Source organism: Mercenaria mercenaria, chromosome 10 (genome assembly GCF_021730395.1).
Source record: "Mercenaria mercenaria strain notata chromosome 10, MADL_Memer_1, whole genome shotgun sequence".
Lineage (NCBI taxonomy): Eukaryota > Metazoa > Mollusca > Bivalvia > Venerida > Veneridae > Mercenaria > Mercenaria mercenaria.
The window spans coordinates 54,925,387-55,069,565 of record NC_069370.1 but is presented as its reverse complement, the minus strand read 5'-3'; the positions used below and the strand labels follow the sequence as shown (position 1 = coordinate 55,069,565).

General features: G+C 35.6%; 2 protein-coding genes across 7 annotated transcripts; one reads left to right on the top strand and one right to left on the bottom strand.

Annotated features, from left to right (window-relative positions):
• Positions 1 to 80,403: 80,403 nt before the first annotated feature.
• LOC123561504 (protein lifeguard 2-like) lies at positions 80,404 to 112,282 on the bottom strand. Of its 4 annotated transcripts, none has more exons than XM_045353930.2 (12): positions 112,178 to 112,282; positions 110,119 to 110,259; positions 103,400 to 103,584; positions 102,259 to 102,323; positions 101,813 to 101,875; positions 98,207 to 98,257; positions 97,811 to 97,850; positions 95,233 to 95,270; positions 94,154 to 94,241; positions 93,414 to 93,518; positions 87,139 to 87,186; positions 80,404 to 84,663 (listed from the first exon to the last, which is right to left on the bottom strand). In XM_045353930.2, the coding sequence occupies exons 2-12, from the start codon at positions 110,213 to 110,215 to the stop codon at positions 84,517 to 84,519; spliced, it is 927 nt and encodes a 308-aa protein (XP_045209865.2). In that variant the 5' UTR covers positions 110,216 to 110,259; positions 112,178 to 112,282; the 3' UTR covers positions 80,404 to 84,516. The 4 variants fall into 4 exon arrangements, with proteins under 4 accessions (XP_045209865.2, XP_045209864.2, XP_045209866.2 ...); XM_045353929.2 differs by having other exon boundaries at positions 112,095 to 112,250; XM_045353931.2 differs by having other exon boundaries at positions 112,108 to 112,223.
• Positions 112,283 to 115,974: 3,692 nt separating this feature from the next.
• On the top strand, positions 115,975 to 143,448 carry LOC123561506 (alkylglycerol monooxygenase-like). Of its 3 annotated transcripts, none has more exons than XM_045353936.2 (11): positions 115,975 to 116,160; positions 122,753 to 122,880; positions 123,441 to 123,592; positions 127,714 to 127,817; positions 128,318 to 128,413; positions 129,700 to 129,832; positions 130,188 to 130,273; positions 132,033 to 132,167; positions 132,899 to 133,018; positions 136,162 to 136,244; positions 139,797 to 143,448. In XM_045353936.2, the coding sequence occupies exons 1-11, from the start codon at positions 116,044 to 116,046 to the stop codon at positions 139,969 to 139,971; spliced, it is 1,329 nt and encodes a 442-aa protein (XP_045209871.2). In that variant the 5' UTR covers positions 115,975 to 116,043; the 3' UTR covers positions 139,972 to 143,448. The 3 variants fall into 3 exon arrangements, with proteins under 3 accessions (XP_045209871.2, XP_045209869.2, XP_045209872.2); XM_045353934.2 differs by lacking the exon at positions 127,714 to 127,817 and adding an exon at positions 126,401 to 126,504; XM_045353937.2 differs by lacking the exons at positions 115,975 to 116,160; positions 127,714 to 127,817 and adding exons at positions 116,175 to 116,316; positions 126,401 to 126,504.
• Positions 143,449 to 144,179: the final 731 nt, after the last annotated feature.

The window sequence follows — 144,179 nt, the reverse complement described above, 5'->3', positions numbered from 1 at the left end:
GCAACTGTTTGTCCATATCTTATGATTCCCTTTGTATTTCTTAGGTATCTGTTTACCAAAATAATTTTATTATACAGGATTTCAAAAAAAAACTGGTTATTAGATTAGCGAATGTCGTTGGTCGGGCGGGCGAGCGGTGTCAACTTTTGATTTCCGCTCAGTAACTTGAGTTATGAGTAACCGATTCAGCGGACAAGACAAACCTTGCGCCAACGCGTCAGAAAAAAATTGTCGTGATGTCGCCTTACTTTGTCATGTCCTTGTGCTGGCGGACGCGTCAAGACGATATACATGATTAATCGTGATGTTGTTCTGACGTGGACGACAGTTCGACATACCACTGTTTTCACAGGATGCACATTTAAGATAACGACTTGCATACCAAATGCGTAAAAAATGGTACTAGTAGCTTCCTCGCTTGGCGCTGAACATTAAGAGGATAGTGCTAGAACTGGTCAGCTCGGTGTCGGTATAATGTGACTGGGTGGGGTATCATGCCACGTGTCTACGGCGTGATATTCCAGTGAGGCAGCACTATAAAGTTGGGCATTGTGCTCACTGCTACAAGTAGACACCGTCGTTTATACGACTGAAAAATTGTTGAAAAAGACGTTAAACCCGAACGAACACACACACACACACACACACACACACACACACATTATAACGTCCAAAAGGAAAGAACGCTATTAATATTTGTCTGGTATTACATGTACTTTCAAAACAATTATTTCGTCAAGATGAAAAATTTATGTGAGAAAAAATAACAAGAATTGACGAAATGTGTAGTTCTCGATTTCGGGGACGAACACGAAAGTAAATATAACGCCTGTCCGTAGACACTAATTTGTAATATATTTCAAATGTCAGCTCTGTAATAATAAATTACAAAACATGACGCTTCAAAATTACTTTTTGTTCGTATTATTTTCCTTTCAGAACAACGACATTATGTAAACAGTTAAATTTGGAACATATTTCATGCATTTATCAAAATGACAAATTTCATTTATTAATTTCCAAACATTTCTCAAAAAAGTCGAGAAAACAAACCTTTACACGGTTGCTAAACAATAGCCCCAAAACCAAAAAGTGGAGAAAAGGAAATGAACTGCCGGCATTCACGTAGTGCAGCCAGTCTGACTAAAGTACATCTCCAATTAACGCTACTCACATTGGATCTGAAGACGTGCTATTGATAGCCTCGTTCTGACGACCCTTCCGCTAGACAATCAGAGCCTTACTTTTATATGTGAAAGTAGAAGTTTAAAAAATCTATAATTAGCCTAGGTTTTTCATATTTACAATTCTTATGACGACCAGATCGCGACTACGCCCTCGTGTTTTGAGAGAAATCATACGGACTTTGTCACGTAGGGTGTCAGGCAGCCGGTTAGCTCAGTCGGTAGGGCACTCTGGACTTACTGCACCTAAAGTACATCTCCAATTAACGCTACTCACATTGGATCTGAAGACGTGCTATTGATAGCCTCGTTCTGACGGCCCTTCCGCTAGCCAATCAGAGCCTTACTTACAACATTTTGTATGTGAAAGTAGAAGTTTAAAAAATCTATAATTAGCCTAGGTTTTTCATATTTACAATTCTTATGACGACCAGATCGCGACTACGCCCTCTTGTTTTGATAGAAATCATACGGACTTTGTCACGTAGGGTGTCAGGCAGCCGGTTAGCTCAGTCGGTAGGGCACTCGCCCTGTAAGCGAGGGGTCCCGGGTTCGAGCTCTGGACTTACTGCATATTTTTCTCACCCTTTTACATTCGACTCTATTTTGATGGTTCAGCTAAAAAGTCTACCAAGGGAACAGATCTGTTCGCAGGGAGGAAGCTGTTCTTTCTCGTTGTCGGATAGGTCATACCTGTTTGACTTATTCTTATCTTTTGAATAAAGAAGATCAACCCGAATGTGTACCATGTCAAACACCGCTAACTATTAAACATGTTTTAATCGACTGGGTGGACTTTGCTCCACGACGGATACATACTATGACGTTCAATCTTTGAAAGAGTTATTTAAAAAAGTTTCAGTCGGAAATATTTATCGTTTTTAAAGCAGATAGGTATATATCAAAAAATCTGACATTTCATATTTTAATTCACATCTTTTGCAATATTATTATGTTTGCAGCCGATATTTTAACACAAACGTATATACATTTTTACATAAATGACTTTAGATATGCTTTACATTTTTACAAAAATAATTTTAGATATGCTATACATTTTTACATAATGTGCTTTACATTTTTACATAAATGATTTTAGATATGCTTTACATTTTTACACAAATGATTTAAGGTATGCTTTACAATTGGCGTTTTCTTCTCGGCGATATATGACCATTTTGTGTCGATTCGCCGTAAAACCCAACGCACTCACTCACATAATTCATGTGGGGAAGTTGGCAGTTACTTGCGGAGACCAGGTTTGTACTGGTACAGAATCCAGCCACACTGGTTAGGTTAACTGCCCGCCGTTACATGACTGAAATACTGTTGAAAAACGGCGTTAAACCCAAAACAAACAAACAAACACTCACTTGTTGAAACAAGTCGTCTGATTGGTTAAAATAAAAATAGGTTTGCGAAAATAAAAATAGCAATATCGGAAATCCAAAATATACAGAAGACGAATGTGAATGGGTCATTCTCAGATCTTCGTTTACAGGGTGCATGTACCACGTGACTTTTTCGCTAATCTGGGGTGCCAAAAACATGGCGGATACCTCGGTAAAAGTAACATTTTCTTAGATATCTTTTCACCAACCTGTTTAAATAAAAGGAAACATAGATGAGTGCCGTCTCATATGAAAATCCGACACTCGGCTACAAGTTTTTCGTTTTCTCTAAAAGTGCAACCGCGCAACTGAAGTGAACAAATTTGATGATGTTAAGACGGGGGACATTTTCGCAAATTTAATTGATGAATCCTTTAAAAGGCCGTAAAAGACTACTTTGCGACACGGATATTTGTACGAGTATTGTCTTGACATATAGACATTAAGAAATTACAAATTAAGAGCCTTCAATAGCTTCCGAGACCGGATTTATCAAATTGCTAAGCAGGGGTCCGTTTTTCTTGATGCTAAGACGGGGGCGTGATTCAATGATTTGGTAATGGAAGTCTTTTGTATTTCATTAACCCGCTTCATTTAAGTTTATCCATGTTTATACTGCTTACTATAAGAAAAATCCCGTTGTATGTATGTTAAAATTCAAATGGTCATGACAAAGGAAAGCTTTTTACCGACTGTGAACTGTGAAATTTAACCTAAGGTGAAATACTTAATTTGACTAATTTAATGAAAAATTCACCAACTTTCACTCTATGGTGTCGGCCCGGTACAATTACTCCTTTGCTGTATAATAAAACAACCACTTTTGGACATGGATTCAGCGGCGAATTTCACAACAAATTTACAGCATTGAGAGCTCTGTTTTTCTGAAGATTAATAATGTCCTAGTCAATAAATCATAAAGAAACACTATCATATGATCAACAATGAACTTCTTTGCTACATATCAAAGTATTCAGTCACTCTATGATTTATAACCCACATCTGTCATGGCCGCCAGTCTGGAATAGTTTTTAATCCTTCCGCACAGAAATGTAGTCCTGAAAAAATAAACACATACAAAACAGCTGTTAAAGACATAGGAAATGACAAAAAAATGTTTAACAAGTCAAAGTAGAGATGGCTTCAAGTCGGGAACTTCAAATTTCAAAGAACTGCTTCCTAGGATACACGACCCGGAAGTACTTCAATACCTGGGTGACACCCTATCTTAATAGTTTTATTACATTTCCAGGTAGGCTTTGGAAAAATAGTAAGTCTGTTTTTATCGCATTGGTTTTGTCTCCATTGTTTAAGTTAGTTTGCTTCTTTGGTTTAAAGGTCCATTACTAAGGGAAAGTGAGTTGGCAATTTTTTTCATAGCCAGTGCATAGACTTCTGCAAGACACTAAATAATGAAGATTGGCAGGTCAAAATTTACAGAAGGTCTTTGGAACTCAAAGAAATGTATGTGTATTATGTTGAAATTTCAATGAATCGACAGAATGACCCCCCAGGTCTTTTTAACTTTCTTCATACTTCATAGAAAAATAATTGTACCTATACTGCGATTTATTTCGAATTTCTACATACCAACTTTCATTTTCCAATAAAATGAAATAATTTCTGTGCTTTTTAAAAGAAATTAAAATGTTCACTTTCGTTAGTATTGGACCTTTAACTTTCGATAACTCTAGCTGAAACAGGTCTCTAATTATTAAAATGTTAACCATTCTTACTTTTGCTTTGTTTCTTAAGGCAACCACTGAAAATGGTTGAGAATCTGCACAGCAATGTTAATCTCAATTTTTTTTTCTTTTTAGATCATAATTGTGTGCTGTTTTTATCGTTTTTGTTGGAATATATATATCTGAACTGCAGTTTGAAATAAATTATCATACTTTCAAAGCCTTAAGAATGTTATTTAGATACATGTATTGAATTATCAGTCTTATGTGCCGGTAATTTCTTCACATGTGTAGTGAAATCATAGCAAATGTTCAAAGATTAAAGTTTAAAGAACTTTCTCTAAACCATTGAATTACCACAGAAGAAAACATAATTCGGAGCCAATGTTTATCATAAAACACATTGCAGGTTTGATAGACGCAGTGATCATTTTGATACTTAATCATAATATAAAGAGGTCGACCGCCTCAATTGTCGAGTTGTAAGATCTCTCTCACAGACGACCATGATTCGAAGCCCGAAACCGACTATGTCTCTTATGAAAGAAAGTGGACATTTCTTTTAAGAAGATTTGAATATGGTGCCGGTTCTTCCCAGGAACAATGTTAATAATAAAATGTTCGATAAACTGATCACAATACAACTGGCGTTAAATTTCATAAAATGAAAAATAAACAAGAGCTCGTCGAACACGAAATGCCCCCCTTGATGCATTTAGTAATTGCACAAGGAACAGAAATTATATGCACACTGTAAATAAGTATATGTAAACCATGTGACCCACAGGACGGAGCCATATTTGACCCTTGGGGAATAATTTGAACAATCTTAGTAGAGGATCACTAGATGATGTCATAAACAAAATATCAAAGCCCTAGGCCCTGTGGTTTTGGACAAGAGGTTTTTCAAAGTTTTTTCCTATATAAGTCTATATAAACCATGTGACCCTAGGGTAGGGGCCATATTTGACCCCAGGGAAATAATCTGAACAATCTTGGTAGAGGACCACTAGATTTTCCTACATACCAAATATCAAAGCCCTAGGCCCTATGGTTTTGGACAAGAAGATCAGAAACCATTTAACTGTTCCTGGCCAATGTGACCTTGACCTTTGACCTAATGACCTCAAAATCAATAGGGGTCACCTGCTGGTCATGACCAACCTCCCTATCAACTTTCGTGATCCTAGGCCTAAGCGTTCTTGAGTTATCATCCGGAAACTGTTTTACTGTTCAGGGTCACTGTGACCTTGACCTTGAACATACTGACCTCAAAATCAATAGGGGTCATCTGCTGGTCATGGCCAACCTAACTATCAATTTTCCTGACACTAGGCCCAAGCGTTCTTGAGTTATTGCCTTGAAAGCATTTTACTGTTCCTGGTCACTGTGACCTTGACCTTTGACATACTGACCTCAAAATCAATAGGGGTCACCTGCTGGTCATGACCAACCTCCCTATCAACTTTCGTGATCCTAGGCCTAAGCGTTCTTGAGTTATCATCCAGAAACTGTTTTACTGTTCAGGGTCACTGTGACCTTGACCTTTAACATACTGACCTCAAAATCAATAGGGGTCATCTGCTGGTCATGACCAACCTCCCTATCAACTTTCATGATCCTAGGCCCAAGTGTTCTTGAGTTATCATCCGGAAACCGTTTTACTATTCAGGGTCACTGTGACCTTGACCTTTGACATACAGACCTCAAAATCAATAGGGGTCATCTACTGGTGATGACCAACCTCCCTATCAACTTTCATGATCCTAGGCCCAAGTGTTCTTGAGTTATCATCCGGAAACCGTTTTACTATTCAGGGTCACTGTGACCTTGACCTTTGACCTACAGACCTCAAAATCAATAGGGGTCATCTACTGGTGATGACCAACCTCCCTATCAACTTTCATGATCCTAGGCCCAAGTGTTCTTGAGTTATCATCCGGAAACGGATAGGTCTACATTCCGACCGACCGACCGACAGACCGACCGACATCTGCAAAACAATATACCCCTCCTTTTTCAAAGGGGGGCATAATAAAGACATATAAGTTGTGAGTAAGGTAAAATTATTTATGACTGCATGCAAAAACGTTGACACTATCAAGTTTCTCAGTACGTTGTTGCAAAAAAAAAACAAATGACACAGAAAAAGAATTAAAGCCTACATGTATATCAGTCGGTCTACAAAAAAGATAGAATCGGTTTCGAGCGTATACATCGCAGGCCAGTACTTCATTCAAACGACTTGGGACATTTTACAGGCTCAGTAAAGTGATATTCTGTGGGTTTTTTAGGCTATTCGATACAACAAAATGAGAAGTTGGACACCAAAGCATACTGTATGGGAATGATTTAAGGGTCATTGAAACACAGGACCAAAATATCCACCCTTTACGGTCTCCTGCAAACCACGGCATATCAGCTGTGAAAGATGTAAAGTAATCCACATTATAGTAAAAACAATTTCTAGAAGTAAAAAGGAGATGGACAAAATGTGCAATGCTAAATATGTGCCAATGTAAGATCGTAATATACTAGTGATAATATTATTAGTCTCACCGGGAAAGACGGCCCGCCGCAGTAATAAGGTCCAAGATTTCTGTCACCTCTTTCCGGAAATAAAGCCAAGCAGAAGGCTTTTTCTGGAATTATATGCCTTTCCACATTCATGGTACACAAATGTCTGAAATGTAAATGCGCTTTAGTACTACATTGGTAATAATATTCCATATTTTTTTAAACCAAAAAGGACATTCCGAACAAAATGTCTTAAAATAAGATATCTGTAAATAATTAACATACACATTTTATGACCAACGAAACCAGTACAAATTCCGATTTCTTTTGACAAATGTTACTGACGCTCATGTCAGATGCGCAAATGTATTCCATTCAGCCGAAACAAGAATTCAAAGTTAACGCGACTGAAATAGAATTAAATATAAACTGTTGCTTTTTTCAAAAACTTACAAAGGTTACAAAGAATGATATAGACATACTATTTTAGTCGACCTAGAAATGTAGTACATAAAGTGAAAGTTGGTGCATTTTCAATAAAATCAGTCAAATTAAGTACTAAGTAGTTCTCCTTAGGTAAAATTTCACAGTTTACACTCGGCGAAAATCTTTCATTTGTCATAACCATTTGAATTTTACTACACATATAACGAATTTTTCTTACAGTAAGCAGTATAAACATGGGGAAAACTTAAATGAAGTAGGTTAATGAAACACAAAAGACTTTCAATAACTAATCTTTAAATCAAGCCCCCTACTTAGCATCAAGAAAAACGGACACCTACTTAGCAATTTGATAAATCCGGTTTGGGAAGCTATTGAAGGCTCTTTATTTGTAATTTCTTAATGTCTATATGTCAAGACAATACTCGTACAAATATCCGTGTCGCTAAATAGTCTTTTACGGCCTTTTAAAGTGTTTATCTATTGAATTTGCGAAAATGTCCCCCGTCTTAACATCATCAAATTTGTTCACTTCAGTTGCGCGGTTGCACTTTTAGAGAAAACAAACGGACTTTGAGACAGACAACTTGTAGCCGAGTGTCGGATTTTCATATGAGACGGCACTCATCTATGTTTCCTTTTATTCGAACAGGTTGCTGAAAAGATATTTAAGAAAATGTTACCTTTATCGAGGAGTCCGCCATGTTTTTGGCACCCCAGATTAGCGAAAAAGTCACGTGGTACATGCACCCTGGTTTAGAAGATCAAGTACTTTAGTCAGGTTAGTACAATTTACATTTTATTTTATATTTTCTTTCATAGACCTTATGTCAAAATCGGGAGAATGTAGTGCCTTGTAAAAACATTTTTACTACAGGTTGACTGTAATTTAGTTAAAATATGTAAACTTTGGTGTCAAGAGTTCTCCTGATCATATAAGTGTAATTATTCCAACTACATTTAGATGCAAAGTCACACTATCACACTATATGAACATTATCGCCCTTGCAAATGGTCTAAATATGTTAATTACAAAAGCAAACACTAGTGTTAATGAAATACCTCTGAAAAGAAATATACCAGTTTTTTAGTGGTGGCGCTTGGTTCTGTATGGAGGGGCATCTGGAGTCTTCCTCCACCATCAAACGTAAAAAGTCGCCACCGGAACCTCTAAAAATTATGATCAATGGGACATTTCACATATACGCCGGAACGAAACCGAATATTTAACTGATGCCGAACCGAAAATATTCACAACTGATGTCCTATACGGACAGAAAACTTTGAATAAGTCATGCTTTTTTACGGTTCGGTGTACTTATGAAATGACCTAGCAGTATCCTTTTGTAACCATAAAATGCAACCAAGCACAATAATAGCAAATCTGCTTTGATTATGTCTTGTTTATGTAAATGTAATGAAATTCGCAATATCCATCATAGCACTGACTGAAGTTGCAAAGTAACATTGAATTACTCCATGATCCCAAAGACTCATAAAATAAAACAACACAAAGTCCAAGTACGGAGTGACATTTAACGGCCGCCAAAAGATAATGAAAGACAAATAAAATATATTCAAGAAGAAAATTTATATCTCCAATTACAAGGTTTCATTGTTTTCATTCTATTCTTCCGTTAAACTGACTGATCCGTCGGTCTATTTTTGAATCTCAACATTAGTATAGCTGGTCAAATTCCTTTCAATCAATATAGATAATCAAAGCACTGAGAGAACTGATGTGGGCCGCGGTTTACAGCTTTTGGTAATGGGCATGAACAGTTAGCTTAAGTTTAGTGATTCTCTGGCAAAAAAGCCCCTTGCCGGCGGGGGGGATAGAAAATGCTGGCTGTATCTCCATGCAGAGGGGTACGACTCCCCTGAAAATGGAGCCACCTGTTTGCCGTGGGTGGCGGCCCGTAACCCGGAGGGGAAAGGGGTCCTGGATGTTGAGGTGCCCCAGGGCATCCCGGGGAGATGATGCGAAATTGTTTGCATGTGGCATCTTCTTCCCGGGATGTGGGTGCCAATCAACATCTTTGGCCTCTAATTCGGAATTTTAGACGTTTGGCGGTTCATATTGGGCCCCCGATACGATCAATCGGCTAGTCATGCCAAGCCCTAGGAAATCTCACCTTTACTTTTACATTTTCTATTGCGTATTTCAAACTGCATCTTATGTGATAAATTTTTATTTTTTTCACAAACACAACTTTGGAAAAAAAATACGTTACACAAAACCTGTCTTTACTCTGCTGTTTGTCACATTTTACTGCGCTCAATAAACTTCATATTACGTTCACACAAATGTATTCCAATATATTTTCATATGTACTTCAATCTATGTTTCCTAGAGGGCGGTGGCTTAGGGCCAATCGGTTTGGTAGAGTAACAATCCTTGAATCCCATGTTTGCTTTTCTGCATTACAGCTGGTGATAGAACAAGATTGAAAAATACCTGGCCGAGTATATCACTACAGTATCCCTAACATGTATGAGCTGGATATCCGCTCTGTTTTCATGTTCCCGGGTTGGACTCCGCGGGGGTGGGGGCTGCGAGTGACGAATTTTAAACTTTTAATATGAAAACCCAAAAAAAAAAACGGGCGCATACCCAAAACAGATTTGACGGCACGGAAGGTGAGAATCCTCACCCACCATACACTTCCAACATGGCATTTCCACGTTTCTTTTAAACCCGTCAACAGACCCAAACATTCAAAAAAAGTCAAGCCTCTCGCCATTTATAAATTTAAAAAAACATCGAAGGTATTGCTGGTACACCGAAATCAGTCAAAAAACTGCGAACTGGTGATGTGCTTGTTGAAGTTGAGAAAGCCTCACATTCACGAAATTTACTTTCCTTAAGGTATTAGATCACTTATAGAGAACCTCCTTTCTGAAGAGTATTCAATTCCTACTATAAACCTACTTTTACTGCAATTCTTAGGGGTGCGTAGGTTCAAACCCTACTGGGACCAAATTTTTTCCTTATTTTCCTTTTTTCAGTAAGTTTTACTTCTTTCAAGACTTATTATTGATTTCTTGTACAAAATGGAAAAAGATGAATCTTATAATCGATTTCTTGGTGTTCAAAATGAATTACTCTTTAACAGAAGGGGTTAGAGGTTACACATCTTTAAAAATATTGAGTTACACGCGGTGAAAGTTCTCTGTTTTGCTCTCAATCTTAGATTATATATTGTGGAAGAAATTTAGGTAGGTTTTACGTCTGCCCTAGGGTTATTTTTAAATGGAGTAAGCAAAATTTAAAACAGAAACACAGCATTCAACCTTATTTTTTCAATGTTGAAGTATGAATTCTGTCTCATTAAATCCGCTCTGAGGCACCATAGAAAAAATGATATTGACATTTTTATTTTGTGTTTTATAATTGTTTACCAATAGTTTGATGTTTCTTTTATTAAAATTAATGGTAAAATGAGTTCTCTGCAATCGTTTTTGGTGTGGCTATCACTTTGAAATTTGTCTCTACTAGAGCTTGAGGAAAATACCTTAAATTATACAAAATTTATAAAAAACGGCACGGTAAAAGTTGTTTAAAAATTGCAAAATAGTGCAAAACACGGTTACCTCTCAGAATATACCAAGCAAAGGCCATTTTGTAAACATTACTATTAGTGGTCTAATACCTTAACTTCATTTTACAACCGGCCATGTAAGTGCATTGCACACCGTACTTTGAACACCTCAAGGGGGGTCATTCGTTGTTCTGACCTTGCAGGGGTTTCGGAGACGGAGATTGTGCAAGGCCTTTTAGATCAACATGTCACTGCTGCTAGACGTATAAAAATTAAGCGATTAGGAAAAGAAATTCACACAAATACTATTATTCTACATTTGGCACTCCGTTTTTTCCTTCAGTCGTAAAAGTTGGATACTCTTTTCAAAAATAAACATATTTCTAATCCTCTTCAATGCTATTATTGCTTTTAAATTGGGCACAATGAGAAAGACTGCAAGGCGATTACACTTGCCCAGAATGCGAACAGGATGGACATTCTCAACCACGACATTGTGTCGTCCATTGTGTTGTGTGAACTGCAACGAGCCACATTCAGCCAAGTCTCGTGATTGCAAGACATGGAAAATCGAAAAGGAGGTTCTTCATGTCAAATTCACACAAGGCATTGGATTTCCAAAAAGAAGACAAATTGCCAATGCCAAATTTACATCTCCAAAAATCGCACAAACTATTCATAAATAACTAAATCTGTCTCTAGCAAATCAACACAGTGCATTGATGCCTTTACTCAAACAGATTCAGTGACTGCTCAACAAAATCCAACTCAAACTTCTGTACCAAATGAAAAGCCTAAAGTACCAGCAAAACCTTCAGAGGCATCTCAACTTCAAAAGGCAGCTGCTAAACCAACACTGCCACCAGTATACAAAATGTTCCTAAGTAATTCAGGTACGCCGTCGTCACGAAAAAAGTTTCATCAAACACTTATCAACGTGGGGTGAGTCAAACACCCAAACAAAAAATTGACTTGAGAACTGATGGGTTTGGAAAGGGATCAAATGATCCCATACAAACCCATAACAGGTTCCCTCTTGATATGAACCGGTTGACGGGGGAAGATGATGACGATCCGCCATCATCTTCTCCTTCCAGTGTAACTAGCACAAAGGAGGGGAAGATCAAAAGGTTCCCACCTCCTGAGTCAATGCAACACTTATACTTTAAATTTCCAGTCGTTCAATTTTTGTTTATTATTGTAAATGGAAAGTAAAATTATCCAGTGGAATTGTCGCGGACTTAAAGCAAATTATAATGAAATTCTTTTTCTCTTATCAAAATATTATCCTTCGCTTATGTGCCTTAGCGAAACGTTTTTAAAGGAAACGGACAAAATAGCTTTCAAAAATTATTCCGTGTATAACTTCATAAATACTAACACTGATAGAGCTCTGGTGGTACATCTATTATTATTAATAATGCATGTCCGCACAGGCAAATTGTTCTAAATACAAGTATTCAGTCAGTTGCAATTAATGTTACATTGCATCGACCAATTACTGTCTGTTCCATTTACATACCTCCCAAACTTAGACTAAATCTTGAAGAGCTTGATGATCTTATAAAACAATTACCACAACCATTTTTGCTTCTGGGAGATTTTAATGGTCATCATGAATTTTGGGGCTGTTCTGACAGCAACAGAAGAGGACAAATTATTGAAAGAAATGCCCTCTGTTTACTAAATGATCAATCCAAAACTTATCTTCATCCTGCAACAGGTAACTTTTCTTCGCTTGATTTGACAATTTGTCATCCGAACATCTTTCTTGATTTTGAATGGAAAGTACTGGATGACTTGCATGATAGTGACCATTTTCCAATTATTATTTCAAATACTTCTAATCTGCCATCAGACTACCCTTCATATTTCAAATTTAATAAAGCTGACTGGAAGCAATTTGAAACGCTATGTAAAAATGATTTGACTTTGGAGAATTTTACTAACTTTTATGATCCTATTGATTGGTTTTCAGTTCTTCTGTCCGATAATGCTGACAAGTCCATTCCTAAAACTTCAAGAAATGGTAAACATAAAAATAAGCCTTGGTATAATGATGATTGTAAGACCGCTGTTCGAAAACGTAGAGCAGCCATTAAAAAATTCAATATACGGCCGACAAAAGAAAACCTACAATCAGTTAAGATTCTGAGAGCAAAAGCTCGCAGAACTATAAAACAAGCAAAGAAAAGATCATGGCATTCATACGTTTCAAAACTTAATTCAAGGTCATCGGTTAAAAAAGTCTGGGAAATGATTCGCAAAATAAGTGGAAAAGGAAAAACTTCAAATGTTTCCCATCTTACAAAATCAGACCAATCTATTGCATCTAGCAAGGAGGACATTGCCAATACACTTGGTGAAACTTTTTCAAAAAACTCTTCATTAAACAATTATGATAAAAGATTTCAAAACATAAAATCAACTAAAGAAAGTAAACCTTTAAATTTTGTTTCAAATAATGATGAAGATTATAATAAACCTTTTTCACTCACAGAATGCTTGACTCTTTAGACAAATGTCACGATACTGCAGCTGGCCCAGACCAAATTCATTTTCAACTTTAAAACATTTACCACAAGAATCATTAGACCTACTACTTGAAATTTATAATATTACATGGAAAACTGGCATTTTTCCAGATTCCTGAGAGAAGCTATAGTTATTCCAATACCAAAACCTGGGAAAGATAACACTAACCCCAGTAATTATAGACCGATTGCCCTTACGAGTTGTTTATGTAAAACTCTAGAACGTATGATCAATTCTAGACTAGTTTGGTATCTTGAATCTCAAGGCCTAATTACAAACTTTCAAAGCGGTTTTCGCAAGCAGCGCAGCACAACTGATCATCTTGTTCGACTGGAAAATTTTATTCGTGATGCATTTGTTAAAAAAGAGCATTTAGTGTCTGTCTTTTTCGATTTAGAAAAAGCCTATGACACTACACGGAGATATAGTATTATGAATGATCTTAACGACTTAGGTTTAAAAGGTCGTCTTCCAACATTCATACCGCAATTTTTATCAGATCGCAATTTTAAAGTACGTGTTGGTTCTACCATTTCTGACTCTTTTGAGCAAAAACAGGGAGTTCCACATGGTTCTATTTTATCTCTCACACTTTTTAGCATCAAAATTAATAATATTGTGAAATGTTTGTCACCAGGGACAGATTGTTCATTATATGTTGATGATTTTCTAATATGTTATCGTTCAAAAAATATGCGTACGATTGAACGCCAATTACAGCAGTGTTTGAATAAAGTTCAAACTTTGGCCATGGAAAATGGTTTTAAATGTTCCCAATCAAAAACTCAGTGTGTCCACTTTTGTCAATAACGGAAACAACATTGTGACCCTGAGCTTTTTCTAAATGGTACAAAAATACCCGTGGTTGACGAAGCGAAATTTCTTGGTGGTGTTTTTGATAAAAAGCTTTCTTTTATACCACACATAAAATACCTGAAAGCCAAATGTTTGAAATCGTTGAATCTTTTAAAGGTAATTTCAGATACTGATTGGGGAGCAGATCGCAAGGTTTTGTTAAGACTGTATAGAGCTTTGATTAGATCCAAGCTAAATTACGGTTGTGGTGTTTATGGTTCAGCCAGAAAATCGTATTTACAGATGTTGGATACTATTTATAATCAAGGTCTTCGTATTACTCTTGGCGCATTTAGAACATCGCCTGTTGAAAGCTTGTATGTTGAAGCAAACGAACCCTCCCTTTACACGAGACGTGAAAAACTGTCATTGCAATATGCTCTGAGGGTAGCTGCCAACAAATCCAACCCTGCTCATAAAATCATATTTAAACCCAAATACCACGATTCGTATGACAGAAAACCAAAACAAATTAACCCTTTTGGATTTCGCATTGATAATTCTATGAAGGAAACAGATTTTTGATTTGATGATGTAAAAGTTAATTTAGTTCTGAATACACCACCATGGATTCTTAATTCTCCAACAGTTCTTTTTGATATGAAAACCGCATTGAAAAAGGCTGAAACAAACCCTGAAATATTCAAGTCCAAATATAACGAAATCAAGTCGGTTTACAAAGATCGTTTTCTTATTTATACAGATGGTTAAAAAGATGATTCAAAGGTTGGATGTGCCGCCGTTAGCCATCTGCATCAATCAAAATTACGTTTACCAAATAACGCTACAAGTTTTTCAGCAGAAGCAAAAGCTATTGATTTGGCCCTTAATTTTATTTCAGAGTATAATGAAGAAAAGTTAATCATCTTTTCCGACTCACTTTCTGTATTACAATCAATACACAACCGTAATACAGAAAATCCTCTCATTCAAAACATTCTTCTCAGGGTTCATGAACTATCTTTTAAAAAGTCCATCATATTCTGTTGGATTCCTAGTCATGATGGTATTTATGGAAATGAAGATGCTGATACTGCAGCAAAGAAATCACTTTCATTAAATCAATCTAAATTGAAATTACCATATACTGATTTTAGGTCAAATATCAACAAATACATTTTAACTAAATGGCAGTCCTCATGGAACAATGCTTCGTTCAATAAACTTCGTGAAATTAAACCTACTTTAGGTGAATGGCACCAAGGAAATAGATCTGTTCGCAGGGAGGAAGTTGTCTTTCTCGTTGTCGAATAGGTCATACTCGGTTGACTCATTCGTATCTGCTGAACAATGAAAATCAACCTGAATGTATACCATGTCAAACACCACTTACTATTAAACATATTTTAATCGACTGTATAGACTTCGATCCACAGCGCAACTCATACTATAATGTTGAAACTCTAAAAGAGCTGTACGAGCAAATTTCAGCCGACAAATTTTTGCAGTTTTTGAAACAAATAGGTATATATCATAAAATCTGAACCTTATTTGATTTTTATTCACCACTTTTATACTTTTTAATGTTTGCATTTGATTTTTTACACTATTTATGTATATACGCTTTTACTTTAATAGTTTTATTTATGCTTTGCAATTAACGTAATCCATTTAACTTTTTCTCGGCGATATATGACCTTTTTGTGTCGATTCGCCGTAAAACAAAACTCATTCATTCATTCTGGCAAAAAAGTTCTATTGTCTATGTGATATTGACCTTTGACCTACTGAACTCAAAATCAATAGGGGTCATTTGCTAGTCATGACAAATCTCCCGATCTCATGATCCTAGGGCAAGCGTTCTCCAGTTATCATCCGGAAACTGATTTGTCTACAGACCGCCCGACATCCATCATCAAACATAAATATTTACAATATACCCCTCCTGTATTCCTAGGCACCCAATGCATAGACGTAATAAGCAAGAAGTCAATAGAGGATAGGAGCGAAAGACAAACAGACACTAATGATTGGCTGCAATAGAGATCTTCTACTTGGCATGTCCAGTCACCCTATGAAGTTGCAAAATTCTGAATCAAGTGATTCTCAAGTAAACCGTTTCCATGTTCAGGCCTCTGTGACCTTGATCTTTGATCGAGTGAACCCAAAATCAACAGGTGTCATCTACTCTGCATGTCCAATCATCCTATTAAGTTTCAATATTCTGGGTCAAGTGATTCTCAAGTTACTGATCCAGAAAGAGTTTTTTCCATCTTCATGCCTCTCTGACCTTTCCCTTAAGTCAAGTGACCCCAGAAACATTAAGGGTCATTGACTTTGTAATTCCTATCATAGTGTTTGAACGGTCAAATGATTCTAAAGTGGTTGGTTGGAAACTGTTTTCAAAGTTCTGGTTCCTGTGACCATAACTTTTGATCAAGTGATTTAAAAATCAATAGGCGTCATCTACTCTACATGTCTAATCATCCTATGAAGTTTTAACATTCTGGGTCAAGTGGTTCCCAAGTTACTTCATGCCTTCACCTGGACTTCGTTTACATATAGAACAAAACAACACAAGACCTTAATCCAGGAAATTAAAGAGCAATTAAAAAATTCCTTATTCACCACTAGGTATTAATATTGATTATTGCTGAAGTTTGAATAAATTATATATGAAATATAACGAATGAGGAATTCAGGTCACAAGCATTTTTCTATATATCTTATAGAGTTCCAGCTATATTGCAAAAACGGCGTTCCATAAATGCGATAAGCCAATCGCATATCGGTAAAAAAATCACGTGAAATCACCGATTCTCCTTGTGCTACGCTACTTGTTGCATTCCAATATACATGCGGCCTTCAGACCGCAGGTAATAAACATATATATGTCATCGGGTTTGCTCTAACTCAACATATTTTCTAAATGTTTTTAATGTAAAAAGACTCAAATGTGCATTAGACACTTTTCGATAAAATTGTCGAAACACAAAAAAGTTGGTGTGACGGACTGTAAATTTGAGAAAGACTGCCTCTTACACGGTGTATGATCGTTACCAAATTAGCCGGAATTTAACGGACAAACAACGTAATTTCTTTTAGCAAAACATGGATAGAAAGGTGGAGGCTGTACATTTTGCTGGAGAAAACCACAAGGAAACGTAATATCAACAATTTATTGTTCATGAAACCCAGGAGGGATATAATATTACGCCTACAATATTGTGCAGTAGTATAACACTGTCATTTTCGCCTACATGTAGATTTATATGAAAGAGATGCGGAATTGTTTTTATTATTGACGAGAATGTATTACATTTTATACTATTTTATGCTTTAGTATTGTACGTACAGATTGATTGAATACGTTCATTTCTTTTATTACGGAAAATATGAACTCTTTGATTGTTCTGTATATGTCTTATTTTCCTATATTTCTGTGTTACGTTCTGTGTTGACAAGCACCTGAACTAAGTTTGTCATTTACTGAGATAACATGGCAACCCATTCGTTATCCACAGACCATGTAGTTATAGAGACCGTACAGCGAGGTACTGTATAAACTTATAAGTTTCTTGGGTCCTTTTCAAATTGCAATATAGAGTATGCCTCGGATTATGAGTAAAAAATTCTTTATTATATGTGAAAATGCGGTGTGCAAATTATTTCCAAGAAATAATTATATTCTTAGGAAACGCTACATAAGTTTTTAGATATCACATCAGATTTCGTCTTACTGCACTTTGTAATAATAAAGAGGTATGGCTTAACACGAGTAGGGGCACATGTAGAATGTAATTTCTTATCTAACCAAGAATATAAGCTGTCAGAACTGAGAATATTTTAATTTTTACAGTTTAATCAAAACCTTCAAAATATACTTAAAACAAGGTCAAGGCTCACATAGAAACAGCAACGTATAAAACCCGAAACTTCTGGCGTTTAAAGTGTGTATTTTTACATCAGAAGAGTTACATGGGTTTTGGTTCAAGTATTTTTACATCTTACTATCTGATTCCAATTTTTCGATGGCAGATATATCTGGATCAACACCTTTCTAGTACGAGATGCCGATGGTGTCAGCATGGATATAAATTTATTCCCCATTACAGGTGACAATTATGTACAAATGTTTAAATTAATATCTTGTGGAGTGTCTCCACTGATGTATCGTTCGTGTTTTTACGACAAAATCAATCGGCGACATTGCCTTTACGGCAAGGTTTTCGTACAAAAAATATATGGATCCTATGGGAATTTTCTTTCTGCGAAATGTCTAATAATGAGGTCTTAAAATGATTTTTGTCTGACAGAACGAAACATCTGCAACCGATATATTTAAGTTATAAAACCACTTTTGCACAGAATATACCAAGGACTGATAGAAATTGTACACTTCAAGACATATCATACATATCCTTTCAAACCAACAGGAAAATTTATGTTGGCATCCTTTTTAGGCAACAGCAAAGACTATATATAAATACGCTCCATACAAAAACCTCCCCTGTGCAGTTGATTTTTAAACAATATAGGATCGTTCCTGAGACAAAACAATATTGATGTGCAAGCTAATACAAAGTGATTCTAATAAGATTCTTTGGAAGCATAGATCGGAACAAAGCAAACTGTAGCAGGCTCGATTGGAATTAGTATATTTTTCATGAGAGGTAAACCGCTTGCACCTGCTTTAGCGGAATTATAGCATATATCTATAGTCCCGTTACAACACATGACGACTCCAATTCAATGAATTTAATAACTTGCATGAAGCAACAGCGGCTCATACGTTTCATAAAGGGGTCGAGATAAGGACATATCCAAGACAATAACTAACAAACTTTCCGTGTAGGATGTGATCCATTCAATCAAAATCAAGATTTGAAAAAAAAAACGTGGTAAAAAAAATGTAGAAGTCTATAATGGAACATAATCACTCCTACATATTGCCTAGACGAGTACTGGCAAAACATTGAAAAGAAAGAACATAATGAATATATAGAGAGAGATATCTCTAGACTGACATTAAACAACAGAATGTTACTGCATCTATGCTAGCTAAGAATGGGTTTCATTAACATATGATGTAAAACAGTCACAATTTTCAAAATCCATGTGATTACTACTTGCATGCATTCGTAAAGTTTCTGCTTATCAAATATGTCCTTATAAAGATTATTTCAGAAACACATTTCACTAAAAAATTTTATTTCGAATGAACGGTTAATACCTGTCGTAACTCATTTAAATCACGACAACTAGATTAATTTCTCGAAAGAAACTTTTATTTTATTGTCGCACTAAAGTCGAACCGAAGAAGTAGCCAATTGAATCCGATATCTTTTTTATACATAAATATCCGACTACAACGAATGCCTGCAGAACCTATATGTAATTTATGGTTTTAATCCTGTCTACCTTTGTCCTGGTTACGATATCTACTTCACATATGCTATTGTAAGAAGACATGGCATTTCCGTTACTTTCTTCAGTTAACCTACTTCTCCCAGACGATTCTGAATTATATTGAAAAGTACATTTTATATTAGATGACCTTCTAATTCTAGACAGACAAGGCGTTTCATATACAGTTTGGTTCATACTAAATTACTTGTTAAATTTATTGCGCATTTCTGTCATATTTTTGTGACCTTTTCTTCCCACCTTCTTCACTTATAGCACTTTGTCGAAGCAGACAAGCATTTGTTTTGTTTTCTCGAGCAAAAAGTATGCTAACTAGAAAATGCTTTTGTAAAAAAGCGCATGTCTCCCCCAATGCAAAGTCCTATAGGCAAGAAGTCAATAGGGGTCAGGAGCGAAAGTCAAAGAGACACTGATGGTTGGCTGCAATAGGGATCATCTACTTGGCATGTCCAGTCATCCCGCTAAATTTCAACACTCTTGGCCTAGTGGTTCTCAAGTTATTTCCAAAAAATGATTTAACATGAACAGGCCACTGTGACCTTGACCTTTAATTGACTGACCCCAAAATCAATAGGGGTCATCTACTGTGCATGTTCAATCATCCTATGAAGTTTCAACATTCCAAGTCAAGTGGTTCTCAAGTTATTGATCGGAACTGGTTATCAATGTTCAGGCCCCTGTGACCTTGACCTTTAACGGAGTGACCCCAAAAACAATAGGGGTCATTTACTCTGCATGAACAATCATCCTATGAAGTTTCAACATTCTGGGTCGAGAGGTTCTCAAGTTATTGATTGGAAATGGTTTTCCATGTTCAGGCCCCTGTGGCCTTGACCTTTAACAGAGTGACCCCAAAATCGTTAGGGGTCATCTACTCTGCATGACCAATCATCCTATGAAGTTTCATCATTCTGGGTCAAGTGATTCTCAAGTTACTGACTGGAAATGGTTTTCAATGTTCAGGCCCCTGTGACCTTGACCTTTAACGGAGTGACCCCAAAATCAATAGGGGTCATCTACTCTTCATGACCAATCATCGTATGAAGTTTCAACATTCTGGGTCAAGTGGTTCTCTAGTTATTGATCGGAAATGGTTTTCCATGTTCAGGCCCCTGTGACCTTGACCTTTGACGGAGTGACCCCAAAATCAATAGGGGTCATCTACTCTTCAAGACCAATCATCGTATGAAGTTTCAACATTCTGGGTCAAGTGTTTCTCTAGTTATTGATCGGAAATGGTTTTCAATGTTCAGACCCCTGTGACCTTGACCTTTGACAGAGTGACCCCAAATACAATAGGGGTCGTCTACTCCAGCAGCCCTACAACCCTATAAAGTTTGAAGGTTCTATGTCAAATGGTTCTCCAGTTATTGCTCGGAAATGAAGTGTGACGTACGGACGGAAGGACGGACGGACAGGGCAAAAACAATATGTCTCCTGGGGGAGACATAATTATATACCAATGCGGTCGGATAGTCAAACTTTTATAAGTCGTACTTTGACAAATTTGAGAACAGAACTGTTCATGAATTTCTAATCTGCTTCAAAATACATGAAAAAAAAAACACCGGAAAGTTTTAGAACACTGTACGATACATGTATCTAGTTCCTGTCACCCTTTAAAACATTCTAAGCGTTTTATCAAGGTTTTTAAAATGTAGTGTTAAAATGCTTTAATAGTGATAAACATTGATATTGGTCATCTTATTTTGTGACATGACGGACTATAATGCCCCAATGATAGCGTCTCGTTTCTAAATAAAAAAAAAGAAAACCGTTTTCAATTTAAAAAAAAAGATGAAAAATGTGTAATACTAGTATATGCTACAAGTTAGTATAGCCAAAAACTTGTCTCATGAAGAAAATGTAAAACAATGTTTTACATATGAACTTTAGAATTTGTATAATTATTATTATCATTTATGTTATATTCCATATACAGAAGTGAACTTTTCAGAAATTTAAATGAATTTGTCAAGAAATCTAATTCATAGTTTCCATTTTTCTCATCGGTCATTCATTTATCCTTTTTGTACTATAAAAAGGGCATGATGACATACCCTTATGATCGCTTAAATAGGTAGTGTATAATGAAATATAAAAGAAATACCCATAGAAAAATATTCCAGGAAATACTATTGTATCTACAATAGTTTCATATTCAAATTGAGTCCAAACATCCGCAAACTGTTCATCCGTGAAATATAACCCCATAGGTTTAGTGAAAAAAAAACAACAGCATAACAGCACAAATGTATTTCATGTCTGCAAATAATATTGGTATCAACGCCCGAGGATTCAACAATACACGTAGTTCAGAATAGCACTGAGAAGATAGAGAAAATATTTATTGTAATGAAAATATGTATTCTTTTTACGTAAAATAAACGAAAAGAAAATTTATTTTTGAATAGTTCAGTACTTTTTAAATTACATTATAATTACCGTTGTATAATGAATTATTTTAGATGTCTTGTATGGGTTTCAAATGTGCCAGTTTGCTAGGATATTTTATATTGGGCCGTTCGTTTGAGGTATCCAGTTCAGCAATTGTGGTATAACTGTTTTGTCGAGTGTGAAGAAGGAGAAGAATATTTAAATCCACCGTCTGTTTCACAAGGGCAACTATCCCGATAATGAAGTACATTTTCACGATTTACGAGGTATAATTTTCAAAAAGATCACACTTATTTATGTACAGACTAATTTTCAATCACTCAAGTAAATCGACACATACTTTCAAGCAATGGAATATTTAAAAAAAAGCAGCAAATGTTCTCTGTCGCCGGAAGTGTTCGCGGACATGAAGATACATGTAATTTCTTTTGTGTTGTTCTTGAAATATAATTATAAGGAACATTGAAATCAACACAATTGTTTAAAGGTAAATCTGAGCATTGTGTTGTTTTAAACTTTAAAAACACATTAAACATATAGAAGCAACCGATTCAAAGAAGTTTGATTGTTATCAAACAAATTATGCGTTTGTGTTTGTAACAGGTAGTAAAATAACAGTCGTTTTACTGGTGAAAGTTGCTGTGTGATTAGTGAAAGGCAAACTGCAAGAAAGGAAGAATCTTTATTTATCGTCTTTACTTTCATTAGACAGATATTCCTTGATAGCCTGGGAGAGATAATTTTGCTCGAATTTTTTTTTTTTTTTATCTTCTGTCCTTGCATGATACAGTAAATATATGTAAAAAACTAACTCTACTGTGTATAATATAACATGCTTAAGAAATCGACACCATAATGGGTTAAGGAAAGTCTTGAACTTTGGATTGTCTTGAGATCCTTTTCAAATACGCATGCATGCACTTTGAAGTAATAAAGAGGAGAGGGTGTGTATTATATAACAGCTTTGTGACATGAAGAGCTTGAGATAGCAAGGAGTTTTTATTTGTGTAAGCAAATGCGATAAGACATTCCCCTGTCGGTAGTGAAGATGCTGCAATATCACATATTTCAGTATATAATGCAAAAACGGAAAAATGTAACAAAACACACACAAACAAAGTCAGCTAAATATGGGTCAACCCAGACAAACTAAACCAAGTATACCAGACAGAGCAAACTAAAACAAACACACCAGACCAGCTAAAAGGCTATGGCAAACAAACACCAATGCAACGATCAGAGTCAAGACATGAAATAAATAGAAACAACTCAAAGAAACAAACGCCCCTTAAAAAACGTACTAAACAAGAGGGCCATGATGGCACTATATCGCTCACCTGTTATCATTGCACTTGAGGACAAGAAGGTCCTCAGTAAAAATATTTAAGTCCAAAGGACAGGAACAACCAAGGGAAGAAATTTAACCAAACAGAAAAAACAATTCTTACAAGGTACAGATATGTCAAAATGCACATAAAAATTGGAGGTACCATCCATGTTGTACCACAGAAAAGTGGTCTCGGTTTTTCCCTACGGCCAATAATAAAAAAGTTACTAAAAATAAGCTATTTATAGTAACGTAAAAGGGAAGTAATTAAAAAAAATATTGTAAGTGAACAAAAGAAGGCTCTGCCAAATAAATCTGTTAACATTAATGAAATTTCAAATAAGTCCTATAAGTACTTACTGATATAAATCCATTTTGATTACAATCTGGGGAGGTAATCAGATATAAAATAACTCTGGAACCTACGATTGGATCTGATTTGTCATGGAATCTAAGATTTATTGTTGTTGAAGATATTTTGGATCAAATAAACCATAAACGAAGTCTCTATATGGCTGCAAAAGCCAAAATAGCCAATTTTGGACGACCTTTAAGGGGCCATAACTCTGGAACCCATGATGGAATTTGGCCAACAAAGGAACCAAGACCTTGTGGTGATACAAGTTGTATGCAAGTTTGGTTAAAATCAAATCATAAATGAAGCTGCTATTGTGCAGACAAGGTCAAAAAGCTAATTTTGGCCCTTTCAGGGGCCATAACTCTGGAACCTATTATGGGATCTAACCGGTTCAAGAAAGGAATTGAGATCTTATGGTGACACACGTTTTGTGCAAGTTTGATTAAATTCAAATCGTAAATGAAGCTGCTATTTTGCAGACAAGGTCAAAATAGCTATTTTTGGCCCTTTCAGGGGCCATAACTCTAGAACCCATTAAGGAATCTCGCCAGTTCAAGAAAGGAACCAAGATCTTATGGTGATACAAGTTGTGTGCAAGTTTGGTTAAAATAAAATCATAAATGAAGCTGCTATTGTGCAGACAAATTCAAAATATCTAATTCAGGCCCTTTCAGGGGCCATAACTCTAGAACCCATAATGGAATCTGGCCAGTTCAAGAAAGGAACCAAGATCTTATGGTGTTACAAGTTGTGTGCAAGTTTGATTAAAATAAAATCATAAATGAAGCTGCTATTGTGCAGACAAGGTCAAAATAGCTAATTCTGGCCCTTTCAGTGGCCCTAACTCTAGAACCCATAAAGGAATCTGGTCAGTTCACGAAAGGAATCAAGATCTTATGGTGATACAATTTGTGTGGAAGTTTGGTTAAAATAAAATTATAAATGAAACCACTATTGTGCAGACAAGAAATTGTTGATGCACTCACGCACGCAAATTCTGGCCATTTAAGGGGCAATAACTCTTGAACCCATAATGGGATCTGGCCAGTTTTCAAAAAGAACCGAGATATCATGCCAATACAAGTTTTGTACAAGTTTGATCAAAATTGCTTGCAAAATGTGGTCTCTATTGTGTTCACAAGAAATTGTGGACGGAAGACGGACGGACGAAAGGCGATCACAGAAGCTCACCCTGTCACTATAGCCAGGGAGCCAAAAGTGCCTAGAAACAGGATTTACCTGTCCGGTCATGCTATAGTCAGTTTCTATATATATTATGAAAGTGCAAAGTCTCGCGGATCAGAAAAATCGGGCCTGCAAAACAAAAGCTCTTGCTAAATTTGAGAATATTAGGGGGAGATAACTCTGCATATTTGCAGTTTTTTAAGATTCAAAACGCTTTTTTGCTAACAAAACATGGCATCATGTTTCTAAAATCATTCAAATATATATATTTCAACATTGTTTTACGCATAAGGCTTATGGTTGAAAAGTACGCAAAATGTATCATTTTTATGTACATTTTTATAAAGATTTGGCACCTAAAATCCCAGAGAATAAAAAAAAAATATTTAACCTAAAATTTTACAGTAAGAAGAAGGGTAACCTTTAAATAGTCTTATTTCTCAAAGTCATTTATTAATACCGCTGCGAAACAGTCTGTTAGAATAGAAATCATCTAGGATATTCTAGTTCAGGTTTGGCTAAGAAATACGCAAATCCGGGGTATTTATTTACCCCACCCACTTTATATAATTGCAAAAAATGTATAAAAAAAATATTCGGCCAACAACCAAAAAAGATATATTCTTTTTATAAACGTATACAATAAAATCTATTTTTTTGACAATATAAAGCTGGATGAGGGGTATTTAAACGATTTTAAAACAGAAAAAGGGGGAAAGGAAAGCTATGTATTTTACAACCGAAAATTAGAATAAACAAACCCGTTATTAAATAAGAGCAACACTAATGGAAGTCGAAAAAAACCTTTACTTTGCAACTATTCATTTGGAAAGTAATTTATTTAGATATACTATAATGCAATCTAGTTCAGGTTTGGCTAGAAAATACGCAAATCCTGGGTATTTTATGTACCCCACCCACTATATATAATGCAAAAAAATATATAATAGAAATATTTGACAAAAATCAATGAGATATATTTCTTATCACTTATTACCAATAATAATCTTGTTTTTGAACCATATAAAGCTGGATGATGGGTAATTTTAAAGATTTTAAGTAGAAGGGGGTACCCCACCCACTTTATATAATTGTATAATGCAAAAAAAAATCATAATAAAACATATTTCCCCAAAAATAAAGGTGATAGAACTTTTTTATCACGCATACAATGAAATGCATATTCTTGACAATTTAAGATGGATGAGGGGTTTTTTTAAAAGATTTTATAGAAAATAGGGTTTTATGAAATGATGTCTTTTCAACCGATAATTAGTTAACAAGCTGTTATTTTCCCATTTGTAAATACGGCAAGACTAATGAAAGGGATGAAACCTTTACCTGTAAACTATTCATCTGAAAAAAAAATTCATTTTAATACTCTTTCGTGCAATCTAGTTTAGGGTTGGCGACAAAAAGCGCAAATCCGTGGTATTTTATGTACCCCACCCCACTTTATTTTAATACAAAATTAATGTATAATAAAATATTCGACCATCAATCAAGGAGAGACATTCTTTTTGTCCCCGTAAAATATAATCTATATTTTGAAACTTAAAGATAGATTCGGAGTATTTAAGAGATTTTAGATTAAAAACAGTAGCAATAATTAGAATTAACAACCTGTTCATTATGATGTGATAAAATGCAAGCAACGCTACCTAAACATACTGAATACATTGAAACTTTATTTTTTTTAATATCTCATTTGAATTATTAGTAACTTTCATTTGCAAGTTGCCCAAATCCAAAAAAAAAAGAAGTAAATTTTATTCACCAACCCACCTTGAAAAAGGCAAATGATTATACCATAGGGGCAAAAATAGCGAATTGCACGGAAAAAACGATATTGCTAGTCCGTTGTTCTCTTCAATGATTATAGTTAAATGCTGATTTATTTGGAAAGTTCGTGACTGCAAAACTTATCCAATGATAAATGAAAAGTCAAGTGCAGTTACTCTTCACTAATTTAAAACATATCTTAGAATTATATTAAAGGTGATTTTGCACTAAATATGAGCCACGCCATGAGAAAACCAACATAGTGCATTTGCGACCAGCATCAATCCGGCCAGATTTGCGCATCCGCACAGTCTGGTCAGGATCCACGCTATTCGCTAAGGGTTTTTCTTAATTGCAATAGGCTTTGAAAGCGAACAGCATGGGTCCGACCAGACTGCGCGGATGCGCAGGCTGGTCTGGATCGATGTTGGTCGCAAATGCACTATGTTTGTTTTTGGATCTATACTGGTCACAAATAAACTACGTTTGTTTTCTCATGGTGCGGCTCATTAACTTATCTGAAGTTATATAAAAATGATATAAAAAAGGGGTGTTTGAAAAAAAACTATGCCCCCATGATGGTTTGTTGAAGGCAAAGGGGAGTGTAAGTTCTAATTTTATAACATTGACCTTATTAACAATCAGGTGCCCTTTTACAGACTACAAACATTACATTTTAAGGGGATCGACAGACAAAACGTTCCTTATTACTGAGTGGTAATCATATTAGACTTGAACTAGGAAAATTGTGACCTTTTTCCTTGATCAATTGTCGCAAAACAATATTGCTCATTTACTGACCGCAGAAAATATTTCTTTTAAGTTTAATGATAGGTGATTTTAACGTCATTTAGTGGAAACCAGACTTTATTCTGTAAAGGCATGAATGGAAAATGCTTAAGATATTGTATCTGCGCCAATCTAATATAAAATACACTGTATCCTGCTGGTGTAATGCAATGCCTCTAAAATGTCGCAGAATAAAACACGTCTATTTGACAAATTAGATGAATTTGATTAATACTAGTGTTTAAGTTGCGAAAAAGACCATACTAACTGTTGCAGTCTAAAATCACATATTTAAGTTAAAACCCAAACTAACGCATTACCATTTACAACTGCCAGTGCGAGTTTATAGTACGAGATAAAATCATTTTTGTGGTGTAGATACAAATTTTTCTATATACAGATCGGAAAATAAAATTACGCATGATATTATGAAGTATTGTGTTAATGTTACTTAAATTGCACGTACAGATGTAATATTTGTCGTTTGTAACTGCAGGAATGTACATGTGTAACTAAATTGTGCTCCAGATGGACCGCATATAAATAAATTCTAATTACTATTTAGCCTTTAGTGCCAAACCCGTAAATGTTATCTAAAATGATATGACTCTGTATAAATACTTGGTTCATGGCACTTTGTTGTTCAATTTGTGAAAATAATACAACAAAAGTTTAAATTTTAATGTCATGTATAAAACACTAATCGAAGGGCTTGCATTCAATAGTCAAAACTATTTGTTGTTTGTCATCCGACATAGAGCAATAACTAGGGAATTTATAAGTAATGACAAACAAGCCATTCAATAAGTTTATAATTTAGATTTTCTAAGATTTATTCTAGCATTTTCTGAGAAAAAAAGGGTCATGTATATCGTTACCTGTTACATTTGGCCCAGGATCATCAAGATAAATATTTTGACCAAGTTTTATGAAGATAGGTAATTAATACGACCTCAAGAATGTTAACAGACTTTTCGTTTGATTTTAGCGGGTGACCTAGTTTCTAATCACATATGACCCAGTTTCTAACATGGCATAGGAATCATCAAGACAAACATTCTGACCAAATTTCATGAAGATAGCGACATTAATGTGGCCTCTACGATGCTATCAAGCTTTTCCTTTTATTTGACCTGCTAACCTAGTTTTTGACCCCACATAATCCAGTTTCAAACTTGGTCTAAATATTATCAAGTTTGCAAGTTTGTGTCAGATCAAAGCATAAATGAAACCTCTTTATGGCTAAAAGGTCAATTAAATCAGTTTCGAACTGAACCGAGACCGTATCGTGACTTAAGTCGTAAGTGTGGTTAAAGTCAAACGTAAAATGTCATTTCTAGCGTGTTCATAATGTAACAAACAAATTATGGGACTTTCGGGGTTCAAATAGGGGTCTTATTCTGGGGCCTATGATATGATCTGATAAAGTCATCATGGAATGCAGATTTTATTGCTGTTAAGGATATTTCGCAAGTTTGTTTCAAATCAACTATAAGCGAAGTGCCGTGTGGTACAAAAGCCAACATGGCAAATTTTTGGTCCTTTAAGGGGCCCCCACTCTAGAACACATTATGGGATCTCGCCAGTTTTTGACAGGAACCGAGATATTATGCCAATAGAATATATGTGCAAGTTTTATTAAAATCAATTGCCAATGTGGTCTCTACCCCGTTACAAGCCAAACAGAAACGTTTGGCTCTTTAAGGGACCCTAATGTGGAACCCATTATGAGATTTGGCCAGTTTTTAAAGCGAGATTTTATACCAGTACAAGTTGCTATGTTGCTTCTCATCAGTGTTAGGATTCGTCCCTTGCTTTCCTACCCAACCTGTCACAACGGAAGCATGGTGGCCTCTTTAAAATTGAAGGAATTATCCTCGCTAAGGTGAATCTCTTCGATGCAGCAGACCTGAATGTCCTTATCAAAACAATATGTTATCTAATTCATTTTCTTATTGAGGAGTCTTTTCTGCATTCCAATGCATAACCTTGAAAGGTGCATTGACCTTTTTTTTTTTTTTTTTTTTTTTTTTTTTTGTTCTGGTGGCCAGTAGATTTCCCTCCTCTTATACAAGTTGCGCGGGAAGTTTGATTAAAATCTATAGTAAAATGTGGTTTCTACCGTGTTCACAACGTATGGGACGGACGAAGCGATCAAAAAGCTTCCCTTGTGTCACTACGTGACAGGTGAGCTATAACTCTGACAGAATCTATTTGAATTATATTGTTTGGGGGTATAATTAAGAAATTTTTTGTACGATTTGTAAAATTCTTGAACGTGGTATAAAAGAATTATCATTACATTAATTAGTTTTTTTAAAACTTCTGAATAGTAAAAATTATTCAAATGTCTCATTTTATAAAATTAAAGTTACACATTATGTCAAATTTCTACTCTAATTACATTCAACATATCAGAACTAATTCCATCAATCTGTTTTTCATAAGAAAGGGTAAAAACAGATGTGTACAACCCCATAGTTTTAGATGGTGGGGTAATGTTCATACCCTACAATTTCACATTTTGACAAATGCACAAAAGAGTATTTAAATTATTTACTTTCAAATGAATAGTTAGCAAGTAAAAATTTCGTCGCCTTTTATTATTGATGTTTGTATTTATTAAATGGTAAATAACGGGTTGTTTGTTTTTAATTATCGGTTGTAAAATACATAGGTTTTTCCCACCTTTTTTCTATTCAAAATCTTTTAAATACCCCATCACCCTCTTTAAAATGTCTAAATATAAATTATATTGTATAAAGTGATAAAAAGAAAATATCTCATTGATTTTTCGTCGAATATTTTTTTAATACATTTTTTTTTGCATTTTTATAAAGTGGGTGGGGTACATAAAATACCCAGGTTTTTGCGTATTTTCTTTGCCACGCCCGGAGTAGATTGCACGAAAGAGTATTTAATTAAAGTACTTTCCAACTGAACGTTTGTAAGTAAAGGTTTCATCTCCTTTTAAATTTGTGTTGCTCTTATTTAATAACGGGTTATTAATTTTTAATTATTGGTTGTAAATACATAGGTTTTCCTACCCCCTTTTTCTGTTTAAAATCTTTTAAATACCCATCATCCGCTTTATTGGTCAAAAAATATAGATTATATTGTTACGTGAAAAAAAAAATATTCTTCTTAGTTGTTGGTCGAAATTTTTATTTTACATTTTTGCATTATATAAAGTGGGTGGGGTACATAAAATACCCGTATTAGCGTATTTCTTTGCCAAAACCGAACTAGATTGCACCCAAAGAGTATTTAAATAAATTACTTTTTAAATGAATAGTTTGCACGAAAAAGGTTTCATCGCCTTTCATTAATGTTGCTCTTATTTAATAACGGGTTGTTAATTTTAAATTTTCGGTTGTAAAATACATAGCTTTTTTCCCACCCCCCTTTTTCTGTTTAAAATTTTTAAATACCCCCCATCCAGCTTTTTATGGTCAAAAATATAGATTATATTGTATACCTGATAAAAGAATATATCTCTTTGGGTTGTTGGTCGAATATTTTTATTATACATTTTTTTGCATTATATAAAGTGGATGGGGTACATAAAATACCCCGGATTTGTGTATTTCTTAGACAAACCTGAACTAGAGTATCTAGATGATTTTCTGTTCTAACAGACTGTTTCGCAGCGGTATTAATAGATGACTTTGAGAAATAAGACCATTTTAAAGGTTACTTCTTCTTACTGTAAATTTTAAGTTAAATATTTTTATTTTATTCTCTGGTATTTTAGGTGCCAAATCTTATAATAAAATGTATATAAAATGAGTACATTTTGCGTATTTTTCAAGCATAAGCCTTATGCGTAAAAGCAATGTTAAAAGATAAATATTTGAATTGATTTTAGAAACATGGTGCTATGTTTTGTTAGTAAAAACACGATTTGAATCTTAAAAAACTGCAAATAGGTATAGAGTTATCTCCCCTTGATATTCTCAAATTTCGCAAGAGCTTTTGTTTTGCAGGCCCGATTTTTCTGATCCGCAAGACTGTACTTTCATAATATGTATAGAAACTGACTATAGCATGACCGGACAGGTAAATCCATTTTTTCATGCCTTGGCTCCCCGGCTATACGTGAAAGGTGAGCTAACAACGCAAACGTTCAAGCCGTAAGTTCATAATATAGTAAAAAAATGCATTACCAATGCTAAACTAATTAAAGAAAAAAATACTAACAGCGAAACTGTACATATTTTAAAAGACAGAAATGTCTTAATATATTGATCAAATTGCCATGTGCCATTTTTCAACCAAATGTGATATCACTTTTATGTGTATTTATACATATCGCTTTATAAGAAATACAAAGATAGAGGCATGCAGGAATCACTAAACAAGGTCAATGTCTTTAACTACTTGGTGCAAAAAAAAGAACGCACTGATGATACGTGTACGTTAATGTTGTTGATATTGGTTTTGTAGATTATTTTATTATCAACATGTCATATTTTCCTTAGCAGTGAACAATGTATTATACATAATATGTTTTTTGTTTACTTTTGTACATATCTGAAAATTACAAAGGTCGTAGCAACCTTTATTATCAAATTTTAATTTTTTGATACGCACGTATTGTTTTTCTACAAATCTAAATAAAGACAATGAATATTTTTTGTTCTGAATAAAATAATGTTCGCATGTGTGAAATAAAACCGATGGTATGCATAATTATGCTTTATGTTACAGCTTTCCATATGCTACGAAACTTAATGAAAAACGAAAGTAGTTCAAATAAATTTAGAACTGGTAACATCCTAGATAAAATAACTCGTAAAAGTTCATTACTTTTTATTCGTTAGACATATTACAGAAAATGTAATAAAAGGTGAAACCGGCACCATAATGGAAAAAAAGATGTTCGTACTTGATCCTGCATTTAAAGTGGGCAGGAAAAAAACAGTAATACAACCTTTACATACTGACACTGAATATTAAAGCGGCATTACAGCTTTGTGAGATATAGCCAGGCTTAGTAAAAAAGAAAACTATCACAACTGGGTTAATAAAACAGACTAAGTCTAAAAAACAAAATACGCAATTTTACTACGATTGACCCCTGTGGTTTAGATGTTTTAACATTTTATTGCAAATTCTCTGTGAATGGTTTCGTTAAATTTTCATTCTGGAGGTAGTTTTTTGAAACGTTGTTCATCATTTTATGACACTTATCATATACAAAGGAAGTAAGGAATGATACCTCAAGAATCTTGTTCAATTTGTGCTTTCAGAGCATTAAAGTTTCTGTTCCTGTCGAGATGTGCAGTAAAGAACTGTTTATCTAAATAAATTATTATTTGATCATTTCATCATTTTCATCTATCAACGAAGACAAAAAATGCCCATGCATTTGTTTGGAAGACTATGGTACACAAATAGCTTTTGATGGCGAAGCTCTGGCTACTGAAAGGCCATTCAGTACATGATTTTATAGGTCGTTAAGGATGTAGGATCGTTTGTCTTTTTCTACCGTTAAGATGTTTTTCATACTCATACACAGGACACCTAACTCGTTTTAATTTACAAAGAATTTTCTTCATCCACTGTTTAAGCATTTCTGAAATTATGTAAAATTGAAAACATGGGGGTACTTAATAAAACATATAATATCCCACTTATTGTTAGATAGGGATTTCAGGTCTTACAGGTTACTATGAATACAATGTGATATCAGTATTATATAAACATAAATGTCACGAACAAATCTTTTTCATTTTTACATGTTAAAATAATTACTCCATCTACTAAAAACAAAAGGTATTTATATATACCAAAATTCGGGCGTTAAGATTTTAAAAATATTTTGCAGCTTTAATAACAAACAAAAATGCTTCAAAATGGAAATAAAAAAGTTGGTATCACCGTGCATATAAGAGATTTGTTTAGAAAAAAAACGTTTATCCTTAAGATATTTACATGTCCATTTCTGTTATAAATATACAAGGCCTTTTGTTAGCATTAAGTCTGTTACGGTATCACATAGTGAGTATTATTTTTATGATACTAGTGTGTGTGTGTTTAAAACATAAGGAAATTAAGGGTATGATAAGGTTTTTCTCCTAAATCCTGCAAGAAACGGACAGAGGGATTGCAGCTTGCTTAGTCGTGCCCTTAAAAGTTAGGCTCTTGGTGCTCTGACTTCAGACATATTATTGAGTACATTGGTGTTATTATACCTTAGATTTACCCTAATTTTATGTTTTACTTGATATGATCTGGTATTTTGTCACTAATGTTATAGCCTTTCTCAGCGGGGAGTGATTATATTTATATTGTCTTGTCTAACTTGTTAAAATAGGGTATGTGCGAGGTTGGCATGCCCTAAACGCGTTTAAACCCAAAGTTTCCTTTATATAGGTTACTGACCGTTCCAAGGCGGTGCCCCTATTTTCAACATGTTTTCTGTCTGTCCCGCTTTTTGTTTTGCGTATGTTGTCTTCTTTGTTGTTGGTGTTTCTTTCCTCTTTCTCCACACTATCCCCATCGCCCCCTCCCATCCTTTTCCTTTGCATTTGAGCTCCCTTGCATTTGCACCCTTTCTCCTTTTACTTGCCCACAATAATTTTGTCCGCCGGCCGTCCGTAGGCGGTGCCCGAAGGTTGTTTTTCCTGCTTGTTTGTGTGTGCGTGCGTGTATGTGTGTCTTGGGTGGTGCCCCACATTGTTGTTTTTTCTTACTTTTGTGTATGTTAGTTGTGTGTGTGTTTGTCTTTGGACGTGGATTGTGGCTTTCCCTTTTGAATATTCATCCTTGCTCCACTTTCCCCCAACATCCGACCCTTTTATCTACCCCTTACTCCTCCCCCCCCCCCCCCCCTCTTTGTTTTTTATTTTGCAAATAATTAAAATGTACTTGGATTTTTGGAGCAACCCATGTACAATATTTTCCGTTAGAGCATCTTTTTTGTTTTGGGCCTACTTTGCGATGCATGGCTCTGGCTGTGTTTGGGGTGTTCTGTGTCCCCGGGAAATCTACCCTTACCTTTTGATGCACCATTAACCTATCCAGACTGCTTGGTTGTTGTTGTTTTTTATCACTGGTCAATATAGGGTAATGTACCAATGTGTCCCTTGATTGTTCCTATCCTCTTTTATGTATGTTTTGTCTATGTGTATTTATGCATGTATGTATATTAATGTAAACGTCCATACATTCACTGACATGTTTTCATAGTTTGGTGGGAGGATGTAGGGCTGAGTTTCTAAGACGTGTCTGTTTTTGTCCTTGTTTCTTCTTTTCATACTTCCGCCGTGCTCCACAGGCACTGGTCCAGTGTATTTTTGTTTTCAAAATTTCCTTTTTTCACACAAATGTACGTTTCATAACCGAGTCAAATGAAAAAAAAAATCGATGACTAAAATTCCGGTCACAGTATCATATACATTGAAAGGTTGAACTATGCGAGCGTAACGCTATGGCAAGTTACTCGGCATAGTTGCAGAACATGCCAAAATCGGAGGTTATACACGTACAACATCTACATGCATATTTACACTTTCGAAACATTTAAAGGCTTCCCTAAATATTACCCTACCCCGAAAATTCGATTTCAGCTTTCGGAGATATCTTCAAACTCCCCGCAGCGATTACTTCCCCTTACGGTACATAAATCACTGCCATCACGAGTTGTTTAACCAGATTAGTTTTTTTTAATTGCATCATTTGCATCTAGATGGCAATATTCGCGCACATAATTGTTCAAATAACAAACTGAAATGATTTTTGTCAAAAATATCTATTGGAAGTTTGACAAATGAAAAGCCTGAATTGGTTTCTTTGGCGTCTACATTATTTGCAGTGTCATGTGACTTTCTCATCGTCACGTGATATCTTGTGAATGCAGCGGTTATAATGAACGCAAGGGAAGGTAACCGCTGTGAGGAGCTTGAGATATCTTGAAAAACGAAGCGATAAAACCAGCAACACGTCCGCTAACCGGAATAAGGTAGGTATCAAACCACTATATTTGTGTCGTCTGCTGAATTAAAAAGGCATAATTTGTTGTTTCTAGCTGTTTAGAAATACATCAAGAGATATGACAGCCATAAAATGTTATGCATTTCAATTACTGAAATACACTGTGAATACGTCTTTATGGCATATTTATCTTTCATCATCTGTGTTGCTACAAAGGTGGCTGCAAATTTTGTTTAAATGTTGCCAGGTTGCAGGACATTTTATAACACGTGTTATAGAGTCTGTGTATCTATGCTAAATTTCAAATAAAGATGTTGAACCAGTGTTCGTTCCTTTGACATATAGTTTTCATATGTAGATCTAAGCGTTCTAAATTATCCAAGATCCAGAGCTAGTTGATTCTGTAAACATTCCGTCCACACGAAACGAGTTATCTGTAAAGGTGAATGCAGCTGGATGAGGGACTATACAGGAATCATATTTTGGTGTACATGAGTCACCATATTCTATTCTATGGTACCTTAACGATCACTACAAATTCAAAATACTAATGAAGACCGTAAAAATCTACAATATAATGAAGGTAATAAAACCTATAAAACTTTTAATGTATAAATTTATGTTTATATATATATATTTCTACGTTTAAAATATGTATGGGTTTACATGTACAAATTTTTTTTATCTTTCGATGGATGTTTAATTACATGAACTCTATGGAGTGCATGTTATTAAGGTATTGGACCCCTAATAGTAATGTTTAAAAAATGGCATTTGCTTGGTATATTCTTAAAGTTGACCGTGTTTCGCATTGTGTTGCAATTTTTTAACAACTTTTACCGTGCCGTTTTTTTTATAAATTTTGTATAATTTATGGTATTTCTTAAAGCTCAAGTAGAGACAAGTTTCAAAGTGATGGTCACTATCCAAACCGTTTGCAGAGAATTCATTATACCATTGATTTTGATAAAGAAACATCAAACTATTGCTAAACAATTATAAAACAAAAAATAAAACTGTTAATATCATTTTTTTTCTAGGGTGCCTCAAGTAAACGGATTTAATGTGACAGAATTCTAACTCCAACATTGAAAAATTAAGGTCGAATCCTGCGGGTCTGTTTTGAATTTTGCTCACTTTATTCAAAAATATCCTTGGGGCAGAAGTAAAACCTACCTATATTTCTTCCTCAGTATGTAATCTAAAGAGTGAAGGCAAAATAGAGAACATTAACCGCAAGTAACTCAGTATCTTTAAAAAATATGTAACTCTACCCTTCTATTTCAGAGGTAAATTCACTTTGAACAGCCAGAAATCGCTTATCAAATGAAATTTTCCCCTTTTGTTCAATAAATCAATAATAAGTCTTGAAAGAAGTAAAATCTTACTAGAAAAAAAGGAAAACCTACGCCCCCCTGAAAATTGCAGTCAAAGTAGGTTTATGGTAGAAATTGAATACTCTTCAAAAAGGAGATACTCTATTACGGGTCTAATACCTTAATTTATACACATAAACATCGATTCAACACCTTGTACAGTCGCTGTCGTCTATCCTAGCTTTCAATGGTAACATTATTTCATGATACATACAACTTTTATACACATTTACACACAGTCTTTACAATAGAACTTCGCACAGACGTTGGAAAAATTGTGCCACTTCTTTTTTGTTCGTAACACTGCACAGTATCTGTGGATCCGTTGTAAGCATCTAGTACACTGAATCGATTCCACGCATTCTTTTCCTTGGTTTTGGCACAAAGCACATAATCCATCATCCTCATTTCCACCATCATCAAAATGTAACTCACTATTTACAGTTTCAGTGAATTGTTGTTCCTTAGAGCCATGGTCTAGTATTTCATGGAAAGTTCCAGGCATTGGTTAAATTGGTTCCCTTGAAAAAGATACAGGCTTTTTACAGAGACATTGGGAAGAAGATTCCTGAGCTTCATTCATGGAAAACTTCAGGAAACTTCATACTGTCACAATCAACTACTGCTTCCTGTAATAATTTCACCGAGATTTTGTGATGATTCGTTTATAATTAATGTCATTAGCTTTTAAAAGCTTTTGAAACTCTGGTTTTGTCATTTGTAAACACACACTAACCTTATCTCGAAGCAAAGATTGTGACATTTCTTTCCCATCCGATTTATCCTTTTGAATGGTTTCAAAAGACACATTTTTTACACTAGATTACTCATTTCTGTTTCCAGACATGGACTTTGTTTTCTGTGCGCCATGGTTTTGGCAACAGAAAAAGATTGCAATAAGTCCTTCCGAAACTGGTTGAATAACACTTTCAAGAACATCTGTACTATTTCTTCAAACAGTTCTTTAATGATTATGTGGTATGTCATCTTGAGCATCTTGAAAAAGGAAAATCACAATTTGTCTACTTTTAATGACGTTTTTAAACTGACAGATAAGCTCGTGTGATTTTACTTAGTAGTACTTCATCATAGACCTGGAAGTTTTCATAGTTAATAGTGCCAAACATTCATCACATAAGTGTTAAAAAAATCAAACAAATCAGGAATATATATGTCCTCTATTCAAATTTTGTTTCCTGGTGGTTTCGAATAAATTGTCTGGTTTATCTGCCGTTTCTTTTAAGTACTGTTCCTCTGTGTTAAGTATATTAACCTTCGCTAAGACTGATTGACACTACATAAACTGTACATACGTGTGTTTTGAAATTTAATATATCTCTTCCTAACTTTACACAGTAACCTCCAACAAAACGTATTCTTCCCTTTGAGTCCGTTTCGTTATTTCATGGGATGCAGTTGGATATGTAGCTGCAATTTCTTTTATAAGATACTTGCGTATTGCGGTCATTATTTTGAAACATGTATGTGAATAAGCCTTTTTGAATTCTGAACAGTGCTAAAAAAGTGTGTGCCATGCTGCATTACAGCTTTCACTAGTTCCAACCTCCTTAGCCTGTTTGAAGAAACTCTGATGTATTGTCTGCCTCAACAGGACCGGGTTCTCTAAGTCTGATACATTCAATAATTAATTTGCGTGAATAAAACTCCTTTTTACAAATTAGAAAAAATGGAAACTCGAAAGGACGCTCAACACGACAAAAACGAAAATGTTGCGGGCTCGGTTTGCTTGAGACTATTTATGGACGGTAGTGGAAATGCATGCTACCGTCCACGTCCTCCAGCCCCGGGTTGAGCAGAACCCAACATTTACACATGCTACAAGTACAAAAAATCAATTTAGAAACATCCCAGTTAGAATAATGGGTTTGCCCTAAACGAGAAAACAATGGGCAGAACTAAACAAAATTCAGTGATTTTTTAATAATCACCCATGATGATTTCGTTTATAAGTACATTTGATTCACTCTGCAGTGATTGACATGGATACTTAAAAATCAAACTTGTCAACATTTTTTTCAAAGTTCTTCCTGTGTGGCTTGTTTTAATAAATAATATTTCTGAAAGAAAATTATAAAACTTTTCGTCAACACTATCATCTTCAGGAGCTTCTGGAGATGTTATCAAAAAGCAAATAAACAAACACTTCAAATGTTCGACTACAAGTACTTATGACATTTCTACTCTTTATACTAATTTACCACATAATCTTCTTAAAGAAAACCTGGTAGCTTTAACTGAGAAAACATTTGCTAGAGAAAACGTTAATTATCTGGCATACAATGAAACAAGAGCATTCTTTTCTGACAGTAAATTTAAGAGATACTCCCTATGGAGTGGTGATTAGGTTTGTGAAGCTCTAAGGTTTCTATTAGATAACATTTTTATCGAATTTGGCAATAAAACTTACAGACAAGTAATTGGTATCCCGATGGGAACGAACTAACTGCGCCCCACTCATTGCTGATTTTTTCTTATACTGTTATGAACGAGATTTCATGCTTAGTTTGTCCACTGAGACACAATTTGAAATTTTGAAGCTTTTAATGGAACCTCGAGGTATCGTGATGATATTTTAAATATGGACAACCTATATTTGTCAGAAATGGTGAAACACATTTACCCAAAAGAGTTACATCTTAACAAGGCTAATACTTCAGATTTAGAAGCGTCATTTTGGGACTTAAATTTACCCATTGTAAATAATAATCTAGAAACGCAAATATATGATAAAAGAGACGATTTTAATTGTCAACTTGCCCCACCTTGATGGAGATCTCCCTCAAGCAACATCATACGGTGTCTATATTCCACAACTTATTCGTTTTGCAAGACCTTGCTCAAAGTTAGAGGATTTTAATGAGAGAAATCTTCATATCGCCAAATAATTATTACAACAGGGTTACCGTTATCATAAGTTAGGGAAAGCTTTCAGTAAATTTTACTACAGATCATCCGAACTGTTAAAGAAATATAATACTATTTATTTATTTATTTGGGTTTTACGGCGCACCAACACAGTATAGGTTATATGGCGCCAAACAGGAAAACAAATTTTGGTTCCACATCTCATTTACATCGAAATAAAAACATGAGGTATGGAATCAAAATCTGCATACCTGCTCGAATCACAGAGTTACTGCAAAATCAAGTCTTAAGACCCTTTTAGTCGCCTCTTACGATCATACAAGGGTTAGGCAGTGGTTCCAATTCTTTTTATACACAGATCGTCCCAGAACCACATGGGACGAAATATAATACTAACCTTAAAACACTTTTAAAACTTAGTCTTACACATCCGGAATAATGTGGAGATTTAGTTTATAAAATTCGGAAAATTGGTCCTTATTTTAATGAGATATTTGTTAAATGTGTTAAAATGTTTAGTAAAAGAGGATACGATGCGAAAATCGTGAAACACAGTGCATGTTTGGTGATTGACCCCTCTACAGTTAATCGCTACGCTTTCCTATTTGATGGTGCGATGACTGATAAAGTGTAAGACTCCTTGATACTCCTTGATACTTTTCTCCTAAATCCTTTAAACGGACGAAGGGAGTGGAAGTTTGTCTTGCAGCTTTCTTGGTCGTGCCCTTAAAAGTTAGGCTCATAGTGCTCTGACTTCAGACAAGTTGTTGAGTACATTGGTGTAATTATACCTTGCATTTACCGACTTAATATGATCTGGTATCTTTTCACTAATGTTAGAGCCTTTCTCAGCAGGGAATGATTTTATTTACATTGTGTTGTCTAACTTGGTGAAAGTAGGGTAAGTGCGAGGTTAGCATGCCTTAAACGCGTTTAAACGCCCAGTTTCCTTTATACTATATATAGGTTACTGACCGTTCCAATGTGGTGCCCCTATTTTCAACTTGTTTTCTCTCTCTTGTAATTTGTGTTGCGTATGTTGTCTTGTTTGTTGTGGGCGTTTCTTTCCTCTTTCTCCTCACTCCCCCTATCGCCCCCTCCTCCATCTTTTCCCCTTGCATTTGCATTCCCTTGCCCTGCATCCCCTCCCCTTTGTGAGTATGTTATCGTACCCACCTTAATTTTGGCTGTTAGAATCCAAAGGCGATGCCCGACTGTTGTTTTTTTTTTCCCGCTTATGTCTGTGCGTTTGTGTGCTTGTGCGTCTGTGTGTCTTGGGCAGTGCCCTACAGTGTTGTTATATCTTACTTGTCTGTTTATCTATGTAAGTTAGTTATGTTAAGATCATCTTAAGTGCCTACAATGAGTATATTTCTTTGATTATTCTCATTTCTGTAATATTAAAAACAAATATTAACATACTTTCAAACTTCCTACTTTTTCAGGTTACAAGAGAGTGTGTCCACTGATACGGACTCAACAGCAGAAATTGACTTGCTGTACGAGTCATACAGACCCGAGTGTAAAGACAGCGGTCTGGAAACTGAAAAAAACCTAGGAGCTTTTCATTTTATCCAGAAGCTGAAAGGAAAAAGGTTCGGATGTATTGTTTGTCTACAAAGGCATTAAACCTAAACGCCTTGGTGCATTAACTGAACAACATTAAATATCTGGCAGCTTGTTACCGGAGGACTTTACATTGAAGAAACAGACTTCTGAATTGGTAATATGCAGATATGCAAGTAAATTGATCTAATATGATGAGGTTGCTGGAACAGAATTGGTTTTTAACGACAGATTAGAATGTTCTGTTTCAGTTAAAGGTATAAATATTGATATGAACTATTTCTTGAGTCCACCATGAATATAAAGTAACATAGGATGACAGCAATCTTATGTGTAACCGCATTAGAAAAAAATGGAACTGCCAGGGGCTACACGTGTACTAGATTTCACACTATAGAGACATGGAAAACAGATACCGGAGGAAAACCGCACAGAAGAATCCGATCTCCGCTATGCAAACAAATAATGCAACTGACCACTAAGACAGATGCATATTTGACTTGTAGAAAAATGACAATGGAGTCTGAAAGTAAGATTCCTCAATTGTCCACTGCTTCAACTGGGGTGTCTCAGAAAAATAGTTCCTGGGGCGTCGGAAATGCTAGAGTTTTTGCCGAGTCAATCCAGAAGTTCAGGCGTAATCAAAGAAGATGGAGTAAGCCAATAATCTCAAAATGCTTAGAACCGTTCTCCAGAAGTCCGAACTTTTACAAACACTTAAGAGAGTCGAAACTTGTACTTCCATCACATCGGGTACTTATATTATACAAGAACAAAGTAAAACACACCATTGGATTTCATGATGACATTTCTGATAAGGCAACGATGATTTGAAATGATTAAAATGTTATCAATTCAGGTTTTAATTACAGGGAGATGATCAAAATCGAGTCCCGTTAATCTTATAGCCATAAGCGTATAAAATGACATCCTAAATTGGTCATGATTACGTAGCAACTGATTTCTTTCAAATCACTCTTCGTGGTTACTTTGCAAACGTTTTTATGCTTTAAGAGACCCTTTCATTATAAGTCCATATTTTAATCTAACATTGGGTGGTATCTTAATACGAGATATGATGTACGTATATGGTCTTCAACTGAATTTCTTCAATTATAATTGATATGTGCATAAATCTGTTTGCCATGCCTAGCGAAATATTAAATTATTTTCATACTCCTAGGCGACCCTCTATAAAATTTCTCCATTTCATTCTGTTGTGCAGACTAAATTTTACATCCACTACAAATGTCTAGTTCATCATATATATATAAGGCGGATAATTTCGAAAATATGTTTGCATAAATCATGAAACAACTCGCCTACATTTGTTAGTATTGGGATAGATTTTGTCTTGGGTGATCCTCTACCAAACCATTTCAAGGAAATGTTATGGTACACGATTAAGCATTTTTCTAAAGGTGAATGGATGCTGAAGCCACGAGACTAGAATTATTATCAAAGGCTCGAACTAGGGGAATCATTGTGGATGAGATGTCGATTCAAGAGATACCCAGAAATTAATTTTATTATTAATATTATCTATTAATACAATTAACGGGGTTTGAAAGCGTTGGAGGGTAATATTCCAATGAACGGGGAGAAAAGAATTTCTTTAGAAACTCGCGCCCTTGGTTTATGCTTTAGGTAACATCAGGTTTCAGATTCCTTTTCGGACATTTTATAACAACAAATGATCAGGCTTACGAGCTTGATTAAGGAACGTAGCATTTCCTTTTGAATATTCATCCTTGTTCCACTTTCCCCTTCAACACCCCCTTTTCTAACCTCTACCCTTTCCTCCCCCTTTTTCTATATTTTGCATAGAATTAAAATGTACTTGTTGGATTTTTGAAGCAACCCGTCTAAAGTATGATATTTTACCGTTACAGCTTCTTTTTATTGTGGGCATTCTTTGCAAATGCGTGGCTCCGAGGCTGTGTTTGTGGTGCTCTGTGCTTTCGAGAAATCTACCCTTACCTTTTATTTTTCATGACCAAAGACGTATAAAGAGCATTGATGACGATGGACTGAAAGAACTTGAGAGACATAATGACAATTTTATACATACCAAAATTTATGACAAGAGGGATGATTTTAACTTTAGTATTGTAAATTTTCCCCATTTGGGTGGGGATGTACCTCAGGCTACATCATATGGGGTATATATTTCTCAATTAATTCGGTTTGCCAGAGCGTGTAGTCATATCAAGCATTTCAATGAACGTAATCTATATATTACAAGTAAACTTCTTCAGCAAGGCTACCGTTATTACAAATTGCGTAAATATTTTGCTAAATTTTACTATCGTAATTCTGATTTAGTTTTAAGATTCAATAGTAATTTAAAGACACTTCCGCGAGAAGGTATTTCTAAACCCGTTTTTATGGGGATGTGGTTTACAAACTTCCTATGATCTTGGGTCATGGTAATTTTCCAAATGTATTTGGTAAAATTATAAAACGTTTTATTAAAAGAGGTTACAACCTAACTGTTTTGAGACATACCGCATGTTTAGTGTTCAACCCGTTTACAGTTGGGCACTACGCTTCCCTCTGTGATTGTGTCTGACGGAAGAGTGGGAGGCTCTATGATAAGCAGATTTTAAATCCTACCAGGACTGAACTGTTTTGATATCTGTCTTCTGGCCTGTTTCGTCGGGCCCTTTAGGGTGTTTCTCTTGTTGCTCTGTCTTCTGAAAAGGCATTGAGTACATACGTTTTTGGTTCTAAAGGTTTGCTTTTTATATTTTTACACACGAGCATTTTTGTGTTTTACATGCCATGCCTTTTTGTTTCCATTACGTGTGTTAGAGATTCACCTGGAGGGGATTACTTTTATTTACACTGTCCCGTGTCTTTGGAATATGGTGGGGGTAAGAGTGAGGTTGGGTGCGCACCATAAACCGGTTTAAGCTCCCCAGTGGTGTTTTTGCCACTGACCGTTCCAAGGCGATGCCCCACTGTGTTCCTTTGTTCGTTTTGTCCTCATGTGTAGGCTTTGTGTGTGTGTGTATGTGTGTGTGTTCCTTTGTTTGTTCGTTTTGTCCTCGTGTGTTGGCTTTATGTGTGTGCACGTGTATGTGTGTGTGTTTGTGGTGTGCACGTCAGCGTGCTGTAGGTTTCGTTTTAGGGAGGCTGCGATTTTGGTACGTGGCAATCCCTGTTTGATATTTGTCTTTGTTTTTGTTCTTTTAGCAGAACTCAACATTTACACATGCTACAAGTAATTTAGAGACATCCGCGGACGTGTTCATACGGCGGTGCACATGGAACGAACCTTCAATGATACACTTTCATGTAATTCCATAAAAAGCGGCATATGGTCCCCAGTTAAAATAATGGGTTTGCCCTAAACGAGAAAACAATGAGCAGAAACCACACTATCGATCTTCACAATCTTTAGATAGAACAACCACAAAGACACACCCATGTTTACTATCAAATCATTTTCCTGATTTTAATTTAAGATATCTTTGAATCCATCAAAACGTTACCTATTCTATTTTGATCTTAACTGTCAGAACAATTAGTTTGAGCTAATAGTATAATAATAATTGAACATTATTTTTGAAATTTTGGTTGACGACTTTTAATTTTTTTTTCCGAGCGACGTCATTGTATTTGTGTGGTATGGGAAATGACGTCAGATCATACGTGCAATCTCCTGAAAAGAAATCCATTCATAATCATTACACCAATGTTGTTTATACGAAAAGTAACGTTCTTTTTTCTGTCAGTACACCATACATAGTGAATGTAAGCTTTCATATTAAAGCAACATGCAGTGTTCGTATATTCTGTTCCAGATTTTATTTAAGGAACAAAAAGACCAAGTACAGAGAGTTAACTCCCTATCAGAAATATAATGCCGCTTAACTCCCTATCAGAAATATAATGCCGTTAACTCCCTATCAGAAATATAATCCCTATCAGAAATATAACGCCGCTTTTCATGGAATTACACGCCACAACCCGTGTATCATTGAAGGTTCCATTGTCACCGCCGTTTGAATACATCTGATGTCTCTAAATTGTACTTTTAGCGTGTGTAAATGTTGAGTTCTGCTCAACCCGGGGCTAGAGGGCGTGGACGGTAGCATGCATTTCCACTACCGTCCATGAACAGGCTCAATCAAGTCGAGCCTGCAACATTTTCGTTTTTGTCGTGTTGAGCGAGTGAAGTTTCCACTTTTTCTATTTTACTACTTTTTCTGAAATTTTGTACAGTAATTATCCCCTTTAATATAAAAGTATTTTAAAAGCTGACATTTCTTTATTTACTATTCCAACAATCCGAACCGAATGGTAAGTTTTAAAACAGTTTGTATCTTCTGAGTTCATTTATTTCCAATCTATATAGCATAAATGAACAAAATTTAATTCAATTGATACAACTTTCAACAATTTGTTCAAATAGTTTAATTTTCTTCCTGGCTTCAACAAAAAATGGCGATGTTGTACGTTTTATAGTCATTTGTTTTTGATTTGTTTAAAATCAAATTTACTTGTTTAGAAAACTAAAAACATTTATGTGTTTTGAGACTTTCTAAAAAAATTATTTTAAAGCCGTAATTCTTAACTGAGGACCGTACGCCGCTTTTCATGGAACTGCACTGTGTTGTATCATTAAATATTCAATGAGCAACTTCGTATTAACACATCTGGGGATGTCTTTTAATTGTTTTATTACATGTACTTGTAACATGCGTAAATTTTGAGTTCGCTCAACACGGGGCTAGAGGGTCCATGTATGCATTTCATTTACTGTCTATGAACAGGCTCAATCGAGCCGAGTTTGCAACGTTTTCAGTTTTTCGACCTATGGAGTTACCACGTTTTCTATTTTAACTAATTGCATTGCAATTTATTGTTAACATTTCACAGGGTGATTGTTTTAACGTAAGTTATATTGCAGAAATGTGATTCATTCAACGTTTGAGACATAAGCTGCGTCTTTGTTAAGAGTACAAGAAATTAAATTTAACATATCAAGACAGTGCCATACAGCTTCTATACGCAAGGGAAATAACATACCTACAATTAAATTTGTTAGTTTCACACTCCTTTTCCTTATACTACCTATCTATTTCTGCAGATGATAGTATTAGCTTGCAGCTCAAAGTCCTTAAATTATTGTGTTTGATAGACATTTTTTGGCTAACTGGGACATTCATATTTTTATATATCGGCAGTAGAGAATTTTCTCTTCCCGTTTGTCGTTTTATCAACATATTTCACCTTGTGGAATTTCTGTTTGTTCTGATTACTTATAATAATTTGCCGATTTGTTACGACATGCCAGGGCTAATAAAATGTCACTATTTCCCACAGGACATTTCTTGACTTGATCTTCACAACTGTTTTTTTTTTTTTTTTTTTTTTTTTGTTTTTTTTTTCAAAACAGTGGTCATTTATCAATTAAAATCCGCAGTTAGTAATTATGCATGTCTTTTTTCATGCCTATATTTAGGAAATGCACGGATTGCAGAAGATTAAAACTACCTCATAATACTTTGTCCTGTAAGTGTAACACTTTAGCAGTGTCCATTATTCCCAAAATAATTTTCTGGGCTCATTCTTCAACTGAAGAAAAGTTTGAATGAAGATGTGTTGGTTTGTTGCATCTCGACACAATTAATTAAGCTCTACACTCGCTTTATTCTGTGTTGTCTATTAGCAATATATGATACTGGAAATATTTACATTGGAAAAATGTCTTAACCGGTTTGGGACAGTTGACTATTGACACATTCTTTTTAATCATTAAACTTTATTGTTCGGTATCGCTTAATTCTAAATTGAGTGAAGAACTGTATTAACAATATGATATTAGAAATATTTCCTTGAAACATGTCTTAAACGATCTGGGATATATTTCCACTCTGAACAAGTATTTAAAACATCTACGATGCACGCATTTATAGAATCATTTGTTACTGTAACAGTCATATTGTTTTCTTATCACTTCTAGATCTGTTACTCCCAAACATATACTGAAAGACAGCTATAACTGCATATAACTGAAGACAAAGTAACTTGTATTGTAAACATGGAAAATACTTTTTGCGCTTTGTTAACTTGGAATACATACTTGACAATTTGATTCCAAGTCAGGAAAATGTTTTGTACATTACAAATTGGATAGCTTTATTCTAAATTTCATTTCAAACTTTATCTTGCGATGTGGTTTAATGCCATATTTTGTACATCTCCACATATATCCTAAAAAGTTCGGAATTTGTCTAGAGGGCATTTAAACACACTGCTGTAAATTCATTTTCAGAAATTAAGCGGTCAGATTTGTTATTCGTTATATTGTTTTCATTTTCAATTTAGACGAAGACAGAAATTTATCTACAAGGTAATAATGCAACGTTTTGCCATGTTCAAACAAATGTTAATGATTATTTCAAAACCCATCCCCTGATAATTCCTGTATCACAAATACATCAGTGAAATTAGTTTATTCGTATAGTGAAATACATCCACCATTTCCTAAGGGAAAGTCTTTGAAAAATGTGTTGTATTCCAAATTTAATTTTCTTTTCAAAAATTTGATTTGATCGACGATGTTACGTTTAACTATGTTAACATTTTGAACTACTTTGAAATGTGAAAAGTGAAGTATGGGATTTAACTCAGCACTAATAAGTAGCAACTTTCCAGTCTTTGGTGGTGGAGGAAGAACACAGTTGTCCCTGTTGGAAATATTTCAGGCAAGTGCGGGTACCTTGGTAGAACCAGCTGGATGGCTTCGTCACATGAAAGAATTCTACATACCTGGCAGCGTTTCGTATCCATAGCGGTGACGCGCCAGTAACCTTAATCCCGCGGCTATCGGAGCCGTTATTACATACATATATATAGACTTTTAATTTATTTATTTTTTTATTACTGTCTCATATAGTTCAGTATTGAACAGCCATTAACATGTAATATAATATGTGCCATAGTTGTATATTGTGATGTTAACATGTATATTGGATGAGACAATAAACTAAATAAACTACAACTACTTGGCCACATATTTAAATAAACACTGATAGTTCGAACACTGTTATATCTTGGTATCACATTGTACCTTGATTACAGAGGTCGTTTATCCGGCAAGTCTAATAAACGTTTCGGAGACGAACCGGGTAAACTTAAGACAGTAACCGAAATATAGAATAATTATCCTATATTTTGTCTAAACATATTTGGTGCAAGACAAAATATGCTAATTTAGAGAAAAGGTTCAACAGTTCTGTATTTGTAAACTAACTAAGCTTGATATCCTGCAAATGCACTTGACTGCTCAAATCTGAGTTGGGCACGATTCTGCATCTAAAATCTATGTAAACATAGAAAAGCATGAATTTCATTCAATTTTTTATTTTTATACAGAAAAAAGACGCAATTTTAAATGATATTTCAGACTGGCAGAAATAATGAAGAATTAGTAAATGGCATTCAGTGATATATACATTAAAATAAAAATGAATGCATCCCGTCAACATCTGTTGTAAAAAGGCAAGTTGTGTATAAAGTAAACTTTTATAAGACAGTCCGAATTTAGCAAAATAAATGCGTAATTTTAACATAAATTACAGCTATCTACTTGTTATTTTGTTTTGAGCTTTTCTTAAGACGTTACTTTTAACGATTACTGCTCTGAATTCTTTGACAATATATTGTATCTCGATTAAGAAAAAAACCGGATAAAATCATGTCAATTGTCTTAAATAAGGTTTTTCCTTTTTTGCAAATAATGGTATCCAAATCGATTATATGCAATGTGGCTGGGAACTGTTACAGTTTTGTTTTGTGTAATTAGGCATTCCTGTAACGGCGAATGTACAGTACTTTAGACATTTAAAGCATTAAATGTACCCTAAGATAAAATACAAGTGGTGTGGCAGGTAGAACAACGCTTTCTTTTATATGATGTGGTGATGTTCATTTTCATGAAAAACGTCTATCTACACGTTAATTCATGCATAAAAGAGGAAAAAAATTTCAAAAACTGAATATGTAATAAATGGTTTAACCTCAAAGAAAAATGCATCGGCTTACACCATATTTTAGACGTTATGAATTTGTATTTATTCACTTACATACCAGTATTTGAACATACAGCTACGTTCTATTTTTGCCGTCTATGATAACAAAATCGTTATCTGAACCTGTAGAAAACACAATAAAAACGCTGACATTAAGCAACTTCAAGCAAGAACTTTGTTACACCTGCTGGATTTCTCTTTATATATAAACACTAGCCGCGGGTAGTTGTGAATAACATTATTTCGTAAAACCTACACAAATAACTCACTTTATAGACAATTGTCGAGAGATACGCGTTGACATCATAACGGAGCATAAAACATTCAAACACACGAATATGCGAAGCCTTAAACTGGACCCATTGGTATCATAACAAAGTTAGTTATACACAGAGTTGACCGATGGGACATTTTCAGCCAGTTCTTACTGATTATGTTATCAGAATATGAACACCTCATTGTGTTTGGGGTGTTTGTTTTCAAAGTCTTCGAGCGACCAAATTCTTCACTTGGAACTCATTCCCATAATAGCACTTACATAGGTAGTCATTCTTTGATGTTTATAAACCAGTTATTACATAGAATAGCTATTTCACACACGTGAATGAAATCATTCAAAGTAAAGCATTATTGCCTTAGTGGCACTAAACGCTCTTCCTTTGGCAAGGTGTAGAAAATCATTGAATTCCTTCAATCAACTGATATTTCAGTCAAAATCGAATACAGTCAGGAAGTTCTTGAGAAGTGGCTTGAGGCAAAATCATCAACCTTTGTGCATGAATGTTTCAATTTTTTTCTATTATATGATGTTTCTAACTTGATTTCTTTGAACCCTATTTAGTAGTTATGGACAGTGCTGGGGACTTATTAGGGAAAGGATAATTTGTCGGTGATGTAAAAAACCTAAGAAATGATTGTTTTCAAAAATGAACCTTTTTACTGCGTTAACAACTTTTTGATATACATTTGGACATTTGCTTCCTATGATGTGTAATGAAAAGGGTATCATGATCCGATATTCTCCCACCATAACATTGACACGAAAAATGTTCAAATAAAATACCATTGTTTATATGTTTTTCTTTCATGATTTTGTGGGACTAGGAGTTTTTCTTGGAAATATGTGATGAGATGTACAAAATGTTTACTTGGAATGGGCTAGTAATGTGAAAAACCTAAGAAGTGTTGAGTTTTGTTGTTGTTGTTGTTTTTTGCTTTTGCATTTGGTAAATTGAACCTTTTGCTGCATTTACAGTATTTTATTTTACATTTTGACAATATTTGGCGCATTTGATGTGTATTGGAATTAAAGTCTCTTGAAATGTGTTTTTCCCGCCATGCCAATGATGTTAACAGGAGGACATACTATTCGCGCGAAAAATACTCCCACTAAAACAAAAGGCATGCGTGAATTGTATAAGCAATGTTTTCAGGAGTGTTGTAATGTGTTTGTCTATCTGAGTTCATGGACACATGTTATATGAAAAAGCGCAGGAACCCGTTGCATATACAGTTTTCTTGTTTCTGGTATTTACTCGACAAAACAAGCCCTTCCACATGAAATTCAAAACCAAAGACAGTATCAGACAGCCTGAGACGTGTACGTGTACGGATGCTTTAGTAAGTTCTATACAAAATTAACAAGAATATGCCAGACCTTAAAGTTGGTCGCCACGTTGTAGCATTTACAAGTCCACTTTGAACGTCGGTGGGAAGCTGGCAGTTACAGCAGTAAACTGCTACAACTGATAGCAGTTACAGCAGTTTACTGCTACAACTGCCGGCAATTACAGCAGTTTACTGCTACAACTGCCGGCAGTTACAGCAGTTAATTGAAAATACAACTGTGATCATAGATTACAAAATAAGCAAATAATCACAATAGTGATAATGATCAATTAATTTAGTAAGAAGAAAGAAAACTTATGCTATAAATTTACAACAAGACCATGTAATTGCCTCCCCTGATATCATGTCACTAAACCATTATATCAGGGGAGGTAATTACATGATATTTTCGAAAATTTATAACCTCGTACTGAATAAGATAATTAAATGACCACTATCACTGTTGGGATTATTTGTTTATTTCGTCTTCCATGATGATCACTGTTGTATTTTCAAAATTAACTGCTTTCGAAGCAGTTAACTGCTATAACGCCAGTAGTTAACTGCTGCAACTGCTCACTTCCAACGGATGTTGCAAGAGCGTTATTTTCTGAATTTTTACCCCGCCGCCTACTGGTGCATGTATGAACAACATTATTTATTATATGATATATTTCATTAAAATATTTTCATTCAAGAAATATCTATTGTAAGCGGCAATCTCTGTGATTTCGAAATGTTTGTGTAGACAATTTTGTATATTTATTAGAAACTGGTTTAAAATGGTCCATGTACTATCTAAGATAGATATATTTATTAGATTTTAGATTTATTTCTGCATAAAATGTATAAAACATGGCATCACAATACATTATCCATGAAAACAGAAACAAACATGTGATAATGATCCATGTCAACTACATTATATACAAAAGATGACACAAAAAAGAGACATGGAATCTCTTATTTCCATTGTGGTCTTTTAAATACAAAACAGTTTGACATAGGAAGACAATTTTAAAAAATATGGAAAAAGTATGGTGCACTATTAAAAGCTAGACATGGACTTTTTCATGTATCACAGAATTTAGATAGTCACTAAAATATTAAAATGATAAATCTATCTTTAATTAGAAACATGACTAGAAAATGAAACAAAAAAGAAGGAAAGGATAAGTACTTCTTTAAACAGGACTTAAAACTAACAAAGGACTTGCTGTCTCTTATATGTTGTGGACGCTTATTCCATAATGAACATCCACGGTACATGAATGACCTTTTACCAAAGCCCTTAACTCTGGGTACAGAGAAACGACCACTGTCAGCAAAAGTATGAGATAGATCATCATTGGATGATGTGGATTTTACTCTAAACCTAGTATTATAATTGTGAACAGAAGCAGCAGAGGTAAACTGTTCTATCATATAAGATGGTGCAGTATTGGAAGATACCTTAAAGGCATGACACAGAGTTATAATGTCAACTCTACTGACCACAGGTAGCCAGTTCAGGCTAGAAAACTGCTCCTTACCTATATGTGCCCTGGAATCAAGGTTCAGAACAAATCTTATAAGTTTATTCTGCATGACCTGCAATTTGTTCCTGAATTCTTGCGTAACAGAATAAAACCAAAAAGATGATGCGTAGTCAAAATGACACTGTATAAGGGACATAACCAATAACTTCTTGGAATGCTGGGTAAGAAAATCACTTTTCTATAAAGAAACTTCAATATTGCATTGGCCTTCTTAATTACAGACATAACCATAGACTCAAATGACAAACTCTGGTCAAGGTTTGCACCTAGATATTTGACCGTGTCCTTAGACTCAATAGGATGACCTTTACAAGTGACAACGAGATAAGGCAAAGATTTGACCCTGTGTTTGGGACCGGAAAGTGTAGATTCTGTTTTACCCAAATGTAATGATAATTTATTACAGATGAGCCACTCACTTATAGTTTCCAGTTCAGCACTAAGATTAGCCTCAATTTCACTGGTATGTTTACCTGAGACTAAGATCGCAGAATTATCTGCATACAAAAGCATCTTATGCCTAACCACAGCTGGCATATCATTGACATAACATAAATAAGAAAAAGAAGGGACCCTAAAATAGAGCCTTGAGGAACACCACATATGTAATACTGGCTTGGGAAGATAAAGTTCCCGAAACATCAACTAACTGGTGCCTGTCAGACAGGTAGGAGGAAAACCATCTGACAGCAGACTCTGTAAGACCAAGGGCTTCTAGTTTCATCAAAAGGACTGCATGGTCCATAGTGTCAAATGTCTTCTGTAAGTCAAGAAGAACCATACCAACAAGGTTGCGTTTGACCATCTGAACACGAATATATTAGTTAGATGTATAAGACAAGTCTCAACAGAGAACTTGCGTCTGAAATCAGACTGGAAGTTGAAGAGAAGATTATTTGTTGTAAGATATTCTTCAACTTGGTCATGTATAACCTTTTCTTAAACTTTACAAAGTATACTTAATATAGAGACTGGGCGATAATTACGGTTTTATCCCTTTTTTGTACAAAGGGACAACTCGTGCTGACTTCAAATCATCCGGCACTACTCCCTGAATAATTGACAGGTTAATGGAACTAAGACCATTTAAGTATTTAAAAAAAATACTTTCAGTTACAATCAAAAGCCCATAACTATCAGGCTTAACACCTTTAGACGGGTAAAAATTAAAAACAAAGTTTCTACTGACCTTATTCATACACTTTGGTAATTCTTCAACAAGTTTGGCAGCAACAGAGGTATAAAATGAATTGAATCTTTCTACAACTTTCAACTTATCAAAGCATAATTCATTGTCAATACTCAGACCAATACTACTTGAAGACTGACCCTTTTTGAATGGTAAACCTAATTGTTTTAGAGAATTCCACACGGACTTGGAGTCATTTTTATTCGTTTCAAATGTGTTCTTAAAGTAATTCTTTTTTGCATGTGAAATAATAATCTGACCTTTATTTCTTAATTCTCTAACAGCAGACAAATTTTCACCAGTTTTATATTTCTTGTATTTATAAAAATCCTTATCCCTTTCTTTAATACTCTGAAGAACTTCAGAGTCAACCCAAGCTTCTGTCCGTTGCTTAAGACGAACTAATTTCACAGGAGCAATGTTATCTAGAACTGATAAGAAAATTGACTTAAATTTTTTCCAGGCAATGTTAACATCATCACAATTTAAAACTTCACTCCAGTCTAAGCCAATTAAATTTTGTTGAAAAGCTTCCTTACTGTAGTTTTTAACTGATCTTATTTGGACTGTATTGTGTTTACCAATTAAGTTACGTGTCACTTTCCTGGTACAAAATGTCATAAGATGGCCACTTAGGCAACAGTCCATAACACCACTCTGCGAAATATTCTGAGCATCAGATACAAGGATAAGATCAATAGCTGAAGATGTTCCTGGAGAAATTCTAGTACAGTCTTTTATCAGCTGAGTAAGACTGAAAAAATCACAAACATGTTTCAGAGCACTGATCAACTGGCACTTACTTGAGGAAGTTACGTTTGTATTGAAATCACCTAAACAAAATAGACTCATTTATGTTAAAAGAAGCACAAGATAAAATCACAGATTCTAAAATTTCATAAAAATCACACTGTTTTGGCGGTCTGTACAGAAAAGCACACAATATAGGTTTCGTCTTTGGTAGAAGAATATCAACAAAAGTCGCCTCCAGCTGCTCGTGATCAAGGTCATCTCGGCTGTTGAATGCAATATCACTATGGATATAAATAGCTATACCCCCACCATGGCGATTTCTATCTTTGCGGCGAAGTATGTAATTTTCAATTGAAACTTCTGAATCAAAAACACTTTTGCCTAGCCAGGTTTCAGTCAAACATATACAAGAAACATTGCTATTTTTTCAATCAAACGCAGTTCATCAATCTTACGAAGAAGGCTTCTGATATTTAAATGAATAAAATGAAGGCCTCTTTTCTTGTAATGAGAATATTGAGTAGAACAGTCACTGGGTGGAGAGGGTCCTGGATATGGATGAATGTCTCCACACAGAATTAAGGTGGTCATTTGTAATGGGAACAAGTGAGGGACACATTGCTTTTAGTATTTCTTCTCGATGCACTATAATAAAATGTTAAAAAGTGTTCGTAGAATATCAGTTGACCAAAGATAATAGAACATGGAAGGCGTCCATATGAAAGAGTGTCCGAACAAAACGAAACTGTATTGTCTCCGACAATAATATTGATAAGGCAAGAATGAAGTAAAATATGTGTAAACATCTTAACAAACAGATAGGAAAAAATCATTTTATTAACGAGTGATGTGCATTGGAGTGTTCTTGCACGGACTTCATGGACAAAAAGATCAATTAATTGATCCTGATACATACTATGCAGGTCGCACCAATACGGATAAAACTCGTTACTGCAAAGTTGTTTAAGATCTTAGATACCTAATAGTGTACCTCCTCCCATAAACCTACTTTTGACTAAATTTTTCAATGGGGCATAGGTTCAAGCCCCACTGGGACCAAATATTTTTTCTTTATATTCCGGTGTTTTTTTTTTTTTTGTTTTTTTTTTTTTTTTTTGGTAAGTTTTTTTCCTTTTCAGTATTATTATTGATTTTTGTACGAAATTGGAAATTTTTGATTTGATAAGCGATTTCTTGCTGTTCAAAGTGAATTTTCCTCTGAAACAGAAGGGTCAGAGTTAGACATCTTTAAAAATACTGAGGTACATGCGGTAAAAGTCTCTATTTTGCCTTTACTCTTTAGATTACATATTGTGGAAGAAATATAGGTACGTTTTACTTCTGCCCCAGCTTACAAACTTTTAAACAGTCCCACAGAACTCGACCTTAATTTTTCAATGTTGGAGTTAGAATTCTGTCTTATTAAATCCTTTTGCTTGATGCACCATACAAAAATGACATCCACAGCTTTATTTTGTGTTTTATAATTGTTTACCAATAGTTTGACGTTTCTTTCATCAAAATTAATGGTATAATGAATTCTCTGGATTTCGGACAATGGCCATCACTTTGAAATTTGTCTCTACTTAAGCTTGAGGAAATATCATGAATTATACAAAATTTATAAAAAACGGCACGATAAAAGTGTAAAGCAATGTCAACTTTAAGAAAATACAAAGCGAATGCCATTTTTAAACATTTCTTTTAGGTATCTAATACCTTAATCGTTTCACATACTGCATATGCAATTCTGTGCACATTTACGCAGGTCATGAAAAGTCCGATATGAAAATGTTTCCTTTGCTTTATATTTTTGAGGCTAAAAAGGTGATTTCTTTTGTTTTCGTCTTTTTACCCGGCCACTTAGCTCAGTAGGGAGAGCGCAGATCTACGGATCGTGGGGTCGTGAGTTCGATCCCCGGGCGAGGTGAATGTTCGCCGTGACGACTGGTAAAATAAATTGTGTCTGAAATTATTCGTTCTCCATCTCTGATTCATGTGGGGAAGTTGGTAGTTGCTACAGGTACAGAATAGAGAAAAACTGGTAAGGTTAACTGCCCGCCGGTACATAACTGAAATACTGTTGAAAACCGACGCTAAGCCCAAAAGCAAATCTAAAATATCTATACATTTAAGCAAGAAGTTGGTTTATGAGACTGCTTTCATTCCTCTCAATAAAGTACAAAGGTCAAAATTCACACGTTTTGCATTTCAAGCAATGTTCATCAGGCTTTCGTTCCACCTCTTCTGAGCTCCGCCAAGTCTTAAAAAAGTATTAAGGTGTCGGTTGTTATGGAAATGACAAATGTATAAGTAACAAAATAACTAGATGATGTACTTCAAGAAAACTGACAAGCAAATTGAACAAACTCTGCTATAAGACATTGCTTGATCTTACATCGATCTGTTACAAAATGCTTGATTTATTCTGCGCTGTTGAACTATTACTACTTCTCTCATCCCCAAGGCCGAACTTTTCCTATTTGTTTTGTGGTGTACTCAAATGTGCCTATTTCAAATAAATGCCTTCCACAAGAGGTTGCCCCTTGCCGGCGGGGGGATAGAAAATGCTGGCTGTATCTCCATGCAGAGGGGTACGACTCCTCCGGAAATGGAGCCACCTGTTTGCCGTGGGTGGCGGCCCGTAAGCCGGAGAGGAGGGTCCTGGATGTTGAGGTGCCCCATGGCATTTCCGCGATTTCTTTTGATCCAGTCAACAGACGAAACATTTAAAATGTCAAGCCTTTCGCCATTTATAATTGAAAAAACCATCGAAGGTATTGCTGGTGTACCGAAATCAGTCAAACAACTGCGAACTGGTGATCTGCTTGTTGAAGTTGAGAAAGCCTCACATTCACGAAATTTACTTTCCTTAACTTCATTTTACAACCGGCCATGTAAGTGCATTGCACACCGTACTTTGAACACCTCAAGGGGGGTCATTCGTTGTCCTGACCTTGCAGGGGTTTCGGAGACGGAAATTGTGCAAGGCCTTTCAGATCAACATGTCACTGCTGCTAGACGTATAAAAATCAAGCGATTAGGAAAAGAAATTCACACAAATACTATTATTCTTACATTTGGCACTCCGTTTCTTCCTTCAGTCGTAAAAGTTGGATACCTCATCACAAAAGTTACAACATATATTCCTAATCCTCTTCAATGCTATTATTGCTTTAAGTTTGGGCACAATGAGAAAAACTGCAAAGGCGATTACACTTGCCCAAAATGCGGACAGGATGGACATTCTCATGACCACGACACTTGTAGTCGTCCATTGCGTTGTGTGAACTGCAACGAGCCACATACAGCCAAGACTCGTGATTGCAAGACATGGAAAATCGAAAAGGAGGTTCTTCATGTCAAATTCACACAGGGCATTGGATTTCCAGAAGCAAGACAAATTGCCAATGCCAAATTTACATCTCCAACACTCGCACAAACTTATTCATCAATAATTAAATCTGTCTCTAGCAAATCAACACAGTGCATTGATGCCTGTACTCAAACAGATTCAGTGACTGCTCAACAAAATCCAACTCAAACTTCTGTACCAAATGAAAAGCCTAAAGTACCAGCAAAACCTTCAGAGGCATCTCAACTTCAAAGGGCAGCTGCTAAACCAACACTGCCACCAGCTATACAAAATGTTCCTAAGTATTCAGGTACGCCGTCGTCACGACAAAACGTTTCATCAAACACTAATCAACGTAGGGTGAGTCAAACACCCAAACAAAAAATTGACTTGAGAACTGATGGGTTTGGAAAGGGATCAAATGATCCCATACAAACCCATAACCGGTTCCCTCATGATATGAACCGGTTAACAGGGGAAGATGATGACGATCCGCCATTATCTGCCCCGCCCAGTTTAACCAGCACAAAGGAGGGGAAAATCAAAAGGTTCCCTCCTGAGTCAATGCAACACTAATAATTTAATTTTCCAGTCGTTTAATTTTTATTTGCCATTGTAAATGGAAAGTAAAATTATCCAGTGGAATTGCCGTGGACTTAAAGCAAATTATAATGAAATTCTCCTTCTCTTATCAAAATATAATCCTTCACTTATGTGCCTTAGTGAAACATTTTTAAAGGAAACGGACAAAATAGCTTTCAAAAATTATTCAGTGTATAACTTCATAAACACTAACACTGATAGAGCGTCTGGTGGTACATCTATTATCATTAATAATGCATGTCCGCACAGACAAATTGTTCTAAATACAAGTATCCAATCAGTTGCAATAAACGTAACATTACATCGACCGCTTACTATCTGTTCGATTTACATACCTCCCAAATATAAACTAAATCTTGAAGAACTTGATGATCTTATAAAACAATTACCACAACCATTTTTGCTTATGGGAGATTTTAATGGTCATCATGAGTTCTGGGGCTGTTCTGACAGCAACACTAGAGGTCAAATTATTTAAACTTTTATTGAAAGAAATGCCCTCTGTTTATTAGATGATAAATCCAAAACTTATCTTCATCCTGCAACAGGTAACTTTTCTTCGCTTGATTTGACAATTTGTCAACCGAACATCTTTCTTGATTTTGAATGGAAAGTACTGGATGATTTGCATGGTAGTGACCATTTTCCAATTATTTTTTCAAATACTTCTAATCTGCCATCAGACCACCCTTCATATTTCAAATTTAATAAAGCTGATTGGAAGCAATTTGAAACGCTATGTAAAAATGATTTGACTTTGGAGAATTTTACTAATTTTTATGATCCTATTGATCGGTTTTCAGTTCTTCTGTCCGATATTGCTGATAAGTCCATTCCTAAAACTTCAAGAAATGGTAAACATAAAAATAAGCCTTGGTATAATGATGATTGTAAGACTGCTGTTCGAAAACGTAGAGCGGCCATTAAAAAGTTCAATATATGGCCGACGAAAGAAAACTTACAATCAGTTAGGATTCTGAGAGCAAAAGCTCGCAGAACTATAAAACAAGCAAAAAAAATCATGTCATTCATACGTTTCAAGACTTAATTCTAGGTCATCGGTTAAAAAAGTCTGGGAAATGATTCGCAAAATAAGTGGAAAAGGAAAATCTTCAAATGTTTCCCGTCTTACAAAGTCAGACCAGTCTATTGCATCTAGCAAGGAGGACATTGCCAATACACTTGGTAAAACTTTTTCAAAAAACTCTTTATCAAACAATTATGATGAAAGGTTTCAAAACATAAAATCGACTAAAGAAAGCAAACCTTTAAATTTTGATTCAAATAATGATGAAGATTATAATAAATCTTTTTCACTCACAGAATTGCTTGACGCTTTAGATAAATGTCACGATACCGCAGCTGGTCCGGACCAAATTCATTATCAACTTTTAAAACATTTACCACAAGAATCATTAGACCTCCTACTTGAAATTTATAATATTACATGGAAAACTGGCATTTTTCCAGATTCCTGGAGAGAAGCTATAGTTATTCCAATACCAAAAACCGGGAAAGATAGCACTAACCCCAGTAATTATAGACCGATTGCACTTACCAGTTGTTTATGTAAAACGCTAGAACGTATGATCAATTCTAGACTAGTTTGGTATCTTGAATCTCAAGGCCTAATTACAAACTTTCAAAGCGGTTTTCGCAAGCAGCGCAGCACAACTGATCATCTTGTTCGACTGGAAAATTTTATTCGTGATGCATTTGTTAAAAAAGAGGATTTAGTGTCTGTCTTTTTCGATTTAGAAAAAGCCTATGACACTACATGGAAATACGGTATTATGAATGATCTTAACGACTTAGGTTTAAAAGGTCGTCTTTCAACATTTATATCGCAATTTTTATCAGGTCGCAATTTTAAAGTACGTGTTGGTTCTACCCTTTCTGACTCTTTTGAGCAAGAACAGGGAGTTCCACAAGGTTCTATTTTATCTGTCACACTTTTTAGCATCAAAATTAATAATATTGTGAAATGTTTGTCACCAGGGATAGATTGTTCATTATATGTTGATGACTTTCTAATATGTTATCGTTCAAAAAATATGCGTACGATTGAACGCCAATTACAGCAGTGTTTGAACAAAGTTCAAACTTGGGCCATGGAAAATGGTTTTAAATTTTCCCAATCAAAAACTCAGTGTGTCCGCTTTTGTCAATTACGGAAACAACATTGTGACCCTGAGCTGTTTCTAAATGGTACAAAAATACCCGTTGTTGACGAAGCAAAATTTCTTGGTGTTATTTTTGATAAAAAGCTTTCTTTTATACCACACATAAAATACCTGAAAGCCAAATGTTTTGAAATCGTTGAATCTTTTAAAGGTAATTTCAAATACTGATTGGGGAGCAGATCGCAAGGTTTTGTTAAGACTGTATAGAGCTTTGATTCGATCCAAGCTAGATTACGGTTGTGTTGTTTATGGTTCAGCCAGAAAATCGTATTTACAGATGCTGGATACTATTCATAATCAAGGTCTTCGTATTGCTCTTGGCGCATTTAGAACATCGCCTGTTGAAAGCTTGTATGTTGAAGCAAACGAACCCTCCCTTTATACGAGACGTGAAAAACTGTCATTGCAATATGCTCTGAGGGTAGCTGCCAACAAATCCAACCTTGCTCATAAAATCATATTTAAACCCAAATACCACGATTCGTATGACAGAAAACCAAAACAAATTGAACCTTTTGGATTTCGCATTGATAATTCTATGAAGGAAACAGATTTTGAATTTGATGATGTAAAAGATAATTTAGTTCTGAATACACCACCATGGATTCTTAATTCTCCAACAGTTCTTTTTGATATGAAAACCGCATTGAAAAAGGCTGAAACAAACCCTGAAATATTCAAGTCCAAATATAACGAAATCAAGTCGGCTTACAAAGATCATTTTCCTATTTATACAGATGGTTCAAAAGATGATTCAAAGGTTGGATGTGCTGCCGTTTGCCATCTGCATCAATCAAAATTACGTTTACCAAATAACGCTACAATTTTTTCAGCAGAAGCAAAAGCAATTGATTTGGCCCTTAATTTTATTTCAGAATATAATGAAGAAAAGTTTATCATCTTTTCCGACTCACTTTCTGTATTACAATCAATACATAACCGTAATACAGAAAATCCTCTCATTCAAAACATTCTTCTCAGGGTTCATGAACTATCTTTTAAAAAGTCCATCATATTCTGTTGGATTCCTAGTCATGTTGGTATTTATGGAAATGAAGATGCTGATACTGCAGCAAAGAAATCACTTTCATTAAATCAATCTAAATTGAAATTACCATATACTGATTTTAGGTCAAATATCAACAAATACATTTTAACTAAATGGCAGTCCTCATGGAACAATGCTTCGTTCAATAAACTTCGTGAAATTAAACCTACTTTAGGTGAATGGCACCAAGGAAATAGATCTGTTCGCAGGGAGGAAGTTGTTCTTTCTCGTTGTCGAATAGGTCATACTCGGTTGACTCATTCGTATTTGCTGAACAATGAAGATCAACCTGAATGTATACCATGTCAAACACCACTTACTATTAAACATATTTTAATCGACTGTATAGACTTCGATCCACAGCGTAACTCATACTATAATGTTGAATCTCTAAAAAGAGCTGTACGAGCAAATTTCAGCCGACAAAATTTTGCAGTTTTTGAAAGAAATAGGTATATATCATAAAATCTGAACCTTATTTGATTTTTATTCACCGCTTTTATACTTTTTAATGTTTGCATTTGATTTTTTACACTATTTATGTATTTACGCTTTTACTTCAATGGTTTTATTGATGCTTTGCAATTAACGTAATCCATTTAACATTTTCTCGGCGATATATGACCTTTTTGTGTCGATTCGCCGTAAAACCCAACTCATTTATTCATTTATTCCACAAGAGGTTGTCATGACGACACATGAAGTTCTTCTCAATATGATTTTGCTTTCTTCCTTTTCTATATGAGTCTGTTCATCTTCATCTTATTTATATTTATCCTCTCATATTTCACCACGCAGGTGATAATTCATTGGCCATTCTTATGTTTAAAAAACTATTCTTTTGATGCCTGATCATGTGGTTCAGATCCTTAAAAGTATTAGATAGTTCTATTGAAAAAAGCAGGATTATTTTGTTTATGAAATATGATAAATAATTTAAAAACAAAGAAATCGTGGTTAGTTTAACATTTCAAATGTAGAATTTGCCTTTGATAGAACATCGCCCTCAGTACAACCTTCAGTAATTCAGAGGAAACTTCGATTGTGTCTTAAGTTTCACTTTTAATCTCACCAGAACGTTGTTCAGGTAGATAGTCCGTCGTGCATCGTCCTGCGTAAAACTACTGGTAAAAACTTAAACTTTATTTGGTCTATAGCATGCTGATAAACACCTCTCATGTTTGTTTAATTGGTTCCACTTGGCCACGTGTAACGACCACAAGAGCTAAAAATAGAAAAAATACATTGAACAACTACTCATGAACAACTGGATTGATGAACATCCTTGTAAGGCTCTCTATCCGATTTAAACAATACACATAGCCCCTTCAAGGGGCCACCAGAGCTAAAGATAGATAAATCTTTAAACAAATCCTTCTTATGAACCACTTGACGGATGTTCATCAAACTTGGCTTGTAGCATTTCTCGAATTTGTTTGGCTGATTCTGTCTGACACATTTAAGCGGCCGCCAAAGCTAAATGCAGAAAATATTTTAAACAATTTCTTCTCATGAACTGGTTCATGAAGCATTACTTTACTTGACCTGTGCATAGCTCTCTCTCAGAATTCAAGCTTTATGTTCATCTTTCACTCTAGAGCTCAGAGAAAGACTAGCTGTACAATAATGATTTATCACAGAAATTCGTTATGAAATATGTGTTGTTATGTCTACGCTATAAGTGTCGCAAAGCAAGGAGGTTTACGCAATAGATCAATTTTCAAGTGCGAAAGGAGTGTTTGGAATGGAATCCTGTTACATGTACGCGAAAAGGTTTTATAGTCGAATAGAGTTCATCATCCGAAAAAATGATTATCTATATCCTTTTACGAAAAAAAAAACTATTAATCGCAGCCACTGCGTAAATATGTGTATCAGTGAAAGTTATTACTCGGGTTTAATGGTGCTATTATCAAGTACAAAAGTACATGTAAAGTGTAATTATATATAATTGTGTGTCATTGACATACTCAAACATGTACTATGGCATATATGTCTTTTTCAATTATTTTTCAATTAGGTAGCTCAAAAAATTATAGCAGAAACCGAAAGATAATTTAAACAAATGACTAGAGCAGATTGCAACAGCATTGTGCAACTTGGTAAAAAGCAGAAAAGCCAGGAAAAAGATAACAGGAGTTTTTCAACCGACACAACAGATAACCGCACGTTAAAGGCTTTGTCATTCAAGACAATATAAAACCATACGTAAACAAGTTTTGCCATTAAAGACAATATGTTATTAAAAACGTTTATTTTCTTATATTCATAACACATACATACCTTCCAATTTTGAATTCATATTTATGTACATGTACTTTCTTTTTATAGTGGATATGTTTTTGTTTTAGCAGATAGCTCTATTTTCATGAATCATATTTCATTATTAACAGAGCTGCCAACCCACGAGACTTTTGGATACCGTACACACAGACAAAGTGTCCCTATTCAGGTGACATTTTGGCTAAATGTTCATCATTACTTGACGGATTTATATAAGATAAAGAGCGCCGAAGACAGCTTAAAAGGAGCTTTCCTCCGCACGGAACGTTTTCAATCAGTTCTCAGTTCTTTTCTCAAACATTTCGCCCAACTGCGGAAGTGTGTACGTTATCTACATATTTAGTCCACCGAAAGCAGCTGGCAGAATGTGTAAGAAAAGTCCTGAGAACTCATGGCAGACGCTTTGTGTAGAGGAAAGCACTCATGTTGCTATCTTCGACGTACTTTATTTTATGAAATTCTGTCAAGTATTAAGGAAAATATAGGCAAAATGTTACCTGAATCGTGTGTACGGTATCCGAAAGTCACATGGGTTGGCTACCCTGAAGAAGTGAACCAAATTATATATTAATGTTAAAATTGACTCACTTCAAAGTATGACAGACATGAATGAGTGCGTACTAAATAATACTTTAGTTTACGCTAAGTAATGAGACAACAGAACATAAAGCAATAGCTATATATTTCACATTGGGAGTTAAATTATATTATATTTCTCTGATAGAACACAATATTTAATCAGATAGCATAAAAAGTAACTGTATTATGCAACGTTGTTTAAAGTCCCTATTGCCGTGTGTACAGGTAATTTTTAGAACATCAGGCACTAGCTTAGGCAGATCACTACCAAATCAAATGTAAGCCTCTGTAGGTCTAATCACAAGTAGTCCAAATATAAATAGTGCTAATCTTTCTCCCTTTCCCCGTGCCCTTTCTCAACAGCATCGTGTTTTCTTTTACTCTACCGCGTTTCAGTATGTATCATTCAGCATTCTACTGAAGGCCTAATTATGGTAAAGGAACCAGCATAATGGCGAACAGGTTTTTGAACACTAACTTTTCACTTGGCATGGCCACAGAGGTCTAAATTAAAGCTGTTTTCTGTTTAAATTTCATTGTGGGTGTATTTTTGACATTTTGGTAGAAAAAATGGGAGAGGAGGTTGTATTTGGTGAAGTTACCGCCTATACAGTTACCCTCGAGGCCGGAAATTCTCATCTGCACCAATAACCAGTGAAAGAACTTATAGTCGTGTATTCGTGTCGGCGGGTCGAAGTAACGAAAGGTCGAAAAGAGCTCAATTTTCGTGTGTTCGCCTTTCGCCTCCCGAGGCGAATACACGAAGTAACGAAACATTGAAGGCGAAATAACTAAGATTTGATACCCGCCGATACGAAAAGTGATTAATACAAAAGTTCGTGTGTTCTCCTCTGAAATTTCGATATTTCGCCTTCAATGTTTCGTTACTTCGTGTATTCGCCTCGAAAGTTGAAAGGCGAACACACGACAAATAAGCATTATTTCGACCTTTCGTGTTTTCGTTACTTCGACATTTCGCCTCGCCGACACGAACAAATCAGCCACCATAAACAAGTGTTATTATCGACAGTTTAGCTTTTTAAATGGAAGGTCCGATAATTATGCCCTGCATGCTACTATTTCGTGTGTATATTCGAGTTAAAACGCATTGGTGTTTTTTATCAAAATTCATTATAATTGTTCTGCAGGAAAACGTCCGTTTTCGTTATCGTTGCATTTATTTGTGTCAGCGAAGCCACTGTGTACGTGTATACAGTTAAAAGTTAAATATTCCTACATTTCCATGCGGATGCTGTACTGGCAGCTGCGTAAATACTGCTTTTCCTGAGTGACATTTGTTGTTTGTTTTTTTAAATTATAATAACCTTTTTATTGAAAATTGAATATATTGAACTATACATAGACAGCATGTGATTACAAGATCAGCGGTAAATATTGATGTAAGGATAATACACGTTGTTTTGTGTATTAACGTCTGCAGAAGCCCGCGGGATTGTTTGTGACCGAGACCGAAGGTCGAGGTCACAAACTTATCCCAAGGGCTTCTGCAGACGTTTATACACAAAACAAACGTGCATTGTCGCTATTTTTGCATTAAAACAACACACGACGACTTTATGTATTGTTTTCATATGTGATGACCTGACGATTCCGGTACATTTTTTATTTACCATTCTTGTTGTTCTTGGAAACGGTAAACATGTTTTAAATATCCGTATCCAGGGCCCAGAAATAAACAACACTATCAAAAGCGCATCCTGAAGGTTTTTAAACGATTTTTTATCCCTCGTTATTACAAACATAAAATTACCAATAATTGTTCATATCACTTCACAATTTGGTGCACTCGAGCACACTTTCAATAATAATAACTTTACATTCGGGTTATATTGAGTACAGACACAGTTTGGAGTACGGATGAGTACGACTTCCAAGCTGTTCATATAAATTCTTCGAAGAATTAGATAAAAACATACCGACTGATACTTACCAAAATCATAAATATGATTCCTTAAAACAAGGAATCGCACAGGTTACACGCGATTCTTTAATATTCACGGTTGTCTACAAAATCTGAATCGACGCCGAGTTCTAAAAGGGGAGTAAACAATGGAAGAAACGAGTACGAACATTGTTGGGGGTAGCGCATTTGGCATTAATTACTGATACAGCAAAACATTCTATGGTTTAGATTGCATCTTTTATGCTTCAAGAAGAGGTTTTAATGAAAGAAACATGACGCAGATACCAGATGTCAATCTGCGCAGAAATACATATACGTCCCAGGGAAAGCATTTCAAAAATAAAAATCGGGTATTAACAGCACGTGAATTGCCTTGTTTGCACACGATTTTTCTCCCGTTAATACATGGGCGGATCCAGTGAAAAGAGTAGTTTTTATGCAAGAATATACATAAGAAACATCATGCACCACTAACAGTGACCCTTGTGAGAAAGGTCATTTTTGTGTAAACAACGGGTTGGATAATTTGACATTATAATATCCGTAATTAAAATGATTTAATTTATTACATTTACGTGCAGTGAGCACCATAAGCATTGAGATATGTACTTGATGACATCTGCGTGTTTTGAGGGGAAATATAAATCTTGTTCTAGACCTTTATACAGGCTTTAATTTCTAATTGGAAAATTGAGTAAATACTATGAAATGGATCCTTGGTTAGTTCCTCTTTGCATCTCAAACCACTTTTTGTTTTGGCTAGTTAAATTTTTCGTGATTTATATATACGTCTTTGTATTTTCAGCACAGGAAGTATGATGCTAAAGAAACACGTATGTGTGATAAATTATTATCTATATAAAGACAGAGAAGAAAAGACCAGATAAACATTATCATAATGAGGAGCCCATTGCTCAAATCTAAATAAAGTTTTCTGTATTCTCTATTCTATAATGTCAAAAATCGTAATCCGAAAACTGAGCACTCAGGAGATCCATCCCTTGAATATTTCGTTATGTGGGTATAAAATAAAGATATCTTCATTAATCATTTGTAGAGAGAAAATACCTTTTGCATTTCCCACACGCGGCATCTTTGGATAATGTATAATCCGTATAGTGTTATAGATTATCCAAAAATTTAATTTGTCTGTTGTTATGACAGTGTCTCTTGATACTTGAAATCTGATTTTAGTTATGTTTAAATACATACAACCCTTATTTCTGCATACTGGTATTTCTACAAGAGAACTTAGGACAAAACTTAGTCAATCTTGATCTTCTATAATTTTCGTTTCTGATTTAATGTCTTGTGACATTAATTTCTTGTAAATTGAAATAAATAAGAGGACACAAACAAAAGAGGTTAGTAGAAAGCTGTATGATAAAATATATAAATAAATTTATTTTCAGCCCTGAATAAACAAAACTATAGTATTCAATAACGTCATCGACTTGTTGGTGTAAATATAAGCGTCAAAGTTTGTTTACAGGAAATGTTTATAGTACCATAGGGAGTTAACTTTTACGATACATCAGTTATTTATTGTCATTACACCGATCTCTCTGTAATAAAAACAATCAAAGATAATTTCCCCAAGCATAGGGTAAAAAAACATTATTTTCAAGAGAATGAAATTGCATTAAGTCCACAATGTTGTCTCCTTTTCAAAAATCAATTATGGTAGGATTGAATGACTCGTTTTTCGTTAAGTGCGTCATTTACAATTTCCACTAGTTTGACATTTAATTGATTGCTTCAATTCATAGGAAACTCCCAAACTGATGTATTTTGTATCTAATTTGTTGTCAAATGTTAATGTTTATTCGCGTACACCCACGACTTCATACATAACGTTTTGATGAGCACGTATGACAAGGGCTTTTTCCATCTGTCTCACTGGGCCGAATATCCACCCAATTCCCAAAGCCAAATATGCTCCATTTTTTCCCAGTTTGAAGCATAAAATTCCCAATCCAAACTGAAATCAAGTTTTTATCATTCAAAGCCGCTAATGAAATCACGCAAAATGTTGGAAAAACCAACTGGTTACTATTTTAGTTACATGACTGTCTGCACCTTGGCAAACATTAAATGAAAAATGATGTTTTGTAAGTAAAAAACTCTCAAAACACATAAATGCATTAACATTTATGGAATAAAGTACCTGAAAAACGTGTTGACAGATAGTTTTTCGTCAAATGTTGTTATTGAAAGCCGGCTTTGGACTGGATGAAAAAAAAAAGTGTAGGGAAACCCGTAACATTCAATGAGACATCAGCTGATTGGTTAAAAATGTGTTGCCTTGAATCATGAAAATATCTTTAAAATCTTGAAATGTAATGTTTTCTGTGCAATTTGAAGTATTTTATAGCTGCCTGACTATATATCTAATTCTAAAATTAGCAATTTAGTGAAGTAAATGCTAGTTGGAAATTCACCACTAAATTCTATGCACAGTTGAGGGTGGTTGTCTTTGAATGGAAACAGAAAAATAAATGGATTGGGCATGCCCATATAAAGTGGTATTTTTGTGTCTGGAAGGCTATTTGACGGGAGAATGGCACCTCATGTGTCAACGGAAGTTCTAAGGTGGTCATACAGATGTACGCCTATGGAAAAATCAATAGCAGAGTCTGAACTTTTACACCATTTAAATCAAATGTCACATATTTTCGCGACCCGATTTTTTCACTCGAACACAGACACACTCTACTATTTGGGAAATGCAGTACGTTGTTGTGGTGGTGAAAACTTATTGAATGTAAACAAAATCTTGATAATGACAAATGAATTTAAGAGTTATTCTTTTTTGCAAGGTCTATCTAGAACCAGCAACTTAGAAAAAAAATCCTGAAAAATAAAAGCCATGGATTATGTCACTGTACGATGATTGTAGCAGCGTATACGTATTAAGTAGGGCTGAATGAAATCAATTCATTTATAGCATTTAATCAATTTTAGTACGCATATCAATACGTCTTTCTAAAAGTTGTTACATTGTCCGCATATACAAATAGCAAGAGAAAGTGTACAGTACCCTGATTTGTGGGTTTGAGGTAAACGTAAGAAGTGTCGCTTGTAGGCATTTTGACCTGAACGCAAACTTAGCGGTAACCGTTGCTTATGTCTATCGAAAAATCAAGGCCTTAAAGTTTTATTACGGATCAGAATTAGATGTGCCGGAATTGAACCACGAGGGTCTTAGTTCAAATGGTGTAATACCCAAGTATCTGAGCGAGAAACCGTGGTAAATTAGAGGATAAACCACAACACTGCCCGAATTGTTTTCATTCATACATGCTCATCGAAATGTTTTCACAAAAGTTTTTCTGGAGATTAATATATAATACTGAGCCGGACGTCATGCGGTGATTCAACGTCATAATAACGTGCCGGACGTCATGAGGTGATTCAACGTCATAATTGACGTCATAATGTTCTCTTGTGGGTCCGTGCGACATCCATGCTGTGGCAACTGTCCCTCGTCTGGCATTAGTTTTTCACTACTCATGAACCGCTAGATCATCATCAAACTTTGTCTATAGCATCCTTGTAAAGTCTTCTCTCAACTTTCTTCAAATGGTCCGGCTTGACTGATTTTAGTGGCCACCTAGCTAAAAATAGAAAAATCTTTAATGAAACAATTTCTTCTCATGAACCGCTTGATGGATCTTCATCAAATTTGATCCGTAGCATCCTTATAAGATCCTCTTTCAAGTGTGTTCTAATGAATTTGCTTGACAAAATTAAGGGGCTTAGAGTTAAAAATAGAGAGAAAAAAACTTAAAATAAAGTCGTATTCTACCTTTGTTCAAATGGTTCAGCTTGACATATTTAAGTGGCCACCAGAGCTAAAAACAGAAAAAATCTGTAAACAAATTCTTCACATATGACCCGCTTAATGGATCTTCACTAAACTTGGTCATTTTTATATCGTCCATCATTTCAAAATTCAGTTTTGACTGTTTGTTAATGAATTGTTATCAAACATTCAGGATATATTAATTAAACTTATTGATCAAAAGCAACATCTCACTATAATTTGTCATGGGCCAGAAATTTACATAGAAATCAATACTTTTTGGGGCACAAAATTGCATTGTAAAAATAACTTAAATATTCAAAAATGGTCTTGTTCCTTGAGACCATTGAAATAATGTATAAATTTTATGTAGATCTTTAGGAATAATTCAAAATTCGCGAGAAATACTGTTAAAGTGGATCTAAATTCAAGTAATCAACTGTTACTGCTGATGACCGGTACAAGACGACTGACAACGGACGTCACATTGAATAGCTTGTCATAAACTGATCAAATCAAATCGTATATATGAAAACATTGCCGGAATTATCAGAAGTTGAAATAAACAACGCCCCCAGAAACTTGCACCAGCTGTATTGGCGGCTCCTTCAGAAAGGCGATCTGATTCCAGAAGCGTCATTTCATTTGACAGTATCAGAGTATCACCTTTTCAGAGTTATTTGTACGTTAATTATTTTGTATGTGAAATACAAATTTATGGCACAGCTCATGTTCAAAACCAACATGCTCTTCGATTTTACTGGATTGTTGTAAAAATAACACTGCAGAGGTGTTTTAATTTTGGCACACCTGATCATATAGGAAATGTACTATGAAAAAAGTATTCTTCCTGGTTTTACAAATAAAATCCGCATAAGAAACATTAAATTCGTGTCCTTCTTGACAGTTTATATAAATCATTTGTAAGCAAGTAAGAAAGCACATTTTATTAAAAAAATATAAAGTTATTACCGAGAAGAAAATGTGACGATTATGGAAATTAATCAGAGACATCAGTAGGCCTACTATGTAAAGTGGCCACCTTCACTGGTAGGCACGTCGAATCCAGGACAATAAACAAGAAACGCGTCAAAGCCACGAAAGCAGGTTTTCAATGTTTGCGGATACCGTTTCAGTAACAGTGACCTTGACCCGAGTAACCGAAATACAATCCCAACTTTTGTCAAATGAAAGGTATCGACACATCAAGTTTTGTGACAATAAGTTTATATAACTTAACCCTTACCCTGCCGAATTTCTATAATGAACTTGTCCATTTTTCAATTTGGACAGTACGATTAACTGTTAAACGGGATGCTTACCAAAAATATACTGATTGAATGGCGAACAGTGCTGATCATTATCAGACTGCATGGATGTGCAGGCTGATCGTGATCTACACTGGTCGCAAAGAGAGAATAAATCATGTTCAGCATGATAAGGGTTAAAGATGTTGAGTGGAAACTATTTTCTATTTTTAGTAATTATAATAACCTTGGCGTAAGTGACCCTTTAATACAATCATAGCATTTGGTCTTGATAAAAGCACACCAAGTTTGTTAGCAATTGGTGTAACAAAACTACAAATATTAAGCGGAAACCATTGTCATTCCCAAAATATAATCCAAAGAAGCTTACTTCATGAACACCAGGTTTAATGACAGTAAATAAAATCTGTAGAAAAGATCCTTTGGAAGCACAGAATGCAACCAAGCAAAATAATAGCAGACAAGGTTTGATCGAGTCTGTTCATGAGAGGTAATGGAAAGTACAACACCACCCACGCCCCCTTCCGGTGGAACAAACAAACGTTCCCCATAATGAGACGATATGTCAAGACATGATCTAAGCTTGTCGGTAAAAGGTCAAGGTCACCGTTTAAGGTCAAGTGGAAGTTTGATTCTGCCCCATAACTTTTAAATGCAGTGAAGGATTTTTTATTACTATACAGAAATGTTTCCCATGATTAGACTATTTGTTGTGCACATAACCCATGGCTGTTGGTCAGAGGTCAAGATCACTATTGTAGGTCAAGTAAAATTAGTTTCTACTCCATAACATTTATTTACAATGCAGAGTAAAAGCAGATACAAACGACGTTGCAGCTTAGTGGGATGATGTCTCCAGGGCCCTCTTGAAGGCCTCGACGCTGTCGGCCCAGATGACTTCCTGTGGGAGCCGGTTCCATAGTTTGGTGGCGGAGGCGAAGAAGGAGTGAAGGAGGACGTCTTTGCCACAAAACGGAGGATAGAGTCTCATGGAGTGGCCACGGGTGTTGATGGAGGTAGGGTGGAAAAACCTCGCTGGTGGTGTTATGTCGACAAGGGCGTGAACTATTCTGTAAGTCATGACCAGCTTGGCGTTGGAGCGACGTATATGTAGGGGTAGCCAGCCGATATCAGACACCATTTGGCTAGTACTGCTAGTGGTGCGGTAATCGCCCTTCACAAAGCGTGCTGCACGGCGCTGGACGGCCTCAAGTTGGTCAATGTTGGTCTCTGTGTGAGGGTGCCAAGCAGAGCTGGCGTACTCTAGAATAGGCCTGACGAGGGTCTAGTACCACTGTGCCTTGACTTCCTGTGGGCAGCTTGTCAGGTTCCTTCTGAGAAAGGCAAGGCTGTTGTTTGCCTTCTTGGCTGTTTTGGCGACGTGGGTGTTCATGGAGAGTTGCTCGTCAAGGCACACGCCCAGGTATTTGCTTCTTTCACTACTTGGAGCTCACTGTCATGGATGTAGTAGGCTGCCTTGACAGGGGCTGACTTCCTGGTTATGCGTATAACCTCGCACTTGGATGCATTGAACGACATCTGCCAGTCGCGCTCCCATTGCTTAAGTCTATCTAGGTCTTCTTGTAAGGCTTGTGCATCCTGTGTGGTGCTGATCTTCCTGTACAAGAGGCTGTCATCAGCAAAAAGGCGCGTTGTGGACTTGGCTTGGAGTGGGAGGTCATTAATGTAGAGCAGGAAGAGTAGGGGTCCGATGACTGATCCTTGGGGCACGCCTGAAGTGACTGGTGCTGTATCAGATGCTCTTCCCTCTACTAAGACTTGCTGTGTACGGTTGGCAAGGAAACTGCGTATCCACTGCAGAAGGTTGCCCCTGATGCCGTAGTACTCTAGCTTTCTGGCAAGTCGCTCATGGGGAACCTTATCGAATGCATTGCTGAAATCGAGCAAGACTGCATCGATTTGTTCCATCTCTTTCAGGCCTGCGGCTAGGTCGTGTATCGTGATAATAAGCTGGCTCTCAGTAGACCTCCTCTTTCTGAAGCCGTGCTGTTGGTCCGACAGTATCTTATGTTTATCAAGGTGGGCCATAATCTGACTGTGAAGGATGTGCTCGATAATCTTGCTGCATACTGAGGTTAGCGATATCGGCCGATAGTTGGCAGGGTCACTGTGGTCTCCCTTTTTGAAGATAGGTGTGACATTCGCGTGCCTCCAGTCTGTCGGTACTTTGCCTTGGTCGACTGATGCAGAGAAGATGAGTGCTAGTGATGGTGCCAGAACTTCTGCGTAGTCTTTCAGGAACCTTGTCGGAATGTTGTCGGGACCAGTCGCCTTGTGTGGGTCTAGGTCAACAAGAAGCTTCCGCACACCCTCGACGCCGATGCTGAAACTGTGCATGTTGGGGTGGGGACTGTTTCCTAGTGATGGAATGTGGGAGATGTCTTCCCTGGTAAACACTCCACTGAACTGCTGGTTTAGAATGGTAGCTTTGGTGGTTGGCTCGCTGTGGGTGAGACCGTTTGCTTTCAGGGGTGATATGCCGCTCTTGTCGCACCTCTTCCCCTTGACCAGGGAGTACAGTTTCTTTGGATTGCGGTCTGTTGTAATCATGTCCCTGATGTATCTATTGTATGCATGTCTGCACTCGTAGCGGTGTCCTTGGTGATCTGCTTATAGCGGATGTGGTCGGCTTCATTGCCGGTAGCTCTTGCCCGCCGGAATGCCCTCTTCTTTCTTCTGGAGAGGCGTTTGGCTTTCCTGGATATCCAAGGCTGGTTGTAGCGAGAGGTTGTCATTTTGGAAGGAACGTGGGATGTGATGGTGTGGTCCACAAAGTTCCTGAAAGTTGTCCACAGGGTGTTGATGTCTGTGCGTGGGTTATATCTTGTGGTGAAGTCAAGGCTAAATTCTCTGACAGCTGCCTATATGTTGGTCGTTTCAGCATTTTTCCAGAGGAATATCTTTCTTGGAGGTGGTTTGTAACGAGCTGCTGGAGTCTGTGCGTGGATGAAAACTGCATCATGGTCGCTGACGCCTGGAAGTGGTTCGCAACGGCTAACTAGTGATGAACGGTTGGTGATAAATAGGTCCAAGATGTTGTTTCCCCTGGTGGGGAAGTTGACCACCTGTTCAGAACTGGTGTCAAGGACAGTGTCCAGGAAGAGCTGGTTTAGCTGCTTGGGGTTGTTGTTTCCAGCAATGGTTTACGAGCCCCAGTCAAAATCTGGTAGATTGATGTCACCTGCAAACCAGATGGTCGAATTGGGGTAGGCGAGATGGAGGTGGCGTACCTGTCTGCAGATTTCCTCCATGTAGGCTAGGTCACAGCTTGGTGGGCGGTATATGGAGGCTATGATAAGTGGTGCTCTGCCACTGGTTACAAGGGAAGCGGTCGTGATCTCTCCGTGTGTCGAGCTTCAGGGATGTGCCGATGATAGAGTCCTTGGCGGCGATGACAACTCCACCATGTCGGTCTTGGGTTCTGTCCCGTCTGGCTATGAAACGATAACCCGCAGGGAGGACTTCTTGATCATGTACCGCTGGGTACAGCCAGGTTTCGCTACCAATAATGACGTCTGGGTCCAGTTCTTCTACGAGGAGCCAGAAGGATGTACGTTTCGCCCTCAGACTTTGGAAGTTTATAACGAGTACCCGCAAACTAGAGGCTTGGTTTGTTGGAAGGTGTTGGTCTGCGGTTGATGGGAGAAGACGTGAACTGCGGTGGCCCTATGGAGTGGTTTGCAGAGCTGAAACTGGACGATGCATTGCTGCTCTCTGGTGTGCTTGGTACGTCGGAGAGGATGCTAAGTGTTTTCTGTGGCTATGGACGTGTTCACAGAATCAGAGGATAGCGTGTTGAACAACGTGGAGGAAAAGTTTGGAACGCCACAGCTAAAACAAATCCAACTTGTGTTAGGAGTCAGGCCTCTATACACAGCCAGGTCCATCCCCATGCACTTGGTGTGGTACCATCTGTCACACTTCGTGTTGTCACAACAGACTGCACGTTGGTTTGATTTGCAGGGCTTTTCACAGATAGTACAAGGAAATTTATAAATTGGAGGGCCCGGGTTCGGATCACAATCTGTGGATACGAGGAGTTTGATGGTGAAATGCCACGTCATGCTGCTTTTCGAATAAAAGAGGTGGTGGGCCGAAGTAAACTAGAGCCAGGGTGGTGTAGAAGATGGAAATCATGACCAAAACATACTTGCACTGCTTCATCTGGTCGAAAGAGAGCCGTAAAATCGATCTATGTTTGCCACAACATGAGATTGTTTACACCGGAAGTTGAACTATTCCGCAGTGAATGGTGGCGAAGATCAAAGTGAAAAAAGGACCGAGGATCAGCTGACGGAGAATCTAGCTTCAGAAGTGTCTGAAACTTGCTGGAACTTCATTATGAACGTAAAGGAGGTGAAGTGGATGAAGCATGCAGAAAATCTCGAGTGAAATCGTCCTTGGGATCGTAAAATCGAATTTTTATCGCTCCGGTCTGATGAAACAAGTGCGCGCCGCACAAACGACCTTGACCTCGAGAGTGCAGATCTACTGATCGCGGGGCCGTACGTTCGATCCTAGGACGGGGCGTATGTTCTCCGTAACGACATTGTGTCTGAAATTATTCGTCCTCCACCTCTGATTCATGTAGGGAAATTGGCATTTACTTGCGTTTGTACTGGTACAGAATCCAGGATCACTGGTTAGGTTGACTGCCCACCGTTACATAACTGAAATACTGTTGAAAAATGGCGTTAAACCCAAAAAACAAAACAAAAAATTTTAGCGCCTAAAAGGGGCCAAGTCCTGCCCCCCCCCCCCCCCCCCCCCCCCCCCCCCCCCCATTAGATAACCTTATATTAATGCTACAGACCAAGTTTGACAAAGATGCATCCAGTGGTTCATGAGAATAAGTCTTTTAAAGGTATTTCTATTTTTAGCTCTAGTGGCCCCAAAAAGGGGCCAAGTGCTCCTATTTGAACAAAACTGGAAGACGTCATTTTTATGACGCTACAGATCAAATTTGATGAAGATCCATTTAGCTCTTCATGAGAAGATGTTGTTTAAAGCTATTTCTAATTTTAGCTCTAGCGGCCCTTAAAAGGGATCAAGTGCCTCCATTTGAATAAAATTGGGAGAGGACCTTATAATGATGCTACAGACCAAGTTTGCTAGATATCCATAAAGCAGTTCATGAGAAGAAGTCTTTTAAAGGTATTTCTGCTTTAAGTCCTAGTTGCCCAAAAAGGGGCCAAGTGCCCCCATTTGATCAAATTTGGGAGAGGATCCTACAATGCTGCTACAAACCAAGTTTGATCAAGATCCATTTAGCAGTTCATGAGAAGAGGTCTATTAAAGTTTTTTTTCTAATTATAGCTCTAGCGGCCCCATTTGAATAAAATTGGGAGAGGACCTTATAATGATGCTACAAACCAAGTTTGATCAAGATCCATTTAGACGATCACGAGAAGAAGTCTTTTAAAGGTTTTTCTACCTCTAATAGCCCCATTTGAACAAAATTGGGAAAGGACCTTATAATGATGTTACAGACCAAGTTTGATGAAGAACTGTCTAGCTCTCTATGTGAAGAATGTTGTTTAAAGGTATTTCTAATTATAGCTCTAGCGGCCCTTAAAAAGGACCAAGTGCTCCCAATTAAATACAATTAGGATGATGCTACAGACCAAGTTTGCTAGAGATCCATCAAGCAGTTCATAAGAAAAAGAAGTCTTTTAAAGGTATTTCTATTTTTAGCTCTAGTTGCCCCAAAAAGGGGCCAAGTGCCCCCATTTGATCAAATTTTGAAAAGGACCTTACAGTGATTCTACAGACCAAGCTTGATGAAAATCCATTTAGCAGTTCATGAGGAGCTTTTAATGGCTTTTCTAATTCTAGCTCTAGCGGCCCCAAAAAGGGGCCCAAGTGCCCCCATTTGAACAAAATTGGGAAAAATACCTTACAATGATGCTATAGACCAAGTTTGATGAAGATCCATCTAGTGGTTCATGAGAAAAAGTCACTTACAGTTATTTCTAATTTCAGCTCTAGCGGACCCTAAATGGGACCAAGTGCACCCGTTGAACAAACCTGGGATAGGACCTGATAATGATGGTACAGACAAAGTTTGATGAAGATCCATCAAGTGGTTCATGAGAAGTTCTTTTTTCTATTTTTAGCTTTGGAGGCCCCTAAAAGGGCCCAAGGTGAACCATTTGAATAAACTTGATAGAGGTCCATGCTACTAAGTTTGGTGTAATTCTGACTTGTAGTTTCAGAGGAGAAGATGTTTCAGTAAAAATGTTGATGCAGGAAGACAGACAACAGACTATCCACCTATACAAAGTTCAGGTGAGCTTAAAACCATTTCTAACAGAAACAAGTATGCTGTGGCCTTGACCTTTCACTAAATCACCCCAAAATAGTTCGTCATCTACTGACCAGTGACAGACTTGGTATAAAACTGATGGCCGTAAGTTCACGTGCTCTAAAGCTATATATCATACACAGTAGTCGTCTCCAAGTTACTGTGATACTGACCTTTGACATCCTTACCCACAAAATAATACGAGTCATCTACAGAGCATTGACAAGATTAGTAAGAAATCTCTCCAATGTTAGTCAAAGTGTTTTTAGCTACTGCTTGGAAACCACATTATCTATGGACTCATCAACATAAGCAAACTAATTTTATCCTCGACCTTTGAAGGCGAGCATCAAAAATTAAAACAAACCCAACATTTAGAAAACAAAATCTTTAATCAAGATTATACAATGACCAGATGAATACTTAAAAGGACACAACAGTAATAAATATACAGAATGTTCTCGCAAATACTTTCTTATATATATATATATATTCAAGAAAAAATTATTTTATATCTTAAACAGGAAATAAGTACAAAAATCAGATGATTTATATATAAAAACCTCATAGTAGAATACTGACAAAAGCTGATAATAAAGAATAGCTCATTATTCTAAATTTCTCTAAAACTTCTTTCAAATAGTAATATATCAAAATGCTCTTTATGTTTTATGATGAAACAATAAAAATTGCAGGAAAAGTAACAATTAAAAAAACAGGTGGGTTGTAATAAAAATGTCTAAATTAATAAGTTTTATGACTTTTTAAGATATTTTTTACAATCTAAGAGTTATAAAAATATATTACATCTAAACCATCATTAAAGAAATTTTCACCATTTTATATTTGTACATCTGCTGGTTTTCCAAGTGTATCAAATTTTGCTATATTCACACCTTATACAGATATTTAAACCAAGAATTTCATTAGAGGTAAAACAGCAAGGATTTTAATGTTAACATGACATTATATACCAATATAATTCCACAAGTTAATATTCAAAATAAACAACTCTGACAGATAAATGAAGACAACAGTTAGTGTTTTTACTGTACATGTATTATTTTTCACGATTCCTACAGTAAACAAGCTCAGCTAAAAAGTTTAAAATACAACAGAAAATATCTACAGGCAACATTCCACCATCTTCCTCTGTAGACCACTTTAATGACCCATGGTTTAATTCTTTACAACTTAAATCTACTCATTTGCAACAAGCTATCTCTTCTTTAAAAAGCATGAATATGCTGCTTCAAAAACAGAGACAAGCTCTTTATCTTCTAATGTGCAGTAATTTCTGTCCACAAACAAAATTTGGTGAGTTGCTTTCCAAAAACAACACTTAACAAAACATGATCAGTGTAAACAATATGTAACAAAATAATTACACTATCTACTATTAAAACAGCATACAGCTTTGTCATCAACAACAACTCTTAAGAATGAAATATATACATCATATGTATCTTTAACCTTTAGTCTGCTAAATTTCTAAAATGGACTGACCCATTATTCAATCTGCGCAGGACTATTCATTATTCAAAGGGGTGTTCAATAAAAAATTACAGACTGAAAAGCGAACAGTGCAGACCATGATCTTTGTCTGCACTGGTCGAAAAGTCACAATCACTTGCCACCAACAGGCTAAAGGTTAAAGATAGCAAGCAACTTTTAACAAAATTGCAGCTGGCTCGAGAGAAATAATAAAAAAATTTCTCTACAACTTAGAATTTGATTAAGCCATGGTTTTTCAAAACTTCAAAATATACATTGTAAATTCTGCAGATAAACAAGAAAGGATTGTATGCCAGAGTTTTTGCTAGACAAGATTTGAAAAATCTGAATATCAATTAAGTTTTAATATTCTAACTCAATAGAAAATCCCGATTTCTTCATACATAAAACAATGTCTACCTAATACTGAAAGTGACCTTCATGATGTAAGCAAAGGATCTTGCTTTTAAAAATTAACCTTTACCATGCTAAATTTCTAAAATGAACTGGTCAATCAGTCTATTTGGGCAGCACCACTGATTATTCAAATGTGTTTACGGACTGAATAGCAAACAGTGCAGACAATGATCAGCCTGCACAGAAGTGCAGGCAGATCTTTGTCTACACTGGTCGCAAAGGCAAAATCACTTGACGCCAGCAGGCTAAAGGTTAAAAACCTAAAACCAGATTTTCACAAGCTTCCATTAAACTATAATTTATCGGATTACACAATCTATAGTCTTAAATATATCATACCTTACATACCAATAAATAACAGTTAATTGCACTACCAGTACAAATTATAGTCAGAGTATATTTACATACAAAGAGATTGATTACTCATGCTACAAAACCCTGAAACCAAGCTACAAAGCCCTGAAACCAAAAAAGCTTTGACCTATACTGCAATATTTTTGTTATGGATTAAATTTAAATGAAGTGTGCAATTCAGCAGGAAAATGTCAATTACATCACATTTATTTAGAATTCTCATTTTAAAAATCTCTAATGAATCATGTCAGCAAAAAACATTATTTTATTAGCAAAAAAAATTTTACGGCCTAAGTTTTATCAAAGCTGGATTTATTTTGGCTACACTGGCAGGAAACACAAACAGTGCTGTTTTAAAATACCACAATTCAGATATGATCTGCTCATTTATCAAAGGGAAATAAATGTGTATAGACAAAAGTGACTTGCTTTGCTGCCATAAAGTAAACAGAATAATGCGATTTAACTCAAGTGACAAATCCGGCAGACACAAAAGTTATTTTATTAATAAACGAGATAAATTCAGGACTAAAGTATGATAATTTAACAGAAAACATATTCATATGTACTTTATTCAAAATATAGAATAAGTTAAGAGTACAAGAGTTTCAACATGCTGCTAAACCATCTTCAGCGGTGGCTAAACAGTCTTGCAACAGGCAGATAGGGCACAAACAATTTCAAAATGTGCTTCATTTGTGTCAGGGTTCACTTGCATAATTACATCTTTATACAAGATATTTATTTGCTTCAGTGTAAGACCGTAATATATTTCAATTTCAGGAGTGGCACAGCTACAACTTAAAATGTAAATTATGGTGTTCATGAGTAAAATATATTTTAATCTTACATGAAAAACAAACAAATATTCTTTTTATTTTATGACTTTCAATGAATTAACCAAAATAAACCATTTTAGCTGCTCAATGTCATGTGCATTGAATCATCACGTCACAATGTCATGATGTCAAAGTATGTTGAAAAATTTGAAGTTTCCTGTTTTCTTTTATATTCTATTATGCAGGAGCATATATGTATATCACTATGTTCATGAAGGTATTTATATACATCTTCTTGGTGAAGTATATTATGCAAAGAATTTCTCATATTTATCATTCATATTCTTTCACAATAAAGTGCATTTCTGTACAAGTGAAAAATATTTTCACTGCTTTGAAACTGTGAAAATATCAATTTTATTTCACCGTTAAAGAATTTATTTCTGTTCTTCACTGAATAGCATAGCATAAAAAGGTTAATTGTTTGTTTATAATTGTAAGGACAAGCCGTTTTGACTTGTGAGATACCACTGACTTGTATACTTTTATATACTTCCACAATCAGTAACCATTCTGTAATTAGCTAAGGGCTCACCAGCAGAAAGCTCACAGTGGAATTTGAACCTTCAATCTCCTGCTCAATTAGATGGATGCCTTAACCACTAGCACATGTTTATTGTAATACTATAGTAAGTCTCAGTAAAAGTAGGTATATTATTGGCACTCTTAATTATATCATTGCTCATAATGAACCAATCAACATTTGATTCTTGTTTTGAAATTACTGTCACTTGATTTCAAATACAAAGATACCCAGTGTACTAATTAATGAAAGTTATTTTTTGATAAAACACAAGAGCGCTATGATGGCATGGAATTAATACATATAGATGTAACTGAGATGCAGTTTGACAGTTTGTTGCACACAAAACTTTAACCAAATTCTCTAAGTCAAAGAGGGGCCGTAATATGAATTCATTTCAACCAAAAATAATCTAACTTAGATATTTCAGTAGGTTTGATGACAAGGAAGCCTTTATGTGAAGTTTCAATGTGATATATACTAGGAAAATTGAGCTATGATCTTGCATACAAGACGTTAACCAAGGTGTGACAATGACACAGATGTATGGTTAAGTAGAACGGCTCTCACTATTTTTCAAAGAGTCAAGAACAGAACTTACATAATTTGACAATAACTGACAGAAGACGGTGCATTTATTATACAGGTGCCTGAAGTCAAAATGAGAATGTGCACAACCCTGCTATATAGATAAAAGGCACCTTAAAAAAGAATCAACATCTGATTTTATCTAGTCTTATTCCTATCATCCTACCAACATATATCAAATACAAACATGCTATAAATATGTAAATGGTACCAAAATGGTATAACAATATGGTCCAACAGCTTGAAAGATTAAACAAGAAATGGTAGAAATGTAATATCATGATGGCAAAAACTTTCTCACCTCAGGGCAAGAAGTGGTTAACAGTTTCTTCACATCAATTCAGTTCACCTCGTTTTGTGCCAAGTTGATGAAATGTAAGAAATAGTAATGGCAAAGAACATGGCCTCAGAACAAAGCAAGAAAACTATTCTAAACACCTCACAGCAGAAACAAATGAATGAAGTATTGCCATGCAATACAAAGTCCCCTACTGGAAGGCACCTAACTTTCTCTACTGCAGTATAACATCATGAACTGATATCTGTCAATGATGTATAAACAATATTGTACTATTATATATAATATGTTATAACAAAACACCTGGATTAAAATGTGCATATATAAAAACCCACAGTTGTTTTCATATTGAAATGTTTTTGCCGATTATAAAAAAGTAATCATATAAGTTATTTATAGATGGATGTAACATGCATGTTGTACCACAGAAAAGTGATCTTGATTTTTCTCTACGGCCAATAATAAAAAAGTTACAATAAAATCTATTTATAGTAAAACAAAGGGACGTAATTGTAAAAACAAGGGTGCCTCATGGTGGTGAACATTTGGTCCAAGTTACATCAAAATCCCTCAATGCATGAAGAAGAAATGCTCCGGACAAAGTCATTTTTGAATTTGACCTTTGACCTCTAAATATGACCTTGACCTTAGACCTAGGGACCTGGTTTTTGCGCATGACAATCCGTCTTATGTTGGTGAACATTTGTGCCAAGTTCCATCAAAATCCCTACATGCATGAAGAAGAAATGCTCCACACAAAGTCATTCTTGTGTCTGACCTTTGGTCTCTAAGTGTGACCTTGACATTAGACCCTGGGCTTGGGTTTTGCGCATAACATGTTGTCTCATCCAGGGGAATATTTGTGCCAACTGATATCTAAATCCTGTTTTGCATGACAAAGTTTTAGACTGGACAGGAAAAAAATCCTACTGACCTTTGATCTCAAAGTGTGACCTTGACCTTTAAGCTAGGGTACTGGGTGTTGCGCATGACATGTCATCTCATCATGGGGAACAATTATGCCAAGTGATATTGTAATCCCTTGATGGATGACAGAGTTCTGGATCAGACAGGAAAAAAAAATTATTGACCTTTGACCTCCAATTGTGACCTTGACCTTTGAGCTAAGGGTCTGGGATTTGCGCACGACACGTCGTCTCATCATGGGGAACATTTGTGCCAGGTAATATTAAAATCCCTTAATGAATGTCAGAGTTATGGACCGGACATGAAACAGACCCTGTTCATGCTATGTTAACATTTGACTGCTAAGTGTGACCTTGACCTTTGAGCCAGGGGTCTGAAAGTTGTGCATGACACATCGTCTTATTATGAGGTACATTTGTGCCAAGTAATATTAAAATCCCTTCATGGACGGCAGAGTTATGGACCGGACAGGAAAAAAGCCCTGTTGACCTTTGACCTCAAATTGTGACCTTGACCTTTGAGCTAGGGGTCCGGGTTTTGCGCATGACACGTCGTCTCATCATAGGGAACATTGATGCCAAGTAATATTAAAATCCCTTCATGGATGGGAGAGTTATGGACCGGACAGGAAAAAAGCCCTGTTGACCTTTGACCTCAAACTGTGACCTTGACCTTTGAGCTAGGGGTCCGGGTTTTGCGCATGACACGTCGTCTCATCATGGGGAACATTTGTGCCAAGTAATATTAAAATCCCTTCATGGATGGGAGAGTTATGGACCGGACAGGAAAAAAGCCCTGTTGACCTTTGACCTCCAATTGTGACCTTGACCTTTGAGCTAGGGGTCCGGGTTTTGCGCATGACACGTCGTCTCATCATGGGGAACATTTGTGCCAAGTAATATTAAAATCCCTTCATGGATGACAGAGTTATGGACCGGACACGAAATTGCGGACGGACGGACGGAAAAGCGCATTCCTATAGTCCCCGAAACTGGTTTTCAACCAGTAGGGGACTAATAAGAATCTGTAGACATTATAATAAGTTACACCATATATTATGTATGTGTTTTGAAGCTGCCTGTTGCTTCAGTCACTAATATTAGTGAAAACAAAACCACAGTGTATTTCCTTTTTTGTAATTCCATGTATATTCTCAAAACAAAATGTCATCGTAATAAATACACAAATTAGTGGAAAATTAATAGCTTTAATGATTATAACTCCAAAACAGAGTATTTGCTTTAAAAATCAGATAAAACATCTTTTGTCTTTAAAGCATGTCATACACTAAACAGGAGACAGTAAATTAAAATAATGTTTTCTACAGAGATACACTGTCAGGCATTTTCTAAAATACGTACAAATACTTACTAAATTCTTTTAATTCTGACAGTTTGTTTTGTATCCATGATAATCCATCTATGAGTTTCACGCTTGTCATGAGCATTAGTTAGACTTTCCAAACAAGGACAGGATGATCAAGAAGAGGTATACAACATCAATGTACAGTTGTAGAGCTCCGTAAACGTACTCCTCAGGGCTCAGCTCGTGCTTCCTCCCACCAACAATCATCTGGGTGTCATAGACCAGGAACTGTAATATAACATCAAATAGTGATGCAGTCAACATGCATAATTACATCTCCTTTACGTATAATGAAACCACAAACATCAATACTTTTCCAAACTGATGTGATAATTTCAGCAAGTTCTGGATGGAAAGTTAAAAAAAATTTATAACATATTTGTTTAAAGTTATACTTTATACACATTTGTTGCTTTTATCAAGTATGAATGTAAAATATTTAAGTAAATGAACCTTTTCCAATGCGAAGACACCCATCAAAATAATTTTTTACGTCAAACAGCGGAGATGAAATTTTAACTTCAAGAAAAATAGATAAGACAAACAATGTACCTGTATTTGTGGATTTGGATAAGTCTTGCACTATATGGCAATGTATGACCATGATGGTAAGCAAGTGTTCAAAGTTTCAAAGCCATATATCAAACAGTTTAGACAAAATATTGAATGGTATGCCAAACTTAACTAATTTCTCTGTCAAAAAAAGGGCCATAACTGAGCAAAAGTCCTTGTCGTAGTTAAGTAGTCTTGCCTACATGTGTAGACTATGATGGTTAACAAGTTGAAGTGGTCAAAGTTTCAAAGCCATATGACAAATAGTTTTGACAAAACGCTAACTTGTATGAAAACTGAGCCATTTTCCAAGTCCAAAAAGGGCCATGAGCCAAAATAGTTGACAGAGTTATATACTCTTGCCTACAAATGGAAATCATAATGATAAGCAAGTGTTCCAAGTTTCAAAGCCACATGTCAAATAGTTTGACAAAACGTGGACTTGTACGAAAACTGAACCAATTTCTAAGTCCAAAAAGGGTCATAATTCAGCCAAAATACTTGACAGAGTTATGTACTCTTGCCTACAAATGGAAATCATGATGATAAACAAGTGTTCAGAGCCACATGTCAAATAGTTTTGTCAAAACGTGGACTTGTACAAAAATTGTATGAATTTTCCAAGTCCAACAACAGCTGTCCGTAAGACAGCGTGCTCGATTTTTCTCAGTGCTTGACTCTGAATTAGAGCTTTGCCAATAAAAAAAATCCAAGTTAAAAAGGGACATAACTCTGTCAAAATTCAAATCAGAGTTATGGGAATTGTGTCTCCTGGTGTAGACTTTGATAGTACTTAACTGTTTTGAGTTTCAAGTCAAAAGCTTTAATAGTAACAGAGATATTGGACTTTAACAAAAAAAATTTAACAAAAAAAATCGTTAAAAAGGGACATAATTCTGTCAAAATTCAAATCAGAGTTACGGGGATTGTTTCTCCTGGTGTAGACTTCGACGGTAAACAGGTATTTAAAGTTTCAAGTCAAAAGCTTTGATAGTAACAGAGATATTTGACTTTATCAAAAACTTTAAGCAAAAATTCTAAGTTAAAAAGGGGCATAATTCTGTCAAAATTCAAACCAGAGTTATGCAAATTGTGTCTACTGGTGTAGATTTTGATAGTTAATAACTATTTTGAGTTTCAAGTCAAAAGCTTTAATAGTAACAGAGATATTGGACTTTATCAAAAATTTTAACAAAAAATTCTAAGTTAAAAAGCGGCATAATTCTGTCAAAATTCAAACCAGAGTTATGCAGATTGTGTCTCCTGGTGTAGACTTTAATGGTAAACAAGTATTTTAAGTTTTAAGTCAATAGCTTTGATAGTAACAGAGATATTTGACTTCATCAAAAACTTTAACCAAAAATTCTAAGTTAAAAAGGGGCATAATTCTGTCAAAATTCAAATCTGAGTTATGGGGATTGTTTCTCCTGGTGTAGACTATGATGGTAAACAAGTATTTTAAGTTTCAAGTCAATAGCTTTGATAGTAACAGAGATATTTGACTTTATCAAAAACTTTAACCAAAAATTCTAAGTTAAAAAGGGGCATAATTCTGTCAAAATTCAAATCAGAGTTATGGGGATTGTTTCTCCTGGTGTAGACTTTGATAGTAAATAACTTTTTTAAGTTTCAAGTCAATAGCTTTGATAGTAACAGAGATATTTGACTTTATCAAAAACTTTAACCAACGGCTACACCGAAGCCAACGCGAGTACAATAGCTCTACTTTTTCTTCGAAAAGTCGAGCTAAAAAGGGCCATAATTCAGTCAAAATAGTTGACAGAGTTATGTACTCTTGCCTACATATAGAGGTTGTTATAATAAACAAGTGATAAAAGTTTCAAAGCCATATGTCAATCAGTTTACACAAAATATGAACTGGTACGAAAAACTTAACCAAGATTTGTAAGTTAAAAGGGGCTATAATTCAGCCAAAATCCTTGATGGAGTTATGCACTTTTGCCTAAAACTGGGCTAGGTGATGCTACACAAGTGTTGAAAGTTTCAAAGCTTTATCTCAAAAGCTTTTGTCAAAATGTGGACTGGTACAAACACTGAACCAAGGTGTGACGCCAACACAGACGCCGTGGTGAGTAAGATAGCTCTATTTATTCTTTTGAAAAGTCGAGCTAAAAATGATTTTATACTTACCAGCGAGAATACAAGGGCAGCCAGACCTCCCCATACACAGTCCAGTATCTGTATGAAAAGTAAAAATTACGAGTTACTTGAAATGATCATTCAATCAACACAGGTAGCAGCCAGAATCAGAATCTAGCCAATCAATGCTGCTATACTTTCTTTATCTCTATTACATGCAACACCATTTATTTAAAACATATTCTAGTCTGTTAAAGGACAGTTTCCTCAAAGAAACATTTTTTTTTACCTGATGGCGAAAAATAAACTGATACTGATCTAACTGATCTTTAAATGATCTACAAGGTGATCTGCTGAAAGGTCAAGTGGAAAGTTTCATAAAAAATACTCAATGGGATTATTAAATTAGATATGGAGTAGAAATGAAACCTGAATTATAACCTTCACATGACCTTAAACCAGTTCTTCTAGGGCTGGTGAACACATATTGAAGAATAAATAAAAAAAGCCTCAAAAGCCAAAATAATCATTAAGCAAAACATAATATGTCTATTCAACTTCTTAAAGCTACTTTCCATAGAATCGCAAGCAATCTTATCATTTGTCTATATTTTCTTTATGGTTTCAGACTATGCAAATAGCAATTATTTTAATTAAATTCCATTTTGTTACTTTGCAATCGCTTATTTTCCTCGGAGTACTGAAACCTAATTTTAGAACGTGAAATTGAAAGTAGAGTATTCTTTCCTGAATTTCCAGTACGTCAAAAAAAATACCCGGATGTAAACAATCAACATAGGCGACTTCGAGCACTAGTTCAGAGATTTCGGTAAGATAAATTGACCATAACATGTATGTTTTGGTTTACGTAGCATAAATTAGTTTTCCACATTGTGTGAAAAAGTCTGAAGTAAGATACTGACACTGCTGAATGACGAATTATGTAAGCAAATGCGCTGAGGTTAACGGTGCTATTTTTATAATTGCTTTGCTATTTTTCAATAACTGCTAAGTGTTGTTGACGACAGTTAGTAGTATACCATTGAAATCTTTGAAAGTATGCCGAATTTAACAATTATCAATGTTTCGCTATTGAAACCAGAATTATTTGACCACGTACAAGTAGAATTATTTTTTTTCTATAATTAAATTTAATAAGACTGTGGAAAGCAGCTTTAATATTATTATCTGATGTTTAACAGCCCTTCCTTGAAATTGTCTTATGCAACTGTCTGAAACTCTGCAAACAAAACTGTAATCTGATATCACTTAAGAAGTCTTAGGAATTTTGCCAGAATAGAGCACAATTTTGTGCTCTCTCTTATCTCCCAAGTACTGTTATATTCTCAGCATGAATTGGCCATAACTAATTGCTGACTACTGCTGGTGAAAGATAATACAACTTCAATGATAAACTGCTCCAGATGTTTTATGCTGGTGCAAGTGAGATTTCATTGTAGTATGTAGAAAATTTAGTCTTCAGTGAAATAATCAGCCACAATTAATTTATTAGCATGTATATTTATTCAGAGAAACTTCAGGATATTTTTTTTAAACGAAACACAAAATAGAATTTAAACTGATTAAATTTCAGTTGTAGGGTCAGTTTTGTTATAAACTCTATTTATCAGTATTTAATGTAACAAATGTTTGGACGACCCAAAACCTCTATTCTCTAATTTAATACATGAATAGATGTTTTCAGTTACAGTTAAAATTGAAATTCAACATTTAAGACAGTACATGTATACTTGTGATACTGTAGAAAGAGAAACAGGTGAAAATAATAACAGGATCTTCAAAGAATAAAAAGTATTGTTACAAACTGACGAATTGAAAATTAACACAAGAGCTGTCTGATGACAGTGCGCTCGACTATTCGAAGAACTGATTGAAGAATGGTGTCAAAATATTTCCACGGATATTCAGACAAAAGAAATAAATAGATTAGACAAACAATGTTCCTGTATTACTTTGATTTCGATAAGTCTTGCACTAAATGGCAATATATGAGCCAATTTCAAAGTCCAAAAAGGGCCATAATTCAGTCAAAATAGTTATGTACTCTTGCCTACAGATGGAAATCATAATGATAAACAAGTGTTCAAAGTTTAAAAGCCATATGTCAAATAGTTTTGACAAAACATGGACTTGTATGGAAACAGAACCAATTTCAAAATCCAAAATGGGCCATAATTCAGCCAAAATAGATGACAGAGTTATGTTCTCTTTCCTACAGATAGAGAGTATTATACTAAACAAGTGATAAAAGTTTCAAAGCCATATGTCAAACACTTTACAAAAAATATGAACTGGTACGAAAAACTTAACCAAGATTTCTCAGTCAAAAAAGGGCCATAATTCAGCCAAAATCCTTGATGGAGTTATGTACTCTTGCCTATAACTGGACATGGTGATGGTAAACAGATGTTGAAAGTTTCAAAGCTTTATCTCAAAAGACTTTGTCAAAATATGAACTGGTACGAAATATTAACCCAGATTTCTAAGTCAAAAAGGGCCATAATTCAGCCAAAATCTTTGATGGAGTTATGTACTCTTGCCTATAATTGGAAATGGTGATGGTTACCAAGTGTTGAAAGTTTCAAAGCTTTATCTCAAAAGACTTTGTCAAAATATGAACTGGTACGAAAAACTTAACCATGATTTCTAAGTCAAAAGGGGCCATAATTCAGTCAAAATCCTTGATGGAGTTATGTGCTCTTGCCTATAACTGGACATGGTGATGGTAAACAAGTGACGAAAGTTTCAAAGCTTTATTTCAAAAGACTTTGTCAAGATGTGGACTGGTACGAAATATTAACCCAGATTTCTAAGTAAAAAAGGGCCATAATTCAGCCAAAATCCTTGATGGAGTTATGTGCTCTTGCCTATAACTGGACATGGTGATGGTAAACAAGTGTTGAAAGTTTCAAAGCTCTATCTCAAAAGACTTTGTCAAAATATGAACTGGTACGAAAAACTTAACCATGATTTCTAAGTCAAAAGGGGCCATAATTCAGCCAAAATCCTTGATGGAGTTATGTGCTCTTGCCTATAACTGGCCATGATGATAGTAAACAAGTGTTGAAAGTTTTAAAGCTTTATCTCAAAAGACTTTGTCAAAATGTGGACTGGTACGAAAAACTTAACCCAAGGTGTGACGCCGACGCCGACGCCGACACCGACGCCATGGTGAGTAGGATAGCTCTACTTATTCTTCGAATAGTCGAGGTAAAAAGCACTATGAAACGATTATTAATTTGACTGTTTTGAGTAAGTGAATTTGATTTTGACAATCTGACAAGCAATTTGACAATAGTGAGAGGTATGACACAAAATGCTTAATACGATCTTTAAATACCTAGCTGTTTCACACGTACTCAAACTTCTCAAACTTCTCATACATCTCAAATCAAAGAAAGACGGCTTTTTGACACTTATTGGCGGCAGTCGATTGTGTTACATTCTGTAATTATGCAAGTTAAAGTGCGAACTGTTTGTACAGCAATTATAACACCTTGCGACACTAAGAAATTTTCCGCATTCCTTTAATTTCTGAGTAAAAAAAAAAATAAAATATGTTTTTAGGTTCTTTTATGTAAAATAAAAAGCTTAAATTTTATTTTATCTTTCAAGTTTTTATTAAGTTTAGATTTATTTTAAACAATGTTTACAATGATGTACGGATCTGTCCGGATTTTATCCAACCCCGTAAACTGTCATGGCGTCTAGTAAATCGAAAGCAGAAACAACCGTAATTCAAATTGCAAGTACGGCATTGAATTATAGTTATTCGTAATTTTAATGGTCTGAAATGAATATTTACGATATATTTTATTGAAAATAACCGATATTCATTGACAAGCCGCCGAAATCGTTATCTGTTTAGCCACTTTGTTCTTTCGTGACAGATGCACCTAATTTACGAGTGCTACGGCCGGAAAATTTGCCCGAAAAAAAAATCTGCTGGCAATGTTCTGTCGTATAAGTCGCAGGAACTTTTTCAGACAGCAAAATGAGTAGAAAAAGTGCGACCTATACACACCAAAATACGGTAAACAAATTTTCAAAACATAAATTTATATATCTTATCTACTGTTTCAGATTAAGGGTATATTAGAATTGAAATAATCTACTGCAAAAGAGTGCTTTAACACTATTTAACCATTCGGGTGGTAATACGTATACGTCGTACAGTCCTCGTGAAGTTATTACACCCGACACATAACCGCCAATCATGCATAGTGTTAAAACACTATTATGCTGTAAATTATTTCTTAAATAATATCAGAGAGAATACGTCACATTATCCTGAACATTCGACTTATGATCTTGATAGATCGACTTATCATCCAAACAATAGATGTAGTATCTCAATTTTAACTTTGACTTATAATCCAAGAGTAGACATATTGCTTAAGCACTCACTAAAATATTGCATGTTTGAAATGATTCTTTAAAAAGTTCGATATTGTAACTTGAACATTGGAAGTCAAGAGCTCGATTTGCATATGCTTCACTGCTTGATGTAATAATTCAATACATTGAGATGACCGCGTCGGGAATCAAACCCCGGACCGCCGCGACAATAAAGACGTTTTCCCATCGTCGTAACCAGTAGCGCTATAGCAGAAGTAGTGACTAATAATTGCAAAATATAGATATTTATAATTGAGACAGTTTACCTGGAGTAAAAGCGTGACAATCGTTTTTTGATTTTCATTGTAAAAAGTTATTTAGACAGCAAATTCTCATGTGTTTCCATATAACATAAAGTTTGTCAGTAATTAAGTTTTTTAAAAAGCCTTCATAAGAAATACAGCATTTATTTCAAGATACATAAAAAAAAATTTAGTTGTCGAACGATCTGGAGGCATGCCACTTTAAAGTTCTTACATTAAATTTGACACTTGTTGAAATATATCAGATTTTTAACCATTGCATCCTAAATATGTTTGATGAGAAGGGGGAAATGAAAATTATTAAAATCTAATGCCTAAAAAAAAAAAGAGATAAACTTGCAGAAACTTATTATCTCTGTATCTCTGTAAGATGTGGAACATTCTTTCCTCGCAAAGAACAATGAAAACAGTCAGAGTAAACAAATCAAATGAAGATATTACATTATGCATATGGAATTTGTATTCTGAAAAAATCCTGGACATGAGATACATGGTGAAAAAATCTGCAACAGGTCTGTAATTGTTATGTGCTATATATTACTGACCAGTGTAGGGGCCATGACATTATCAGTTACATTAATTGCCTGAAAAAAGATAGCATGCTGAGAGCAGAGGAACAGAAAATTTTGGATATCTTGGCAAAATTCCTAGGACTGTAAGAGCTGAAAATCTAATTTTTGTCAAATCTGTGCTAAGACCACCTTTAATCAGAGACAACTTTACTCACCTGGCACTTTTATATTTCATACATTTATAGTGTATTTGATAGAAGAACAAGAAATTGTACGAGTCAAAGAGTAAGAGGAGTTCCTTGAATGATGGCAAAATGAAAAACTTGGCTTTTTGACAATGACCTTGAAACTTTGGGTCTAGTACATGTGCATGACAAATTCTCATCATAACAACTGCAACAATCTTGAGAGCAAAACATCATTTGTTATGGGAAAATTTGTACGAAATAACATCAAAATCCCTTGATAAATAGCAGAGTTACGGACCAGACAAGAACAAGCCCAGTAAATCTTTTACCGTCAAGTGCAACCTTGTTTTTTTTGTTTTTTTTTTCTGGGTTTAACATCACACAGATACAATTATCGGCTGTATGGGGTTACCCTTTGTGCATCATGGGCTGGCAACCTTGGTAGAACTACCGACCTACTGTAAGCCAGTTGGATGGCTTTCTAACATGAAGAATACCACACCACAAGCGAGGTTTGAACTGAACCGATATCAGTGAGCAACAAGTGATTTAAAGTCAACAATCTTTTCCATTTGGCCACAGAGGCTCCTTCTATGTGGACCTTGATCTTGGAACAACCTAGTCTTGGTTTTGAATGAGACACACTAGTTATAAAAAACCTTCATTCCACATAGTACTTAAATTCTTTGCTAGATGACATAGTTATGGACTGGACAGATTATTATCTGATGTAAAACAAAAGGTCATTGGCAGCTTATTTTCCTGTCTTTTCAGGCCCAGGAAAAAGAAAAACTAATCATTTTTTAATATAAACCACATTTGGCACTCCAATGTGTAGTCTTTGTAAACACATTTGACTACAAGTAATACTGTTCATATAAAATATAACCTGATGTATCTGAAACTAAACACGCTCATACTTTAGTACTCTATGCTATACTTACATAATTGTATCCGACTGTGGCATACACTATGATACAGGAGAATCCAAACAAGATGAGTACAATCACCAGAGCAAACAGGAGGCCAGAGCACATAGTGAAGTCAATCTACAACACAACATATGCATAGTCTAAGCTTGGTTTTGGATTTACTGAAGTGACTAGAATTCCAAATTAATTCAAGAATATATAACTTTTAAAACATATGCTGAAGTTTTGAAGTATTCAGAACCATTAAATTATATTATTCAGTCATAATTCAATTTTATTCAAAGTTCCAATATGCTTTTAGACTACATGTCAGAAAGAAATACAACAGATGTCCAAAAAGAGAATATGTATTATTACATGATTGGACAAGAGCACCGCTATGCTTAACAAAATGCACCTGAAAAAATGTGCCTATCAACCTTGAGAATCATAGTTTTGGTTTACACTATGAACTGGACTGTGAAGAAAGCATATAGTTACAACACTTTTAAAGTGCCATTTCAGTGTGTTTCTTAAGATGTGCATTTCCATAAAATTGATTCCAAATAACAAAATAAATATCCCACTTGTACCTCATTTAAATTTTGATAGCCCTTAAAACAGTAGTTTTGGACAAAACACAATTTTACTCAACAATACTAAACAACTTCACGCACTATATCATTATGTGGTAAACAATTTTCTGACTTTGCCACTGTAGCTGTACTGGTGGCAAGATGTAATCAGTTAAGAACATCACTCCTTTAACTTACCTTTGTCTGAATCGCAAACAGGGAGATGGCCAGGCATACAGCGCATGTGATACCTGCTGCTACCATTACACTGTTGGTTGTGTAGAAACTGAAAATACAAATTTGTCTCCATATAACAGCTAAATTCAAGGTGACATCAAACAAAGAACACATGGCTTGCTTGTATGGTTTAACATTATGTCAGAGGTTTCAAGATAATATAGTTTGTAATATACAGTACTTGCTGAATTATACTACCTACAAATGACATCTACTCTATTTCTGTTTCCTTAATGTATATTGGATAATATTATCCCTTACCCTGTTAAATTTCTATAATGAACTTGTCCATCTTTCAATTTGGACAGTACCATTATCTGTTAAAAAGGATGCTTACAAAAAAGATACGGACTCAATGGCGAACAGTGCAGATCATGATCAGACTGCATGGATGTGCAGGCTGATCATGATCTACACTTGTCGCAAAGGCAAAACCAATCCAATCATGTCCAGCATGGTAAGGGTTATAAGTGATGATGTGGAACAACAGTTTTAAGTCTAAATCAAATCCATTTAGTAAAAACTGAGACAGAGTGAAAGTGCACCTAAACTTTAACCTGAAATTTTAAGCAAAAAGGGGGATTATTCATGTAATATTGATGCAAGAGTTATAACCCTTGTGTCATAGGATGTGGGTGATGATAAGGAAAAATTATTTTGTGTGTGATCATGAAAGTGCAACAAAACTTTAACCACAATGTGGATGCAGAACGGACAATGCCATGTTTGCATTGCTGAGATCCACAACACCTTAATATCCTTATTAACAAAGTCAGCCCTAATGTTCTTAGACATGGAAGATAATTTAATGAGTGGAGGAAAGCAGAGTCTCTAATTCAAAACCTTGATGCTCCAAATTCTAAGCCAGCCAAGTGTGGAACTGAGGCTTGAAAACTGGTCACAAGCTCCAGCAAACTGTCATCAAGTATAGTTCACATGACGTGAAAACACTCCCTTTAAGATCAATGTCAAATAACAAGGTTCAAACTGAATTTTTTGTCACTATATTTAGTTAAAGGAAAGACAGTACTATACATTACCTGCTGATGGTAGCCACCATGTACGTAAATGCCAAGGTCTGAAATAAAACAAGAGGACCATGATGGTCCTGAATCGCTCACCTCTTCCCACATGACCCAGTTTTGAGTATGACGTCGTTTTTTCTATTATTTGACATAGTGACCTAGTTTTTGAGCTCATGTGACCCAGTTTTGAACTTGACATAGATATTATCAAGATAAAAATTCTGACCAATTTTCATGAAGATCCATTGAAAAATATGGTCTCTAGAGAGGTCACAAGGTTTTTCTATTATTTGACCTATTGACCTAGTTTTCGAAGGTATGTGACCCTGTTTTGAACTTTACATAGATATCATCAAGGTGAACATTCTCACTAATTTTCATGAAGATCTCATGAAAAATATGGCCTCTAGAGAGGTCACAAGGTTTTTCTATTTTTATACCTACTGGCCTAGTTTTTGACCGCACGTGACCCAGTTTCGAAACTGACCTAGATATCATCAAGGTGAATATTCAGATCAATTTTCATGAAGATCCATTGAAAAATATGGCCTCTAGAGAAGTCAAAAGATTTTAATAATTTTAGACCTAATGACCTAGTTTTTGATAGCAGTTGACCCAGTTTCAAACTTGACCTAGATATCATCAAGATGAACATTCAGACCAACTTTCATACAGATCCCATGAAAAGTATGGCCTCTAGAGAGGTCACAAGGTTTTTTTATTATTTGACCTACTGACCTAGTTTTTTAAGGCACATGACCCAGTTTCAAACTTGACCTAGATATCATCAAGGTGAACATTCTGACCAATTTTTATGGAGATCCATTCACAAGTATGGCCTCTAGAGAGGTCACAAGGTTTTTCTATTTTTAGATCTACTGACCTAGTTTTTGACCGCACATGACCCTGTTTCGAACTTGACCTAGATATCATCAAGATGAACATTCAGACCAATTTTCATACAGATCCCATGAAAAATATGGCCTTTTAGAGAGGTCACAAGGTTTTTCTATTATTTGACCTACTGACCTAGTTTTTGATGGCATGTGACCCACTTTCAAACTTGACCTAGATATCATCAAGATGAACATTCTGACCAGCTTTCATACAGATCCCATGAAAAATATGGCCTCTAGAGAGGTCACAAGGTTTTTCTATTATTTGACCTACTGACCTAGTTTTTGACGGCACGTGACCCACTTTCGAACTTGACCTAGATATCATCAAGATGAACATTCTGACCAATTTTCATGAAGATCTCATGAAATATATGGCCTCTAGAGAGGTCACAAGGTTTTTCTATTTTTAGCCCTACTGACCTAGTTTTTGACCGCACGTGACCCAGTTTCTAACTTGACCTAGATATCATCAAGATGAACATTCAGACCAACTTTCATACAGATCCCATGAAAAATATGGCCTTTAGAGAGGTCACAAGGTTTTTCTATTATTTGACCTATTGACCTAGTTTTTGATGGCACGTGACCCAGTTTCAAACTTGACCTAGATATTATCAAGGTGAACATTCTGACCAATTTTCATGAAGATCTTGTGAAATATATGGCCTCTAGAGAGGTCACAAGGTTTTTCTATTTTTAGACCTACTGACCTAGTTTTTGATGGAACGTGACCCAGTTTTGAACTTGACCTAGATATCATCAAGGTGAACATTCTGACCAATTTTCATGAAGATCTTGTGAAATATATGGCCTCTAGAGAGGTCACAAGGTTTTTCTATTTTTAGACCTACTGACCTAGTTTTTGACGGCACGTGACCCAGTTTCGAACTTGACCTAGATATCATCAAGATGAACATTCTGACCAACTTTCATAAAGATCCCATGAAAAATGTGACCTCTAGAGTGGTCACAAGCAAAAGTTTACGGACGGACGGACGGACGCACGGACGGACGCACGGACGGACGACGGACACCGCACGATCACAAAAGCTCACCTTGTCACTTTGTGACAGGTGAGCTAAAAATACACAGATGCTGATAATCGTCTTTAACTTTTTCCTTGTAATTTAATACAAAATTATATATAAAAACAGGTATACAGGTGTGCTAAGAGTCAAGACAGTCAAGTAAAACACCTGAGTTCTGGTATCCAATGTCAGGTACTGAAACATTTTTCTTCCTGGTATAAATGCTTATATAGATATAGTTATAAATAAGAATTTTAAACCAACCAACAAACTAAAGAACTTACAGATGGGCAGCGTAAGTCCCCTTTTGGGGGGTGTAACATGTAATGAGTATATACATGTAACAAGGTTTTGTTTTCAAGTTATTGTTGTACAATTTTTTTTTAATTCATGTCATTTCAATAACAACACTTGTTTCACCAGATTTGCATGAACTCAATGGTATATTTAAAAAAAACAACTCAACATATAATGTTCAGCTTTCACTTTTAACATTGCATTAAACCCAACATTACAAATAAAACAGAAACTTTGCTGAAACAGTGATTTATTGTAGACCTTTAACTATTAAAAAAACATCTTACAGATGTGGATGCTTTAACTTGGCAAGGACAAAATCATGGAAAGAAAATGTAATAGAATCAATGGCTTCAAGAGAATACTTACAAAAACACCAAGGCATATCAAATTTCCCGGGTGCTTCCTCCTGAAATGTAAAATAATTTTCTTTAATATACAGAGACTAGAAGTTAAGTATACTATTTAAACTGTTAATAACAAAAGCCATGTGTAAAACAGTTATGCCTACCATGACGGCCTGTTGACAGTGAATGAATGTGTAAATTACAGTCTAATATTTACGTATCCCCAAAACACTGGATCATCTACATGTTTTGACAGCAGTTCAGCCATTCTTTTTTACAGAATGTACATAAAAATATTTCCAAACAGTTTGTACTATTTAATGCAAATCCCCTTATAATGATTATTCTACTATAAATGAAGATAAAAAATAAAAAAATTTATTTATTACAATATTTTCTAAGAGCACCTAGCACTTACCTGACAGAAGGAATGCAGATGAGGACAAAGTATGTCACAAAGAATGTACCACTGAAATACAAATAAAAACAAACAGTAAGTGCCAGTTGTTGAGAGATGAATATCTTTATGTATATACTGGCAACTAGACTTATTTCATGCTAAATAATAATGAAAAACAAATGAAGAATTATGCCGATATTTAACAAACTATACAGACTACTTTCTAAACAGATCTGAATGTCCATGTCAGGTTTAAATGAACTCACTTGAACTAGGATCTTATTCTATAATGCATTATATTTTGATCTAAAATTTAGAGCCAATGTAAAACTTGTTTGTAATTTATAGAACTGATAAGTACATGACAAATGTCTATTACCTTTACTGAGATAGTGAAGAAATAAAAAGGCTTATAGAACTTTTTAAGATTTTCCCAGCCTGAACAATATGGCATTAAGTTGTTGTGTGTGATGCTGTGCAATGCATGCGAAGTTCCACGGGTAAAATGGGCAGAGCTTGTTTAAAATCATATAAAATCATCCAAAAAACAAGAGCTGTCACTAATGGTGACAAATGCCCCCGCAGCACCTTGACCTTTGACCTGGTGACCTTGACCTTTGACCTGGTGACCCCAATGTCAATAGGGGTCGTGTACTCAATAAGTACTATCAGCATGTGAAGTTTGAAGGTCCTGGGTGCAGTGGTTCGCGAGTAAAGTGCCTTCATGCAAAAAGTTACGTTGTGACGAACGAACTAACGGACGGACAGTTGAAAACTAATATGCCTCCCATAAAAAGAAGAAAATTTGTTTAATTCATTGCACAATCAAAATATCTACCAATTGTGCCAAACCACTCATGAAAATATTACATCTGGTGTTCACATAGTAGAAGATTTTTCAATATTACTCTGAAACAAACAAATACCCTTTACAACTTCATAATAATTTGTGCTTTATTCTTTTATGTTTCAAAAACTCCTCTGAGTTTCACAACTGGCTTGAACAAGTTTGGTAGTGGCTAACACAAACAAGTAAAATTCTGTTATTTTGAAATTGGGTAAACTTTTATATAGATACAGGTACCACTCCATAAATATAAAACAGTGACTTTAATCTCTCATTCTCTGGTGGCCATGTTTTTACAAACTGGAACAGCCACGGAAGGAACATTTCTACAAAACTTTTTCAAAACTGACCGGAGGTTTACAAGATTTTTTCTATAGTTATCTCTGATAGCTTGATTTTTAAAGTCTGAATACTTTTCAAGCAAGGTCCTTCATAAAAACTATTCTTGTGAAATTTCAAAATCGGTCCAGAGATTACAGGCGGAGATGTCACTGAAGGTTTTTCTATTTTTAGTTCTGGTGGCCCGAGTTTCCAATGAATTGAAACAATCTGAGCAATCTTGTAGGTATATATAAAGAGTGTCTGTGATTTCTTACTTAAAGATTCTCAAAATTTCCAGTCACATTTTAAAGATAAATCAATATAACCTGAAGGACTTCTGGTACAGGGTCACCAAAAAAAACACTGCTGTGGAATTGTTTTGAAACTGGGCTAGCCATTTCTATATGAAATTTTTGAAGTCTTTTTTTTTTCTTGGAAACCAGAATTCTATATAAGCAATCTAGATTTCAAGGAATCTGAGAGGTTCACACAAAGAATATTACTGTGAAGTTTGGTTTAAACTGTTTTGACGGTTTAGCAGATGTTCTTTATAGAAAATGTGGCTGACAGACAACCAAGGATACTCAAAGCTCACTATGAGCTCTATGTGCTCAGATTAGCCAAACAACTTGCTAAGATCAGACTTCAAAACACTCACCTTTACATAACCAGCTACTGATCATATAATTCTTATAATATATATTAAGTTCTTACAACCTCTTCCTGTTTCCATAACTACTTGATTTCGAATATATTTAACAAAACAGATGCTTACATTTGAAAATATGATACAGTGAAACAATGCTTGTTAAACACGAATGACTTAAGGAGGTAGGTTACCTTGTTACAAGGGTAAATTCAAATTAGTTGAACCGCAGCATTCTTTTGTATTTCGTGTAATATGAAGTTTTAACTGCTACACTCTCAATTTCGTTTGTCTCTGTCCCTTCAAGTTAAATTTTTATCCAGGTTTGAAGAACATGACCCTCCAAAGGTATTTCATATTGAAAGAAGAAGGAAAATACGGATATTTAACACTTTTCAGTGTATTTCAGTTTCATCGATATCCGTAGAAGTCTGCATAATTGATAATTTAACTAATATGCACGTTAGCTTTCTAATATAAGCTTAAAATGTATATGTCGCGGGGCTCGTGTTTCCATGGTAACGCATTTTCTCTCATTTTTAAACAACAATGTATAAAAATAGGGGTTTTCGACGGCCTCAGTGCTATTCTGTTAATGACCAACATGGAATATTTGGGTAATATTATTAGCAAAATACTAAGCACTTTACATGGTACCCTATTTTTCTTAAAGTTTAAAGTAACCATGGCAACAGAGATGTTTAAAATAGCTTATATCTTGCTTTTTGTCCTAATTTTTTATAAAAAGTATTGAATAAGATTATCTTTCTAGTTGATGTAGCTTTAAAACATATTATTTCTAACGTAAGTTATATTTTCGTGTTATTTGCATTTATTCAAACAAATTTCACAGCTTAGAATACTTACAGCAGTACCCCTCGTCTGGAATTTTTCATGGAAAAATCGTTCAGCATGCTGCATTTATTCTCATGGATATTGTTGAAATGAAAATAAAAAGCCGAAGCTGTGTTTCTTAAATAGATCAGTGTCAACGCTTTTAAATTTTACATTTAGATACATAGGTCACGGGCTTCGTTTCCATGGTAACATCAATTAAATTCAAGAAACCACAATTTTCTACTGAAATTGCAACAATTTTAGATCTTAGTTTTAGTACATAAGTAACAAATTATCAACGGAACCTGAAAAATAGGTATTAGAAATCAAACTGCTAGATTTTCTTATTTGAAAATGGCCGTAACAAGTAACCTTTCACCAACTATATTCCAAATAACATTGCTTATCATCATCCATTTTCTTACATTCCGCATAACATTTCAATATATCTACATAAAAGAAGCAAAATATTGATTATTATTCAAAGCAAAAGACTCATAAAAAATATTTCAGCAAATAATGGTTATTTGAAAATAGTTAAAGTAAAGAAAATGCACAGAATTACGTACTTTCAAGATAAAAGCTATTAATTTTGCGCGGTAACTGACACGTAACGTCATGACGTCAATGACGTCATTTTAAGGCAACATTGTTTTGAAGCGTTTCTGCGGCAATTTATTCATTATTTCTGCATTATTAAACCATAAAGCATCAGATCGAAGACAGGATCATGATTAATTTTCAGAAGAATGAATATACAGACACATTTAGTTTGTCGTAAACGCCGTCGTAAATCGTCACGTTAGCTTCCGGTTGGACATGCGCACATACAAATATGAAGGTAACCTACCTCCTTAAGCTCAAATCCCCAAATAAACATATTTTGCTTTTTCCTAAAAATGTTGCTCAGAGCAGACAATGGTTAACTATACACCACTTATAATTTGCCATATATATTGTGAGTGTTACTTACTATGACACATAGTAGAATGTTGTTCCACCAGGGTGTGACTGACAAAACTCCTTGATCGGTTTGCTGAATAGAAAGTAAGTTCGAGTGCAAGTGAATGACAATCAGAGCTTAACATCATTTGAACAATGTTGCAATAATCTAAAAGCAAGATGGATATTACTGCTGGTATTATGACTTAAGCAAAGTTCAGATAACACATTTTTAACAATGTGAGATGTCCGATAAATTATTCCAGTCAAAATTCAATGTCAGTATTCATTTCAATGAAATTTGCAATGCATGGCCATTAATTATTTTCTGACACAAACTATCTCCCGCATATGATTAGTAATTGTATTGTCATAAAACTTACAAGAATATATATTTAAATATCTTCAAATGAAAGTAAACTATTTAAATATGTAATGGATTTAATGAGTATAATGAATACAGGTAGAAAATCTTACACAAGAGAGAAAAGCATCGTGAATCCAAATGTAACAAACAGCTGGGTGAATAAGATCAAATAAACCTGAAAAATAGGACAGTCATATCACCCAGATTTCATTTATAATATACCATTAATGATTTAGGCCAAGGTATGTTTGTTTGTTTTGTTGTGTTCTGTGTCACACAATTTTAGGTGATATTGTCTGCCAACTTATGGAGGAAGAACCCAGGTTCTGCTCCAGGCATTATTTCAGGTATTAACAGGAACCTGTGTATATCCGCTGACATCTGTAAACCAGCTTGATGGCTTCCTCACATCTAAGAATTCTACACTCAAAGTGATGTTTCTAACCCACATCAAGGGTCTCCATGAAAAGAGCGGTTACGGTGGGTTCAAGCCTCACTCAAGGCATTGAATTCTTCATATGGGGAAGCCATCCAGCTGGCTTATAGAAGGTCGGTGGTTCTACCCAGGTTCCCACCTGTGATGAAATAATACACAGAGGGGCACCTGGGGTCAAAGCTGGAAAGTCACCATATGACCTATGAATGTGTTGGTGCATCATTAAACCCAACAAAACAAACAAACATGAGCTCGTCGAACACAAATTGCCCCCCTTGATGCATTCAGTAATTGCACAAGGAACAGAATTTATATGCTCACTGTAAACAAAAGCTCTACTGTTCTGGTTCAATCTGACCTTGACCTTTAACCTACTGACCTAAAAATCAACAGGTGTCATCTGCTGGTCATGATCAACCTCCCTATTAAGTTTCGTGATCCTAGGCCCAAGCGTTCTCAAGGTATCGTCCAGAAATGGGTTTAACTGTTCTGGGTCACTGTGACCTTCACCTCTGGTCTACTTAAACTCCCATTATACTTCATGCTGAGAAAGTTAAGTAGTTTGCGCTTAAAAAGGTAACTGCCAAGATTTTTACCGCACTTTCCCTGACATTCATATTGTTTTAAAGAAGTAAGGTTCAATTACATGTATACTTTCCTTGGAGTAGGTATGTTTTTAAGTGAATATATGCAAGAAAAATCCCACTGCTAGGCCTGAAGAATACAGCCTTCTGACTCAATAATTGCAAAGTAAAAGTGATGGAATTTATTCTACTACATGTATACAGTAATAGAAAGTAGAAACACAAACAAACCTTTCTGATAAAACCTCTCCTTATAGCTTTATTTGAAAATGACTGATCATCAAAAATGTCTGGTGACGGTGTAATCCTGTTTTCTTTAGGCTGGCTGTTGGGTTGTCCATATGCATACCCAACTGTAGGTTGGTTACTGAATCCACCATAGTTGGTTTGCGCAGGTTGTGGCGGAGGAACATACCCTGAAATATCAAAGGTAATTAAAATGCCCATGTTATTTGAAATCAATTTAATTAGAAATCATACAGGAAAGTAAATCAGTCAAAATTCATGTCATTTTTTAAACATTGACTGAACCGTTGTAATCATTGCAACCTGTTGGGTTTCTTTTTACTAAAAATACTCAACAAGCAGCTAACACCTGATGGCGTTTTGGAAGGGTTTTCCAAATTAGGTGATAATGAGTTAAAGTTCTAATAAAGGCATACAATAAATAATCCCCAAATTAACAAGTGAATGAAGTATTGCCGTGCAATACAAAGTCCCCTACTGGAAGGCACTTAATTTTCTCTACTGTTATTTATAGAACCAACAAAGGGAAGTAAGTCCTAAAAAAAATAAAAAATTATATAATATAAGTCTACACAAAAGCTCTTTACTAGGTGGAGATAGGTCAAAATACACCTAAAACTTGGATGTAACATGCATGTTGTACCACAGAAAAGTGGTCTCGATTTTTCCCTCCGGCCAGTAATAAAAAAGTTACAATATAAGCTATTTATAGTAACAACAACGGGAAGTAATTCTAAAAACCCAGGGTGCCTCACTCATGGTGGTGAACATTTGTGCCAAGTTACAACAAAATCCTCTCATGCATGAAGAAGAAATGCTCCCGACAAAGTCATTCTTGAATTTGACTTTTAAGCTCTAAGTGTGATCTTGACCATTGACCTGGTTCTTGCGCACGACAATCCATCTCATGATGGTGAACATTTGTGCCAAGTTACATCAAAATCCCTCAATGCATGAAGAAGAAATGCTTTAGACAAAGTCAATCTTCTATCTGACCTTTGGCCTCTAAATGTGACCTTGACCCTAGATGTAGGGACCTGGTTCTTGCGCATGACACTCCGCCTCATGGTGGTGAACATTTGTGCCAAGTAATATTAAAATCCCTTTAAGGATTGTTGAGTTACAGACTGGACAGAAAAAAATAATTTTTTTGGCCTCTGATTTCCAAGTGTGACCTTGACCTTTCAGCTAAGGGCCCGGGTTTTGCGCATGACACATTGTCTCATCCAGGGAAATATTTGTATCAATAGATATTTAAATCCTGTTTTGCATGACAAAGTTATAGACCAGACAGGAAAACAAGAGGACCATGATGGTCCTGAATCGCTCACCTCTTCCCACATGACCCAGTTTTGAGTATGACGTCGTTTTTTCTATTATTTGACATAGTGACCTAGTTTTTCAGCTCATGTGACCCAGTTTTGAACTTGACCTAGATATTATCAAGATAAAAATTCTGACCAATTTTCATGAAGATCCATTGAAAAATATGGTCTCTAGAGAGGTCACAAGGTTTTTCTATTATTTGACCTATTGACCTAGTTCTCGAAGGTACGTGACCCTGTTTTGACCTTTATCTAGATATCATCAAGATGAACATTCTCACTATTTTCATGAAGATCTCATGAAAAACATGGCCTCTAGAGAGGTCACAATGTTTTTGTATCTTTATACCTACTGGCCTAGTTTTTGACCGCACATGACCCAGTTTTGAAACTGACCTAGATATCATCAAGGTGAACATTCAGACCAATTTTCATGAAGATCCATTGAAAAATATGGCCTCTAGAGAGGTCAAAAGATTTTAATAATTTTAGACCTACTGACCTAGTTTTTGACCGCAGTTGACCCAGTTTCAAACTTGACCTAGATATCATCAAGATGAACATTCAGACCAACTTTCATACAGATCCCATGAAAAGAATGGCCTCTAGAGAGGTCACAAGGTTTTTTTATTATTTGACCTACTGACCTAGTTTTTTAAGGCACGTGACCCAGTTTCAAACTTGATCTAGATATCATCAAGGTGAACATTCTGACCAATTTTTATGGAGATCCATTCACAAGTATGGCCTCTAGAGGGGTCACAAGGTTTTTCTATTTTTAGACCTACTGACCTAGATTTTGACCGCACATGACCCTGTTTCGAACTTGACCTAGATATCATCAAGATGAACATTCAGACCAATTTTCATACAGATCCCATGAAAAATATGGCCTTTAGAGAGGTCACAAAGTTTTTCCATTATCTGACCTACTGACCTAGTTTTTGACGGCACATGACCCACTTTCGAACTTGACCTAGATATCACCAAGACGAATATTCAGACCAACTTTCATACAGATCCCATGAAAAATATGGCCTCTAGAGAGGTCACAAGGTTTTTCTATTATTTGACCTACTGACCTAGTTTTTGAAGGCACGTGACCCACTTTCAAACTTGACCTAGATATCATCAAGGTGAATGTTCTTACCAATTTTCATGAAGATCTCATGAAATATATGGTCTCTAGAGAGGTCACAAACTTTTTCTATTTTTAGACCTACTGACCTAGTTTTTGACTGGACGTGACCCAGTTTCAATCTTGACCTAGATATCATCAAGATGAACATTCAGACCAACTTTCATACAGATCCCATGAAAAATATGGCCTTTAGAGAGGTCACAAGGTTTTTCTATTATTTGACCTACTGACCTAGTTTTTGACGGCACGTGACCCAGTTTCGAACTTGATCTAGATATCATCATGGTGAATGTTCTGATCAATTTTCATGAAGATCCCATGAAAAATATGGCCTCTAGAGAGGTCACAAGGTTTTTCTATTTTTAGACCTACTAACCTAGTTTTTGATGGCACGTGATCCAGTTTCGAACCTGACCTAGATATCATCAAGGTGAATGTTCTGACCAATTTTCATGAAGATCTTGTGAAATATATGGCCTCTAGAGAGGTCACAAGGTTTTTCTATTTTTAGACCTACTGACCTAGTTTTTTACGGCACGTGACCCAGTTTCAAACTTGACCTAGATATCATCAAGGTGAACATTCTGAGCAATTTTCATGAAGATCTTGTGAAATATATGGCCTCTAGAGAGGTCACAAGGTTTTTCTATTTTTAGACCTACTGACCTAGTTTTTGATGGCATGTGACCCAGTTTCAAACTTGACCTAGATATCATCAAGATGAACATTCTGACCAATTTTCATAAAGATCCCATGAAAAATGTGACCTCTAGAGTGGTCACAAGCAAAAGTTTACGGACGGATGGACGCACGGACGACGGACACCGCGCGATCACAAAAGCTCACCTTGTCACTTTGTGACAGGTGAGCTAAAAATCTTATTGACCTTTGACCTCCAAGTGTGACCTTGATCTTTAAGCTAGGGTTCTGGGTGTTGCATTTATGCCATGTAATATTGTAATCCCTTGATGGATGACAGAGTTATGGACTGGACAGGAAAAAAAACCTGTTCCTTCAAGGGGTTTAAGAGATATAGAGCGGACACAAAATGGAAGGCTCAAACCTTTGACCTTGAGTTGTGACCTTGACCTTGAGCCGGCATGGCTGATTCATGGGTTCTGCACATCGTCTTGATGAGGTGATCATTTGACCCAAGTTTTATAAAATTCCTTCAAGGGGTTTAGGAGATATAGAGCGGACACAAAATGGCAGGCTCAAACCTTTGAGCTTGAGTTGTGACCTTGACCTTGAACCGACAAGGCTGACTCATGGGTTCTGCACATCGTCTTGATGAGGTGATCATTTGACCCAAGTTTCATGAAAATCCTTCAAGGGGTTTAGGAGATATGGACCGGACACGAATTTGTTACGGACGGAAGGACGGACGCAGACCATTCCTATAATCCCTCCGCCACGGCGGGGGATTAAAAAAGCCCTGTTGACCTTTGAGCTCCAATTCTGACCTTGACATTTGAGCCAGGGTCTGGGATTTGGGCATAACATATCATCTCATCATGGGGAACATTTGTGCCAAGTAATATTAAAATCCCTTCATGAATGACAGAGTTATGGACCGGACACGCAATTGCGGACGGACGGAATGACAGAATGATGGACGGAAAAGTGCATTCCTATAGTTTCAACCAGTAGGGGACTAATAAGCACTATTGAAGGATAAAGAGAAAAAAAGAAATGGACAGGTAGAAAATGAAATTAAAGAAATAAACAAAATGGATCAGGTTCAATGAAAATAAATTGGTGTAAAAAATAAGAAAAACACCATTTTCAATGTTTATATCCCTATGACCTTGACCTTTGACCCAGAAATCATTAGGGGTCATGCACACATCAAGACTAACATAAGTATGAAGTTTCAAGGTCCTAGGTGGAATACTTGTCCAGATATTGAGCGGAAACAATTTTCAATGTTTAGATCCCTGTGACCTTGATCTTTGACCCAGTGACCCCGAAATCAATAGGGTTCATGTACACATCAAGTCCAACATACCTATGATGTTTCAAGGTCCTAGGTGAAATATTTGTCCAGATATTGAGCGGAAACCATTTTTCTGTGACCTTGACCTTTTACCCAGTGACCCTATTCTCACTTTGGACCAAAAAGGGTAATAGGGGATCATTCTACCTAAGTTTCTTGAAGTTTGGATAAGTAGTTGTTGAGAAAAATGAATGAACAAAAAGATTAACATGAGACTCATTATCCCATCCATCGGCCTGCCCAGACAGCCCTAATCTACAAGTTGGATTTTTCTTCGAAAACCCGGTTAATAAATTCAGCCTTTTTTCCGACTACCCATCCTCACCCCCTTACTCAATTTCACGCTAAATTTTGACCCAAGAAATATCCTCAAATTCAAATATTCCTGCAAAAACTCTTATTACATAGTTTTATTACATATTTCTACACATCTGAAACAAAAGGCAATATTCTCAATTTTGTTATAACTGATCTATTTTCTTGTAATATATATTTTTATTAAAACTTATTTATTAAAATGAAGATTTCATTATTTTTTTTATAATAACAATTTTCCTCCTTCAAAAGGCACTGGCCTCCTTTCCGCAAAGTGTAAATAAGAGCTCTTAGAACATGAAATGCCCCCCTTGATGCATTCAGTAACTGCACAAGGAACAGAAATTGTTTGGTCACTGTGCACTGGACATTTGATGTACTGACCTCAAATCAATAATTATGGGTCATTTAACAGTCATAAGTGACCTCCGTATAAAGTGTGATCTTAGACCAAAGCATTATCTAGTTATCTGGCAAAAAAGTTCTACTGTTCTGGGTAAATGTGACCTTGACCTTTGACCTATTGACCTCAAAATCAATAGGGGTCATTTGCTGGTCATGATCAACCTCCCTATCATTGAAGTTTTGTGATCCTAGGCCCAAGCGTTCTAAAGTTACTGTCCGGAAATGGTTTAACTGTTCCAGGTCACTGTGACCTTTGACCTACTGACCTCAAAATCAACAGAGGTCATCTGCTGGTCATCATCAACCTCCATATAAGTTTCATGATCCTAGGCCCAAGCGTTCTCAAGTTATCATCCGGAAACGGTTTAACTGTTCTGGCCCAAGCGTTCTAAAGTTATTGTCCGGAAATGGTTTAACTGTTCCAGGTCACTGTGACCTTTGACCTACTGACCTCAAAATCAATAGAGGTCATCTGCTGGTCATCATCAACCTCCCTATAAGTTTCATGATCCTAGGCCCAAGCTTTCTCAAGTTATCATCCGGAAATGGTTTAACTGTTCTGGCCTTCTGGGTCACTGTGACCTTGACTTTTGACCTCGACCTACTCACCTCTTAATCAGTATGGGTCATCCGCTGGTCATGATTAACCTACCTATTAAGTTTCGTGATCCTAGGCCCAATCGTTCTAAAGTTATCTTCCTGAAATGGTTTAACTGTTCCGGGTCACTGTGACCTTTGACCTACTGACCTCAAAATCAATAGGGGTCATCCACTCGTCATGATCAACCTCACTATTAAGATTCAGATCCTAGGCCCGAGTGTTCTAAAGTTATTGTCCTGAAATGGTTTATCTGTTCATGGTCACTGTGACCTTGACCTTTGACCTACTGACCTCAAAATATTTAGGGATCATCTGCTGGTCAAGACCAACCTCCCTATCAAGTTTCACATCCTAGGCCCAAGCGTTCTAGAGTTATCGTCGGGAGACTGTTTAACTGTTCCTGGTCACTGTGACCTTGACCTTAGACCTACTAACCTCAAAATCAATAGTTGTCATCTGCTGGTCATGATCAACCTTCCCCATCAACTTTCATGATCCTAGGCCTAAACATTATTGAGTTATAATTGGGGAACTGTTTCACTGTTCCGGGTCACTGTGACCTTGACCTTTGACCTACTACCCTCAAAATCAATAGAGGTGATCTTCTGGTCATGACCAACCTCTGTATTAATATTAATGTTCCTAGGCCCAAGCGTTCATTAATAATCATCCAGAAACCGTTTTACTGTTCCTGGTCACTCAGATGACTGTGACTTTGACCTCAGACCTACTGACCTCAAAATCAATACGGGTCATCTGCTATTCATGAACAACCTCCCTATCAACTTTCATTATCCTAGGCACAAGAGTTCTTGAGTTATCATCCGGAAACTGATTGGACTACGGACCTACCAACTGACCGACATCTGCGAAAACAATATACCCCACCTTCTTCAAAGGGGGGCATAATAAATACTTTACCTTGTCCTTGAGGATACTGGTCATACCCACTATAGGCTGGAGGCGGTGGCATCTGCCCTTCATTTTGAACTTGACCTTGTCCATATTGTGTTGACATTTTCACCTGCTGCTTTTAAGTAAATTTATATTCCAGTAAATAACCTGCAAAATATATTACACAAAGCTAATTTCAAAACATTACAAAAACAAGAGCTGTCACTGGAGACAGTGCGCTCGACTATTCCGATGCTGGATAGTGAAACTGGGCACATCTGAGGAAGCTGGAGCAGTCACTGGAGTGTTTAATTACTCCAATGTGAATGAAGATATTGGACAGTAGCTTATGTCTGTGTCAAATGTATTGTACATGTACAAAATGTAAGAGAGAAAAAAACAAGGGCTGGCTAGAAATGGGGGTAAAGTGTGGTGAAGGTAATTACCGTAAATCATATTAATAAAACACCAGGTGCATTCTTTCTCATGCTAAATAACATTCATATAAAGTTTCATGATTGTACTATAGGTAACTGAATACATTTTGAGATCTATATATTTCACAAATTTCTTTAGGCCCTTTACTATGGCATGTCAAACGTTGCTATATTATATATGTATGTTATTATTATTGTATGTTTGTTACTGTTCTTCAATGTCTTTTTCATTCGATCATATTCTAAGTCTTACCATTGTTATTCTATGTTTCCTTATTCTTATTGTATCTTTGATATTGTTATTTAATGTCATGTCATTCATATTCTAAGTCTTAACTTTGTTATTCTATATGTCGTTAATATTCTTATTGTATATTCGATATTCTTATGGTAAACGTCATTATTGTTATTCTATATTTCGTTATTCTTATTGTATCTTTGATATTGTTATTCAATGTCTTGACATTCATATTCTAAGTATTACCATTGTTATTGTATATGTCGATATTCTTATTGTATGTAAATAGAATATACAACGGATTTGTATACAAACACAATCTCTCCTATATAAACAGGCTGGTAACATTGCCCGATCGGGCTTTCGACATAAAAACTAATATTTCTTGAAAAATAATGAAGATATTTCTTTCAAACTTGGCCCATTTATTAAGCATAACATATGATGCATATTAAGATAGAAATATCTTTGTTGCCTTCAGTTTTGTTAGAATAACTTCCTTTTATCCAGATTTTAATGATGCATAATTTTTGAAGTCCAAAACAAGTATGTTTTAATGCAATGCTTAAAACAGAAAAGGGTTCAATGGCTTTCTATTGCTCCAAACTTGTGCACCAATACCATTATTCTATATATTTAGGGTTAATACTTTGTTTCTAGTGCAGATGTATGAACATTTTTTTTACAACTAACATTTTTCTATAATGTTGTAACTTATGTAAGTGAAAGCACAATGTAATTATGTATACATTCATGTACTAGTCCAATAATTTAGAGCATTTGAAAGCTACTGAACCCTTTTTTGTTTTAAACTTAGCATTAAAACATATATGTTTTTTGGACTTCAAAAATTATGCTTCATAAAAATCTGAAAAGGGGAAATAATTCTACCAAAACTGAAGGCAACCAAGTTATTTTTATTTCAATTTGTATCATTTTTAATGCTTAATAAATGGACCAAGTCTGAAGAAAATATCTTCGTTATTTTTCAAGAAATGTTAGTTTTTATTTCGAAAGCCCGATCAGGCAATGTTACCAGCCTGATAAAGAGGAAGTAACTTTTAATTTCGAGTAGCCTTCAAGTAAACATCGACATCCCTGACCCAGTCCACACCCCTTAGTAAGTAAAAATGTTTTACCTTCAGCACAAGTGTCAGTGGAGCTTGGAAATATATACATGTGTTTTAGCAGTATCAATCTATTTATCTTGTGCATGTGATTTATGAAAGAATGACAAATAGCGATAAATGAATTGCGAAATAATCATTGAGTGGTAAATAAATAATTTCTAAAATTTGTCAATGGCTGAAATTATGCTGTCAATTTACCTTCTATACCTACAATTATTCGACACGGGCATTAACGTGTTTATATAATTTTCAAAAAACAACAGTCTAATTAATCCAAATACCTTCCTTGTAAGAGCGAAAATGTTTTTTTTTTTCTGAAATTGTGAAACAAGGAAGTATAATGAGGTCACATTAATATATTTACAACTAAAAATCTATATCAATTGTTGTCGTCCCCAGTTTTATACCGTACTATACCGTACCAAAGAAGTATAAAAGACCGTACATAGAAAGTATCACTTTTGCATTTTGCTTATCTGACAAATGAATTTTTAATTCTTCAGAACCACCTCATCAAAAATTTTATTTCTGAGGAAAAAATAAGATTCACTGGTTCGCGTGTACAGAAGTGTATATGGATACTGACCGGTATGTACGTCTATATATTCTGATTCTAGTTACAATATATTGATACATCTTAAATTTTGCTGCTAACAAAAATCAAATAAGATTTAATCAATGTTCCTCTTGATTGTTCCCTCAATCATATCTTAGTAGAGTCTTAACTCTTAAGTGCACACAATAATTTTCCACTTGGGCAGTATGTGACCATTATTTCTTTATAACCATTAATACATATTTATTTTATGTTTATGAATTAATTAGGCACTTATCTTTAGGCACTTATCCTTTATATATTGTTCTTGCATACTGAAGGATATTATTTTCTGTAAACCAGACAAAGCTGCGGGACCGGATAACATGAAAGCAACTTGTCCTAAAAGAACTTGAAAATGAGATAGCTCCAATTATTAAAGTTATAGTTATTTTTCCGAAAGCAAAAATCTTTAATTTCAGGCATATTGCCGGAAGTATAAACATAGTAAATGTTGGTCCCATTTAAAAAAGTGTAAACCGAGCAAAATACCGTCCCATTTCCCTTTCTTATATTTTATGTAAAGTTTTAGAGCACATTGTAGCATCTTATATCTCTTCTCATTTTATTAAATATAATATTCTTAATGAACTACAGCATGGCTTCAGAGACCGTCGCTCCTGTGAGACCCAACTGCTACAGCTTGTTAATGACATGTCTATGTCTATGTTCTACTGGTTAGCAATCGTTAGCGATTATGACTAGCAGGGATAGCTGTTTAAATAGTAAAAACATGGAAAATATGTGCATCACAAAGATAAGTAAAAGAACTATTTTACAGGCCAGGTTAAAAGTAAAAGTAGAAAGTTGAATTAGAACTGATAGAAGGGTGGCAGCTGTCCAGCAAATATTTCTAAGCTGGGACTAGCTTGCAAAGACACAGGGAGACTGTTCCACAGACGTATACTTCTGGGGAAAAGGAGTTTGCATGATAGTGTGTCTTTGAATACGGTATCAAGTAGTTCAGGTTTCTAGTTCTTCTAAGGTTACTATGGTCAACAAAACAAGGTGTTGTTGGATCTTATACAACATTGTAACTGCACTGATCTTACGGCGTTGTTCTACGGTTTGCCAGTTTAGTTCATTTAACATTTTGGGAACACTACTGATGTAACTGTAGTCATTATAGACATATCTTGCTGCAGATCTTTGTACTTGCTCTATTTTGAGGGTTAGGTATTTTTGCCATGGATGTCATATTGTGGAACAGTACTCTAACTGGGGTCTAACATAAGTTTTATATGCAACCTCTTTGACACTTTTATTTTGGGTTTTGACATTTCGTTTGAGGAATCTTGGTGAATTTTTTGCTTTGGATGTTATGTTGTTGATATGATTGGTCCATGATAGGTCTTTGCTGATGGTTGCACCTAGATATTTGGCAGAATCAGCCGATTTTAACTCGATGTCATGCAGCTTATAAGGGAAAATTACAGGGTTTATTTTGCGACTGATTCTGAGGATTTCACACTTGTCTGGGTTGAATTGCATGGACCAATCAGACTTCCAGGTTTCGATGCTTAAAAGGTCTTCATGTAGAGCTTAGGCATCACTGTTTGATTGACCGTAGACTATTGTATCATCTGCGAACAGCCTCACTTTGCCCTTAACACTTTCAGGCAGATCATTTATGTAGGAAAGGAAAAGGCAAGGTCCAATGACCGAGCCTTGAGAGACACTAGAGATGACTGGGAGATTGTCTGAATTGTGATTTTCGATGACAACCTGCTGGGTGATACCCTGAAGGAAGGACTTGGCCCAAAAAGTGACCTGTGGGTTGACACCTAATCTTTGTAACTTATGGACTAGTCTATGATGATCTACCTTATCGAAAGCTTTGCTGAAATCCATGACTATGATATCTGTTTGTTGACCTAGTTCTAAGTTGTCACTGACTTCTTAGGAGAAACTTATTAGCTGGGTTTCACAGCTGTGCTTTGACCTGAAACCATGTTGATAAGGGCTAAGGATATTAAGCTGATTATAGAAGGACATAATATTGGAGACCAGGATGTGCTCCATTATTTTTGAGACGATACATGTGAAGGATATGGGGCGATAATTGGAGGGTTTACACTTTGGACCACTTTTTTTATATGCAGGGGCAATTACTGCATGCTTCCAGTCATTGGGGACAATACCAGTATTGAGGGAGATTTGGAATATGTGAGTAAGGACAGGGGCTATTTCTAAGTGCAATTCTTTTAATAACCTAGGTGACAGTTTATCTGGGCCAGAGGCTTTGTTTGGATCAAGGTTTTTAAGGAGCTTTTCCACCAAGTCCTGGGATATGATGACCGTGGGCATGACTGACTGATTTGCAGGAGTTAGCAACTGTTTGCATGTCTGGGTGAGGCTAAGGGGCTGAGGCCGGGAAAAACTGAATCAGATTGAGTATATTGGCTTTAGCTATTGGATCTACAAATGTTTGACCTTCACTTTTGAGAGGAGCAACACCACAATTTTCTGTCCTATTTGATTTAACAAACGAGTAAACTGTTTTGTTTTGGCCTGGTTTGGAGTCAGCAGTAAAGATTATGGTGTCTAAATACTGCCAGCAGCTATGTCTAATGTCTTTTTGTATTTTTCCCTTTAAGTGTTTATATTCTTTGACCAGGTTTTCAGAGAGGGAGTGGGAAATTGACCTTTTTATTTTGGAGAATAGACGGTCCCGTTTCCTAATTTGCCTAATGATGGCAGGAGTAACCCATGGGAGACCACGACGGACTTCAGTGCATCTAGTTGGGATGTGGATAGAGCTAAGACGGGTTAGCTCATTCTTAAATGATGACCATGCAGTATTGGGATCTGTATGATTTGCTACAAGAACGTGCTTTGAAAACGTTTCAAAGTCTTTTTTGAGGCCATTCCAATTTGCTTTCTTGTAGCATTTCATTTCTCTGACCTGTTGTATAGGGCGGCCTCTGTTAACCTTTATCTCATGAAAGACAATGTCGTGATCTGAAGAACCTAATGGGGGTAAAGTTGTGGTGTTATGGACTTGAGAGGGCATGTTTGTGAGAAAGAGGTCCAAGAAAACCTCACGTAAGTTCATCAAACGGATCTAGTTCTTTTAGATTTTAGCAATTTTTAAAGGCATTTGACAAAGTCAGTCATCTAAAATTACTATATTAACTGCAAGAACATGGCATCAACAAACTATTTTATTATGGATTAAATATTTTATTATAGGTCGCACACAGTCAGTTATTCTAGAATGTGAAAAATCAACTGAAATAGCTGTTACATCTGAAGTACCACAGGGTCCGTACTTGGGCCATTAATACTTTTATTATGTATAAATGACCTTCCCGAAACCCTCAAATCCCAAGTTCGCTTATTCCAATATAATAATTATAAGATATTAAAAAAAGGTTGTAAAAAATAGATAAAACTTTGGACTTTACTCTTCCCTTAGGATGTACGGTATGGAACGGAGTTTTGACTAAATCGAGTACTCTTCTGAAAAGGAGAAATTCTGCTTAAAGTCCAACCAAAACGAAAGTGAAACCGACGTCAGTTGATTGTTGGACATTGTTGATCTAAGAGAAAATGTTTTCTGTTATTAAGCATCCTCTTGTAACCGGATTGAGACGGATGTTTATCTTAGTGTCACCGAACGAAACATCATTTGAGAAGTTAGAAGACGTCCCAAATTACGTTGATGAGGTTCGAAACTGATTTTGAAGAAATAGGAATTTAGGATAACCCCTTTTTTTTACATCTACGTGATACTCCACACGAAGGAGCAGGGGCTGCTTTATACTTTTATTAGAAGTTGTAATTTTTATACGTCCATCATCTGGGCTCAAATTAAACAGAAAGGTAAAAAGATCTTTATGTTTGTAGTGCCTACAGGCCAGACCGGGACTTTAATGGGTAAGGCTATTTTCCATAGGGCAAACGAACCACTGTGGCCATAGTCGACCTAACCCTAACCTCTAGTCAGTATATTAGAGTCATAATTTTAGTGGTGCAAAGCCTGGACTATGGCCGACAAAACTATAGAAAGTAGTGTTTCCCGACTTTAATTGCATCGATGAAATCAGTCGTACCACCTCATTGATTGATAACTCAAATAACATTATTGTAGTTGGTGGAGATTTAAATCTTGGTGATGTAAACTGGCAATCTCTCACAGTTAACGCTGGGGCCACCCATGCTGAAGAAAGTGTTAAACTCCTTGAACTAGCGGATTCCTATGGATTCCAACAATTGATTCATGAACCAACTAGAATCACTGATAAAACTCGTAACATCCTTGATCTCTTGTTCATAAATAACCCATCCTTGGTTGATAATGTAAAAGTCATTTCTGGTGTTAGCGACCACTGCATTCCATTTTTTGACATAACTTCAACACCTAGGATTAACTATAAAGAAAAAAGAAAGATATACTTGTTTAATAAGGCTGGCTGGAATAGTTTTAAATCAGAACTGATACAATTTGACATTGAACTAAAAAACTTGTCAGATAAACTCAATGTTCAGGTCCTTTGGGAGAAGCTCACATCCAAGCTGGAGATTTTGACAAACAAATATGTGCCTACAAAATCTGTAAATGGCAAACAACATCTGCCATGGATAAATGTAGAAATAAAAAGTTAATTAGAAAAAGGGATAGGTTGTATGCAAGGTTCAAGAAAGGTAAAGATAAGTACTTTGATAAACTTAAAAAAGTTAAAGCTCTTATACAAATGAAAACAAGGAAATCATACTGGAACTACATTATAAACAACATTGTATGTGACCCAACTGAGCCCAAAAATGGAACCACTAAAAAGTTTTGGTGTTTTATTAAAAGTTTAAAAAATGATTCATGTGGAGTAGCTCCTCTTAGAGAAAATGGCATTTTAAAGTCTGACTCTTGTGATAAAGCAAACATACTTAATCGTCAGTTTTCATCAGTTTTTACTAGGCCAGATGCATCTGAGCTTTCAGACCTTGGTATCAGTCCCTTTCCTGACATGAGAAATATATCAGTTTTGGACAAGGGAGTCTCAAAATTGCTCAAAGGGCTAAATCCCCATAAAGCAGCTGGGCCAGATTGCATAAAACCCCAAGTCCTTAAAGAATGTGCTGATGAATTAACACCAATTTTTTCCCATATCTTCAATGAGTCTTTAAAATCTGGAACTGTACCCTCTGATTGGAATCAGGCAAATGTCACTCCTGTCTTTAAGAAAGGTGAAAATTTTAAACCTAGCAATTATCCACCAGTGTCTTGACCAGTATTGCCTGCAAAATATTAGAACATATTGTAGTCAGTAACACCCTGGATCATCTTGATGCAAATAACATACTGGTGGACAATCAACATGGCTTTCGCGCACGCAGATCATGTGAGACCCAACTTGTGGGTTTTGTTCATGATCTGGTCACATCTGTAAAGGAAGGCCAGGTTGATGTCGCCATTATGGATTTTAGCAAAGCCTTTGATGTTGTTGACCACAGAAGACTCCTCCACAAACTGAAACATTATGGTATAACTGGTAATACTCATGACTGGATAAGAGCATTCCTACTAAACAGAACGCAGAAAGTTGTGGTTGATGGCGCTATATCATCAGAAGCCTCAGTTGAGTCTGGTGTACCCCAAGGTTCAGTTTTAGGACCTCTTCTGTTTCTTCTCTATATAAATGACCTACCCTCCAGTGTCTGTTCAGGTGTTAGGCTCTTTGCCGATGATTGCATCATCTATTGTGTAATACGCTCCGTTCAATAAAATAACAAAGAAAGCTAGTCAAAGTCTTGGTTTCATAAAACGTAATTTACATGTACATTCATCTAAACCAGAAACAAAAGAGGCAGCATACAAATCGATAGTAAGACCTTCTTTGGAGTACTGCTCATCAGTTTGGGATCCATATCATGTAAGTGATAAACAAAAACTTGAAAATGTTCAGAGAAGAGCTGCCCGTTTTGTCACTAATAACTACTCCAAAACACCGGGTACAGTAATGCAAACACTAAACCAACTTCAATGGGAATCATTAGAGCGCAGAAGACAGATTGCACGCCTCAGTCTTTTTTACAAAATCCACTATGGACTTGTTGCTATCTCACTGCTGCAATACATGACCCCAATTACAAGACCATCCAGACACCACCATCATCTGGCTTACCACATTCAGCACACTTCAACAGATTATCTCAAATACTCTTTTTTTCCAAGGACAATAGTTGAATGGAATTTACTGCCGGTATACTTGGTCAAGGCTGACTCAAACTCTGCGTTTAAGTCAGGATTGACTAGTTTGCCCCATATCCCCTAGACAGTACACATGCTTTTATCTTTTAACAGTACTAACACTCTATTTCTTCACCATGTACATAGTGATTATGCAATGTATAGGCTATTAGGGCTAAAGTAGGTGTTTTTTTTCTTTAATGCACATATTTTTTATCACTTTGTCAATGTCCAACAGGGTGGATTGAGTAGCTCTGGAGGCTTGACAATTCTTTTACTTTACTAACCCCCACGCATGGCCATTATAGTCCAGGAGGACTGTTTGCCATTTCTAAAGAAGAAGAAGAAGTCCTTTCGGACGTATTTTCGGACTTATTATGTTATGACGCCGATGTCCGTCAGTCGGTGCGTCCGTTGGCAATTTCGTGTCCGCTATGTAACTCATGAACCCCTTGGAGGATTTCGAAGAAACTTGACACAAATGTTCACCACATCAAGACGGGATGGCTCGCTTCAAGGTTAAGGTCACACTTAGTGGTCAAAAGTCATATGACTGTTTCCTGTCCACTCTGTAAATCGTCAACTACTTGAGACGATGTGCAGAGTGCATGTTTTGGATGGCTCTCTTCAAGGTCAAGGTCACACCCCTTGAAGAATTTCGAAGAAACTTGACACAAATGTTCACCACATCGAGATGATGTGCAGAGGGCATGTTCTGGATGGCTCGCTTCAAGGTCAAGGTCACATTTAGGGGTTAAAGGTCATATGACTTTGTTTCGTGTCTGCTCTGTTACTCTTGAACTGCTTGAAGGATTTTAAAGAAACTTGGCACAAATGTTCAACAGATCGAGACTACGTGCAGAGCACATGTTTCGGATGGCTCACTTCAAGGTCAAGGTCACACTTAGGGGTCAAATTTCATACCTTTGGGCATATATTGCTCCCCATTGCGGTGCTCTTGTTATTATTATGTATTTCACTCTCTTTACTAGTTATATGTTACTACATATCAGTTCCAAATACTATACAAATCATGGTTTAATTTATGTCTCCCACCACACAGTGGTGTGGGAGACATATTGATTTACTCCAGTCGGTGTGTCTGTCTGTGTCTGTCTGTCTGTCACAAAGCTTTTCCGCATTCTAAGTCGAACATTTTTCATCCGATTTTCACCAAACTTGAACAAAATGTGTTTTACCGTAAGACCTCAGCCAAGTTCTATAACTAGTCAAATCGGTCCAGGCATATTGGAGTTATGGCCCTTGAATTACCAAAAATCGGGCTTTTTACTCCTGTCCGCACTCTAAGTCGAACATTTCTCATCCGATGTTAACCACACTTGAACAAAATGTGTTTGACCATGAGACCTCGGCCAAGTTCGATAACTAGCCAAATCGGTCCAGGCATTTAGGAGTTACGGCCTGTGAATTACCGAAAAATCAGCCTTTTTACACTTGTCTGCACTCTAAGTCAAACATTTCTCATCCGATCTTCACCAAACTTGAACAAAATGTGTTTGACCATAAGACCTCAGCCAGTTTCAATAACTAGCCAAATCGGGTCAGGCATTTTGGAGTTACGGCCCTTGAAGTACCGAAAAATCAGCTTTTTTACTCTTGTCCGCACTCCAAGTCGAACATTTCTCATCCGAACTTCACCAAACTTGAACAAAATGTGTTTGACCATAAGACCTCAGCCAAGTTCGATAACTAGCCAAATCGGTCCAGGCATTTTTGAGTTCTGGCCCTTGAATTGTAGTGAGTAAACAGTATATAAAGACTGATTTGCTATTTAGATGATTAGGCAGTTGTGGGAGACATTCACTTTTCTCAAAAGCAGCTCTAGTTTGTGGAATGTTGGTCCTGTATCACGAATCAGATAGGCTCATTGCTGGAAATCCGGAGTACTTGTCATAGTATTAGTAACAAGGGTTACACGGGTCAATAGAAGGATACAATAAGTCACACATCCTAGAACTGCAGTTTCAACTGAATGTCTTTGGAAAGAGGGTTTAAAGGGTTACACATATCAACATAGATTAGCTCCTAGACTATGCTTTATTTAGCTCCACTATGCAGAGAATAGGTGTGCTATTCTACTCGCACCGACATAGGCAACAGCGTCAGTGTGAGCTTTCTTGATTAAAGTTTTTCGGCAACCTTTGTTTTTCTTTGTTGCTATTGCTTATATGATATATCTTACTACAACTTCACATTAACATTGTTCAGCATGCAAACAAAGTATGTGTAGGGGCTGGGCCCATTATACCCAAGGTCAAGGTTACCAAGGTGTTATACTTAGGTTATTTTTAAGGTTAAAGTTTTTCATCAACCTTTGTATTTCTGTCTATTGCTTATACATTTTGTATCTTACTGTAACTTTCACATAGACATTGTCCAGCATATAAACAATGTATATGCAGGGGCTGGGCCCATTATACATAAGGTCAAGGTCACCAAGGTGTTATACTTATATTGAGGTTAAAGGTTTTCGGCAACCTTTGTTTTTCTGTCATATCTTTGTTACTATTGTTTATATCGTATACTGTAAGTTCACATAAACATTGTCCAGCATGGCGTTAAACCCAAAACAAGCAAACAAACAAAATCTTTTCTCAAAAACTATAACAGCTACAGCTTTGAAACTTTGCACACTTGTTTATCATCATTAGGTGACTATGTAGGTTAAAAAAAACAGAACTCTGATAAGCATTTTGTCAGACTTATGCCCTTTTGTATTGAGAAAATTTGATTAAAATTTTTGGATAGGTCCTTTTCCCCCAAAATACAAGAGCTACAACTTTGAAACTTTGCACACTTGTTTATCATTATTAGATGAATAAGTGGACCAAGAACCATAACTCTAACCTGCATTTTGATAGAACTATGGCCCTTGTTGTACTAAGAAAATTTGAATTTCTTGGTTAAAATTTTTGTTTAGGTCCACTTTTCTTGAATACTATAAGAACACTAGCTTTGAAACTTTGCAGACTTTTTTTGTCATCATTAGGTGAGTATGTAGGTCAGGAGCCATAAATCTGATATGCATTTTATCTGAATTATGTCACATTATGTACTTAGAAAATTTGATTTTTTTTATTTAGGTCCACTTTTCTTAAATACTATAAGAGCTATAGCTTTGAAACTTTGTAAAAGTGGATTAGTATGAAGGTAAAGAATCATAACTCTCCCTAGCATTTTGTCTGAATAATGGGCATTTTTAACTTAGACAGTCAGGGGTGTATCTGTTTTAAGTTATGTAACCTATTTCAGTTACTTTTTCAACATAATTCAAGCATTTTATAACCTGTATTTGTTATAAATCATAGTTAACTCAGGTAATTTATTCAAAAAAATCTTTTTGCTCTTCACACAAAGTGACTATTAAAGTGAAATTAGTAGCAAACTGTGGTTAATCCAATTCTCTTTTAGTCTGATCATGACCTGATAAGCATAATGGGATGTTAAAAGTTTTATAGCTTTAAAACTTTTGCGTAAAACTTTATCAGCCTTGCGTAAAAAAATTTACTGCATAGCTGGAAAGATAAAAGTTCAAGGATTCAGGAAATAATTGCATTAGTCTCATTCAAAATGAGGAATTGGCACATGAGGGCTTTGTAATATTTTATGATAACTGAAATATTGTGAGTTATGAAAGTATAAGCAATAACTCAAATGGGTTATAAAATGCGATAACTTGAAACAGTTACACCCCTGACTGTTAGAAGCAGTATCTTGTCTTTTGTTTCATTTCAGTTTTCTTGAAAACTTACAATAGCTTTGAAACTTCATATAGTTTTTGTCATCAATTAAAATGGGTAAGAAGGCCAAGAACCATAACTCTTTTCTTACATATTGTCCAGCACATGCAGACAAGTGACGGCACCAGCAGGCGGTGCTCTTGTTTGTCATAATAGCATAATCAAAGGAAAATTATATTATGACTATCATGCATTTTGGTAAGTGCAAAAAAAATGAAGATTTTGATATCTAACATGTATATCTATATATCATGAAAAGTATTTATCATGTTTATGCTTGTTTGAAATGTAAAACGTAATTATTTTTTAGGCTGTTCCCTATTTCATTGCTTTGATTATCATGGAATGGAGTGTTTTGTACCTGAGAGGAGGGAACTTGCCACGATTGAATGATAGTCTCAGCTCACTATCACATGGACTACTGTCTCTACTTCACAGGTAGAAATCTTTTCATTTCTGGTTCATTTTTGTTAAAATTTCAATATTTCTCTTACATATTCAAGAGTGGTGGAAGGAAATTGGCATTGAATATTGAGACAATACTACCACAGAAAAATCTGGCATTGTTTCTTAACAAATGGCTATTTTTAAGTGACTGAGCTCATATACACATTAAAGTTTATAAAATGCATTAATTTTCTACATTTAATAGTTTAGTTTATACTAATTTGTTTTAGCTTTGTTTTGATGAAAGCTTCAAACTTATTGGAACCACTCTTGAGTCTGCTTCATGGAAAAACCAGTACTGATGTCATATGAGAAGTCATGGTCATGACCCCAGTGGGGCTCGAACCCACGACCCCTGGACTGAACGGCCGGCACCTTATCCACTAGACCACCACTCCCCTTGTTTCTACATTTAAAGTTGACAGCTAACAATAAAATATTGTAGTGAAAGATGAGCATGATATTTTCCATCTTATTTACTGTTGACATGGAATAATGTAACCTTGAGTTGACTTGCAAATATAAAATAACGCATTTTTTCTTGTTTTCAGTTTACTGTTCAGATCAACAGAGCTGGCTGCATTTATGTGGGCATACACACATTTCAACATTATCACGTTGCCATGGAACAATCCTATCACCTGGTTCACATGCCTGTTGGCTGTAGATTTTGCTTACTACTGGGTACATAGATTTGGACATGGTTGGTACATTGTTGTTGTTTTTTTGTTCTGGTATGTTTACTGAATCTGAAAATTCTAATTTCTAACATTTGCAGTCATAGTGATTCTTGACATATTGTTAGTACTATTGAAATTCACATACTGAAAGAAAATAAGAACTGACATTGCTTACTGAAGTTTCAGTTTGAATTCTTTGTTTTACATTTATAAATCTTACTTTTTGGTAAAGTAAGCCAAGATCAGTTCTCATTGATAACAAGGTGTTGCCATGTACATAATTAAGAGACTTAGATTTCATACTTACGCAGATTTTGTTTGTTTGTTTTGGGTTTAACGCCGTTTTTCAACAGTATTTCAGTTATGTAACGGCGGGCACTTGATCTTACCAGTTTTCCTGGATTCTGTACTAGTACAAACCTGTTCTCCGTAAGTAACTGCCAACTTCCCCACATAAATCAGAGGTGGAGGATAGATGATTTCAGACACAATGTCTGTTGTCAAATCATCACGGAGTACATACGCCTTGCCATGGGGTCTAACTCGGGACCCCACGATCTAGATCTGCGCTCTCCCTATTGAGCTGAGTGGGGAGGGTGGGGGGTCTTATGCAGATTACCTTGTGTATATGTAGGATTGTCACAAAATATTTCAGTACTTGAAGTATCTGTTTTGTCAAAAATACAAAACATTACAATTTTAACAAGATTTAGATGTGCAGTTTCTTGATATAAAGAAACACTTGTTTCAGTTTCAAAACTGTGAACAAATTTTGTTGACAATGATCTGTCAGTTATTTTTATTCCTTCAAAGAAATGGAACTGTATTGTTTTGTTCATTGTCAGTCAGTTGCTAGGTTGGTAGACAATTCGGTTTCTGATAAATAACTAGGGATTTATTTTGCCTACAGTGATCAAACTTCATAGTCTATGGTCAGTGGATAATCCCTATTGTTTTGCGGATGAACAAGTTCAAGGTCATAGCTAGTGACATTGACCTTGAGACTGAGAACAGTTTCTGATCTTTAACTAGACATGGCTTGAAAATATCAGGTGATCTGCATTGTTCTGTGGGTGGGTAGGTCAAAGGTCGGTGTCACTGGAAATGGTTTCCAACAGGTGACTTATTTTTTTAAGAGAACACTTTGGCGTAGGACTGCCATGTTTCTTAGGATTGGTGTCTTTTGTCAGTAGATGACCTTTTTGTTCTTTGGTTTAGTAGGTCACAGACGCCTTTATACTTATTAAAAGTGGTTTCTTATCAAGCTGGAGAATACTTTGGTCTGTGACCATCATACTTTCTTGAATTTTTGTCTGTGGTCAGGAAATAACTCTTGTTGCCTTGGTGGTAAGTAGGTCAAAGGTCACAGTGACTTTCAGGAAAAAAATCCAATAAATAACAGGAGAATGCTTTGGCCTTGGACTGTCAAACTTCATTGAATGCTTGGCTGATCTCAGCATCTCTGTTGTCTATTCCAACAATGAGAACAGTACCTTGGTTCTCTGTTTATCAATTAGGCTTATACTTGAAGTGTGCTGATTAGCTCACCTGTGCACAAAGTGCTCAAGGTGAGCAGTTGTGATAGCCCTGAGTTTGTAATCCATTGTCCTGTGTCCATCTTCAGAAACTCCACTGTTATTATTGTGGAGGTCACAGCTTTGCCTCTGTCTTACTGAATCTTTGTTGGAGAATACCTTCTATAAGATCTCGAGAGATTTCAGTTTTAGCTTGTCTGGGGTCAAAAACTAGATCAATAAATCAGTTGATAGGGAAGCATTGTTAACGCTCTAGAGGCCATATCTCCTGCCTAAACATCTCCTGCCTAATCTTCATAAACTTTGTGAGAATGTTTGTCTCTATAAAGTCTAGGACAAGACTGGGTTATTTCAGTTCAAAAATATGTCACTAGATCAAATTGTAGAAAAACCTTGTTAACACTGCAGAGGCTGAATTTTGCACTTGATTTTCATAATACATTGTACTTTGTTAACATGTTTGTCTTTATGCACATAGGATAGGCCAAAGTCTAAACTGAGTTACCTGAGATCTAGGTCACAAGGCAAATGATAGGAAAACCTTGTTAACACTTAACGAGGGCTAATTTTCCTTTTGATCATCATAGATCTTTGTCAGAATGTATGTCTCATAAATTCTAGGTCGGGTTCGAAAGTGGGATATCTGAGATCACTATCTAGGTCAAAGCATAGAAAAACTTTATTAGCACTCAAAAGGCCACATTTTCTACCTGATCTTCAAGAGACTTGTTCTGAAAGTAGTATTTCTAATGAAATTCTCAGGATATATTGCTGATACACTTAGCAAGTAACATGCCAACAGTCCAAGTAGCAAAGAATATATCTTATCTGGGTTACTAAAAACCATGGCGATCTCATGCTGGTTTTAGTATGTCTCCCCGCCCCCCCTCACTGGCGGAGACATTGTTTTGGCCCGGTTCGTCCGTCCGTCAGCCCATCTGTCTGTCACACTCCATTTCCGGTCAAAAACTTGAGAATCATTTGACCTAGAACCTTCAAACTTCATAGGGTGGCAGGGCTTATGGCAATTGTTTTTGGGGTCACTCCATCAAAGGTCACAGGGGCCTGAACATGAAAAACAAATTCAGATCAATAACTGTAGAACCACATGACCCAGAATGTTGAAACTTTATAGGATGATTGGACATGCAGTGTAGATGACCCCTGGCCATCTCTGCATTTAAAAAAAGTTCAGTGACACGAGTCCTTATTGTAAATGTATGAAAATTCTATTGCAATGACAAAATTTATCAGTGAAGATAACAGATTCATGAGTGACTGAGCCCTTTATTGTAGAAATCAACTTGTTTTGGTCTGGTCATCAGGCACACCACAGTTCAGAGGACTACAATTTTACCACAGCCCTTAGACAGTCAGCTTTTCAACCATTCTATTCCTGGGTAGGTTTGCATGAATATAACCAAGGTTAAAGACTCAAAGGTTAAAAACAGAATCTGGAGACAGGTCTCAAACTCCCGACATTTGATTGGTTGATTCTGAGCTGAAATTGGAAACTACCAATGACAAGGTCAGTTTCTGAGACTGGTCTCCAAATTCAGGTTTTGTAACCTCAAGCCTTGTGTTCTGTGTTATAAAACTGAATTTTGAAACCAGTCTCGGATGTTCAACATCTGATTGGTTAATTCTGAACTGAATCTTTAAATTGGCCAGTGGTAATGTTGTATTCTGAGACTGGTGTCAAAAATATTATATAACCTTTGACCCTTGAAATAAAAAACTCAAGACAAAAAAGCAAGAAAAATAACCATTTTGACCAAGTGCAATATTGTGGTGGATGCAAAATTTTCAAATGCTTCTCGCTCATGCAAAACTGTGAAATTTTAGATGCAAGTGAAGACAAAAATGTTCCTAGTAGTACACAAAATATTTCAATATCCAGATAAAAGTATGCAACTGTTGTGATAGTTTTCAGGGCAGATCTGTTGAAGTAGTTTTTCTTTGATTGCTCATTTGGTTTGATTTGTTATGATCTTGAGTTTTTTTGCAGTGATATGGAATATTTCTCTCTGTCCATGTGGAATATTTCTCTCTGTCTATGTACTTACTGTCCATTGCTGTTTACTCAAACATATTTCTGCATAGAACATTCTGGCTTGACATTGTAGCTGACATGTGCCAAAAGTTCATTGTTACTTATTTGAGTCCATCATCAGCATTTTTCTTTCAAAGTCTTCTCCTAGTGAACAGCAGGATGGATCTTTACATCAGTCCATCTGCAGCATCTCTCTTAAGTTTGTGGAAAAGGTCCAGTTTTATTGCATACAGGAGTTGCCAGATCTGACAAAGAAAAATCTTTTAAATGACTTGTTGTCATAAACCATTTGACAGATTTGTTTGAAACTTTGTCTTTGATACCCTGAAATAGAAACAGTATGCCATACTGAGAGCCAGTTTGTTGCATGCACGCAACCTATATCCTATTGTGTGACATTTTAAGTGCATGCTACAAGCTTAATCTTAGTAGTAGTCAAAAATATTTTTGCTTCATGTTTTGCTTTGTCAAGGTCAATCCTTAATTTAGTCAAGGTCACTGCAGTGGCAATAGAAAAATTTACTTTATATATTTCATTCAGACATATGATTTTCAGAGGTGAATTTTATGTGGGCAGGCCATCAGACTCACCATAATTCAGAGGATTTTAACCTTTCTACAGCTCTTAGACAGTCTTTTGCTCATAGATACTCTAACTGGGTAACTAAGATTCCAGACAGACATATGTTAGCCCATATTAGTATATTGTATACAAATACTGTCACTGTTCTACAGTTCAGTTCATTTAGATTAATCACCTTTCCAGTTAGTTTGTTCCTGAAATTATTCCTTTTTCACTGTTTACTAGATGGTCAGCCTGCACACCATCACTTTCCACTACATCCATATAATGTGTATTTTTGCCAAAACATAAAACAGTTCTATAGACTTTTTGATATGCCAAAATTGTAACTTTAATTTTGTCATCAAAAATATTTTTCATCTGTTCTGAGAGTTCTGTGCTAACACAGAGTTTCATTTCAGCTGTTATGTTTTAGGATTACTGTCTACTGTCTTAACTGTGTTAAATAACAGCCATTATATCAATTACATTTAAAGCTTTTTCTTATGCTTATTTCATACATTTTAAGTATCATACAGAATATTGATATAAATTTCTCTTTTATTTTCTTTTTCTAATGCTATTACATTTTTTGCAGGTATTTTATGTGCCATTAGCACTTTTTCTGCCACCATCAATATTTCTGGTCCACAACCAGTTTAACCTGATTTACCAGTTCTGGGTACATACTGAGGTAAGATATTACTTAGCAAAAAATCAAGTCCTTTGAGTGGTTTGTCACCTAATTTATCAGAGTTCAGATATGCAGGAATTGAACCATGTGGGTGTAGCCAGAGTGGTTGAATATCTAAGCATCCGAAAAATGTAACATGGTAAACTAGACAATAAGCCACTAGAATGCCCTGATTGATTTCATTCTTACATGCTCATTGATGTATTTTGAATAAAATTATGCTGGAAATCATTTATCTGAGTGGTAATGAAATTAGACATCATACAGCAATTTGACATGATATGCTCTCTTGCTGGTCTGTCTGTCAACTGTTGTTTATTGCATAAAAAAATCACAGCTTGATCTTCTTTGTTTAACTGGCAGTCGAATCAAGCAAAGAAGTATAAAATACACAGAATGGCAACAGGAGATAATCTTGGGTAAGCTCGTGTCAGCGCGTTATCTTATTGAAGCATTTACTGACTTGATCAATCTTGATCAAATCAACAGGCTCTTATAAAAGCATTACACTGGTGATACGGTTTGCACGTAATAAACTGAATCAGGTCCAATTTTCAAATGACAACTGTTGATTTCCAGTCATAAATTCATTCCTTCCCCATGTAGAAAATACTAATAACATTAAAAAAACACCATTATCATTATAAACAAACAATCTGATAGAAAGTTTTCACAGCAAAATTGTTATCCTTCTGCTGTCTGTTTCATACACCGGTAGAAAAATCTTGTTAAAACTATTGAGGTTACATTTCCTACTTGATCTTCTTCAAGTTTGGTCAGAATGTTTCTCTTGATAAAATATAGGTCAAGTAAGAATCTGGATCGAGTTCATAAAACAGGTCACTACGTCAAACAAAAGAGAGACCTTATATAATTAATATGTAATCACTCTAAAGGCCATGTTTTCTACCTGATTTACATGAAACCATGTCAGAATGGTTGTTTTAATGCAATTCAGTCAGACTGGAAACATGGTCATCTGGGGTAGAATGTCAGGGCTTTAATAGCCCTCTTGTTTGTTTTTATCTGGACCCCAAAAAGTGACCTCAAAGTCCTGAAACTACCATTAAGAACTGTTCATTTAGTGGGTCATGAATATTTATTAAAGTAGTCCAGATGTAGTCATTATAGAAATTCATATTTCTGCAGTACAGATTTTGATTTCTGTCAGTTCTGGAAATCATATTATTTACAGAAAAATGTGTAGGTATGTATACAGTTATTATATCAAGGCAGTGTTTGAACTTGTTGTGTAGTGATTTCAGTTGGTGTATGTCTATTTATAGACAATAGGCAAGTTGGGCCCACTAGAATGGATTTTGAGCACACCCAGTCACCACCGTGTTCATCATGGCAGAAATCCATACTGTATTGATAAAAATTATGGTGGAGTGTTCATTATATGGGATAGATTGTTTGGTATGTATTGTGTTTATCTGTAGTGATTTTCATTTCAAAGATAGATAGATAATAGATTCAACCAGGAAGTCAAATATAGTAGTTCTATTTTGTTGTGTTCAGCACTGATTATGGCATGTTGATGCACTTTGTATAGTAGAGGGACTGTACTCCAGATTTTTTCTAAAATAATCTTTCTTTAAATTTGAAGTTTGGTCATATTATAGACAGTAGAGCATTATGTTTTATTTCTAAACTATTTTGAATAATGCTAAATTAATAAGAAAAAATGATGTCTGTGTTGGGAATTGAACCAGGGTTGCTTGGCAATAATAACTTACCTGCAATAAAATACACATGCATGTTTTATATACAGGAACATTTGAAGGTGAGAAAGATGAAGAGAAAGTTGTATATGGACTGGTACATAACATCAACTCGTGGGAACCAGTCTATGCACAGGTAAATGAGAAAGTCATATATGAAGTGGAACAAATCTATGCACAAGCAAATCAAAAAAATGTATATGTACTAGTACCTAACGTCAGTTTCTATGAACTAATCTATGCACAGATAAACCAAAATGTTGAATATGGACTGTTCCATAATATCAGGGCCTTGGAACCAGTCTATGCAAAGGTAATTGAAATAATTGCATATGGACAGGTACATATAAGCAATTACTGGAAACCAGTTAATGTAAAAATTGCATATGGACTGGTACATATAAGCAATTACTGGAAACCAGTTAATGTAAAAATTGCATATGGACTGGTACATATAAGCAATTACTGGAAACCAGTTAATGTAAAAATTGCATATGGACTGGTACATAACATGAATTCATGGTAACCAATATTATGCCCTGGTAAACTATTTTGTAACTAACTTTATTCACAGGATCATGGAGTACAGGGGTTGTGAGTTCAATCCAACTAAAATTACTAACAAGAAGATTACCGTAGATACCCATGTATAATGCGCACCCGTGTATAATGCGCACCCCCGATTTTGGCCCGAAATCCTGGGAAAAAAACCATTTTTGGTCAATTTTGAGGTGGATGGAAAAGAAGTAGAGTTCAACAGAAAGTCAAATGTATAATTTGTTTGTTCGCACGTTGGAGTGATGCATGTTATAAGGGACTGTACTCCAGATTTTTTTTCTAAAATAAATCCATAAATTTGTTTTATATTTGACAGTGAGCATTATTTTTAATTTAACTATTTTGAATAATTAATTAACAGAAGCTGTTTAATTAACAGGTATGGCATAATTTTCAAAAATGACATGCATGTTTAATCAAATTTGAAAGTAATATAAAGGTGTATATGGCTTGTCAAAATCAATTAGGCCAGTAATTGCAATAACGAGAAACGTCAATTATGAGTGAACAATCTTGACCAAGAAATCATCAAATCTTATATGTACTATCTAATTTTTTGAATATTATAAACAATTTATTGGACTGTTCCATAAATACGTTGGAAATTTGAATAATTGAAATAATTTGTATGACAGGAAAATATAACACATTTACGGAACGTAATGTAAAATTGATTAGAGGTACAGTAAGCAATACTGGGAAGTTTTAATTCATCTTACATAAAGTTTGGACAGTTAATGTAAAATTGCATTGTATATGAATTATGGAAAATTTTATACCTGTAAATTATTCTGTAACAACGTATTCACGGTTGGGTCCGGGGTTTAATTCAAATCCAAACTAACATTATCTAACGGTTAGACCTGTGTGTAGATTCTTTACATCTGGCATACTAAAGAACCAGAGAATTTTTTAGAATATGAGTATCTTCTGTATCTTGCACTATCCTAACACTAAAATTAATAACAAGTCTTCTCTCTGAAGGAGTTCCCCAAATGGGACTCGGGTGTTGACTGTTAATAAGCTTACAAACAAAGACAGAAATGTAAAGCCACTAAATGAGAATTTGGGGAAATTGAGACATTGGTAAGAAGGAAATGATTGACCCAAATCTAGAAATAAATTAATTCAAATTATGGTGCTTATTTAACTTGGCTGATGTTTTACACCCAAGTTGTTTTCATTGCCATAATAAAATTTAAATTTGAATGTAATAATTTGTGGTAAAATAACTCATTTACATACCTGATGGGTCTTGCCAAGTTATGGCCCTTGTTTGACTAAGAAATAGTGGAATAGTCAAGCAGGCTGTCGTAATGGACAACTCTTGTTTTCAGCTACACCATTTCATATATGTGATAAAGACTGCATGGAACATTGATGGATTATCCAACAAACTATCAGTTATATTTAAAGGTCCTGGTTGGTCTCCTGGTAAACCAAGGTTAGGCTGTGTAGAAGATATTCCACAGGTACACAAAAAGCTTGTTTTGTGAGTTTATACTAATTTATTTTAGCTTGATTGTGATGGAAGCTTCAATCTAATTTGAACAACTTTATAGTCCGCTTTCTGGAAAAGCCAGTACTGGTGACATATGAGATGGCGTGGTCGTGACCCCAGTTAGGCTGGAACCCAGGACCCTCAGCTTTAGTGTCCAACACTGCTAGACCATCACTTCCAAGGTGTCATATGAGATGGTGTGCCACTTCTGAAAAAGCTATGGCAGTTTAGAATTTAAGAAAATTGTAGACCATAGTGAGAGCCATGTTAGGGTGGTTATGTCATTTCCAAAGTGCTGACTTATTTATTTAGCAAATAACTTTTAAATAGATTAGTTTCTAATGTTTCTTGAGTCAAGAGGTAAAACATAGTAATTTCTTTTGCTAGTGAAGAAATTATTTTACAGAAATAGGAAAATACAGTTACAGTTCAGTCAAATACTTATAAGTCATGTCCTCTTATGTTACCATCAAAACAAAACTGCTGGCATTTTGATCAAATATTGAAATGTCCATCTCTTTCTTTCTCATTTTTAAGCTGCTTTTGAAAATTCTCCTAGCAAACAAAATTACCATTTGAGCAACATTGCCTTTCTTTTTTATGGCAAGGCTTTTAAACAACCAAGCTCTGGTTTAAAAACTCTTCTATTATTAAACTATGAATATTTTAATAAAAGGTAAATGTGTTTTTGTTTTTATTCAGGTGGAACCAAGTCCAGTCAAATATGATAGTAATATATCAGTTTGGAAGGCAATATATATCTGGACTCACTTTCTGATACTGCTGTTGTTTTGGCAACCTGGTCTCTCAATGCATAAACAGGTAGGAAGATATGCAAATTAAGGGGAATATTTTTCTAGCTTAACAACTACTGTTTAAAGCAATGGTAACAAGAAATCTCAGAAGCTCCCCTGGTTATTTGGCATGCCCCATCAATGGGAATCTTATCCGAATAGGAGATCAAACACAACTCCTGATTTCGTAGACAGACTGTTGCTACTGGACCACTGCATCCACTCACATTGTGTTAGTTTTGATCTGGATGTCATTTAGAAAATTTGCATCTGTTGATAAACCCATTTTATGCTCCCCGCAGGGGGGAGCATATAATTGCCAATTTGTCCTTCCATCTGTCTGTCTGTCCGTCACATTTCTTGTCCAGAGGATAACTCTGGAGGTACCAATTTGTAATTTTATCAATAATAGAGCTCATTGAGAGGAAGTGCTGTAACAAGAAACTATAATTTTTGTTGGTCCCATTTTTGAATTATCTCCCTTTTTAGCTCACCTGTCACAAAGTGACAAGGTGAGCTTTTGTGATCGCGCGGTGTCCGTCGTCCGTCCGTGCGTGCGTCCGTAAACTTTTGCTTGTGACCACTCTAGAGGTCACATTTTTCATGGGATCTTTATGAAAGTTGGTCAGAATGTTCACCTTGATGATATCTAGGTCAGGTTCGAAACTGGGTCGCGTGCCGTCAAAAACTAGGTCAGAAGGTCTAAAAATAGAAAAACCTTGTGACCTCTCTAGAGGCCATAATTTTCAATGGATCTTCATGAAAATTGGTCAGAATGTATATCTTGATGATTTCTAGGTCAAGTTCGAAACTGGGTCACGTGCGGTCAAAAACTAGGTCAGTAGGTCTAAAAATAGAAAAACCTTGTGACCTCTCTAGAGGCCATATATTTCACAAGATCTTCATGAAAGTTGGTCAGAACGTTCACCTTGATGATATCTAGGTCAAGTTCGAAACTGGGTCCCGTGCCTTCAAAAACTAGGTCAGTAGGGCAAATAATAGAAAAACCTTGTGACCACTCTAAAGGCCATATTTTTCATGGGATCTGTATGAAAGTTGGTCTGAATGTTCATCTTGATGATATCTAGGCCAAGTTCGAAACTGGGTCACGTGCGATCAAAAACTAGGTCAGTAGGTCTAAAAATAGAAAAACCTTGTGACCTTTCTAGAGGCCATATATTTCACAAGATCTTCATGAAAATTTGTCAGAATGTTCACCTTGATGATATCTAGGTCAAGTTCAAAACTGGGTCACATGCCATCAAAAACTAGGTCAGTAGGTCAAATAATAGGAAAACCTTGTGACCTCTCTAAAGGCCATATTTTTCATGAGATCTGTATGAAAGTTGGTCTGAATGTTCATCTTGATGATATCTAGGTCAAGTTCGAAACTGGGTCACGTGCGGTCAAAAACTAGGTCAGTAGGTCTAAAAATAGAAAAACCTTGTGACCTCTCTAGAGGCCATATATTTCATGAAATCTTCATGAAAATTTGTCAGAATGTTCACCTTGATGATATCTAGGTCAAGTTTGAAAGTGGGTCACGTGCCTTCAAAAACTAGGTCAGTAGGTCAAAAAATAGAAAAACCTTGTGACCTCTCTAGAGGCCATATTTTCCATGGGATCTGTATGAAAGTTGGTCTGAATGTTCATCTTAATGATATCTAGGTCAAGTTTGAAAGTTGGTCACGTGCCGTCAAAAACTAGGTCAGTAGGTCAAATAATAGAAAAACCTTGTGACCTTTCTAAAGGCCATATTTTTCAATTGATCTTCATGAAAGTTGGTCTGAATGTTCATCTTGATGATGTCTAGGTCATGTTCGAAACAGGGTCATGTGCGGTCAAAAACTAGGTCAGTAGGTCTAAAAATAGAAAAACCTTGTTACCTCTCTAGAGGCCATACTTATGAATGGATCTCCATAAAAATTTGTCAGAATGTTCATCTTGATGATATCTAGGTCAAGTTCGAAAGTGGGTCACGTGCCATCAAAAAGTAGGTCAGTAGGTCAAATAATGAAAAAACCTTGTGACCTCTCTAGAGGCCATATTTTTCATGGGTCCTGTATGAAAGTTGATCTGAATGTTTATCTTGATGATATCTAGGTCAAGTTTGAAACTGGGTCAACTGCGATCAAAAACTAAGTCAGTAGGTCTAAAAATAGAAAAACCTTGTGACCTCTCTAGAGGCCATACCCTTGAATGGATCTTCATGAAAATTGGTCAGAATGTTCAACTTGATGATATCTAGGTCAAGTTTGAAACTGGGTCACGTGCCTTAAAAAACTAGGTCAATAGGTCAAATAATAGAAAAACCTTGTGACCTCTCTAGAGACCATATTTTTCAATGGATCTTCATGAAAATTGGTCAGAATTTTTATCTTGATAATATCTAGGTCAAGTTCAAAACTGGGTCACATGAGCTCAAAAAGTAGGTCACTATGTCAAAAAATAGAAAAAACGATGTCATACTCAAAACTGGATCATGTGGGAAGAGGTGAGCGATTCAGGACCATCATGGTCTTCTTGTTTTGAAAACCTTGGCACAACTCTAATACTATGTAAGATATGTACTTCATACTTTACATATTGATAGAGGTCATTGAGCAGGAGTGCAGTGACAAGGACAATAACTCTAGGGTGTCCCATTTTTGAATTATCTCCTTTTTTTTGAAAACTTTGTCTGGGACAAAACTTGAATACTATCTAAGGTATTAACTTCATACTTTACATATTGATAGAGGTCAGTGGGAGGGAATGCAGTGACAAGGAACCATAACTCTAGATGGTCCCATTTTTGAATTATCTCCCTTTTTTGTAAACCTTGTCCAGGGCATAATTCGAATACTATGTAAGGTATTAACTTAATTTTTTACATTTTCATAGAGGTCAGTGAGAGACATTGCAGTGACAGGGAACCATAGGTGGTCTAATTTTTGAATTATCCCTTTTTTGAAAAGCTTGTCTGGGGCATAACTCTAATAAATGTAAGGTATTGACTTGATACATATTCAAAGAGATCAATGAGAGGGAGTGCAGTGTTAAAGTACCAGAACTCTTGTTAACCACATTTCTCCTTAACACAACCTCTGTGACTGAAAAGCCCCTTATGCCACAGTAATTTCGGGGAGCATCCATTGATGTTACTGATCACCTTATCTTTTATATTTTCAGATTCTGTCAACATCATACCTGAGTATGAATATAGCGTACATTGTTTTCACCCTGTTTGTATTTGGATGTATGTATGATAAAAGGTAGATTTTTTTACTTTAACTTATTACCCTGGCCTACTCTCTGATCCCACTATTCCATAAGAGTTTTCTTGAATTGTGGCTCTATTTTTCAAGATACAGATAAAAGATATATATAAATCTTTCAAAAGGTATCAGAATGTGGTTGTAGAATCTTTTTGAAATTTTAAAAGTCTTTAATTATTTTAATTTTATGACCAAAAATGTATATCCTCTTGTAAAAATTAGGCAAAATTACAATTTCAGAGAAAAAAGGAAATTTACAAAATCTTTGCATGGAAGTGTTGCTTCTAATGATAACTAAGATATCCTGAAAGTTTTATAATAATCCATTCACAAATAAAGTGAAATTGAATTTTAAAAAAAACTGGTGTAAAAATGGCTTATTTACAGTGGAGAATGCCTGGTCAATGTTCAAAACTAATCAAGATACTGTTGAAACTTGTTTTCTCGAATGCCAAGGGACCAACCACTTTACTTCAAGATAACCAAAATTTGACTTAAAATGATATTTTTATGACCCCAAAAGTGGGCATATCAAAATCGCACTGTCTGTCCATGCGAGCATGCATGTGTGCATTTGGTAAATTCTTGTCCGGGCTGTAACTCGTCCATTCATAAAGGGATTTTGAAATAACTTGGCATAAATTTTCACCATAATGAGACGATGTGTTGTGCGCAAGACCCAGACCCCTAGCTCCAAGGTCAAGGTCACACTTAGTGGTCAAAGGTTAACATGGTCTGTTTCGTGTCTGGTCCATAACTCTGCCATCCATGAAGGGATTTTGAAACAACTTGGCATAAATGTTTACCATAATGAGACAATTTGCCATGCGCAAGACCCAGACCCCTAGCTCCAAAGTCAAGGTCACACTTAGAAGTTAAAGGTTAGCTGGGTATGTTTCGTGTCCGGTCCATAACTCTGCCATTCGTTAAGGGATTTTGAAATTACTTGTCATAAATGTTCCTCATGATCAGATGATGTGTCATGAGCAAGACCCAGACCCCTAGCTCCAAGGTCAAGGTCACACTTAGAGGTCAAAGATTAAAATGGTCTGTTTGTTGTCCGGTCCATAACTCTACCATTGATGAAAGGATTTTGAAATTATTTGGCATAAATGTTCCATATAATAAGATGAGATGTCATTCGCAAGACCCAGACCCCTAGCTCCAAGGTCAAGGTCACATTTAGAAGTCAAAGATGTTTCTTGTCTGGTCCATAACTCTGCCATTTATCAAGGAATTTGAAAATAATTTGACACAAATGTTAACCATATTGAGAAGATGTGTCACGCTTATGACCCAGGCCTCTTAGGTCAAGGTCAAGGTCACAAAATGATATTTGATTTTTTTGCACATACAACTATGGAATTCTTGGGCCTGCTTCAGGGGCATTTGTCACCAATAGTGACAGCTCTTGTTTGCATGTGTTTTCAGGATGCTACTTGAAAATGTCTTCGAGATAGCCGGAATTTCGATATAAGTGAATTTGAGATTTCGAAATTCAACTGTATTTTGAAAATCTGAAACGTTCCTATTACCATCTAAATTCTTTAGAATGATATATAATATCAAAGATAAATCAGGGGAAAACTTCATTACAGAAAAAGTGGATCAGACAGAAGTTGTTGTTTAGTAAGTGAAAAAGCTCCAGTAACATCTGTGTATTGATATCATCCTGTAAAAGCAGTGGCGTACTGTATTGGTACTTTACAAAAAGTTCCAGGGTGGTAGAATAGATATTGAATTTCGCATTCCACTGGCACAGTAATTAGACATTTTGTTTGCATGTTTTGAAAAATTGATATCCCAGTGTTATAAGATTTAATATAAAGGTTTGAAATTCAGCAGATTGAATTGCCTGAACAGTTAAGCTATTGTATATCAACAAAAGTCCATGAATGCATTGCTATTGGTTTAAACAATATTTATTCAACATAATTGCAATTTTCACAATGTTACAAATATCAACATAGAGGAGTGAGTAGGAAGCTAATAGCTTTTTTGGAAAGTCTCTTCCTGCTATTATAATAGAGTAATTATACCAGTATACTTTGGTAAGGTATACAACTTACTTAGATACATGTTCTTGAAAAGGTTCTGATTATGCTTCCCTTTGCAGTGGTATATTATTTTGCTCGTGTCAGTTGGTCAGTCAGTCGGTTGATAAACACTTTAAAGGCTATCATAGGGGCCATAGTTATGTGTTTGTTTATTGCCCTTCTTTATGTTTCCACAAATCCTGGTCATGTTGGATCAAGGTCATATTTAGAGAGATTAAAGGTCAGGTTTTCAGACCTGCTTCATGTCTTTTTATCGCCTTTAGTCAGAGGAGTCACAAACTTCTTAAGGTAGTTATGCACGTTTGGATCAAAATTTTTTCTACAATGTAGAATTTGATTAAGCACTGATTTTTCAAAACTTCAGAATATACCAAGAAAATTCAGCAAATAAAAAAGATAGGGTCGTGTGCTTGATTTTTTGCTAGACTGATTTGAAAAATTTGGACCTCAAACAATATTTCATAATGGGAGTCTATGGGAAAATCTTAACTTTCATAAAATTTTTGCGAATAGAAATTTTTCTACAATGTAGATTTTGATGAAACTTCTCACAGTTGTAAATAAACATATGGCCTATAATTTGGTGAAATAAAATGAAAGGTCCATGTGCTTATTTTTGAGATATTTGACCAAGATTAAAGTGAACCGGACATTTCACGCTAATTTTAGGACATATTTTGAATTTTTTAACGTGTCATATGTTTTAATATCATATTTTGACTTTAGAAATATAGCAACAGTGCTATTGTAATAAATTTACTCACAGGTTTTGATTAAATCATAAAATTATTTTCATTTCCGTACGCCGAATCCAGGCTTTATTCTACTTTTTCCAGATAAATGACATTACGCCATCACTTCCGGTTTATCAAACGTGCAGAACTACCTTAACATAAAGACGATGTAAAGAGAACAGTTTTCAATAAAGTCAGTTCAAAGCCAACACATCTTTTTGTATCAAATATCAGTTTAATGAAGCTGTATTTGGAAACATGCTCTTTTTGTACCACCTAAAACATATCCTCATGGTGATTGATTCCATCAGTATAAACTAGTTTCAAAGGGGTATTTAGGTGTCCTCTTACAATCAGTGAGGCAGTTAGCCATGCTGTCTGTCACTTTGTTGCAAAAAGGTTTTAGAGCAAATTGCTTTCACAGTTTTAAAGCGTAGATTTGCATGTTTTCTGGATGGTCAATGTTGAAAGAGGGCGAGGCCCTGCTTTCCTCTCTGTAAAAGGTTTGTTGAGCAAACTACTTTAACAATGTTCAAAGGATTCGAAAGAAATTTCATACAAATTAACTCAATAAATTCTAGATATGTGCGATACCCATCCCCCTCAAGTTTATATTTTAAACTACATTCACAGTCTTTTTCTGAAGTGGATGAATGTTGCAAGGATGGGAGCAACCATTCAAAAAATGTCTCCTTTCCTCTGACAATACAATGAGCCAATAGCTCAAATTTCAAATTTTTTCCACTTTTCTTTCTCAGGTCCTACTCAGATGAGTTGGAGATGATAAGGAGTGTGATATTTGTTGTTGCCTGGCAACTAGGTGCCACTATGCCTGTGAGTGGAACCATCTGTGGTTTGTACCTGGCTTCAGCAGTGTGCTGGGTAGCAGTTGTTGCACTCAATAAAACAGCAGTGAAGAACAAAGAGAAATAGGACTGTATGGGACTTTGCATCAAGATCTTATACATGTACCTGAACTGTCTTAAATGTTATGAAAATAGATTGTTAATTTCATGACTTTGCAATGGTTTTAGGCAAATACTCATTTTGCCTATGCAACATTTCCACTTGCAACATCTTCACATTGTGTGCAATATCCTGTATTAGGGAAAACTTAAATAGTTTCACGAGATTTATAGTTTCTTTTATATTTTGATTTATTATACCTCACTGTTGTCTACAATGGTAAAATCCCATTACCCGAAAAAGAGATATTTTGACTATCAGAAACATTTTCAACCTTTTTGACACGTGACCAAGCGAAAGTGACTGTCAGGTCATGTGACCGCGCTGATATTTTGAATGTCATATAAGGGCAAATAACTGCTTCAATTTTATGGCCAAATGATTGCCTCCCTTGTACAAAATGTCATATTGTAATGACGTCACTATTTAATGTGTACACAGGTGATTACCGGGCTAAAGATGAAACTGTTGAATGAGATGAATTAAAAACATTTTTAAAACATTATTATGTGCTTAATTTTGTTCGTTATAATAAAATAAATATCATATGCCAGCATATGTGACATTGATATTGTCAACCCTCGAAACAGAATGTCACCACTTGGCTTTCGCCTCGGGTGACATTCTGCCCTCGGGTTGACAATATCAATGTCACACACGCTGCCATATGATATTTATATAATGAATGTGTACTGGTATTTATGTTATGTATGTGATAGAAATTATGTAAATCTTCCCTTATTTCAGAAATAATATAGATCTATTGCAAAATAATTTTTTGGTATATTTTTAAACATGACAAAGAGGTTATATGCCTGCAGAATGATATAATGAGGGCACAACTCAAGTAACTTATTCTACATGGTATAAAATTGTTTTGAAGTTTAAATAAATATATGAAAATATGTTTCTACTGTTTCCCATTCTCATAATGTCATTGTGATGTCAGTATTGTTGTTTTAATGAAAATAAACATGATATTTTCATATTGGCATGAAATATAAATTTCAGTAAGATTTTCTGATTATTTATGATTAATGTTCATCTACATTCAAGTGTAGCTCTGTACCACTGAAAAATATATCACATATTTCTTTCTTAGGAATTTTTTGGGTTGGCACTAATATTTACTCTTGCCTGTATGCCTATCTGTCTGAATGTGTGCCATGCATATATCAAATAAAGAATTTGACCTAGAGTCGTCAAACTTCATAGTATTGTTATTCAGCATGTGAAATTTGGCACATGGGATTTTGTTTGGGGTTTCATTCGGCAGCTAGAACAAGAGTTATGGCCCTTGACAGTCATAAAAGGTTAATTCAGAAAAGGTTAATACATGGCCAGAACGCTTGCGTCTCAAGTTGTTCAAAAAGTATTTAACCTAGAGTGATAAAACATTGATTTTATATAGCATGTGAAGTTGTGCACATGGGGTTATGTTTTGAATTTCACTTAGTTGGGAGTTACGAGATGACTCAACTTAGTAAAAACTTTGTATAAAAGGCTTTAAAGTTTGTGTCGCACATACCTCAAAAAGTATTTGAGCTAAAGTTATGAAACCATACAGGAATATTATTCAGATGTGAAGTTTTGCGCTTGAATTATGTGGATTTTTTTTTTTTTTTTAATATTTTTTTTATTTTTATCAAAAATCTTAAGATCTACCTTTTTGCATGCGTATGTTGTCTTTTTCACAATTTTATGCAAAACATGCATTTAGACAGGATTAAGGTGCTCACTTCAAGTTTTCATTTGAAATACTGTGAAATCATTAATATTCGTAGGGGACTAATTTTCATGGTTGAGACAATCCACGAAATTTAATCCCAACGAACATGTAAAATTGCCATTCATTTTATGTTCAAAAGTTGAAATCCACGAATTCATATCCCCACGAAATTGCCATTTTGACTGAAACCACGAAATTTCATGCCCAGGAAATTAAATGATTTTACAGTATAACATGTATATAATTATTAATTTTTGGTTCTTAAGATTATACAACATTTTCATTAAGTGTTGTTTTACAGGATAAAATTAATTTAAAAATGATGTTTGTTGTTGCAAATTTCAAATAACAGATACACATGATACTGTGGCTATGCTTTGCTTTTCTCTATTTTATAGGAAATTTCAGATGAACTGTTTTCTTTATATAAGAAGCCAGGATATGTATAAAAGAATTGTTATATTTGGTTAGATTGAAGTAAGGACCACATAGCAGATTTGAAATTTTGTTAGATGTTAACAAACATTTTAAACATTGTTTTTAGGCATTTTGTGTTTGACTTACTAACATACCATTTCATTAGTTGTTAAAATAAAATCAAAGCAAGTCTTGCAATTTGCCACTTAACACAGAAAAATGTGTTTTTATAACATGTTGAACTCTAGTTTTTATGTATTGTATTATCTGTGATAAAATTCATTTAAATCTGTGATTTTAGTATATATATATATATAGGATAGTTTCGGTTTGTTACAGTGGAATACTGAAATATTTTTCAACAAGTGAGCATCAATATGTTCTCATGTGGAGAAGCCGTAAATGAGCATGTGATAATAGCTTGGATCCAACGTGAAAATTACATGATCTGCAATACAGTCAAATTTTGTTAGCTTGAACTAAACAGGACAGGCAAAATTAGTGAAGAGTTATTTGTAGTTTGAGTGTTGGAACAATATACATTATATAGGGATTTTCCCAGGACCTGACGATCAGTTCTGATGAAGGGTAGTCTTCGAATTATCTGAGTTCAAAAGAAGAAAGTTTGACTGTATTCTGTTTCTTGATAGTGTAGATACTTTTAACCAAGAATTTACATATAAGTATATAAGTATTGTTTTGACATAAACACATATAACAGAACCCTTTGAATTATCAGTTGCATTCCATATACTTCCATTGTAAAGGCAAATCCATCAGCTCCTTACCATGCTGAACACCATTGGTTCTGCCTTTGTGACCAGTGTAGATCATGATCAGCCTTCGCTATTCACACAGTATCTTTTTGGTAAACATCCCTTTAAATAGTTAATGGTACTGCCCAAATTGGAAGATGGACAAGTTCATTATAGAAATTTAGCAGGGTAAGGATTAATGGGATAAGTGTAAAATGCTGTACATGAATTTGTAATGTGTCTGTAACCAAGTAATAATGCCAAACACTAAGAAATAATAGAAGAAATTTTACCATGTCTAAATAATTTCAGAAGCTGCTAGACATGACAGAAGTCAGAGATGTATTCTTTCAAAGGGAGAAATTTATCAAGATTTTCAATTAAATTATGATGTTTTAAGATATATAGGCTGGTTTTATGATATATTGGTGGGCTTTATTAAACAGCCAATAAAGAATTGTTAAATGTGAATAGTTTCTTTCAATTTGTTGATATTGTCTCCACATAAAATACAGGGTTGCAATAAAGTTCTTTATTTGTTTACATATTGTCCTTATCTTTTGTAAGTGAATTTGTTAAACAAGTAAGAAGATTCATATGCAGGTATTTTCCTTCATTGTAAGTCATGAGTTCCTTCATTGAATCCTGTAAATTTCTCTATTGAAACCCATCTGTTCCTTCACTGTAGCCTTTCTGTTCCTTCACTGTAGCCTTTCTGTTCCTTCACTGTAGCCTTTCTGTTCCTTCAATGTAACCTGTCTTTTCCTTTATTGTAACCTGTCTGTTCCTTCTTTGTAACAGGTCACCTATATTGTAACTCATAAGTTTCTTCATCATGTCTTGTCTATTCCTTCATTATAACATATACTGTTCATTCACTGTAACCTGCTTGTTTTTTCATTGTAACCGGTATGTTCCTTCATTTTAACCTGTCAATTCCTTCATTTTAACTTGTCTGTTCCTTCATAGTAACACATCTGCCTGTTTGTTCCTCTATGCATCTTACCTTTTCATTCATTGACACCTGTGAGTTCCTTCATCTTGTCCTGTCCATTTCTTCATTGTAACTCATCTGTTTTTAGCTGATCTGTCATGTAGTGACAGGGTGAGCTTTTGTGATCATCCATCCGTCCGTCGGTCGTCCATCCATCTACAATTTCTTGTGAACATGATAGAGACCACATTTTGCAACCGATTTTGATCAAACTTGCAAATAACTTTTATTGGCATAATATCTCGGTTCCTTTCGAAAACTTGTCAGTTCCCATCATGGG

Bases quoted from the DNA above. Each gene is read 5' to 3' on its own strand.
- LOC123561504 (XM_045353930.2), bottom strand. From the start codon at position 110,215: ATGTCAACACAATATGGACAAGGTCAAGTTCAAAATGAAGGGCAGATG. The intron at 103,585-110,118 runs GTAAAGTATTTA...TTGATATTTCAG, and splicing joins CCAGTATCCTCAAGGACAAG to GGTATGTTCCTCCGCCACAA. The intron at 87,187-93,413 runs GTAAGTATAGCA...CTTTTCATACAG, and splicing joins CCACAGTCGGATACAATTAT to ATACTGGACTGTGTATGGGG.
- LOC123561506 (XM_045353936.2), top strand. From the start codon at position 116,044: ATGTTTTCTGTTATTAAGCATCCTCTTGTAACCGGATTGAGACGGATG. The intron at 128,414-129,699 runs GTAAGATATTAC...GTCTATTTATAG, and splicing joins AGTTCTGGGTACATACTGAG to ACAATAGGCAAGTTGGGCCC. The intron at 129,833-130,187 runs GTATGTATTGTG...TTTTATATACAG, and splicing joins TATATGGGATAGATTGTTTG to GAACATTTGAAGGTGAGAAA.